This window comes from Chlamydotis macqueenii, chromosome 1, assembly GCF_036417535.1.
Source record: "Chlamydotis macqueenii isolate bChlMac1 chromosome 1, bChlMac1.mat, whole genome shotgun sequence".
NCBI classification, from domain to species: domain Eukaryota; kingdom Metazoa; phylum Chordata; class Aves; order Otidiformes; family Otididae; genus Chlamydotis; species Chlamydotis macqueenii.
The window spans coordinates 66,866,696-66,978,609 of NC_141556.1; the positions used below are offsets into that span (position 1 = coordinate 66,866,696).

General features: G+C 39.6%; 2 protein-coding genes across 18 annotated transcripts; both read left to right on the forward strand.

Moving 5' to 3' along the window:
* The first annotated feature begins 210 nt into the window (after nt 1-210).
* Nucleotides 211-35,222, forward strand: CAPRIN2 (caprin family member 2). 17 transcript variants are annotated; one of them, XM_086751376.1, is made up of 21 exons: nt 211-477; nt 2,471-2,533; nt 5,983-6,069; nt 8,586-8,824; nt 10,230-10,312; nt 12,681-12,845; nt 13,384-13,427; nt 14,818-15,663; nt 16,546-16,608; nt 16,913-17,023; nt 20,904-21,035; nt 21,226-21,313; nt 22,022-22,077; nt 22,617-22,727; nt 24,436-24,546; nt 25,179-25,331; nt 28,271-28,454; nt 30,650-30,835; nt 32,117-32,217; nt 32,968-33,034; nt 34,302-35,222. In XM_086751376.1, the coding sequence occupies exons 1-21, from the start codon at nt 232-234 to the stop codon at nt 34,868-34,870; spliced, it is 3,705 nt and encodes a 1,234-aa protein (XP_086607502.1). In that variant the 5' UTR covers nt 211-231; the 3' UTR covers nt 34,871-35,222. The 17 variants fall into 17 exon arrangements, with proteins under 17 accessions (XP_086607502.1, XP_086609047.1, XP_086611310.1 ...); XM_086752921.1 differs by lacking the exons at nt 16,546-16,608; nt 16,913-17,023 and having other exon boundaries at nt 218-477; XM_086755184.1 differs by lacking the exons at nt 16,546-16,608; nt 16,913-17,023; nt 24,436-24,546 and having other exon boundaries at nt 229-477; nt 14,818-15,440; nt 15,549-15,663.
* A 7,976-nt stretch (nt 35,223-43,198) lies between these two features.
* IPO8 (importin 8) lies at nt 43,199-89,784 on the forward strand. Its single transcript, XM_086755185.1, has 25 exons — nt 43,199-43,332; nt 53,269-53,350; nt 55,385-55,541; nt 56,223-56,381; nt 57,332-57,488; nt 58,551-58,640; nt 59,374-59,468; nt 60,062-60,146; nt 62,599-62,733; nt 63,583-63,682; nt 65,274-65,350; nt 66,704-66,820; nt 69,109-69,198; nt 69,887-70,052; nt 70,641-70,801; nt 71,244-71,369; nt 73,141-73,207; nt 73,885-74,010; nt 74,508-74,605; nt 75,633-75,728; nt 77,167-77,387; nt 85,047-85,252; nt 86,697-86,942; nt 87,617-87,733; nt 88,438-89,784. Exons 1-25 carry the CDS (start codon nt 43,249-43,251, stop codon nt 88,533-88,535), a joined length of 3,156 nt encoding a protein of 1,051 aa, XP_086611311.1. The 5' UTR covers nt 43,199-43,248; the 3' UTR covers nt 88,536-89,784.
* Nucleotides 89,785-111,914: the final 22,130 nt, after the last annotated feature.

A 111,914-nucleotide genomic window follows, 5' to 3' on the forward strand; every position in this document is an offset into this window, starting at 1 on the left:
AGACTTGAACAATACAAAGTTTGCCTTGCTTTGAAATTCCTGCTACGGATGTTTTGAAAGGGGGACGGAGAAGAGTGAAAGATGGTGATGCATTTTTACTGAGGCTCAATTTTGTGGATAGATGTTCTGAACGTGTTATAAGATGTAACTTCAAAAAAAAAAAAGTGGGAGGGGAGGGAGGTCGAGAGAGAGCTAAATAAAAGGAGTTTCTTTGCAGCTCCATCCATTTCAATGGTGCAGCTTTCCCAAGCCCCTTTCCGTCGCCCATCACCTTCAGGCCGGTCAGAGGAGGGGGAGGATAAGAGCATGAAGGCGGCCAAGCAGCAGGTGAACCCATCTGGGGAGAGCCAACCTCCCTCCAGTCCCCTGCAATCTGCGCTGAACTCAGCAGCCTCCACTTCCCAGGCGTATGAGACTTACATTGATAATGGGCTTATCTGCCTCAAACACAAGATCAGGAACATTGAGAAAAAGAAGGTAACGTGTTTTTCTTTGGTATGGCACATATTTAAGCTGCTAATTTTGAAACACAGTGCGTGTTTTCTAATAGCTAGAATAAGGTTGTGTGTGTATACAGAGAGTAATAATGGATTTAAAAAAAAAAAGATTTAGAAACCCTGAAAGGAGCTAAATGTGGGGTTTTATTACCATTTATAACTCCTGTATAGTAAAGAATAGTGTTCTTTGCTCTTAGTGTTCTGAAATGGACTACTTGCATTTGACATTGTGTGAGCATAACATTATTGTTTCAGGGAATCAGGAATGCAGCTAACTGTAAACCTCTTCCTAGCTGCTGGCTTTACAGTGTGTGTCCAATAGTTAGCAAAAGTAGTTGAATGTTCATCAAAACTGGGGATGCTTCTCTAAGAGGCTGAATCAGTTCAGAACTAAATTGGAACAGATTTGGTGATGTTTTATCGTTTTGCAGAAATCTTCATGTTTCTTCTATTGATTACAGGCATCTAATATTAGGATGTAGAGATGTATATAAAATTGGAAACTAGGAACAGTGTTTCCTCTGACTCATGGAAATATCAAATTGTATTAAATATGTATTGCACTTCACTTTGCATAAATCTGACTTCTATATTTTAAATATAGACAAATGTTGTTCACTAGAAAGCTTTTAAACAAAGTGTCCGAAGCCTGCTCTTGCTTTGAGCTGTGCTTTTCTAGGGTGGGGAGCCAAGAATACTGTTAATGAGAAAAAGAACTGAGATCGTGATACACTTAAAATATTGTGGCTATAGCTGGCCGGGCCTCTGCATTCTAAGACTTTTCAGTTGATCGGCACGTGACTGAAGGCTATGTGTGTGGTTTTTAATTGGGAAAATGCTATTTTCTGTAAGATAAAATAAATCATGATACTGTTGCTTTTCGTGCTGGGTCAGGATTACAAGTAAAGCAACTGTATGAATATGTTGTGCTTCTCTAAATGTCTGAAAAGGGTCTGGTTTAGGATGAGGAGAAGGAATAGAGCAGACTTGTGCCCATGTGGCTAGGGGACTTGATCCACCTGCAGGAAGTGCAGTATTACTGCTGTCTCATGTCATACATTATGCTGTAATTTTGAATAATGTCAGATAAGCATGTTTTCATTGCTTATAGTGATTAACCAACTTTGTGTTGTATTCTAATTCTGTCCAAGGAAGCGTATTGTTGTGAATTTATCAAGTATTTTTGATTTTTACATGAATGACAATACACATATGCCCTCACCAGTTAATGAAAGTGTGACTTACTAGAATGAGTAAAAAGTATTCCTAGTCTTAGGCAGCAATAGGTACTGTATTGGTAAACCTTGTGTGGCTAGATAAATAAATGAAATAGTATTTGACTTCATGGCAGTGAACTCCCCTTTCTTTTCCCTGTGTGTATAAAGAAGCTTGTAATACTTAATAGTTTAGTTTTGTATAGTTTACATCAACTTTTAAAGACTGTTTCAGTATATTAGAAATAAATGTTGTTTCTTTCCTAAAGACATTAGTCCACTTACTTAGAAAATAGTGCTGTAAAATCTTGATGGCGTAACTGAAGCCAGGTTTTGAAAGACATACTCTGGAAAACTAAGTAGGATATTCAAGGATAAGATTACTGAATTCCAGCCTTGACTTTGAAAAGCTAAAAAAGCCTAATTTAAAATGAGGACACTGGATGTGTTTGCAGCCCCTTAAAGATCTAGGGTCAATGTGTTAGTATTTAAATGAAACAAAGGTAGCAAGTAAGAAATGAAAGATCAAAGATAAGAAAGGGAAGTGGGCAGCTCTGGAGTCTGAGATTGGCAAATCAAAGGCATCGCAAAACTTTCAATGTTCCTTTCTCCTGAAAATGAGAGGAAGTAGTAAAATTCCTATTCTGTTGCAAAATGCAGATAACTTGAAATGAAAGAATATGTAACTTCACTCATACCCTGTACTCCACATTAGACGGAAATCAATATAAAAAAAAATAACTTTGGATTTTTCTACAGCTCAAACTAGAAGACTACAAAGATCGCCTGAAGAAGGGAGAAGCACTCAATCAAGACCAGTTGGTAAGTTTGCTTTGTGCAGGAGTGAGTGGACTCAATCTTCAAACATGTCAGAAGGGGTAGGTTGCTGAAGGAGGTGGTGATGTAGCTTTTTACAGAAGTAATACCTGCAGGCTATCATTAGTATTTTTTCACAAAACCACACGGACAAATTATTGGTAATTAAGCTGAATGGTGAAGTCTCAAGCTTTGTCTCCTGCTTTAACATTCATATTCTGTACTGAAGTAATAGAAGGTCCTTGTTTATCTTTGCTTTGTAGACTTTCAGCCTCAATACTCCTGCACCTTTATTTCTTGATGAAGTGTCTGTATGCAGCTTATCTACAAGGCCTTGCAGTGTTCAAACACAAACCTCAAGACTTCTGGGGTAGCTAATTAATCCTCATGACTTCTTAATTAACAGGTGTTACTTGAAATTGCCTGTTGGTTGCATGGTTCTTTTGGTTACAAGTGGCTGTTAAAGTCTAACTAAGAAACAGTCCATGTTGGTACCAAGGAAGACACTGGTTTAACTTGCATGGCATCCAAAGGCTTCCCTAATCCAAGAATCTAGCTATGAGTTACTAATTTAGTTGGGAATACTCTCCTGTCCTTCTAGTGCTGCTATTAGATGGCTGGAAGTCGCTAGCACTCTTGAATACTGTTAGAACAGTATGGCTACTTTGTACCTAAGGCTGCTAAAGTTTGAAATGCCAGGATGCAAGATCACCAACGAAAAAATTTGATCTGCTTTGTGGAGCTAGCTTAAACTCACATGAACAGGGATTCTGACTTTTTCTGTCTTGGACTAGAATGGATTCTAGAACTGAAACCAGGTTTCTATAACATGAAAGCTATTGGTTCTTAAGCATGTCTGAGTAGCAGTGTCACATAATCCAAAGGGTTATGGGGAAATGATAACTTGCTACTTAAAAGTAGAGTAGACCTATTGGAGTGAATGATCATTTAGAACTTAACTACAAAATCTGATGTAGCTTCTTGCCATCTCAAGTGCAGAAGTAAATGAATTAAATCTGATGGTTTGAAGTAGGCTGGCCTTTAGTTCCTCTAAACTCAATCTGGAATCTGGTGGGCAAGAGCTTTTTGCTTAGAGATGTTAAATACAATCTGTTTTCTTCTGTCACTAACAGTGAGACTTGAACAGTGTTCTGTTTGATTAGTCTTGAACGTATTTTAAAGCTACTTCTAAATTTGACTATTTATCTTTGGTATATGCCCCGGACTGTGAAAAGCTGTTAGGTAAAAGTGAAATTAAGACACAGGGAGCTAAAGAGGTAAAGGATTCTGTAGATGTTTTTCTTGCAAATACATTCAGAATCATTAACTTTGGAAAATGTATAGGCAATTAACTTGGTTTCTGACTTGCCATATTCTCCGCTGAACTTAACTGTTTAAGTATTCATATTTTTATCCCAGTTTCTTGGATATCTTAGGATTCTAAAATGAGGAATTAGATTTAGTCTTGCTAATGAACTGACCAGTGGTAGTCAAACTGTTCAGATTACTATTGTAGAAGCACATATCAACTCAATATTTAACTAATAATCTAGTAAAGACCTCAGCTCTTATAGTTAAGGTACAGAAATACTGCATTTGTACCTTCCAGATACAAATTCCCAGTCTATATACAAATACTGGGACCTGGTGATTGAAGATAGAGCAGAGCTTAATAGTTTGGACGCTTACCTAAAGAAACCTAACTGCCTATAATACAGTGGAGCTCTAATATAACTTTGTCATCTGTATTTTTTCTTTTCTCACACAGAAGTACACATCTGGTGATGAACTTGTTTTGCAAGCAATTCAAATTAAACTGTAATTACCTATGGTGCATGCTTGCCAGAGCTACTGTGTATGCTAGTCTTACTTTAGGAAGTGTTTGTTTCAAAAATGAGGAGCTTCCAGCAAGTTAAATGCTCTCACTGGCAATATTATGCTGTTGTGCAAGCTGAGCAGACTTTCCTCAGTACTGTGAACTCCAGCATACTGTTAATGAATATTAACCAGTGTGACAAAAGAAAACTACTGCTTTCCTGCGGGCTGGGTTATAGCTTGTCATCAGAGCAGTGGTAACTGTTCCTGATGTTGTCAGGTAGGGAGCTTTACTCTGGAATTTGCATGGTTAAAAGCACAATTACTGCAATCTGTTTAAGTTGTTGGTGTTAAATTGTGTGTCTTCCTCAAATGAGTGGCCATTAGGGTCTTAGAAGTAATTCTCTCAAGTGCTAAGTGAATGTGCTAATTAGTCCTTAAAAGTTGCTTGATAAATTGCATGAGGACAACTATCAGATGAGTGTTTTATGGTAACTCATGCACTTCATTGTGATGAGTAGCATTTGGGCCTAGTAATGTCTAGTATACTACAAATAAGTGAATACAAGTAACTGACCAAATTGAACAAATAAATGTGTAACTTGTATGTGTTACTATGCAACTAGAAAACAGAATTTGCATGTGTCCCAGGACTTACTGGGGCAGTAAATTAAGCTTTTGTCACTTCACTGATGAAACACTTAATACTAACACTACTTTGGAAGACCTTTTTATTAGACTGACAGGCCCATTCTAGAAAAACTTCTGCTATCATGTCATGAGCATAAACCAAACTCAGTGTAAAGCACATATGAACAAACTGAAATCAAACTTAACTTGTTAGTTCCCAGGCATGCCTTATGGTATGAGTATATGGGCAGCATGTCTGAACTACAGCATTTTGCTGTCTTCAGAGCTGTCAAGGAGACTTATGAAAATGAACTGACTCCTGGGTGGGGGAGAACTCATAAAAAAAAATAGGGTACATCAAAATGCAATTTATAATCTACTTTAAGTAGTTCTTTTGAAGGCTAGCTAGTAAAATATTGGTTAAAGCCATTAGTGAAGACAGGAACACTGCGTTATTTGTGGAAATGGAATTTGAAAGACTTTCTCTGAAAGTATGACTTGCCTTCTATATTATTTTCTTTTTGAAGTTTGTACAAATTATCTGTAAAGGCATTCAGCTAAGCATCAGGGTGAAAGATCTGTGCTGAACTTGTCTGTCTCCTACGTTGCTTCCAGGCTTTCATATCAGTATCTGATTTTAAGTAGCTGTTTACCTCTGATTGCTGAGACCTGTGAGAACAAAGGAAAAAGGAATAACTGGTATCCAGGCTTTCCTGTTTCAACATTAGTATACCAAGCATTGCACAAGACGTTGCCTGGAAAGCCTAATACAAACTTGTAAGATATCTATGGTGGTGTGAGCTGGCTTTGTACTGCATCTCAGTCAGTCATGGATGAATGATATTCACAAGTAAATTTAACCAGTTACAGACATAGTACCTTTAAAAAAGTTACAATTTCAGAGAAGTACACACTAAATGATTAGTTCTTAATGAGAAGTTAAGTACAAGGGGTTGAGATGCAGCCAGTAGTCTTAAGCATGAAATAAGTTTTTATCTATTCCTTTGTAGGAGGCAGTAGAGAAATATGATGAAGTAGTACACAACTTGGAATTTGCCAAGGAGCTTCAGAAGACTTTTTCAGGACTTAGCCAAGATGTGAGTATAAAATGCTCTTCACTATATCGTCAGGATGTCACTGCAAACTTTGTGCTACTCTTTCAATGACTACATTTGTATGCCAGTATGCAGAGTTCTAGGAATTTTCTATCTTGGAACGTGGAGGAGCAATATGCTTAAACTGTCTGGGGGAGCGAGTAGAGCAGAGTAAATGTTGACAATTTTGTGTACCACTGACCTCCACAATCTAGTTATTCACCGTGTTCACCTGTAAGAACTTCTGCTTAAGTAAATTGAGTGACTGGAACTCAACCATGTTTGAGATTATTCCAATTTACTTAATTTAGAAACCATTAACCATCTTGCTGGTAGCTTGTGCCTGGTGTGGACTGGTGGGGGAGCAGCTCTATGAAAAAGGACATGCAAGTCCCTGTGGGCAGCAGGTAGAGTAAATTAAGTGTACCCTAGAGTAGTGAAGGCTAGACTTAAACTGAGGACCAGTAGATTAAGGAAAACTGACTATTTGGTGCTTGTTAACCAGTTGTGTGTTGTTTCTGGTCACTTGGTATGCAAAGGCTGTAGATAAACTTTAGTGACTCCAGTGATGGGCCTCTGAATGGCAAGGGGCTGGAGCATGAGACTTGTGAGGAGAGACTGGAAGAACTAGGCTTGTTGGGCCTGGTGAAGTGGAGGCTCGGAAGGAGATGCAATATTAGCCTTAAAATACCAAAGAGATTACTGAAAGGATGGAGCTGGACTTCTTGCTGAGATGTGGTAGGAGAAGGGATGACTATAAATTGAAGTAGTAGGCTCCAGCTAGATAGGAAGAAAATGGTTGCTCTGAGGATAACTGAGCGCTAGAGCTGGCTGCCTAGAGAAGCAGTAAAATCTGTCCTTGGATCTTTTCAAGACCTGACTGCACAAAGCTTTAGGCAATCTGGTCTTGATCCAGTGCAGCCTTTGTTCTGGAGGCTGGGCTAGATGACATCTCAAGTTCCCTTTCAAACTGAATGTTGGGTGTTTCCAGTGAAGGAAAGTTCTGGGGTTAAATCACTTGGTTTCAGTAAGAAGTACAACTCTCAGTAAAATTTTACTGAAGCTTGTGGAGTTTGCCCCTTATTCTGCTGTAGTTGTCTCTAATCATGGCAAGTTACAGATTTAGTGTTTTATTTAGGTCTTTATTCAGGGTTTAAAGCACTACATGTATTATTTTTATGTAAGCGAGTGTTTTATCTTTGGAGAAACTAGTCTCTTGGCTCAAGCAACTGCTATTTCTTACGGAAAAATCTGATCAAAGGTAGTGCTGGGGGATGCTAAACATGATTAGTCACTGCTCTGGCATTATTTCTCCTCCTCTTACAGGATGCTGAAGGACTGGTAAAATGGCTTGTCTTGGTGTTGACTGAGACCCAAACAATTTTTCTAGAGAGGCTTTTCTTGTATGTATAGTAATTCCAGCTAGTGCAGTAAATCTCTCAAAGCACTATGTGAGCTGAGATTTAAGAGCCTCTTCAGCAGTATTGCTGCTTTGGGTTCCCTCAGTCATTGTATGTTGAACATGAAACTACTGTGCTGAACGTCAACACTTGGATTGCTTCCTGTGGCATCCCACTGTGCAGCTGCCCATAAAATATCAGAAATGAAGGATTATAACCCAATGTATCTTTCTGTAGGTGTTTTTAGTAACCTGGCATTAACTTCTACTAGTTCATGTTTGTTCTTGAAGTTACATTATATTTAAAGGCTAATCAACTTTGTTTTTAGCTTGGGTCTGCAGCCAGTACCTATTACTGGAACACTAGGAGCAGTTCTGGCAATAGCATCCTTATACACTTACAGCATGTTCTAGAAAACTAAACTTTCATAGATCTTGTGAAGAAACTCAATGCCTCTTATTGAGGCATTTTAGATTCTGCAGTTATTTGGATAGCTTTTGCTGCATAGTTGCATTAGTACATGATGAGAAATTTCTTCTTACATGCATGAAGGGCTGTGTATGTTCTGTGGCTTGTGTTACTTATTTAATGAGTGCTTCAGTCTTCTGCCAACAGAAATAAGAGTAACTGTAGGATTCTGCTGTGTCATTTAAATTGGAATATTCAAAAGAGGTAGTTCTCTCACCAGAGAAAGTTGAGATGATTTCTGCATCACTAACTTCATGTGAGAAATGTTAAAGGTCAGCTAGGCTTGGTTTTGCGTGTTGGCATTGGTTCTATCAATTCTGTATATTCAGTTGTGAAAGTTTTTGCAATAAAGCAACTAGCAGGCATAAACAGGATCTAAATTTCATAAAAGCCTATCACAAGTGAAGCTACCGCTATCCAGTTTGACTAGAAGCTAGATGTGTAGAGGATTAGTAGATAGATGGGGAGCATTTTCAGAGGAGGACCTTGAAAGATCTTGAGTATCTGAAGAGAGAATCAGGAGCTTCTGCTATATAAGCAAAATAGTTTTGATCAATGTAGGGTGATCAATACTAGAACTCGATTTATTTTATCCTAGAATCCTGTGATTAAACCACTGTGTTTAACTGTTGAATTCATGTATTGAAATAGCTGCTGAAAGCACAGAGGAAGGCTCAGCGAAGAGAGAGTCTATTGAAGCTTGAAGCAGAGAAGAAAAAACTGCGTACAATACTTCAAGTACAGTACGTGCTGCAGAACTTCACTCAAGAGCATGTTCAGAAAGACTTCAAAGGTGGTGTGAATGGTGCAATATACTTGCCTTCTAAAGAACTAGACTACCTCATAAGATTTGCAAAACTGACATGTCCAGAAAGAAATGAGAACTTGAGGTAAGTTCAAGATTTTTTTTGTGTAATTGGTATGCTTCGTTCCTTACAGTTAATGTCCTCTGTTTGACACTGGCATGTCTTGAAATACTGCATTTTGGGACACTAATTAAAATTCTATTCAGTATGCTTGCTTTAGTCTGAGACTAGGAATGTACCAGATTTACCTCACTCTGAGCATTAAAGGAAAGCTGCAGTAATTACAGCCTCAGTTGTGCAAGCTAAACACAAGCCCTGCCATCGTATGTCTCCCTGTGGAGTTGAGGGGAGATAGTCCAACACCATCATAAACAGGGAGGCTGGTGGCATGCTGCTTCCCAGAGGTCTCACTATTTGTGAAATGAAGAAAGTGTGCAAAACACAAGAGAACTGTTTTATATTCCATTCATGTGATGATCCAGACATGCTTCTTTATTCCAAATGAATCTAAGGTGGTAGTCCTGAGGCTTTCTTGCTGTTAGCTTCAAAGTAGTTTAAAAAAAATTCACTGAAGGTTTTTTATACCTCTGCACTAAATGTCATACTACTTAAGGTAACAGGTTGTCAACAGATGTAATGTATGTCAGTGCTAACTTGGCATCGTGCTTGTACTATGATGGTTTGTTTAGCATGACAGCCTGCCTGTTTTAAGATGATATAGTAAGAATTGTATTTAAATATGGAAAAATTAGTTATTAGGTGGTAAGTTGTAATACTCTATGGATAAGAGTAGTTATTTCCGTATTCAAACATGACTTAAGTTCCTAAAACTTTTAATCACTTGTCATATGCTAAACTTGCCTAATCTTTGCTTTTAAGTTAACTTCTAAAGAATAGCTGTTTATAAAAAGTTGCACGGTAGGAGTCTCTCATCCCAGTGAAATAACTTTTTCTAGCTTATTCTTGTTGTATTACACACCCACAAGAACCATACTCCTTTCCTTTGAGATACTAAATTTCATCATGGTGCACTTGATAATCTGTAGCCTGGAGGGAGTGGGGTGGATCATGGACCTATGTCAAAGTTTCTCAATAACTAGCAGAGTGGCAGCTGTTGATGGTGGCCCCTGCACATGTGCATCCAATAAACAAGGTGATCAGCTGATTAAACAGCAATTGTCTCTGTCTGGGAATCCTGGCTTGGAATGAAGTCCAGCCATATGGTCTTGTGGGATAGTGCTAGGCTCTCTCATCTGTCTTAATTACCAACAAAATAACTTAAAATTTGCTAGGTTAAATTATGTACAAACAGATACAGATGCATCACTTTCAGTAATGGATAATGGACTTAAGATTCACTCTCTATATATGCTGCCTTAATTTGGAAGGCTTTAAACATTGGTCATTGTCTTAAAATGAGGGGTGCAGGGATACTGCAAGACTTGATCTTGGCTATGGTTCTACTTGGTAAAACTGTCATTTGTTTCAGTGTGGAAGACCAGATGGAACAATCATCTCTTTACTTCTGGGACCTTCTGGAAGGAAGTGAGAAGCCTGTGGTTGGAACAACATGTGAGTGTCTCATCTAGAGAAATAACTTAGAGATCTGAACTTTGTGTGCTAATTAAACGTCTTGAACCAAAGGAGTATATATGGAAGGCTACTAAATTAAACCCTTTCAAGTGCTGTGTGTTAATGCAATTATCTAAGGATGAGCTGCTGTTTTTTCAGCTGCTGTTTAAGTACAGATCAAAACAATGTGGTAAGCTTTTCCCTGGAGAAAGAAAGCATGTTCTTCTACCAATCTACTAGCACCTTTTTGAGGTATAATAATGGTAGAAATTCAAAAGGTGATGCATGAATAGCTTACAGAACCAGCAGAGGAAAGCTTCTTAGATAGTTATGAGCAAATAACTCGTGGGGCTGTTCAGCTGTTAAGAGGAGGCTCTGGGGAGACATTATAGTGGTCTTCCAGTACCTCAAGGGGGCCTACAGGAAAGACGGGGGGGAAACTCTTTAGCAGGGCCTGCTGTGACAAGACTAGGGCCTGTTTTAAAATAGAGAGAGGTAGATTTAGGTTAGATATTAGGAAAAAATTTTTTTACAATGAGGGTTGTAAGCACTGAAACAGGTTGCCTGGAGAGGTGGTTGATGCCCCATCCCTGGAAATGTTCAAGGCCAGGTTGGATGAGGCTCTGAGCAACCTGATGTGGTTGAAGATGTCCCTGCTTCTTGCAGGGGGATTGGGCTACATGATCTTTGAAGATCCCTTCCAACCCTAACCATTCTATAATTCTATGAAATGGGTTAAGATTGGAAGACTTGTCCCAGCTGTGAAATGCTTAGTTGAGTATGCTGATTTGTATAACTTCAGTGGACCCAGGCTGAAGGTCTGACAGCATTGAAGATTCTCTGCTCTTGTAGGAATTCCAGGCTTATACCCATTGTCTAACTGCAGTCCAGGATACCACACTGAGGAAGGACAGTCATTAATGGAACTTGCTATGATTTCTAATCATGCATGGTACAGGCTTACTTTGACCTGTTACAAATGCCCTCATTTTTCAAGCATACCAAAATCTATGGCAATCTACATATATCTGTCTTTTAGTTTCAGAAACCCTGATTTCATACACATTCTGTGTTCTTATTTAGAACTTGCTTCTGAGGAAACTGTCCTTACTTGAGTTGTAGTGTCTTCCCTATTGCAAACAGACCTTGCTTGCCCCATTTACTCCAGCCTTGTAATAGCTGTGTGGCAGTAGTTGTTCATTTGTCATTGACAACGATGTTGTTGAAACCGTTAGATGAGAGCACTAATGTACCCTATCTAACTTCCACATACATATAACTAAACTGACTTAGCTAACTGAGTGTTAGCCCTTTTCATATAGTTCTGAATAAAGTGCAAGCTGGCCTTGTAGAGTTACAAGCTGGTAACTTAAGCCTTGGATCTCTTATTAAGAACTGATAGTTGCCTGGTTATCTTAGACTCTAAATTTCTGTGGCTTTTTGGCTACCATCTAAACTTTTGTTACTATTTTGTCAGTATCTCTATCCCTTTAGTGTCAATTTTCCATCCTTTTGTGTGCAAGCTAAACTTCAGATAAAGCTGTTATGACTTCTTATTAGTGTTCATTGCCTTGGAAGGAAATTTGTTATATCTGTATTAAATTCTAGGTACTGTTTTTGTTTATATGGTTGTCACTGGTAGGAGTGATCTTTCCCTCAGTATTCTTCCTGTTCTCAAGGTTGCCCTGTCTCTAGCTTCTCTGAAACAATTTCTAGTATCACTGCTACTCCCGAGGTCTTACTCTCTACTAAGCTTCTGTCTCTTGCATAAAAAAAGGGAACTGGACAGTACTAATTGGAAAGAGTACATAGTTAAGTTTTTCTTCAACCATGTCAACTTTAACTTTTTCCCAAACTTCAGAGGAATAACTTCAGTCTGGAACAATGTCTTGCTTCCACCCTGCCCGCCCTGGGTCTTGTTTTTTCAGTTTTTAGCTTTTCCTTCTGACACTTACCCTCTACTGGGAAGAAGTCTTGTAGGGCAGTTCCATAGAGACTTTGTTTAGCTTTACCTGTGCTAGAGTCTGCACAACATGTTTTTAGTATCAATGCTGGCTAGTTTATAATGGTAAACAAATCCCTTCCTAAGCATGTGGGTGACCAGGTGGCTCAGTGTTTACCTTGTGTGAGTTTAAACACAAGCTGCAGTCTTACCTCTGGATTGCAAAGATATTTTCAACTGTAATACATAAAGCAGTCTAACAAATACTTTACTAATACATTTTATTGCTATAACTTGGTGAGATATGTTGTCTTGGAGAAGTTGTAGTGTATATGAAGGGAGCAAGTAAGGAGCCTTGATCTGTAATCTGAATACTCTTCAATTTCAGATTTTCATATTTTAACTTCATGGATTTTTACTCTCCAGATAAACACATGAAGGACCTGTTATCCAAACTTCTAGACTCTGGCTACTTTGAAAGTATTCCGACTCCTCGCACCACTGTGCCAGTAAAAGAACTGGAAGAAGAAGTAAATAGAAAATCTGACAGAACAAGACAGATGTCAAAAGGAGAGTCTGTCAAAGAACCAGGTGGAATATTACAGGGTTCAATTTCTGTAGCTTAATGTTGGGATAAGCTTGAACTGAGCATTGACTTTGCATAGCCTGATGCTAAATCTAATCCTGTGCGTAGCTTACTTGCAATGTAGTAACTAAAGTGGAACCTGCAAGGTTTGCAGCCCTATACTGGCTAATATTGTAAAAAAAAAACAAAACCAAAACACCAAACAGCCAAACCCATTCATAGTAATAGGATATTTTTGCCTTCTGAGCAAACCTCCATGTTGAAGATGTGAGAATTATCTGGTATAGGAAATGTTACATATTACACTAACAAAACTATAGATACTACAAAAGGTTTCTTGCTTAACTCTAAACATCTGCAAATGTAAAACTGAATCAGAAAGTAAAAGCTTGTTTAAAAACTTATGTTGAAAGACAAGCTGAGCTTTCAGAATGTTTGGTTTAGCAATTGGCACTACTATTTAAATAGAATTACAGACTTGCTACTGTTTGGTCTGCCTTTCTGCATTTGATCAGTTGAAACAAATTAACATCCTTTCTCTAGAATCCATTATGGAGCTTATGAAGTCTGAAATACAACCACAGGAGGTAAGATACTATACTGCTAATTGCTTTCCTTTAGTATTGTGATTTATCAGAAACATATCTGCACTTCTGCAGCCCTTTTTTAAACTTAGAAAGGGAGTCTGAACAGCAACTTAGATGTTGCTTTATGTAGGAAGCATTAAAGACTTGGTTGCATTTCTATTTCTAACCTCAAATTCATGGCTTCTCTAGAGTGTTTTGGGATAAATGGGGCAGGATTACATGAAGCAGTATCATACTTTAATGCTCTGGCACTTTCCTGAATAAACAAAAGCATCAGCCTTTAGAGAGGAAACACTGATCTTTTGTGTACTATGAGACAGAGAAAATAAACATCTACTAAAGCTGTCTCTAAAAGCTAAGCTTATTGCAGTAAACCTGATATTAATGGGGCTGAGAATGATGTAGGTCTTTCTCTGATTTGTCAGAAAAGTAAGGATCCTAAGACAGACTTGTGTGCACAGGGGTGTATAGATCTGTTTCAACAGCCCTACAGACTTGTGAGTTAAGTACTCAAGCTTCAACTGGCAATAGCATAAAAACCGTTAGACTTGGTTCAGAAGGTGGGGAGGGGTGTCCTTTTGTAAGTGGAAATACTGGTTCTTAAAACGTTGAATCCCTGTTTCCCAAGTATCCCACTAGAGGGTGTGCTCTAGAACAAGCTTTTGTAACCTACTGGTAACACTGTTACCTGACTCTAAAGCTTTTCTGGTGACCTGTCAGAAAAAGCCTCAGCCAGTGAGCTTTATACATTGTTTGCTTCATATATGTACTTCCTGTTTATGACAGCAGTAACTCAGGAAAACTTTAGGACATCTTCATTAAACTCTCAGACTTAGTGACAGTAAACACAGCCTGAAGATGAAGTCCAAGTGGTACTAAATCTGAGAATCTGGTGACTTTTTGATATTTAAACTCCATTAAGAATGATGGTTATACTCGGTTATTGGAGTTCCAAAGGGTCAAAGATTTGGGGGGAGATGGTGCTGCTACACTTAGCAGAATGTCTACTAGTATAGTACCACAGCATTTTAGAGGCTAAGGAGGAGAGCTACCTTTATCAAAATCACAACTGAACTTGATATTGTCACTGGCTAGGAACATCAGTTAGCATTGAGGAGAAGGGTAATATGTTCACTCAGCTCAAGTATGTTTCACTTGTGTTGTTCAGGACTGTTTCATGCTGCTCTGTGGCATGCCAAGCAAAGCTAGTCTACAGTGTTGTAGGATAAAACCATGACTGTCCATGTAGTTTCTATGACTAGTGCTTAAATTGTCTAGGCTCTGCTTCTAGTCAGATATTTTCAGTAGCTGGGTGACCTAACTTAACTGACCTGAACTGTAGTAGCCAAATGTTTTCTTGGGATCCATTAAGTTTCTCTGGTCTATATAGTTTCTCAACAGGCGTTATTTGCCTGAAGCAGAATACTCTGTCAAGAAGAAGCCAGAAGAGCCCAAATCTTGGGAAGCTGAGTGTGCTAGAAAGCAAGAACCTCCAAAGTCCTGGGAGATGCTTGTTGATATTGAAGAGCAGACACAGAAGCAGAAACAGGAGACCTTAAAGCCCTGGGAAGCTCGTGTTAGGCAGCAAGAACAAAAAAGACCAGATTCTCCAAAGACTTGGGAAGCTCATGTTAAAGAGGAGGAACAGAAGCGTGAGTCTACAAAGCCCTGGGAGACTCGTGTTGAGGAGGAAGAACAGAAGAAGCAAGAACCTCCAAAGGCCTGGGTAGCACGTGTCCGAGAGGAGCAGGAGTCCCCCAAGCCTTGGGTAGCAAAGGTTAGGGAAGAGCAGGACCAGAAGAAACAGGAATTGCCTAAGCCATGGGTAGCAAAAGTTAGGGAAGAGCAGGAACAGAAAAAGCAGGAGTCCCCAAAACCTTGGGTAACCAAAGTTAAGGAAGAACCAGAACAAAAGCAGGAATCTCCAAAACCCTGGGTAACCCAAACTAGGGAGCAACCAGAACAAAAGAAGCCAGAGCCTGTGAAATCATGGGAAATTCCTGTTAGGGAAGAGCCAGAGCAAAAGAAGCAGGAGCCTGTGAAGGCTTGGGCTGCACATGTTAGGGAGGAGCCAGAGCAAAAGAAGCAGGAGACTCGAGAGGCTTGGGAAAAAGCTGACAGGCAGCAGCAAGTGTCATCACAGCAGTTACAGAACCCTCCGAAGTCCTGGGGAGCTGCAAGTGTTGGGCCAAAGGAGCAGATGGGGCCAAAGAAGTTTGATATGGAACCCAAAGAAGTGAGTTGGCTTATGTAGTATTACCTGTCATAAGCTTTTCACGCTAGTGTATGGGACTAAAGCTACCTATGAGCAGAGGCTTTATAAGGTGCATTTTGTAGGGCTGTATTTAGACTCAGTCTTTCTTGGGGGAAGTAATTCTGGCGATTGAAACTTATATATGACTAGCAAGGTGGTCTGCTTTGCTTTTTACATCAACACAGTATTGCTGTGTTTGAGCCTTGAATAATTGCTTTATGCATAAGACAGAAGAATTAACTTGGTTCATCCCCAGCTATTGGGTCTGTCCACTGTTATCAGTACAAAGCAGGTATGACTCATCCAGGGATCAAATACTTTGTCTGTGGCTGCATGCAAATAGCACTTCAGTAATTTTTTAGGCTTTTGATTAAAATAGCTGCTGATTCAAGAGAGATTTAACATCTAGATCAAGCAATACCAACTGTACAGGGGCTTAAATATGTATTTCCAGATGAATGCATAAGCCATACTGTCCTGGAGAGTAACAATAGCATAGTTTGGTTTAGAAATTTAAAATGAAAGTTATTGCAGGGCTTACAGCTGAGCAGGCTGCTAGCCTCTAGTTACGTTACCTTTCTCACCTGTGCTTGAGTTAGTACAGTTCTGATACTGTGAAAATAGGCAGGATGGTAGGCAAAGCAGAGTTCAGTTATGTCATTAAGAACCGTGTTTAATTAAGAGTTAGACTTCAAGAAGAAAATATGGGAACCGAGCAATTCTTCTGTATACAATGTTGTTATTAGCACTACTACCTTGTTTCTGCAAGAAGGCAGAAATCAACTCATTCCATATTACTCATAGCAAATGATTAAGCTTAAAATTTGTCAGTGAACTTGGCATAACTGAAATTTTCATGCCTAGAGGCGGGAGCGCAAACAGAAGGTTGAACATGAAATTAAAAGAGTAGGTAACATGCAGCACTGGGTAACAAAATGGGATTAAGGTGTTTTGACTTAATTCATCTTTACACTCAAGATGAGTAGAATCTTGTGTCCACTGGTGGTGGTGGTGCAGGTACAAACTCTGGTTGCCTCACACTAAGTAGCTCTGAGCACAAGTAGGTGTTGTGCACCCAGCTATGCATGGTATTACTGAAACTATTGTATCATGTGTTGGATTAGTCTCAAGCACTTTAAGATGCATTGGAATTTCTGGTGTCAGATTAATTTAAAGCTTAAATGCAAGATGCTAATGAGATGAGGCTTTTACTTTTGTACGGGGTGGAAAGACAGATGGCTTAAGTGGTGGACAAAACTTTGATGCAGTAAGGAAAAAGGAAGGTCTCCAGTCAGTTGGAAAAACTTGCAGACTGCCTAAGAATCTTCATAGTAATGTGCAGGTCTGCAAGTCAGTCAAATTAAACTAAATGGAGTGTTGGAATGTAAGGTTGCTTAATCTGGGTTACTGAATTAAGTAAACAAAGCACACTTTTAGAGTATACAGACTTTGATTTACATAATAGACCATAGTGAAACACCAGCTGGCTATATTTTTGACAACTCCTAGTATCAAAAGTATATTGAATGGGTGAAAATAGTCTATTGTCAAAGTAGCTAGTTTCCATAACCATCTTTTCAAATAAGTATGTCTTCATTTGACTTGATGTATGTATAAAGAACAATTAAAATAATATTTTAAAACTTTTGGATAATGAAACTGATCTTGCTTTTGCTTGTATGAAGAAAGTAGAAGCAATGCAGTACTATAGCTGGATCCATTTCACTGCCAGGGAGAACCTGTAAATGACCTTGTGTGGGAATCCAGGCATTGTAGATAAAATGCCTATGTCACTGCTGCTTTCTGGAGTTGAAACTAACCTTTCTTTAATCCCTGAAATAACTTAGAGCTCTGAGCATCTTTTAATAATCTGCTTGGTTTTGAGACCTTAAAATATCTTTGTTTAACTTAATGGGCTATAAGATGCAATACCTAAGAAGTTGGGCTTAAGGCAGCAGAGTGAGTTGATGTGCAAGCCTGTTAAACTGTTATTCTGTTTAAATGTTTATGCAACCTGTGGACCAGAAAACTTGGGTAGGGCTGAATTTGTGGCCTGCTGTGTGAAAGCAAAACAGTTTGGCTTTTGCTGTCACGCAGTGGCATTTAATTCATACCTGCTGTGAATGCTGCTCTGAGTAGAAAGCAAATGTTAATTGTAATCTGTGTGGCACAGCTGGTGATCACTATTGTGATTACAGTTTAGGTGTCACCATTCCAGCTCTTTTAGTACCCCATAACTAACACCCCTAAAGAGAAATTGAGGTCCTGTATCATAGGATGGAGTTTTAGTAGTATAAGGTGGCTAAAATGTATATTAATAGTGTTATGTATAAATAAACCTTCAGTCTCTGAAAAAAAACAAATCAAGCTTTAACAGGCATGCCTAGTATATTGGCACCTTGACCAGTAAAATTCTGAAGTGGTCAGTGTGCCTTTACATTGGTTTGTGATGGTTTAACAGGTCCGAAACAAATTCTAAGTTTTTCAACTCCATTTTTAGTCAGTTCTCTGGATATATGTCGAAACAGCTTTTGCTGAATGTGTAAGTAGTGTTGAAGTTAGGTTTCAGAAACACTGTTATGACAAATTAGACCCTAAACTTATCAGTGCTGTGTAGAACTAACCTGAATGTTGCTTGAACCACTAGTGTTAAGTGATCTCAGCATGTGTAAGTTTGATGTGAGCTGGCCTGACAGGTTACAAAGAATCTGCTATCAGTTTGTAATGACTTCCAGAAACAGTGTTTAACTGTAGGCTAGAAAGAAAACGTGGTTTTAAACCATCTTAAGGATATCAAGTACCTTCTCTTTTTTAACAGCATCTCTTCTATAACAGCAAAAAACTGGAAACACTTTTAACTTCCTGATGCTTTTTCATATATGCTCTGTATTGCACTTGAATATTCTAGTTTTGAACACCTAAGTACTAGCAAAACAGCAAATCAATATGAGGTAACATCACTATAGCTACTTCTAGCTGGTGTATTTTAATATATGCAGGAACTGGAAAAATAACTTCTACAGAATAGAATCTCAATCTCTATATGTAACCCTGTATGCTTGCTCTTCTAGTTCAAGTAAAGAATGCTACCAGCATAATACACAGAGCATGAGCTGGGGAAGGATGTGAAGACTCAACAAATTATAAAAGCATACAGAAGATTGTATCATCGTTGCAACCACAAGTGAAGCCCTGCAGTCTCTTCTGGTTTCGTGCTCTTGAGGCTGTCTTCACTTGTTTGTTTAGTGTACAAGTCTAACTTATGTAGCTAGTGGACAATTTTCATAGCTTCAGACACTGCCAGATTTGAACTGGTTAGATGACTTAAATGTGAAAAGCTTCTGTTATCCATTTGCAAACATACAGAACTAGTTTGGTAGTGTACTTGTCTTACTAAACTGTAGTGAGGAGGAAAAGTGTAATAGAAGCATTAATCAGTTTGACCCATAATGAATTAACCATGACAGCAAGTGTTTTAATATTAAGTCTGCTTGTAAGTGAGGGCTAGTAAAGTGATGGACAGGAAGATTTAGGTTCCTAGTAACTTAATCTATAACTTGCTGAGATGTAACTTTATTCAACTGTATTTTTGTCCTGCATTTAGATTCTTAATAGCTTTAGTTCCTGTTGATTACTGGAGACTACAGTAATATAAACTTGCATAGTCAGTAGTTAGAGGTAGTGTTTGTGCATCGGAAATTCTAATTAAGGTAGAATAGTACAAAGCTGCACTCTTCTGGAGGGCGCTCATCTAGAATAGAGTAAAACTTCTCATAGCTAAACAAGTAGCTGTTGTGTGAGCCACAGATATTAAAAATTGAGTCGTCCTGTTAGTGAGGTGCTACATGTACATGGATTATGCTTTGTGAACCTCACTAAACCCTGCAAGCTTCTTCCCTGTGCATGCTATTGGAATTTCTGCAGATGCTAGTGATTAGTTTCAGGTAACTGTTGAAGAGGAAATGTAAGAGTGTATTTAGGTGTGTTGTCCTAGAATTGGACAAAGAGAATTTCATCAATTTGTTTTGAATTTAGTGTGACAGTTATGTCATGACACATACACCCTCTGCTATATAGTCTTCTAATGACTTCGTACAAATACTCAACTGTACTGCTATACAGTCTTCTGAAGCAGTAATCTCCTATTGCAAAGACAAATACTTGTACTGGAGAGAAGTAAAGGCTTTCACATGTTCCTGTGTGGCTCAACATTTGGGCCAGTTGAAATGATGCAACTGCTTGATGTCTTCAGATTTGCCTCCCTCTAGATGCATAGACAAAGAGAAGAACAGCAGAGCTTTAGAGAGTAACTAAAAATTTTGTCTTTAAAATACTTATAACAAGCCTACCTCTCCCTCAAGTTGCTTTCAAAAGACGTTAGACTAATTAGACAGTCTAATATTATTGTCACTCTGTAAATAAGAAGAATTCTGTTAAGGAGTTTACTCTAATGACTTTTCTGATACCTTAAGCTTGCCTATTCTGTGATTAAACATTTCCCTCTTTTAAAGTGCAGTGAGAACTAGTTGTGATGAGCTCTTAAGGGATCATCTGAAACAATCAAGGAATAATAAGGCCCTGCAGAAGTACTTGCATATCTGCAAAGTTAGGCTCCCATGTGTTTTTCATGCCAAATTTTGGAAAGTATAATGTAATACTTTCTGCAGGAGCTGGTGCATTGAGAGTATCTGGCTCTTTAGTGGAAGCACTTTGGTCTAATCCTGAGTAACCTGCTTGCAATGTATTTTTTTTTTTGGGTGCAGTTTCTTCAGAATGTCTGGAAATACCATCCTAATAAAACATCTGTACTTACTGACATGGGATCTACTGGGTGGAAGTATATTTTAAACCTTGAGTGATGCAGCTTCGATTTTTTTTTTTTTACATTTGTTTTGGCCTTCAACTTAAATATGTGGGTTTCCTTAGATGGAGGTGCTTAATTTTGCACTAAATGCAGGGAACTTACTGTCTTCTGTACATTTGACTGTAAGAAACTGAATGAAATGAATCAATTATGTGGCTTAACTAGTTGTGGCAACAGTAAGCTGATAAGCTGATTTTTTTTTTTAACAAAGTGAAAGCTTGATTCAGGGGACATCAAAAACAGCACAGAATTATTTGGCCAATGGTATCTGACACCTATAGGTTGCTCTGGAAGTATATTGGATAAGGCAGCTTGTCTTCCTTCCAGTATTAGATTTAATATTTTTTCTCCTTATTAGGTGCCTAAACCTGTACATCAGCCAGCTGCAGAATTTTGCTCTACTTCAACTCTTCCAAAAGATCCAGTATTGAGAAGGGAAAAACTTCAGGATCTGATGACTCAGATACAAGGGACTTACAACTTCATGCAAGTATGTTTTTTTTTCTCTACTGTGTGTAGCTCAAAGCTCTAGTTCTTACTGATTTAGGGAAACAGTGCTGACAATGTGTTTGTACTGACTGAATGAATCTAGCTGTAATTAGCTAACAGCAACTTGTCAAATTAGAATGTTTAATTAGAGTTTAATTTTTTTCTTCCAACTGATGATCTTTTTTCAAAAGGAGTCTATTCTGGATTTTGATAAAGCTTCACCAAGTGCCATTGGTTCATCCCAACCACCTTCAGTTACTCCAGCAAGTAGTCCTGTAGGTAGGTAATACAGTAAGTGTAAATTGTATGTAAGTTTTTGCAAACACTAACAGGGTTTGCTTGAGCTGAGATCAGTAGGTGTGGTGAAGACAGCTTGTCTAATTATAAAGAATACCAATGTCTGATTTTAAAAAGGCAGCTTGAGCCATTTACCTGCTTATTTGTTGCTGGAGGAGGCTTAAGTTGGTGCATCTTCCTAAAACTGAATGCTTGTATAATCACTGACTGGCATTTGCATCTGAACCCAGCTGCAGAATTGACATGCTGTATCTGTGTAACAAACTTGGTCTGCATGTGGTGTATATAGACACAAGCTGTGAATGAGCTCAGGATGAAGAGTAGTTATCTAGTTACATTTAAAAAACTAACTTTCTATAATGGGCCATGTTAAGAAACCTTGTGTTTTACAGCCCAAGAGGCATTCAATTACTAAGTTTATTCAATATTTAATTGCTTTTTAAATCTAGAAAGTGCTAGTAATAGAAATGTTTTTATCATTGAATACCTGTGCTCTTACAAAAAAGAAACTGAAGTTTTCAATTGGGTATACTTTACTTATGTGAAGTCTAAAAAGTTGCAGTGCATACAGTAAAAGTAGTGTGCATCTTTATACACCAAATGTTTTCAAAAAGTAAACTGCACACTGAAACTGTATGTTGTGTTTGAATTTAAAAGTAAATGTTGCTTAATGCATTCATTTTTTTACAGCTTCAAAAGAACAGAAACTGCCAAGTCAAAGTGATTTTCTTCAACAGCCCCTTCAAGTAAGTTGAAGTTAAGATTGTCCTGAAGAGGCAGAGCTGTAACCAAGGAATAATGTAGAGGTTATTCCCTGGAATAGACTTAGTACTTTAATTGTTTTTTCTTGTTGTCAATAGTTTTGTAACAAATTTCATATAACCTAGTAGCTTGCAAGTCATAGCTAATAGTTGTGTGCAGGAGAACATGCTGCTGCTTTCCCAGGTAGTGCATGACTTGATATTTATATAGAGATCCTTGCTTGTGCATGACTTTATCTTTGAGATCCTTGCTTATGCTAAAGATAGTGTCTCAAGCTTTGTCAGCCATGGTTAAGTCAACCTTAAATTCTCTTGCTGCGCTTGCGTATCTTGCTACTTTGGCTTTTCAATAGGTTTCCTTGCCACTAACAAGAATTCTTAAGAGACTGAGACTAACTGGTCAAAGCACTTCAGCTCCTGCCTCATTCTGAGGTTTACTTGGAGATGCCCAGAGTGTGACTTTCAGTGAAACCAAACATGTAAGAATCTTTCAAAACCTTGTCTCGTTTTTCTCTTCTTGCAAGGCTGCTGCTTCATCCATGACACTGCATGGTTCAAATACTTCCCTAGCATCTGCTGATCAGACTCTTTCTGGCTCTGAAACTGAAGACTTGGTGACACCGCAAACACCACAGGTAATAGACCCTGGGGCTCACTGGCATGGAAAGATCTGTGCGGTAGCCAGCACTGATAGAAAGCTCTGGTGGGGTCTCTCCTAAATAACTATTCTTAAACAATGTACTGAGACAGAATGGAAGTAACAGCAATAGTACAGCCTACATTCTGGAATACTTAAAGATAGTTGGAAAACTCTTCCTAATACTGCATGAATGTAAAGTGAACAGTCTGCCCCTTGAAATGGATATGATGTGGGATGAAAAATGCAGGCTAGAAAGCATGGTGTGTGTTCTGTGGGAACATATGAGCAGCATAAATACTTGCTTTGGTTACAGTGTAAAATACTTCTAATTACAATATAGAGGATGCAGAAGTTATGATGGATATTGTCATGAAATAGCAGACTTCTCTGTAAGCTGAAGACTGAGATGTGTTCTCTCAAGGACTAACTGAAGAAATGCTGGGAATCTGACTTCCTGATGCTCAACCAAGACCTCAAACTTAACTTTCTTAACTGTATTTATGTGCAGTTAAATCTTCAAGCAGCATTCAGATGTCGTTTAGAGCTGAGGATAGTGTTTCAGTTTATGTAGATCACTGTCTTAAAGATCTCTTGCTAAGTGTTGCTGTATTCGGAAACACAGCTGGCTCTTTCCTGTTGAACTCTCTAATACAGTGTAGGTGCATTGTAATGGGGGATGTCCATGCTTTTTTAAATGCTTTTTTTCTGATGTACATGCTATTAGTATACTGTGCATGTAGCATTTACTCTATTCCTTAATATACTGTATAGTTGAATATAAGTCTTGGAGTCTTGGCAGGAATATTAGTCTTTCTGCCTATTGAATCAGCAGTTTTGGCCTGGTTCTTGACACCTTCTCTCACTTCTGTAGTGTCATAAGACTTCTTGTGCTGATGAGGATTAAATAGTTTCGCTGTTTAATATGCATCCAGAAGACTTGTGCCATAACGTAGAATATATGATTTAGAAAAATGTTCTGAGCTTTTTGCAAACTTACTACTTGGAATTAGGATTGCTTGTGCCCAGCATATCTAGTCCCTTAGGCTTGAAGTGTGGTGTCTTTCTTTTCCAGTCCTGCTTCTCATGTACAGCAGTAGATAAGTTTTGTTTGGTTCAGCACAACCAGGGAATAGACTCCATGATGACAGTGCACTCTCCCAGTGTGCAAGTGCAGTTCTGTCTGCACCTGTGAGGGTGTACCTGGTGAGAATGGGACTGGTAGCCTTTAGCCCTAGGCTGTGTATCTAAGTATAAGCAACTCTTAAACTTAGCATTACATGTGTGAGCTAACTACAGAACATGCAGGTTCTGTAAACCAAAGTTTGTCTTGTGAAGCTGAAGTTTGACAGAACTTACCAGAAGTTTAACATCAGACGTGTCTATTTAGTCAATGAGAGAAGTGTGTGTCACAACTTCATAGTACATAACTGAAGCACTCTACAGTTTTTAATTATCTGAATTTGAAGGGCTAGTTGTACAACCTCTTGTGTAAGAAGGGTACTCTAAGTCTGTATCTCTAAAGCTAATTTCTTGAAGGCTTTGGCTAAGATGAATATTTAGTTCCTTACTTTAGACTTAATTTTTGTCATGGTCTTTCAAAACCCACTTGTTTCAACTTATGCACTGGTATTTCATAGCTCTACGACAACTCTGTGCTTTCTGCAATACTTTGTTATAGCAGGTGCATGTGTGGCTTCTTCTAGGCATCAGCATCGCTCCCTCAAGAGACTGAGAAATATGCTTCCCAGCCACTGTATCAGACAAGTCCGCGTATTTCTGAGCCACTGATACCTAAAAAGATTGAAATTGCCCAGGTGAGCTATCACAATACAGGTAAGGTAAACATGTTGGTTGTTGAAATGCGTCTAGAGCCTTACATGCCTTTTGACTTCTGATTCCTATAAATATTAGTATCCTAAATCAATGCTACATTTTGCTATCTGCACAGATAAGATTTAATGCTGGTTAATACTTTGTCTGGACAACTCAGCATTGTTTCTAATCTGAAACATAATTAAGTTGGGAGGGGAAAAAAATCAACCCCCTAAACTTCCTGAGTTCCTTTGGAAAAGAGAAGTCACTTTTAATATCAGCCAGAGAATCATGTTCTAATAAATATAACAGAAGGCATTCTATGTTTCCTTAGTGGTGGGGAAAAATACCTAATGTCTCTTTATTGTGAAATTATTACAATGAGTGGTATGTATAGTAGCTCAGGCACATTTCCCTTAATCAGCAGAGACTGCAATAGAAGTACTGTTTGCTGAGAATGCACAGCAAGATTTGAAATTGTAAGCAAAAGCTATTTTGTAGCTCTACTATGTCCAAATGTCATCCTGTAGAAACTGCTGACTCTTGTCAGTCTAGGCTTTAGAACAAATTAACTGCTTCTGTTACTGCCTGATAACTATCAAGTGACCTTTCATTACATTTGTTCTTCCCTCAGGCAACTATTCCCCTCCCAAGTGAGCCACAGTCACCATTGCCTACTTCAAGCACCTCCATGTCGCCAGTAGCACCAGCGCAAAGCTTCCAGTCTCCTCCAGCAAGTAGCAGTTCTGTCACAATAACAGCAGCTCCCTTCCAGGCTATGCAGACTGTAAGTATGCAGCTTGAGGCCACAGAAGAATAACTGACAATAATGCTAATAACTTAGTCCTAATACTGAGGAACTGGCTTCTCTTGATACAGTACAGAACTTGGTAGATCACTGTTCTATGTTGAAAACCTGACACTGCTTCTCCAGTGCCTTCAGAACTTAAAACATCATCTAAGAATAGAGGTCCTGGTTTTGCTCTGTATAGTCCTGAAATATAATACTAGGTTATCTTAGTAGCCTCAAGGAACTAAGGGAGAAATCAGACCTGAAATCAACAGAATTATAGCTGTGCCCTGAGGTACTTAATTAATAAGGTTCTTACCTGTGCCCTATAGCTGTACTTAAACTGTTATTATGCATAAATTTCAAATAATAAAAACTGCAGAAGAGAGGATATCCTGAAGTATATAGCTATTAAGACTAAAAGCCTTCTGAAGCCTGAATCTGTCTTGCTGCTTTTTTTACCCCACTAAAGCAAACAGTTTAAAACTCAATCCACTGAAATGATGGAAAATGTGTCCTTGTTAGGATTCACCAGTCTATCTTGTTTACAGGTAGCCAGTATAGATGTCTAGGGAGTAGTCCACACAGACTATGAACAGTGTTTCTTACAAATAAATACAATTTTTTCAGGCCATACATCATTAGTAATGTTCTCCACTAACTTTGTTACTGTTTAGTAATCTGCAGTACAAGCTTAGAGGGACTCAGAGGAAGAGTCTCCATGTAGTTGTTAATGTTTTGTTCCCTGCATTTGGGCTTATCTACTCCTTCTGATACCTTTTTTTTTTAGCAGATTCTAGAAACCCTAATTGAATGTTCTTGTTGAAAAGCAAGCTTAGAAAAGAGGTCAGAGATTCTCCAAAGGCATTCTCTGTGTTACCAAATGTACCAGTGCAGTTTCAATCTGTATCTTGCAGTATTGAGACATGTGGTAGGATTTAGTGGAAGAAGGTAGCTAATAGCCTTTCAAAGCACAGGCATTTGACTAAAACATCTATGACATCTTGGTATGGCCTGTAGGAAATCACTACCATGACTTTTTCTCTTTGGTTTTCTATAGCTGTAAGAGAGGTTGAAGTAGAACCTTCCTCAGAGGTACAGAATTTTGATATATGCTATAAGGCAAGTGGTGGTAGGGAGGTGGTTCTAGGTCATATCTATTTAAGTTATACGAAGTGGCTAGGTTTGTGATCTTTCATTAAAGTGGAGAAATAGCAGCATGCTATGATCAAGGAATCCGGACTCTTTCTGGGGACCCAGTCAGTAAGATAAGCAATCTGTCGTGACATACAGTGTCTTGGTCTGTCATTCTGATTATATCTGAACTTAGTGTCTGTGTTTAGAGTGCTTTTGATTAAAAAGGTATCACTCAAATTTAACTTGAATTAATGCTGTGGTGTTCAAGACTTCTCTTGGTATTTTTGGGTCAAGCTGGCAAACATCTGTCACTAAATGGCTAGAATGTTAATTCCTTTTGTAGTGGTGGCAGTCTTAACTTCACACTGCAGGGTTTTCTTCCCTACCTTGCTTAGGGTCTCATTGCTGCCAGGAAAGCACAGCCAATGGATTTCAGTAGATAACCAGGAGTCAGATGGTTTCTTGCCAAATAGTGAGAGTACAGTAACAGTACCGGAAGCCTCTGATTACATGTACTCAGATGTCTGAACATTCTGTTGCTGCTGTTGTGCTTATGGAAGCTTAAAAGCAGATCCTGCCTGTAGCCTAAGTACTCCTGTACTTCCTCCTGTAACCCTCACTGGTAGGAAAAAGTAGACCACTTACTGCAGGTAGTCCAGGATGTGGGTGTTGACAGCCTGACTGCAGAGCATCTTCAAATTTCTTTCAGAAAGAGGGTTGCTTTGGATCACTTTGATCACTTAATTTGGTAAATCAGAACCAGAATTTGTTATTTTATAATGGTTCGAGCTTTATATTCAGTACTTCAGTATCATGAGGGGCTTCTGTGCTGGCTCCCTCTTAAAGGAAACACTTGATGGCTTGACCCTGGAAAAAGCATTAATTTCCCACTGTAATTATAGAGGCTTCTGCAAATGATAGGAATTGTCAAGCTGTTCCTTGCATCTAGCTGTAGTTAGTCTTGCCCTGGTCTGTCTTAAGACAGTTGATAGTCTTGGAAAACGGTTAGATACACCTCTAGAATCAGTACTGCTGACAGCTCTTTATATGGAATTTAGATCCTTTTACTCAAAATAAACTTCTTTCCAAGTTGATTTTGATACTGGCTGTCATTTGACAGCATCAATTGTGATTTGGGGTTATTGGCTATAAAGCAATAGTCACTTGAGTGACTGAACTCTGGTTGATTAGATTTAACTAACAGTAATACCTGTGCACCATGCTATTGCAACATTAAAATTTTAATTGAGACCCTGTTACTTATGTTACATGTTTACTCTAAGGGAACTTACAGCAAGAATAAGAAAGGGGAGGCTCAATTTATCAAAGGTGTGAAGGCTGTCTAATATGTATTTATCCGAGTGGGTAGTAGAGTTGCCCCAGGTTCCAAGATGGATATAAAGACCCAGATTCTTCCCAAACATGAATATCTCATCCCATCTAGGCTGTCCTAGCTTCAGGTCAGAAGTTGTAGGAGAGGAAGTCAATGACTCAATCCAACAGTTGACTTCCCGTAGAAGCAAAATAGCTTAGTATATGGCAGCTGTTCTTTTGATCAAACATGGTAGCTATGATCAGTCAAGCTATGTTTCTTGGACAGTAGCTGCATATAACAGGAGTAAGTTCTAGAAGCTTACTGAGAAGAATGGGTTGAAATACAATGTTTTTGATTCTTTCTAACAGTTGGTATTCTAGAAACTGATCTAGGAATGTGGATTTGAAACCACACTGCAGGGTGGTGGCATTAGGCAGAGACTTTAGCTGGTAGCCTTAAGCACTTGTCTTGAAATATGTTGTAGGTATTTAAAGTGAACGCACCACTGCCTCCACGTAAAGACCAGGAAATTAAAGAGGATTCTTCATATTCAGCAGGATATAACCAGAGTTTCTCTACAGCAAGTACACAGACTCCTCCTCAATGCCAGTTGCAGTCTTCTCATGTTGCAGAACAAACCTCTCTTTCACAAGAATCTCTATCTTCAGGTGAGAACTGTACTTGTCTCTCTGTATGTCAGCTAAAGTTCTTTAGGGTATAGTAATATTTTGATTTGTTAACATGTATTGTAAGTATATTCAGGTTCTTCTAATTCAGTGAAATTCTGAACCACTGTTATGTAGCTGATGTTGTTGATGATTAGGTTACATCAACTCTAATCTGGTTGATGGTATGGTTTGTAAATTTAATTTCAAGACTGCTAGCAGGATGAAAGGCTACCTCAAACTAGTTTCTATACTAGTTGTATGGACAGTGTCACCTACAGGCCTGATAGAGTTTTCCACCTATTGGGAAACACAAGTATGTAGTGACACTTGTCAGAGTCAAACAAGTATTTGCTTAGAATTGAACCAGTAATTAAGTATTTAATTGGGAGTATTTGGAACTATTTGATCTCCGGTAACAGACACTAGTGTTGTCTGTAGTGCTGGGAGTTGCAGAATGCTAAATAAGAAAGTTGTGATAAGCTTTGTGATTGCTGAGGTGAATTACCCAAAGTGATAAGTAGTCTGTGCTACTGGTACAAGACTAAAATGTGTCATCTGAGAGCTGTTTAGGATTTAGAATTTTCTTGTTCTAAGAATGGGCTGATATCTTTCCTTTGAACTTAGATCAATATAATTAGTGTAAAACACATAGCTGATCTTGACTGTACTAGTACTTGCCAAAATCTTCACATGGATGTTGCACCTTACTGTATTAGAGATGAGCATTCTAGATGTTACTGATGGGTCGTGTCTGCCACTCCTGCTTATCACTCCAGCTGTATTTTTCTGTAGCAGAGATCCATGTTGTTCCTAATTAGGCCCTAAAGATGTCACTTTTTTGTTACTGAGGAAGGCTAGTTTCCTAATTAGGAGGTCTTGGTCACAAAAATTACTATAGTTCAGTGAGGTACTGAGAATCAGCTGAGCTGCAGGAACTGTTCATGCATGTGCTTTTAGCCTGAAGCAGGTACAAGCAGATGACAGCCTGCTCTGCAGCAAAAGATAATCATCCTTTTACTTCTGTTTACGTAGTGCTGACTTCTTACAAAGACTGACTTTATCTGGTTGAGTCCCAGTGTCTGACCTGAAGGACACTAAACTTCTGATAAGTGGAGTCTTGAGCTGCCTTATTCAACACAGAACTAGCATGCCTGACATACAGATACTGTAGCAGGTGAACTTACATAGCTGACACTAAACACTTGAAATGAGACTAGCCCCTAAATTTACTTGAAACAGATTACAGGATGGAAGGAAGTGGACAGCAAGGAATCTGGATTTATAAGACTATCTAATCAAATGACTCAAGGTCACTTAAAATTACTGTTTTTCTACCAGAGGACTCTTCATAAAAAACTATAGTAGAAGTAGACTGATACTGTGTGAAGTCAGTGAGACACATGAAGATTAAAAGCTCTAAAGAACAATGTAAGTGTAGCTGTCAGGAAAGCATGTTTAGCTTGAATGCTCCTTCTCATCACTGAGACTACAGGTGATCAGCCTTCTATACAGTTTTTGATGGAACATTAAGGGCTTTAGACTGTCTCTTTTGATCAGTTTTAAGCTTTTTGGATTGATTTAAAGCATGCTCCTGTGGAAACACATTCGTGGTTGCAAGGTTTGTATTGAAAGCTAACCACTCAACCACACTGAGTGAAAAGCATTCTTGAATACCTGTTGCTTCGGGTTCAACTGCAGGAGTGTCTGAAGAGACTGAACTCAAATATCTAGCTTTCCACTGTTGTCTTATTTCTTACCTAGATAAGACTGAGTTTCTCATTATCTTGAAGGATTTCAACACTGAGGTGATCTAGCTTATCACATAGACCACCAGGGTCTTGCTAGTAGAACAGTGCTGGTTCTAAGTGAAAATTCCTAATTGGATGTTACTTGACTTTATTGTAGCTTAGTTATATTCTTGATGCTGCTAGCATCATGATGCTTGCTCTGACCTCCTGTGCAACTGAATCTTGTCGAATGCGTTAGAGGCTTAGAGTGAGCCTGGGCTGTCCACAGTACTCTAAGTATTACAGAACAAAGGGGAGGATCCTCACTTGTTTGGAGTAATGAAGGAGCACAAGAACAGGGTATTTAAAGCAGCTTAATCAGTATCTGAACTGCTTCCCTTACTTCTAGGTGTGGTAACTTATTACAGTTATAAAAGTTGTGAATTCATCTGTACCTTCTGTTTTAAGCAGTGAATTATCAACCTGATGGAGCTGTTCCTGTTAGCAATGGTAGCCTTGCCTTTTATCCAGCACAGACTAATGTTATTCCCAGACCTCCTCAGCCTTACATTAACAATCGTGGGTCCGTCAGGGGATCTGCTAGAGGTGGAAGGTCACTGGCTAATTCATATCGTTCTCCTGGTGGGTACAAAGGTATGTCTCTATTTACTACCACCTTGAAAAAAATCTCATGTAGTAACACTAGAACATGATTTAACACAACATTGTATTACTTTAGGTTCTATATGTGAAACTTCTTAAACAAGACTTTAAGAGCAATGTGCAGAGAATGAAGTCTTTTGTTGTAGAATTTAAGCAAGTTCATTCTGACTTTTATTTGTAGTCCCTGTACTTTGGGTGTCAGGTGAACTGGCAGAGCGATTTCATAGTCCTTTGAATTATGAAAGTAGAAACTTTCACTAATAGGTTATTAAATTACTTATAGTATAGACTTTTCTGGTGTTTCATTTACCATTCTAAACTTTTTACCCCCTTTATTCTTTCTCTTGGTATCTGTCTTGCTAACGTTCTGAGCAGGTATTATCTCTTCAGTTGTCACTTGTAGTATTTGCCCAAAACAAGATACTTTTTGCTTAGCACTGCCTTTAATATTACCAGCAGAAACTGGGATGAGGAGAGAGGTTCCTGTTAGTGGAGAGCCCTTCTGGATAAAGAACAAACTGAAGAGTTTTAAGAAGGACTTTAGTATTTGCGAATCAGTTGCTATTCTGCTGCTAGCTGAAGTACTATAGGAAGTTTCAGTGGACTTTAAGCAGATACTAACTTAAGGTTGTTGGTAGCTGTGGCCTATTCTGCTTTGAAGTGGAAGGGCACTTAGTCTTTCATAGTTACTTCATTATTGGGCTGAGACTGCTCAGTACTTTGTAGGAACACATACCAGACAATAAGTTGTATAGTTCTAACTTAGCAGCAGTTAAGAGTTTGGTAGTGTCTGGTACTAAATTGCTTGCAGCTCCTCTAAATAGTGGTAGTTAATCTAATGGCTAAAGAGGCTAAATATTATGGAAGCACCTAAATGTATAATAGTAATAGCTAAGCATCTGTAACAGCAAAATAAACTATTTCTTAATTCTCTGTTAAATCCTGTCACTGGATCTAGCAAGTATTTTCAGCTGTTCTGTGAAGTCCTATTAGTATCAAACAGGCAATTCTTAAGGTCTGATGTTAATACTTTTAAACATTTGATTTTGATACATCCATAGTGGGTAGTTCCGAGTAGCAAGACTACAGAAGACTACAAGCATTCTTTGTAGGGGTAGTGAGACTCCGCTCCAAATTCTGAACTAAGGAATAGATTTGTAATTGTATAACTTAATACACATCATAATTGCCAAAAGAGTTCTAGTTATATTTTGAACTTGTACTGTAAACCAAACAATGAATGATATTGAATAATCAACTTTACTTGAACAGGTTTTGATGCTTACAGAGGCTCACCTTCAATAACTAATGGTAGCTATGGCCAGCTGCAGTTCCCTGGTAGAGATTATGCTGGAATGCCATATTCTCAGAGGGTGAGTATTGACTTTGTTTCCAGTAGCCCTTTTGAGCACTGTACAGGAGTTAAGTCTTCTAATGCTGTAGCTCTTTCTTATCTTAACAGGTGAACTATTCTTTGCAAGCTAGAGATTAGTTTTTTTACTAGACAAAACACTTTTTTGGAACAAGTGAACAACAGTTGAAATAGGAAGTCAGTTCAGACAGAACATCTCTGTATGACAGGTTGATTTTAGTCTGAAGGGAATGTCTGAAACGCAAACAGATGGCAAATAAGATGTGGTATGAGTCTCTTTTACTATGGATTTTAAAGTTGGTACTCAATGCTTCTGTAGTATAAAATAAGGAACTCCTAAATGGATGGACTGTGAATGTAGTTAGGTAAAAAAAAAAATCCAAAACCCAATGTGTAAGAAAGCAAGGGTTCCTGGTTGGAGGCGGGTCTTCAGCTTTGAAGTGAAATATTCTTCTGTGCAGATTCATGGACTCCTAACAGATCTGAGATTTAAGGTACTGCTCAATGAATGGAGCTGAGTGTATATTTCAGAACCTAGCTTGTTAGCATTGAAATAGCTCTTTAACTTCATACAAGCTATTATAAAAGTAAATTTTCCATAAATAAAGCTGTTTATCTACATCTTAATTCTGAAATCCATCATTGTATTCTAGAGCTTGAATTGTGCAAATGAAAAAATACTGATTTGTTAGCCTCGCTTTTTTTCAGATTTGCTTATAGCCATCTTCCTAATACTTCTTTCCTCTTTTAGGATGTTAATTACCAGCAGTGCTATAAACGAGGTGGAATAACTAGTGGCCCTCGAGCAAATTCTAGAGGTAAGGCGAATGTCAGGTTTCCAGTGGCACATATATGTGCTTGGGCATAGCAAATGGAGTGTTGTTGTCAATAGTGACGAAAAAAGTGTACTATCACTGATCAAAGAGATCAAGCTTGGTCTAAATTAATGAAGTTAGATGGGAGCTTAAGTACTGCTCTTATAGCATTGCATAGCAGTGGATTTAATTTCACTATTCTCAATTTGGTGTCTTCATGTGTTGGAGTTCTGACACAATGGTACCTTACTGAACTTTCTTCACAAATAAACTGACTAGTATAAACACACACAGGATGGTATGTAGTTTTGGCTTCTTCCCTTAATTGCATAGTCTCTCCTGATTCTGAGTAAGATATCAGATCCCAGAAACTTTGTAAGATAACTTTTTCTATCAAAAATAATATGTTTGGGAATACAGCTTTACTCTGTACTTCCATGCTGGAGTACAAAACCTAAAGAAATATACAAGACTAGCTATTTGAATCCAAGCATGGATAGCATGTATTTTGAAAAGCTGTAAATAAGATTATTTAATCCTACTGTATGTGCTGGGAAAAGCTGGACTTACAGTGCTATGCATGAAAAGTGAGATGAATAGTAACTGTAGATCACTACTTTGAAGAATAAAGGAAAATCATGGCATATCATGGAAACTGTTTTGGGATAAAGCAGGTCCTCTCTGTCTGAGGGAGGACTCATAGAATATACTTCAGAAGAAGAGAGTTAAAAGAAACATGAGATTGTGGTGAGTTAACAGTGGTACTGATTAGCAATTGTAGTTCTTTAGACTTAAAATATTCTAGCATCATAAGTTGGTAGGATCTATGAAGGATGCAACTCCAGATCAGCAGCATTGAGGTAACTTGAAGTGCAAATTCAGACCTTGAAGGTGACTAAATGACTAGTTGGCTCTTTTTTTAGAAATTATATTTTGTCTCTACTCAGAAGTTACCATATGCTTTTTTTAAGCTGTGGCATAAGTATGTGACAAATACTAAACTAAAATTATTGCAAGCTACTACCCTCTCCTACTTAACTGTGAACAATTACTTTTCATACTTTTAAATTATGGCCCATCTTGCAACTCTGATGAATGTGAATCGGCTTCAAAGTTCTGTTCTCAGTGAGGTCCTTTAATTAACTTCCTGTAGCTGAAAGACAAATCTGCTGCAAAGCCCATACACCCCCTGCTTAAGATTATGCCTGAAGGTTTAAAGGATGTCTTTTTGTTATAACAGTTATTTATCATTGTTAATGATCTTCAACAGCAGGGTGGAGTGATTCCTCTCAAGTGAGCAGTCCAGAACGGGACAATGAAACCTTTAACAGTGGGGACTCTGGGCAGGGAGACTCCCGCAGCATCACCCCTGTTGATATGCCAGTGACGAGCCAAGCTGCCACCATACTACCAGTGCACGTCTACCCCCTCCCGCAGCAGATGAGAGTTGCCTTCTCTGCCGCTAGAACATCTAATTTGGCCCCTGGAACTCTAGACCAGCCAATTGTGTTTGATCTGTTGCTGAACAACCTTGGAGAGACTTTTGATATCCAGCTTGGTAGGTTCAACTGTCCAGTGAATGGTACATATGTCTTCATCTTCCACATGCTGAAACTGGCTGTAAATGTTCCCCTGTATGTGAACCTCATGAAGAATGAAGAGGTCCTAGTGTCAGCATATGCAAATGATGGGGCTCCTGATCATGAAACAGCTAGTAACCATGCAGTCCTGCAGCTGTTCCAGGGAGATCAGATCTGGTTGCGTCTGCATCGGGGAGCCATCTATGGAAGTAGCTGGAAATACTCCACCTTCTCGGGATACCTCCTTTATCAGGACTAAAATCCAGTGCGATGTTTACAAAAGAGCTGCTCCAAACACCTTGGTGGAGGGGGGTGGGACTGGCTTTGCACTTACTACTGACTTTATAGAAGATATGTTGTTCCATTACTGGGGGAAATGGTGGTCCTGTTGTGCAAGGTGAAATCATGGAGTTGGGGTACTGAATCAGCACTAATTTGGCACTTTATCAGTTGTGATGTAGCCTTGCTAGTAAAGCTGTGAATGTATATTGTTTGCACTTACCCTAAACTGTATTAATGTCCAGCTTACTACACTATTGATTGCCTCAAGTATGGGCTATTCACAATGCCTTGTTGTGCCTCAATAAAACAAGTTAATATGCATTTTAGTATTAATCTTGCCAGTGGTCTTTATTTTAAAAATATATCAAACTGAGCTTATTCCTGATGTGGGGTATACATGCGTGCTGTTACATAGAACTAGTCTTCAAGTTTCAATAATTCAGGGTAAACTGTACAGTTTAAATGGGATTACTTGCTTTAGTTCTTGCTTGATGCCATTCTGAAGAGTGTTTCCTTGATCAAAATGAATTCAAGATTTAGGTACATAGCTGCTTCCTTTTTAACTGCAAGGTCAAGAAGTTAGTGAGATGTTACGTGCTTCATTAGGACTAGTTATTTTAAATGCATATCCTGACAAAATCTAGCTTTGTCACATCACTTGTCTTTCAGTAGTGATACAGTTGAAATTCTTAAACTTCAAAACAGTCACTGAAGGGCTGACTCACACTGCTTGTTATTCAGCTGCAATATACTTTAAAGGTAAAATTGACCCTTGTGAAGCACAAACATGTATGGCTTGAATCTGCCTGCAATCTAAGTTCTCTCTTCCTTTCAGAGAACTGCTGAGGAACTTGGTATTTGTAGCTGAAGCTTGCTGCTTGCATTTTTAAATCAAACCTGAATACAAATGTTTGGAAGCATTTATGAAATCCCTTTCTAACAGCTAAAAGGCTGTGCAACCAGTCTTCAGCAGGCTCTTGTGGCCTGGGAACTGAAGAGCCAGGATGTATGTCCTTGTCTAAGCTGGGGCATGTCAAATACTATAAAGCATTTCCATGTTTAAAATGGAAGGATGAACTAGTAAGAAGACTGTAGGTCACTGGCTCTTTCTAATTCTAAAAGCTTTCATAGTTTGTTTTAGCAGTAGGAAGTATTTTATCAGTATACTAAAGCAGCTGGTGCAAAAGCCTGACTGATATATCTAAGATGAACTGGAACTATGCAAAGTAAAAGCAGTTCACTTATCTGCTTATTTAAATGAAAGTAAAAACCTAAATGAATGTACTTCAGACCTGATATCAAGTTGCTGTTTCTTAGTAACTGGTTTCACAACTTCCACCTTCAAACAGTTCTCCCCCTGCTACCATGCAGATGCCAAAACAAAAGTTACTGCCATAAAGATCAATAGCTCTAAAGAGTCTAATCTACCTAATCTAAACACTTATTCCAGCTCAGGTTCCTTTTTTTCATATAGATTTTTAGAGGGTGATCATACTTCAAGTATTGGTTTAATTCCTTTAACAAGTTATGAGATGAGAAGTTTAGGTGGGATAAAGCTTTAGGGAACCTAGCTTTTTACCACTACACACAAATGTCAAGCCTTAACCACTGACTACTAAACCTGTATTTTTAAACATGCTAATTCTGACTTTAGCTAATAGACACTTATTTCTAGAACACTGAATAGAGGATAAGGGGCAGGAGTTTAAGTAACGCTTTTTTCTTAGACTGTTTTTCTCCTTGTATATTAATATGGGAATATGGTAGCTAAGCCTAGGTGCTAGGATAACTTTCAGGTAGTGATAGCTATGCAGCTGTGGACAGAGACTTTATGGCTTTTTCTAACAGACTTGGAACTCAAGATTTTTAGATATCTAGAGCACTGACTCAGTCACTCCTTTCATGCTGTCTCTATAGGGACCAGTAAATAAATGAACTCACTCAGTGTGCATGGTATCCCTGGTGCCTCAGACTGCCTTAGTGCAGGCTTCTTCACTTAGCGTGCAGCTTATCCTACTTGGTTTTATTATATGTATTTGTATGATTAAATTCTTAGTTTTAAGAACAAGTTCCCAGTACTTCTAAGCACTGCTAATGAGCTTGGCCTTCGGCAATGTCATACAGTGATTACTGTGAATATATGAAACACATTTTGCTTTCTGATGCTCCAGTTCAATCAAGTCTGGACAACTGCTTAGTGAATCCATTTGTTTGATGGATTACCTTTTTTTTTTTTTTTTTATTTAGCAAAGCTTTTACATAGCTCTAGCTTGCATATCTTTAAGGTATCTGCAGTAAGCATCTCAATTTTAGCGTTGGTTGTCTGTATGTACAAGGTGGATTTTTAATTTTCTAACTAAAGGAGTACACGCTTCACAGCAAGAAGTGTGAACATAGGAAGCATGAATTTTTATCATTATACCATTCCAAGTTAGTAAACTTAACTGTAAATCATATAACAGATGGCTTTAAAAGATTTCATGCTTTTGTAAGATTTATCAGCATGAACTAGAATCATCTCTACAGTACCAGCTACATTAAAATAAAATCTCTAGTTTTCCCCTGATATTTGCTATTTTAAAAAAACCAACAAAACAACTTGGACAATTCTCTTCTATACAGTAACTGAATATATGACCAGTTTTATCCTATAGGGTTCTCATGTGGTACTTCCTGAGCTAGAACTATTGGCTTTCACGGTGCTTCTAATTGGAGCTGTGAACACAGCTCTACTTATATTCATTTTTGTAACAGAGGTTAGCTAAAGCGGAACAGGTATGGTTATAAAGTTTTCAGACTAGATGGGCTTCAAAAGGTTAGTCCTGAACCTTCAATGTTCAGGCTGTATGTATAAAAAAAAAAACAAAAAAAAACCCCACCAAAAACCTGCAAAAGACCAAGCAAAACATCTGCTTTTCGTACCAATAGCCAAAATCCACAGGTAGAAAATTGCTAGTCATTTTTAAAAATACCTATAACTATGACTTCATATGATTTCTCATAATGATAAACACTAGAATATTGATACCTCCATTGTCATTCTTATGTTTCTAGACTAATACTTATGTTCAGAGTTATGGTGTTCTTCCCAAGTAACTGTTAAGTGTGATGGAGCCCTGCTTTCCTGGACACAGCTAAACATCTGCCTGCCAATGGGAAGTAGTGAATGAATTCCTTATTTTACTTTGCTTGAGTGTGCAGCTTTTGCTTTACCTATCAAACTGTCCTCATCTCAACCCATGAGTTTTTCACTTTTGCCCTTATGAGTCTCTTCCCCATCCCACCAGAGGAGTGAGCGAGCGGCTGTATGGTGCTGAGCTGCCTATTCGTATGGTCCAACCACAACAAAGGGTTTCTTAATGTTTTCAAAATACTAACAGTCCTGTGACTTTTGTGTTTTTTCCACAATACAGAAGCAAGAGGAGACTATGAATGATTTACCAGAACAGTCATGGCTGATGTCATACAGCTGAGGAAATCTCCATCCTGCAGGCTACAGTGGTACTGCAGAGAATGTTGCTGTTCTGTTGTACTGATTCAGTTTACTTACCTTTTCCTCCCTGACTGCTGCAAATTACCTACGGCTGCTCCATCAAAACAGTCAGTGTGGGAGACTGCTTCAGAATTTTAACTCTGATCAAAGTCTTGTATCTGGAGGCGTGATGTACGTTTATCTGCTGCACATACATTTATCTTGCTCGCTCTTTATCAAATCTATGCACATCTTCTGAGAAAATTAAGTTTGAGAATCTTGTGGAGGATATGAGAAGTCTGTTGTGTATTCTAATTGGAAATGTACCACACCATAACCAGATAAAAATGAGTTAACTCTAGTTATGCACTTGTTCACAAGTCTCTGATCAACTTAACGTTGTGTCTTATCTCACAACTATAAACAATTTTATTAAGAATGAAAAAGCTTATACATTTGTACTTGCTGACTGAACATTTCCAGGTGATGCTGTACTTGAAAAAAAAAATTGTGAAGTACTAATTTGGCTGGAGAGTACTAGTGCATACAGCTTTTGGACTGTTTGGGTCTTAGATGAGTACGGGCTGTGGTTGATATGAAATGCAGCCGTTATGCTAGATACTGATCCAATCACTTTGTCATTTGTTTACTACAATTAACTAAACCCTATTTGAAAACAGTGGATTACTTTTAGCTTGTAGCACATCACACAAAGGGTCATGGTCTTTTCTCATACTTTTCCATGAGTTTCTCTTAGTAACTAGAACTTACAGCCAGTTGCTATCCTAAAGGGACTTGGCTGGCATGATAACGGAGCAGCTGTTCTACTCCAGCAGAAAGTATGTTACACAGCGCATTCAGCTAAAACACTTCCTGCATTTCAAAACAACCAAGAGTCAAAGGACTAATTCTAAGTAACATGTAATATGTAAAGCTTTTCTAGTTTTTCTCCACCTCACAAAGTTTTTGATCTTAATTGATAGCAACTCTGTCAGGAACTTGGTCTGATTTTCACTGAAGTCACACTACGTTGCTTAAAAAAATCCTTGGTTTCAGCAACTGAGTTTCAAAATGCTATTGATTGCTCTAAATACTTCATAAAACTGTTGTTATAGTGCACCTGGAGAGTTTTGGAGCTTGAAAAAAAAAAAAAATCTTCACTTTCCCTTATCTCCTCACTGCCCTTTTATTCTCATCCTTTTTTTTCTCTACTTGCATGCAACTTGGATTTCACTTACTTGTTTTTAGTTTCTTTGTATATCACTTGTCCCTTTCACATTGGCCCTTCTCTCACCAGCAGTGTTATATAGCTGACGGGAAAATCTCAGAATTTTACCTCAGATTCTTTATTTTGCAGAGTAACAAAACAGATTTAAAAAAAAATAATTCTAATTGAGTCCCAGATCCATTATTTTGAAGTAGATGAAGCCCAAAATATTAACAGAATCTTTGCTCTAACAAAAAGGCCTATGAATTCTTCTTATAAGAAGTTACTTTCATCCTGAAGTTTTTGAAGTTACATAAAAATACTTCAATTAATGACTAAACTTATTTTTAGAATAACACGGCCACTGCTATCTAAGGAGGTTCATGTTTTACAGAAAGCTGACAAACATCGAGCCCAGCGCACAGGCAGACTAAAATGCTTGCAACAATACTTCCACAACTAAATCACTGCTGACATATTACAAAGGAAATAAACATTATTGAACTGGATGTCACTCAGTTTTAGAGACTTGCTGGAATTGCCTCATTGATGGCTGTGTGCACAAAAAGCAGGTCTTACACTCTTGGGTGTAAAATAATTTCCAATTTTTTTGCAGTGAATGTTGTGTGTTAAAAGTACTATTTAAAAAACAAGTGGTTAGTGCAATAACATTCTGAAAAAAACATTTTAGGAAGATGTTAAAATAGCCTTTAGGCATATTTTGTTCTTTATTGATATGTTTTTCATCACCAGCTTCAAAAGACTGAAGTCCTTCAACGAATCAATTTAATAACTTTTAAGTTCTCATACCGCAAATGAATAGACAGAAACAGAATAAAACAGAACTGCTTGTAAACTGTCCATAACATGCTAATTTGGGAGAAGGAAGTAGAGATACAACTTCAAGATTAAAGCAGAGATATGATCACTGAACATACTCTCGCCTGCTTCTAGGAAGAAATGAAAAGGTGAATGAAAGTACCTACAATTTCTTGCTAGATGCTGTAGAGCTGCATTACTGGAGAACAGAAAGACAGTTATTGAACGATAACAATCAGGTGTTCTGCACCATTTCAAAAAGTGATGAAAACCACAAGTGAGGGCACAATCTCAGAATGCTAGGTAGGTGTAATTAATTTTTACAGCTAGATTCTTCTTTTATTCTAGGCAAATGTATTAAGGGACAATATTTTTGTATAAAATCATTACAGTATTAGATGCTTTAACATTTTCGTTGTAGGCAATTTAGAGACTGAAGTTATTTAGTGGCAGTAAAGATGTGGCAAGCATTACCATATGGTCCCCCTGGTTACAGAAGGGTATCCCTGCCATAAATGGCACTCCTGTGCTTTCCCCATTGTTAAGAAGAATATTCTTCAGTACAGGGCAGGTAATACATAAGTTGAGGGAAGTACTGCTATTTTCTTAATTGAGGAGCAGTAATGAGAAATTACATTTTACACTGTAATTACAACGAATAAATGACATACTGTCAAATTGTGTTCCTACGGCATTTATATAAAAGTATGATCTTTTAATTGCCTTCGTGTTTGACTCTTCCAAAACACAGCAAATAGTCCTTCTCTTCTTTCTGACAGTTAATAAAACATCTCTGGTTTGTAAATGTTATGTAAAACACTACCTGCAGAAGTAACCAAAGGACTTGGCTCATTAAGATCATGTTAGTCATGAGGTTTTTCTGGCATGCTGCTGGTCTGTGAACTGCACCTTTGACAGTTATCTTATAGCTGCACAGGTGTTTAAATCTTCCTTTGGTTCACCTGCATGTTCTAGGATTTAAGGGGAGAAATTGGACAGAGGTTGAGAATAATAGTGGGGCAAATGCTTGCAGTTAGAAGAGGTGTTTGCATATTCCTGAACAACCTGAGTGGTAAGCACCTTTAACCCACTGTCACATGCAAACACCATTAAGATAAGCAAACCACTTTCAGGGTCTACTAATCTACATAACGATGAGGATAAGTGTCAGAAGCATAGTAGGAATCATGATGTGTGCCCTAACTGCACATTTTAGGAAGCTCCTTGCTGCAAATTTCTCTCTTCCTTGCGATCGTGTCTTGTGCAGCAGCACATACTTTAGGTACCTGGATAATCATGTCAATAATGTCGGTTCTCCATCATGGAATTGACCTCACCACCATTCAGTCTTGGTATTCTCACTTCAATTCTTGTGCAAACAACTCACATGGCAGCAAATACTGAACAATCAAGCCTGGTAGTCAAGCTGGAAAACTACTAGAAAGAATGAAAACTAGGATTATTATTTTTTTTTTAAGTGCAGTGAAAGTACGTGTTGGCAAAGATGGACAGTGCAGAGGGTCTGGAAGCATTCTGTGGGCTGGGCAACAAGATGTCTTCTCCACTCTCATGAGACCCCACCTGCAGTACTGTGTCCAGCTTTGGAGCCCCCAACATAAGAAGGGCACGGACCTGTTGGAGAGAGTCCAGGGGAGGGCCACAAAAATGATCAGAGGGCTGGAGCACCTCTCCGATGAGGACAGGCTGAGAGTTGGGGCTGTTCAGCCTGGAGAAGAGAAGGCTCTGAGGAGACCTGATAGTGGCCTTTCAACGCCTAAAGGGGGCCTACATGAAAGATGGGGAGAGACTCTTCAGCAGGGCCTGTTGTAACAGGACAAGGGGTAATGGTTTTCAAACAGAAGAGGGTAGATTTAGACTGGATATAAGGCAGAATTTTTTTTTACACTGAGGGTGATAGAACACCGGCACAGGTTGTGCAGAGAGGTGGTGGATGCCCCATCCCTGGAAACATTCAAGGCCAGGTTGGACGGGGATCTGAGCAACCTGATCTGGTTGGGGATGTCCCTGCCCCTTGCAGGGGGGCTGGACTGGATGGCCTTTAAAGGTCCCTTCCAACAGAAACCATTCTGTGGTTCTGTGTCTGTGGAGCCGGCGTGCCGAGCCAGCGCTGCCGCTCACTGTGAGGTACCAGAAGAGGCCACTCAGCAGCGGCGGACGGCGGCACCTCAGCAGAGCCGCAGCACCGGCAGCGGGACCCAGCCCCCCCTGCCCTCGCTGTCCCTGCCCTTGCCGCCCCCTCGCTGCCGCGGCCGCCCGGGCCCGCTCCCCGCCGGAGTCTGTGCCGCGGGTGCCGCTTGCCCTCCATCGCCATGACAGCGACAACTTGCGAGTCTCCCGTTGGTGTCTCCGGGGATGGAGCCCGGGGCAGGCGGCCCCGGAGGCAGTAGCTACAGCAGAGAAGTCACCGCACATACACCGTGAAAGGCAGCGTCCTCCCCACCCCAAGCGGCGCTGCTTTCCCCCTGGGAGACAGGCGCGTAGGGCTCCACCACCTGCCTGCCTGCCTGCCGTGCCGTACCACGATATGGCCACCCCCTAACCCCGCCCGCCGCCAGCCATGCCGGCTGGCTTCTATCCGTACAACAAAATGGCGGCCACCTCTCGCCAACCTCTGGACGAAGCCAGAAGGCGGCGCTGCGGCCGTAAAGCAGTGCCGGTTTCCCGATACCCAGCTGTCGCAAACCGGTGAATGGCTCTGGCGAGGGACCGGGAGGGGGGGTGGGGGACACGAGCCTGCGATTGTGGCACGGGGGGGCGGCGGCGCTAGCGGCGGCTCCGGCTCCAGCTCCTCTTCCTGCCCCGGGGAAGCTCTGCCTGCCGGCGAGAGAAGGGGAAGATGGATCCCAACAGGATCATCCAGGCTCTGAAGGGCACCATAGATCCCAAACTGCGCATCGCCGCCGAGAACGAGCTCAATCAGGTGAGGGGGGGGCGGCCTGCCCCGCCCCGCCGCGCCTCACCCCGGCCGCCGCGCGCGGTACGGGGCCGCCCGGCCCCGCCGGCAGGGGCCGAGGTGGGGGCGGCGGGGGCGGGGGGGGGTGTCGGAGTGTGCCCCCTCCTTGGTGCCGGGACTGGCTGCTGCGCTCGGCAGTGAGGGGCTTTGGGGCGGGGGGTTCCCCCGCCGCTGCCTTTCCCCTGCCCGGGCTGCAGCGGAAAGCGGGGCCGGACCGGGGACGGCGGCATCCTCCACCGGAGCGGGCGCTTCCGCGCCGGCTGTCAGCGGCCGCAGCGGCGGGCGAGGGCAGCGGGCAAGGCCGCCCCGGTGCGGCTGCCGGGACCCCCGTGGCGAGACCCGCCGACTCCCCCGGCCTCCGTGGGGCACAGGCGGGGAGCCCGGCCCCCGGGTGTACGCCGTAGGTGCCCGGCGGCCGGGCGGGATGGCTGCCCTCCCTCGGTTTTGTCCTTAAAGTTTGATGACCCTGGGAGCAGGGCGTAGCGAAGTGTAGTGCGGCAACCTGATCCTCGGTGTGCGGTGCTGGAAGGCGTGACACGCAGCTCGGCTCCGCTCAGGGCTCTCTCCGGTGATAGCTAACAGCAGCCCTCGGGGCTTGGTGTTGCCCTGTTCAGCAGCAGCATGCCAAGTTAAACTCCGAGAAAGGCGCATTAGATTTTTGTGGGTAGTTTTTATCACGGCATCCCACAGTTAATGTAGCGGCGGTGTGCACCGAATCAAAACTGCGACCACAGTCTCGGTTTGTACGCTTGAAAGAAGAGAAAGTTCTGTTGCACGACGTTAATAAAGCTTTAGCCTCTGTACTTCGGTGGAGCATTTGATGGAGTCTATTGGAGGAGCCGAGTTTTTTCAACTGCACTGGTGTGTGAACAGAACAGTCAATGAGAACTGGCTGTCAGGAATTACTGCTACTTCAGGATTGCTACTCCAGCTTAATTTTCTATTTAGGCAGTTTAAAACTCCTTCTGAATTAGCTACAGCTAATCCTTGCTTTAGCCGTTGGCAAGTTCCTTTAGTAAATCGGTGGATTAAGTGCTGGACACTGAGAATGCTCTTGCGGATAGTTAGATAAAAATGCGAAACTTTTTATTTGGCATAGTTACTTTAACAATTCGTCAGTACCTATTTTTATCCCTACTATTAAGCACCGAGAGGGAAATGATAAATATTTGTCAGCAGCCTGTTGCACAGGGATCAAAACTACAGCAATAAACTGATGCATGTTTGGCAGGCTCAGAACAAAGAGGCAGCTGTCTGGATTCCCAGGTCCTGCTCCTAACACTGTCCTTTTAACATCACCAACAACTACTGTGAAGTTGGAAAAGTTTTGGAAGTGCTTTAAGATTGAGATCTGTAAAATGTTTTAAGTTCATGTGGTGGATAATGCAATTCTCATCAAAGTCACGGCTTTTAGATTCAAGGGCGCAAGTATATTTATTGAGAAGGGGTTGGGGTACAGATTTTTATTTAAAATAGCTGACACATTTTCTCTTTTCTAACTATTATAAGGAATGAATCTTGGAATTAAGACATACCTATTGTGTAGGCTTTCTGTTACTAAATGAAGCATGATGTATCTCACTGACATAATATACTGATGCATTGCTGAGTTTGACATGACTCTTTGGATGAGTGGAACAAAAGTGCTCCTGAGGAATGTCGTTTAACGTAGGCCTTTGACATCTTGAAGCCGTTGAGTGCTTTTGAAGGAAGACTTCAAAGCGACGTGTCAGACTCCCATGTGTCTAATGACAGTGTTGACATGTAACTGTGTTCCTGCAAATACTGGAATCCAGATGCTATTCTAGCTTTTATCTTGTTCTAGCAAAGGAACCAATCCACCAACCAAACAGAAAACTCTCCAACAATAACTACCTGAAGAAGTATTACAAAACTTGGCCAAACAGAACAGGAGTCACCTTTATTCTATGCACTAGTTAAAGTCACACTGCTCCTGATACACGATAAAGGGTATTGAGGTAAAACTTCTCTTGTGTTAGCCTGTCTGCAGTGTACGTTTGCTTTCAGGTTTGAATCCAGGTAGTGACAGGAGCTTCCCAGAGAATATAAATCCTACCAGTCCACCAGTACAGCACCTCTCTAGGCACTCTGCAGGCTTGTACCGATGCAGAGTCCTTTAGCCACAAGCTTGTGATAGTCCCGACTCCAGAATTTGCTTACAGTGTGGAGTGTGGGGAATGGGGTTAAAATTGATTAAAGTTTGCCTACCTGTAAAAAGTCCCAGCTTTTTTGAAAATGCCTCTTTCTCTTCTGTATGTTCCTGCACCTGTGTAAAGATAGAGTTAAATCAGTGAAGTTGCTGTCTGCCTTCTGGATTATCATCTAACTGCATTCAGAACTGGCATCAAGATTCCTTTTTCTTTGCCTTTATTATGTCTATTGGAAGACTGTGAATTTACTTCCTCCTGCAGCTAGGAACAAGTGTTGATTTCCAGCCTAAATTAATTTATGGTCCATTTACATCCATTTGTGCCAATCTTATTCTTTATTAGAATAGGTTTCTTGGTACCTGCTCTGACATATTTGTCAAAGGCTGATCACTACTAGCCTGTTTTCCTAGCCTTAACAGGCTGTGTTTCCTTAGCCTTATCATGAAACTGAATTTATGAAATGAAATAGGAGAGCACAGCTCTTCTCCACACTTGTTTCCATTTGAATTCATCAGCAAACTTAACTTCTTTCAGTGTTCGGGATTTGTCTGAAATGTGATTCTTGATAAACTAGAGCAGTAATTTCCTGCCGGGTCAGTAATCTCTATTGTGTAACTGCTGTCATTTCACTTCTAGCCTGTTGATTTTTCTAAGTGTACACATCTTTTCATGCCCCTCTTTTTCTTTCTTTTTTTTTTCCCCTCCACTTTTTTTCTTCAGCTCTGTCACATGATTGGTGTGTACTTTATGATCGTAGTTATCAATCACACTGTACTTACTAGAACAGTCAATTGTCATACCAGGAAAGATATGCATTGTGCACCTTTCTTTGCTATCTGTTCTAGGCTGTAACTCTTTTTAGGTCTGTCTTACAGACTTCAGGGACTTTTGCTAGTTAATTTTTTTTTTTTAATGGCTAAATACTACTTTCATGTGCTGTTTCTTGGAGTGTTGTGGAATGTACTGTCTGATTATGTGAACATACAAAGTCATCTCTGATTCCAGTTCTGATAGGATTCATAGAATCATAGAATGGTTAGAGTTGGAAGGGACCTTGAAAGGTCCAACCTCCCTGCAAGGAGCAGGGACATCCCTGACTAGATCAGGTTGCTCAGAGCCTCATCCAGCCTGGCCTTGAACGTTTCCAGGGATGAGGCTTCCACCACCTCTCTGGGCAACCTGTTCCAGTGTTCTACAACTCGCATTGTAAAATTTTTTTTTCCTAATATCCAATCTAAATCTACCCCCCTCTATTTTAAAACCATTACCCCTCATCCTATCACAACAGGCCCTACTGAACAGCCTCTCCCCGTCTTTCTTGTAGGCCCCCTTGAGGTACTGGAAGGCTGCTATCAGGTCTCCCCGGAGCCTCCTCTTCTCTGGGCTGAACAGCCCCAACTCTCTCAGCCTGTCCTCATAGGAAAGGTGCTCCAGCCCTCTGATCATCTTTGTGGGCCTCCTCTGGACTCTCTCCAACAGGTCCATGTCCTTCTTATGTTGGGGGCTCCAGAACTGGACACAGTGCTCCAGGTGGGGTCTCACCAGGGCAGAGTAGAGGGGCAGAATCACCTCCCTTGACCTGCTGGCCACGCTCCTCTTGATGCAGCCCAGGATGTAGTTGGCCTTCTGGGCCGCAAGAGCACATTGCCGGCTCATGTTGAGCTTCTCGTTCACCAGCACTCCCAAGTCCTTCTCCTCAGGGCTGCTCTCAATCCATTCTCCGCCCAGCCTGTATTTGTGCCTGGGATTGCCATGACCCAGGTGCAGGACCTTACACTAAGCCTGGTTGAACTTCATGAGGTTGGCACGGGCCCACCTCTCCAGCCTGTCAAGGTCCCTCTGGATGGCATCCCTCCCCACCAGCGTGTCAACGGCACCACACAACTTGGTGTCGTCGGCGAACTTGCTGAGGGTGCACTCTATCCCAGTGTCCATGTCGCCGACAAAGATGTTGAACAGGGCCGGGCCCAACATGGAGCCCTGAGGGACGCCACTCGTGACCGGTCTCCACTTGGACATCGAGCCGTTGACCACCACTCTCTGAGTGCGGCCATCCAGCCAACTCCTTATCCACCGAGTGGTCCGTCCATCAAACCCATGCCTCCCTAGTTTGCAGAGAAGGATGTCATGTGGGACAGTGTCAAAAGCTTTGCACAGGTCCAGGTAGATTATATCCGTTGCTCATCCCTTGTCCACCGATGCTGTCACCCCATCATAGAAGGCCACCAAGTTGGTCAAGCACAATCTGCCCTTGGTGAAGCCATGTTGGCTGTCACCAACCACCTCCTTGCTCTCCATGTGCCTTAGCATGGTTTCCATGGTTTCCAGGAGAATCTGCTCCATGACCTTGCCAGGGACAGAGGTGAGGCTGACTGGCCTGTAGTTGCCCTGGTCCTCCTTGTTCCTCTTTTTAACAATGGGGGTTATGTTCCCTCTCTTCCAGTCATCGGGGACCTCACCAGACTGCCACGGTTTCTCAAATATGATGGCCAGTGGCTTGGATTACCACAGAATTTTTACGTGTTAATCTTCATTGACTCAGCCAGCTGTAATACATTTCTTTGGCCTGTAACAAATAAGAACACAATTGCAGAAATACAGCTGCTTGTTTAAATATTGAGGAGGAGTTGCAGAATTTGGCTTTGACAGGAGCTGAGTAACAGTACCGGAAGAAGAGAAAGAACTGTGAGAAGATTACCCAAAAGCAGAAGAGACCAGGATAAAGTTGACTTCCGTCTGTATCTTCCACATCTTTGTTGAGCCGGCTGCCGTAGTAGGCAGGGGTCTTAAGGCCACTGTGAAAGTGGCAATGAGCACCTCTTGTTACCTAAGGAAGGAGGCTCAGGTATTTGTATTGAAGACCAAATTAATGAGGATCTTGACTTGCATGATTAGAAGTTCTGTGGAAAGTGGAGTTTGTTTGAGACTGGATGAATTTGGTAGCAGAACCCACAGAGGAAAGAAGCTCAGATAGATTCTTACACAGGCTTATTTTCACTGTGTATGAAAACACTTCGAGTTTTCCCCTCCCCAAATAATACCTTTGTGTGTGAACAGGAAAAGAAGAAAGTGTCTTTTGAAGTTCTAGTTTGTTTTAACAACTATGACAGACAGTGTAAAAAACAAGAGAGAAAATACTATTAACAATTGCAAAAATATGCCCGAGTGTGACAAATGCTGATGGCATTTCCGAGTAACACATTTTCAGTGCACAGCAAACAGAAAATAAAGCTCAGCAAACCAGATAGTTGAGCATTCAAATCAAATGTACGTAAGCCTTAAAATAGTCTATGTAAACAGTTAATTGCTCATGTGTTCAAGGTACAGATTTCTTCTGTGTATTTGTCTTTGCAAACAAAGATGTAGTGCCTTGATTTTTCAGCAATTTTTTTTTTGTGCCGTACTTGGATTCAGAGGTATGGAGAAAGAGATGTTCACTGCTGGTGGAGAATGATGGTCTTGGCTTTGCTTGCAGAACCCGAGGGAAGGCTCCGGTTTTCCATATCCATTGTCCTAGATTGTCGTGGTGTTGTTCTGCAGAGGAGGAAGCACCTTCTAGTGCTGTTCTGCACTCAGCCACCGTGGTTGCCCTCAGTGCAGTGGGAAGGTTACTGACAAATGTGATTATGGAGCAGTTGCTTGCCGTGGGCTTTAAATGCGACAGCAAGCAAGACACATGAATAATACTTACTGAAATGAGTTTAGTAGTCTATAATGCATGATAACCTGGGAGCTGAATCTGAATGTTAGCTGTGAAAAGTGTTTGCTTTAGTAGGATCCATTTGGGAAAATTCTTATATATTTTACCTGCTTGTCTCTCCTTTCATTCTAGTCCTTTACATGTGATGGTGTTCGTCTTGCTGTTTTTCAGTGGCCCATCTGAGCCTTTCTTGGGTGCCATCTCTTCTATACCTAATCAAATGGAAGAGCAAGTAGGCAAAAAATGTTGTGTTCTCTGATCTTTGGAAGACTGGAGCAGTGATACTGAGGTGGGGAAGAATACATATTAGGCCAAAGGTGAAAGGACAGAGTGCAGAAAGCTGTGCAGCTGCAGTGCACTGATCCTGAGACAGATCCAGGAGGAACAAGATCTGTGTGAACACATGCATATCCTTGCTCATTGCTGTAAATTTACCCAATTGTATCTTACCAGTGCTATACGCCTCTCCCAGTTTAGCTGCTGGCCTTGCACATTGCTGTATTCCATCCTTTTAATCCCAATGGAAATTAAATGAGTTGGGTGTGGTTTTTTTTGCATAAATGCTCTGTGATTCATGCAAAAGCAGTTAGTATGTGTTTTACACAACTTTAAAATAACTGTTCTTGATAAGTACTTAATGAAAGTTTATTTTTCAATGACTTTTACTTTCTGGTTTAGAATAAACATATGCCCTCGTCGATCAGCACCTTTGTAGAAAGTTTTACCAAATCACAGCAGTGTGAATTCAAGGCGATGTAATTATTCACAAACTGCACAAAGCAATGTGCTGTGTTACGGGAGTTGCGCTGAAGGTCTTTTTCAGCCATCTGGTGCCTCCCTGCGGCTCCTGGGCACAGCTTTTCAAAATCGGCAGATAGCTTTCCATCCCTTCCCTGGGACTGATGATATTCCTGCTCTCCCTTTGCAAAAGTTCAGGTGCAGCCGTAATGATGTAAATAACTGTCTTGCTGAACTCGTCTCGTTCCGAGGTCTCTTCCTTGTCTCTCTCCGATTGCTCAGTGCACACCTGACAATTGCTCTGCACCTACTCGTGTGATACCTACAGCTTTACTTGCTGGTGTCCAGGAGCCTGTTGTGTGGTTTCCCGAGCAAGGCAGGGAAAGGATAAATCCCAAGATCACAATTAGCATGACAACTAAATCAACAAGAATGTGCTGGTATAGGAAAAATGTTGCTGCACGCAGCTTTTTAAAAAGTCCTCTGTTCTAAAAATTGCAAGCGGCATGTAGTTTTCCTGGCTGGGTTTGTTGCCGCACAAGTGAGCGGGCTGGTATTTGAGCTTCACAAATGCAACAGAATCGGGTGTCTTGTTTCTAAAATGGGCACACAATCTCTGTTGATCTGTACAGCTTTCGTCTTTCTGATAATGAGTCGAAAGCGAAGCTGTGTAGAAGTGTGAATTATGGTAATGGCAATAATACAGAGTAGAAGGATTTAGTGGGAGCTTGGTACCGTGTCCTTGTCATCTCTTTAGGGATGTTGATACAAGAAGTGCAAAGAAGCCTTCATAGCAGTGTGCCAGTAGGGATGAGGCCCCCTCTGAGAGGCTGCGCGTGCCTTCTGCGTAACATGTCTTTTGTCACTCCAGGCGCTTGCTGAGAGGATTTTCTGCACAGGCCAAATAACCGTATTTGTATACATCCTGGCAAAACTTCAGGGATAGCGGTTGTATGCAGCACAAGTGGTCCCAATAAAGCTTCCTGAAGTAGCGGTGACTTTAATGTAGATTTAATAAAAGCTCTTTGCACAGAGAAAGGGAAATAATTTATACTGTGTGTTATAATTTATCACTGTGTCCACCCTAAATGTGATACTGGTAGGATTACTGCAGGAAAACAACAACAACAAAACAACCCCCAAAAAGATTGCATTCTTAATCAATGTGTTTATGGTAGTAAAAGCTGTGTGTAGCTTGGGTCTGAGAACAGCATATTGGCACTGTTTAGAAGAAAAAGGATGATTAGAGTTCACACACATTTTTGGTTTTCTGTGCTGCTGGGATTGCTTGTGCTTTCATTATCTCCCTGGGAGTTGAGTGTTGAGTGCTGGAGGCTGCGGTAGCCTACTGCAGCCCACGTCAGAACCCACCGGTGTTGTACAGATTCTGTCTGGTGGAGACTGAAGGACCAGCTTTGGACTCCAGGATACTCGATGAGAAGGTGATCTTTGGAGTCCAGTATGCTTCTACCAGTTGACATTGAAAGCTGGTATTTCAGCATGTCCATAGATAAATGGAGTTCCTGTGCTGTGTGTTACAGCTGTTACTTTATTTGGAGCATTTCTTATGGATCATTAAAGTTTATAGAGAAGGGAACTGTGGGAAAGTATGCTTTTGATTTACCATTACTGCTTTTATCTGAGATCTCACATTACTCTATAAATGTCAAATGAGTCTATGAGCACAAAGTAGGTTACAATTAGACTGTCGTTTTAATGACTAAAATGAGGGCCAGAAAGTTAAGTGATGTGGTAAAATTATTGAATGATAGTGTTGTGATGCAGCTGTTACACTTAGGCATCATGAAAGCAGTGTAGTTTTACCTCATTATGGAAATATTAGATCGAGGAACTGGGTACATAAAGAGCAGAACATGTTCAGTCTGGAGAAGAGAAGGCTCCAGGGAGACCTTATAGCAGCCTTCCAGTACCTAAAGGCAGCTTACAGGAAAGACAAGGAGAAACTCTTTAGAAGAGCCTATTGTGATAGGAGGAGGGGTAACGGTTTTAAAATAGAGGGAGGTAGATTCAGACTGGACATCAGGAAAAATTTTTTTACAATGAGGGTGGTGAAACACTGCAACAGGTTGTCCAGAGAGGTGGGTGATGTCCCATACCTGGAAACATTCAAGGCCAGGTTGGACGGGACTCTGAGCAACCTGATCTGGTTGGAGATGTCCCTGCTCCTTGCAGGGGGTTTGGACTAGATGGCCTTTAGAGGTCCTTTCCAACCCAAACTATTCTATGATTCTTATTTCACACCTTTTGAATGAGGCAGAGTTTACAGGAGAATGTAGTGTACTTGTACTTAAAGCACAGCTCTGGAAGCAGCCACAGAACTGCCAGACATAGTCAAGTTGGAAAGAAATACTACAAAGGGTGAAATAAAGAAAGCTTCTGTCATCTAGCCCCAAGAAATACCTCTCTTTGAACATCAAGTACATGGGTCTAAGTGATGAAAGATCTGACCTAGTAGCCAAGGCCTAGCAGTAACTGCACCATACTGAGTCAATAATTCTTCATGTTGGAGGACCCTTGTTGAATGACAACAATACAATGCTATCATATTTTCACATCTTTTAAATCTGGTGTGCTTTGCTTAGAAGTTCAGTGAACATTGTTTTATCTTTGAAATTCTTCAGCTGTGTGGCTGATGTAGTGTTTGAAAAGTTCTTGGGAAGGCTGTGGGTTTTGAAATGTTATCTGTCTACGCTTGAGTTTAATTAAAAATTGTTATTTCACTGTGTTTCCTCAGTTTTTATTTTTTCTGTTAAGATGCACTATATTTCTAGTCTGTTAAAAAATAGCTGTATAATATATGCTAATACAGATGCTGTTTACACTTGAAAATAATTTTAAATGGTTTTCTTAATCTCCTCAAAAGTCTATATTGCTTTTATACTACAATCTGTTTTGCAAATAAATGGTATGTATTGATGAAGCATGTCACTATCTATTTGACTTACAAGGCTAAGCTAAATAATTCAAAGACAGATCTGTAGTCCTTCACATTATGCATTCTCAGAATTATTTAAATATTCATTATCACTAATCTCTAATACAGACTCTTCTCACATTATTTATTTCACCAATTTGCTGTTACGTGCTTGGCTTTTACAAGTAATTATTTGGATTGCTGCAGATCTGGGTAAATCCAAGTGCTAAAACCTTTCATACTTTATGAGGAGGGTCAAAATCTGCAAAATCCTTAGTTTGTAGTTCTTATTCAGCTTTTGGTAATACAGTCTTCTTAAAACCTAGTGATTTGCTAACTGTGTTTTATATGTATTTCAGTCCTATAAGATCATCAATTTTGCTCCAAGTCTGCTGCAAATCATAGTGTCAGATCAAGTTGAATTTCCAGTGCGTCAAGCAGGTGAGAGAACTTCCTTCTTTCATTTATTCTAAATGTGGAAATGAAAAGGATCTATCTTTGCCGTTTCTTTCCTACATGAGGGTCTAGTTAAAACTGTGGGTAAGGAGTCCCGCTTTGGCTTCCCTGTGTTTGTAGTGATCCCTACTGTATTACTGCAATACTGATATGAAAAGAGAATGATTTCTGCTCAAAACTGAGTACCCGGGGAGCCACAGATATTCTTTCTTCTGGTGATGAAGTAGCAGTGATGCCAAGACAAGTGGCAATTTAAAAAAAAAAAAAGTGGATCTCATTTGAATACATGTTTCTCTATTTTAATCCCTTTTCCTGGAAAAATGAAAAGCACCCATAGTTCTCTAGGTTAAGGGTAGGCACATACGCTTAGTCAGTATCTATGGTGCCCTCTCACAAAAGTAGATATGAAGGAACCTCACATGGCTGGTAAGTTCTGAATTTGTAGTCTGAGGACGTCTAGAAAGATTCCCTAACTGTGTGTAGGAGTTCAGGTACGGTGACGCAGTTAACTTTAGGGTATGCATTTGTGAAAGATGAGATTCTAAATTCTCATAATCTATTTTAACTACTCCTATACAGTATTTTTGACAGATAAAAAAAATATTCAGCTGTTTCAAGAAATATTCAGCTGTGTTTCATTCACAGCTCTGTTTTTATCCTATGGAACAGCATTTCCCATAGAAGCGCTGTTGTTTTTTTTTTTTTTAACAGATCCTATTAATCCCCTGAGTGTGTTGGGGCATGCTGACATAGGCTGTTTGTCATGCTGGCGTGTATTTTTTCAAAGATAATCCGACTTTGAATGACATTGTAAAACCATTCTGTAGTAAAGTTTGATGCTTAATCTAGACTCCATAAGGTCATTTTCATAAATTAATCTCTCATTCCAGTATAATTCAGGGGGAAAAAAAAGTATGCATAGCATATATATATATATTTTTTTTTTTTTTTACAAAGTGGAGGTTTAAAATACAACAGCATATTTAAATTACGTTTGTAAATCGACAGATTTCCCTGGGAATTTTTTAAAAGCCAAGAATTTGTGTAACAGCAAGAGCGATGAACAAAGTAAATTAAAGTCTTGGGCTGGTCTTTCTGGACCTGTTTCTTGTCTGAATATTCTGGCATGTCATAGACAAAGAACTGTTTTTCCTCTTGCTTTTATAAAAATATTTTACAAACTATGTGTTTTTCATACTTCGTAATTTGTCATCACAAAGAAAAATGACTGTACCCTAGCATATCTTATTTATACTTTGCAACCTTAGCTAGTATTCAACCAAAATAGTACAGGGATAAGAGTTTATGAAGAACATTCCTTTAATGTATTACACCACGATTCCTGTGTTTCTTAAAGAATGCCTACAGGCATTTTAGTACTGAGGCATAAATGCTGCTTTATTTTCAGTTGAAGATTAACTTTATTTTTCATGGTTTTTCATGTGAGACAGAAGGGAACAATTCTAAGGGATTATGGGAAATCCTAATAGTGAGATAAAGCTTAGGGAATTCACAACAAACATTTCTGTCTGAATAGAAGGTAGGCCATGTGCCAGTTTCATACTGGGCATTTCCCCAAACAGTGTCCCATCTGCATGTGCAATGATTTGTTTACACGAACCTTCCAAAACGTCACTTACTGAGCTTGAGTAGTTATTTTAGGGATGAATAAAAATGCAGATAAGTAGATTTTTGTTTGCTTGTTTAGTACGATGGAATATTATGTCCATATGGAGGACTGCTGTAATGAAGAATGTACCCTGATAGAAGATGGCTGAAATACTGTTATGTTCTGTGTAGGACCAGGCACTTGAGCCTGATCTGGTGTGGAAACATTAAAAAAAAATAGTTTTCTGACTCAGCTGTGCTTAGTGCATATAGTTGTTAAGAATTCATGCAGTTGTTTTTAGTTGTCTTTTCAACTTGTCGTTCTACTTTCAACTCTGCTACATGTTGAGCACAGAGTAATGTGGAAATGTGTTAGAATTACATTATCATTTCCCCAATGTTTGTACTTAGCTGCCATTTACCTGAAGAACATGGTGACACAGTACTGGCCGGACCGTGAACCACCTCCTGGAGGAGCAGTATTTCCATTCAACATTCATGAAAATGATCGTCAGCAGATTCGTGATAACATTGTAGAAGGAATAATTCGTTCTCCTGATTTAGTGAGGTACCTTACATTGTGTAGAGATATTCCTGTAGCTCAAGTTTTCAGACCTCCTAGTCTGGATGTAGTTAATGTGAGAACCTCAGTTTCTTGGGATCTTTTTTAGTCACACCTCACTTTAGTCAATTAACAATCCTGTCCTGCCTCACTGTTGTGAGTGGCATCTAGAAGTGGGTATGTTTCAGAGGTTGAGAAGTGCTGTTCTATAAGATCCCAGGAAAACTGTAATTTCTCGAGGAACCTCTGGCTTGGAGCATAATACAGGCCAATATTTTTTAAATAAAAATGTACGAATTTGTGTTTTTGTGGTTGCTTTCAGCGTCATAAGCATGTAGAAGTATAAATGTTAATTTTCAAAGTACAAAGCTAGCTGGTTTCGTGAGCAATTAATTGTTTTCAAATATTGCCTGATGGGCGTGGAGAGAGAGGAGGAAGGGAGAAAAGTAGCTAAAATGTTCAGAAAATAGTTTCTTCCTTAAAGTTAAATCCTGTGGGATGTTTTTTCTTCCTTTTCCTCTGCCACTTCTAGAACTCTTTCAGTACTGTCAAAATATGTATGATACTTATGATGTAATATGTATATTGTGGCCAATAAACCAAGATTTGGGATTTATCCTTTAATACTAAATACTATGCCATGATCTTATTTACTTACAATGTATTTTTTTTTCCCTCTTGCCATAGAGCCCAGCTGACAATGTGTCTCCGTGCTATCATTAAACATGACTTTCCCGGCCATTGGACAGCTGTGGTAGACAAGATCGGCTACTACTTGCAGTCTCAGAACAGTGGGAGTTGGCTTGGGAGCCTCCTGTGCCTGTATCAGCTGGTGAAGACTTACGAGTAAGTTGATGTCCATCAGCAGATGAGGAATCAGTACTTTTAGTCTCAGCTGATTACTGAGAATGGCATTCTTAAGAGCATTGGCCGTTCTACAAGGAATTCAGATAGAAAATGAGAATTAATAATTGTCATATGCTTCCTTTCCTGCAGATAAATGAAAACTATTTGTCATCTTTATATCATCAGTGAGTTGAAAGCAGAGATGCCAGCAATAACCTATATATATTTACTGACTTTTTTTTTAAGGCTTGGTACTTTTGATCTGATTTAAGTCATCTGTGAAAAATTCTTAAATGTTTGTAACTTCTTTTGTTTGAAGATTCTCCAAATGTTGGATATATAAATGCAAATTATTTTCTATTTTTATGTCATGAATACAGTACTGTTGTTGTACTCCTATTGCATATTGTTACCTGTACCATACTCCTGATAGTCTAAATCCACAGAGTGTAAATTAGAAGAAGTGTATGTGCTCTCTCACGCGTTTTGGAAAAAAAAAAATAAAAAATCTCTTGTTAGAAACATGTATAAACCACACACAAAAAAAAATGTAAACAGAGGAAGAGAGAATCTTGCCAAAACAAAGGAATTGTCTTTCCCTTTCAATGACTGTCCAGCACTCAGCTTGGGTTTGGCATTGGTATGCATGTCAGAAATCTAAGTCCCTGCTCCCATGAGCTTACAGTTCAGTAGTAAAGAACACTATTTCTTCCTTCCAATGGCTACATTTAAATAAGGTGACATTTGTTGTTTTTTAGTTCCTCTGTAGGTTAGGGAATTTGCACAAATTTTTGAGATGGGGGCTAGAGGGGAAGAAGGTGAATGAGTGAGTGCTGGATATTAAATTTTTTTTTTTTTTTTAGGGTATAGAAATTAAGTTGCTAGTGGGGAACAGGCATTAGAATCTCCAGTGTGTAAATCCTGGACCAACATTTTTGTTTCCTTTGCAGATACAAAAAAGCAGAGGAGCGAGATCCTCTCATAGCAGCAATGCAAATATTTTTGCCTCGGATTCAGCAGCAGATGATCCAGCTTCTGCCTGATAACTCCCATTACTCTGTACTGCTTCAGAAACAGATCTTAAAAATCTTCTATGCTCTTGTTCAGGTTGGCATCTGTGTACAAGAAAACCAAAACTTTTACTTTGCTGGGCATAACTACCCCCTTCAGCACAGTCATGGGTGTGATTGAATAAGAATACCAATTTGGATGGGAAAACTCATGTACAATAAATAACTTCTAAAAAAATATTATCTTTATGGATTTTTCTGCATAAAAGCTTGTTGCATGATCCCGCAGATGAAATTTTTAATGAATCTAGGTTCTGCTGCACATCCTGTCTGTAAGCTTGCTGAAGAAATGTTCCTATTTATATAAAGTCACACATAACCCGATATAAACTATATGAGTATCTAGGCTGTGCTGTTGGCCTCTGACAGTGGTAGTAGGGCATATTGTAGTATAATTGTGAAATAGTGTACTTCAGTAGGTGACATTTCTGATTATCTTCTGAGGATGTGGCAGAAATTATTTATTGAGGCACATGCATTTTACAGAGATGAATTTGGCTTTTACAGGCATGAGTATGGTGAGGAATTACTTGTAGAGAATAAGAAACAAACCAAGATCCTATGTAAGGGTCATCCTGAAAATTCTTACTGGGAGTTAAAAAGCTAAAATAGTTTGTTATTAGATGGGAGGAGGATTAAAAAGATCCCAGGATCCTATTTTACTTTTCAGTAGCTTGCCTGAATATTGTCAGTTTGCTTTGGATTTTGTAGAGAAGTAAGATTTACTAGATAGTAGCCAGGTAGTAATTAGGAGTCCATTTCACTTGATAAAATGCTATTGGTTTACCCAAGCCCTGTAGTATAGCAGCCGCTGTGGTCCCTAAAAGTCAGCTGGCCGATCGGGAAGAAAAAGAAAAAATAAAAAAAATTAGCAAGTTCTCAGACCAAGGAACTTTCCTCAAATAGTGTCTGCTCAGAAATTCCTCTGTAAATTGTACTAAGAAGGATGCAATTAGGGTAGTGTTGATATCTAACCTAGTTAGTTTTAATTTTACTTAAAACCTCATCTTCCTCAGAACGTAACTACTGTAGAAACATCTTCTACCTTTTTCAGAGAAAATTAGTATTTCATGACCACGAGGTTTTTTTCTTATTTCAGTATGCATTGCCGCTCCAGTTGGTGAATAACCAGACTATGACTCAGTGGATGGAGATCTTCCGTACTATAATTGATAGAAATGTACCTCCGGTAAGTTTTAGTTTTGTAAGGGCCTCTGATGCTTGTGTGTTGGCATGTGAGGAACGGTCAATGTGAAGGTTTTCTAAGTGTTCTTTTTTAAAGATGTCATCTATTTAATATTCTTACCATTGGAGTAAGTGGTGTTTCTGGCAGAAACGCAGGAAGATCATGTAAGCTGTCAGAATTTCCTTGTCTGGGATAGTAAAGCCATGTAAACTCCAATCTGAGATATTTTGGAAGCTTCCAAAATATTTTAGCCAGTTTCTTTCCTTCATGTTTCTTGAAGAACAAAATAAAAGCAGTAATCTTGTTTGTGTGTGTACAACATTAACTGGCATTGCCTAAGTTTTTTAGAAATTTATTTCACAACCTTAACGCTGTTTTAATAGCTTTTGTGTTAGTATATGGTTAGGGGGTATATATTTGGAGGAGTTAGTATCATGCTTAAGTTTTAAGCCAGAGTACACACCACTGTGTAGTATTCAAGTATATGTGAGAGTTTCAATTTTTTAAATATGCATAATTTTGAAGATTAAAGTACATTGTACAGTATTGCACATATACAGTTATACTGACTATTTAAGATATTTTAAAGTTCCTGAATGTTATATAACTGTTGAGAGAACCAAAGATTTAGTCGATGTTGTGCATTTGTATTAGTTTACTCAGCAAGGAATGTTTAAAGCATCATTTCTCTCAACAATACACACAACTAATTTGAAATAAATGTATTTATTTATAGGAGACTTTGCAAATTGATGAAGATGATAGACCAGAGCTAGTGTGGTGGAAATGCAAGAAGTGGGCGCTGCATATTGTAGCTCGTCTTTTTGAACGGTAACAAACTGACAAACTGATGAAAAGCAAGTTGGGGTTACAAATCTGTAACATTACTTGAGGTGCAATTAGACAAAACAGTCTGGTCATGACATGTCGTGTCATGACCAAACATGACAGCTCATGGTCACCAAAAAGGTATTCCTGCTGCTGTCCTCTGCCATGCACTGGCACAGCCACTGGTCTGAGCTCTTAGTGAAGTGATTTGACTCTCTAAAATGGCAAGAAACTGGACTCACAGGAAAAGTAATTTTTAATTTTTTTTTTTTTAACTACATCCAGCTACAGGTGCTTGTATTCTCAAATATAAAGGCAGGAAAGATTTGAAAAGGAAGCCATAAACATGGAAGTTACAGAGCTTGTGACAAAAAGGTGGCTATAGTTACTTGACTATAGTATTGTACCTTATGAGACTCTAAGAAAAGGAAAGGGAAGTGGAGCATTATATGGGACATAATAGCTTAGAAGGAACCTGTGGGAAAGGATTCCTTTGGGGATGGAAGACTACTCGGAGTCTTTTGTGTTTTAGAAAGTGCAGTTTTCCTGACACAGTAGACTTCTGTGTAAATATCTGTGTCCTCTTCTTTTTAAAGGTATGGAAGTCCTGGGAATGTAACTAAAGAATACTTTGAATTCTCAGAGTTTTTTTTAAAAACCTATGCTGTGGGCATACAACAAGTAAGTACAGTTTGTTTGTCTCTAAATTAGATCATTTTGGCTGAACACATGCATTACTTTTTAGCGATGTGCTTATATCAAAGTTTGTTCGTTAAACAAAAATGAACAAAGTCAGGCAGATTTTCCTTTTAGTGACTGAAAAGTTCTTTACAACTCAGTGCCATACGCAACTGAGGTATACTAACACAAATGTTCAGCAATTCAAAAAAAACCCTGCAGGAAAATTTTAAGAGAAGGCAAGTGCTGATAAAATGGTATTATAATAATATATATCTTCCTGTTTTATTCCAGGAAGATACAAGCAGATTATAATGTGCCTGGAGAAGAGCGATAAAGTTATTTGATACCTGGAAAATATATTTTATGAAAATATAGCATAAATTCACATAAATTCACAGTTTGCAAGGAAATTGTTTTTGTTGGGGAATGCTAATTATTTGTTATTAACATGATCTTGTGGAGATAGTTCAGTTCTGATAAAGTTGCACTGAAGAGAGGCAGTTCCTGTCAGAGTTTTCTGTGTTTTTCTGACAGCAATACTATGGGCCCCTGGTATGTGGGCTTCCAGCATCTCCCTGGTTTGGTGGAATGGCTATAGCAATTGTGTGCCTGGAAGCTCTGAGAGTGCTGGCTCCCAAGCTCAGATGTTTTTGGCACAGCTCCTCCTGTTTCTCATTCAGCCTGCCATGCACTAGATGAGTAGGAGTGGTAGTTCCCAAGATTTCAGCTCAGCTAAAGCTCTTGGGTGTCCAGGCTTTTGGGTTACATATTCCAAACAGGCTTCTAAGAAGCCAGGAGAATGCAGTATGCTCTCCTGCTCATGATTATGGGCCCTTGATTCCCTTTGGCCTGTAAACATTGAAAAAACCTGGGGATGCTGTTTTTGAAGTGACAAGTGTTTGGATAATGTGTGTTTCCAGAATATGTGGCTCCTCAGCATGCTGCCAGATTAAATATCCCTGACATGGCATCTGCCGCCTTCTTACAGTTTAAATTTCCAGTGTCTTTGATGCAGAGTGCCAGGCTGTTGTTGTCACTTCAAGTCAAATTTAAACTAGATTTCAAAATACCAGGATTGTCTGCAAAACAAAATTACTTTTCTCCATCCAGTTTGACAACAGAACAGTTTATCCATCAGCATGTTAATTCTGTGTAAATACGTAAATGTTAAGGACTAAAGAGAGGAATGATTGTGATTAAGGCTGTAAGCATTACATGAAAAGGGGAATAGTCTAATATCTATCCCAAACTCCTTGCAACATTTAACTCCTGAGTGGGAAAAACAGAATCCCACAGGCAGTTGTCATTTGAAATACTTAAAATTTGTCTGTTAAGCGATTAGGCTACATAGTAGAGGGAGCAGTTTAGCTTTGAAGGTAAATGGACTGGACGATCTGCACGTTTCTTCTGTTTCTGGCTTTTAAGTGCTGATTTGTCACGTTTCCTTGCAGGGTTAGTAAGAATTCTATTGTGAATATTACATTACTGAGCCTTCATTACTTATTTATCAGTTGTTAAGTGCTGACATTGTGCTAGAGTCTACATGTGATATAGACAATTCTTGCCCAAGCAGCATATTATATAAAAGACTTAAGATCAGACTTAGTACTCGAAAGGAGGGAGTTATGTTAAAAATAAGATTTATTATAATGTTGTCAAGTATTATAAAGCAGAATTGTCCTTCTGAAAATATGTGACTGAATATTTTGTTATGCGTTGCCCTTGATTTTTGTTGTTATTCGTGTACTTGCAATTCTTTACACTTACTAACACTTAATAATTCATATGCCATTAGTGCAGATTAGTGGCTTTGTACTGTCGGTTTTTCTTAGTAGAGCAATCCTTTGTATTAAGGAAGCATTGTGTGAGAGAGTTTGTGATAGCATCGTAGGAGATACATTATGGTTACAACAGGTAATTGAAGTTAAGGGATTTGCATCTCTTCTGATTTGCAGATTTAGACGCTAACCTATTTTTCTTTTCTGGTTTAGCATTTCTATTCTTATCACTGTTCTTCCAAAGTAATTTGTCTTCTTTAGAGGCCTGTCCTTAAATATGAACACAGACACTACTAACAGATTTAGAAGCCAACCAGTTTGAAAATCGCACTGGGCCTTTTCCTTATCTATTCCAATTTTGGCTGAGGCCTTTGTAAACTGTGAGCCTGTGAATATTGAAGTATATCTTGGTTTTACAATCACAAGTGATCACATGGTGAGACTAGTAGTAAAAGTAAACACATACATAAATGCTTGCAGGGTTAGATCCTTAATATTTAAATTATTTCTGATTTTTGGATCAAAGGCATGACAGTGATTACTAACACTAGAACCTTTGCTGTAAAACTAATTAATCTGTTCACATACATTCACTGAAGAGGTGCACTGGATGTCTACGCGTGAGAGAGAATTTTCAGTATTCATTTAAAAATATTAATCTGTCATTTCTTCAGGTTCTTTTAAAAATCTTAGACCAATACAGGCAAAAAGACTACGTTGCGCCACGTGTTCTTCAGCAAACATTAAATTATCTGAACCAAGGGGTTATTCACTCTGTAACATGGAAGCAAATGAAGCCACACATACAGGTCAGTGCATAAAACCCAGTCATAAAAAGTGCATGTCATCAGGGTGATTAAAAAAACCCCAAAAACCTCACCAGTTTTGCAGTTTTAAAGAAGGCTGATGAATCTTTCATGCAGCAATTGATCTGGGCAAAAAATAGCATTTCTACATTAATGTCGTTGTTTTTTTCTGTATTATGATTATCTTTTATTGCAGATATTGTTAAGCAAATTAAAGATTCAGTTCCATAAGTTCTTTGTTTTTATTTTTGAAGTCTGACAAAAAGTCATAATATTCTGGCTTTTACTAGTTGCTAGTGCTCAGAATTGTCTATAGATTTAGAAATTCATAATTAATTGTAGTGCAAAGATAATGGGCAAAGAGAACGTGAGCTGTGAGGAAGTGTACTTTGTTTCAAGGGCATGTTTTATGAATGAACTCAAAACAAGTAAAAGTGATTTTCATGCTTTTATTTTTTCATATCATAAGCTCCCCTGTTGTAGATAATTAATGCCATGAGTGTTAAGAGGAAGAACTCTGAAATCCATTCTCATGTTAAGTGTTGGCATTGGTGAGATCCTTCTGCAGAATGTGATGTTCTACTGTTTATAGACTGTGTCCTGAAGTATATTTTGTGCATAGCACTGTATTATTATAAAGTTAGATTATATAACTACTGCTGTCTGGGACTGTTGCAAGAGGAAAATATGTATATTTTAAGTTTGTTTGTGTTAGTCAAAATGAGAAAACACTAGTTAAAAGAATTTTAATCTTCAGAAAAGTAGGTCTAGTAATGAGTGCATAGTGGAGGGAAGCTGTACTGGAATTTTATTTTATGTGTACTTATGTATATTTGACTTCTCTAATATTAGAGTATAACAGAAGAAGTTATATTCTCTCTAATGTGCTACAAAGATGAGGATGAAGAGCTCTGGCAAGAGGATCCATATGAATATATCCGCATGAAATTTGGTAAATGTTTGTGTTTAGCATTTATTTTCTGCTTTCATCATAACTGTGCGACTAAATGGTTCTCTTAACTTTTTTTTTTCTTCACACGTGCTCAGTGCAACTCAAATAAACTGACTTGCTCACTTTTTAATGCCGGTTTCAGAATCCTGAGCTGCAGATGTGCCAGCTGTCTGAAAGTTCTTGCAGCTCTCACTTTGGCCAGAAGAGGCCTGACTTGCTCTTTCCCTGTTGAGAATTGTTAATGTTTTCAGCATTTTTTTTCCCAATTATTATTACTAAATTGTAAGGTAATTAGATATATGTATTCTTTTAAAAGACGCAGTGCAAAATCTTGTGAATATCACATAGGACCATATTATGAAAAATTACTTTTGATAAAAGAGGCATGTCATTGAAAAAGAGAAGGGTACTTTTAAAAATACTAACTACTAAATACTAAATATACTTACTACTAAATACTAAAAATACTAACTTTCCAGCAAAGTTAGCTGGAAAACTCCAGCAAGCCAGACACCACAGAGATATGTAGCATTTGGGAATTTTTAATTGGTTAATCTGTGATTAACATATGTGAAAACAGAATGTAAATGCTCATAGAATAATAAAAAGAATTTAGAGAGTTACTGTGCAAAAAATTAATAGTGATATATTGTTGATCACTGGGGTACAAATACATTGCTGATTTTTACTGTATGAATTTAGCTCTTTCTGTGTAAGTAGTGAATCCTATTTTTACATGCAGCTGAGACAGTTAAATACAGATTTAAGTTGTATTGTGGAAGGTAAAAGAAAAAAAAAAACAAACAAGGATGGAAGTACATTAAATTGAAGTTTAATAAGACATATTTGAGTTTGGAACAAGAATTCCAGTAGTCTGGTTGTACTTGTTAATCATGTTTTATCTTCAAGTTCTCAGGAAAAGTTAGTGTGTAATTTTACCTACATTTTAAGACTACCTTTTTAGATCTTTTTATTTAATTGAATTTGTGTAGAGATGTTTGGATTAGAATGTTTGGCAGCACAGACTATTTTTTTTTAAGATATAAATTATATTTGCAATATGATTAAAGGAGGTTTACTTGTAATGAATGAATCTAAAAAGCTTCAACTTCCAGCAGATTTAAAACTATCCCAGGTCCAAGTAGTTTTTACATACAAAAGTTTCCCATGAGGTTTTAATAAAATCAAGCCAAAATTTTGTACATATGGTATACAGATGGTACTGGAATGTATTGTTTTTCTTCCTATAGTAGTTTTAATTTAAAAAACCCAGAATTTTTCATTCCTTAGATACAGGGTCTCAAATGGATTAATGAATAAATAACACGTTCCTAATAAAGAGAGTGATGAGTGGTCAGTAGATTTTTAAGGCAAAAAGTAAATGCTTTCATAAGCTGTGTGACATAAGCTTGGGTCTGACTCTTTAACCATGAAGTGAAGACAGCTGTGTCAATAGTTTTGAACTTACATATTCACCCTGATTTTGTGATATCCCACAAACAAGATGGTTTATAAAAATTTTATTATTATGTCATTCAGAAAAGGAAATATTTATTTATTGCTTTTTTGCTTTTTTTTTTTAATTTGTCAGATGTATTTGAGGATTATGCATCCACTACAACAGCAGCACAGAATCTTCTTTATACTGCTGCGAAGAAGAGAAAAGAGGTACGAAACTAGTAGTTTATAATGATTTTAAGTTTCCTTAATAATGTCATTTTCCCTTAAATTTGAAGATGCTACAGGAAGGTAGAAAAATCTACTTCCTAATACATAGTCAAACACTTTACTGGCTGAGTGCTGTCAATTTTGGGAGAATTAAAATATGTGTGTATGTGTAAATAAATAAATAAGTGTTTTCCCCTTGCAGCTTTAAAATTAACCTGCCAGATATGAACTGAATTGGAATAGATGTACTGGTGTTTTCCCAAGTTTACAAACAGCCTCTGTCACAGCTGCTCTGAGCTTCCTAAAGTGTAGCAGGGGGAAAAGTAAACCTGATCCTTATTAATTTTCTCTGATGCTATTTAAAATCCTATTGACATCAATGAAATTAACAATTCAATACAGCTGCTCTTTAAATAGGAACATAACTTTTCTGTAGATCTTTCTATACTTGCAGTGATCTGTGCAAAAGTACCTGGCCAAGCCCTGGAAAGCATATGTCAGTTTACTAAAACTGCAAACATTTTCTGGGTATCATTTTAACATCCAGTAAACACGGAGCTCTGTTTCCAGATGGATTTTCAGAGAAGAACATAGTCTTGTACAGTAGCCTATGACCTTTCTACTTCTTTGTTGTCAAAACAGTCTTTGTCCACTGATCTTCACGTTTTCATAATTTATATTGAGACCATCAAAATGTCATATTATCTGAAGAGCACATAATGGGTGTGGAAATGATATTAAACAATTGGTTTTGCCAAGAAACCTTTCTAAGTCTAGTCAACTTTGGAAGTTGCTGCCAAAATCGGTAGATTAAAATAAGTTTATGAGGTTTTAGTTCAAGCTATTCTTGAATATGTATATGTTCATACATATATATATACACACACATGTATGTATTTATATATGTGTGAGACAAGCCAGAAGAGAAGTTAAGGGAAAAAAATGGGTGAGGTACTGTTTGAGCCTCTTGCCTTTTCATCACCTTTTTGGATTTGCCTCAAGACAACAGCAAAAATGCCTTATTTACTATTACTTATGTGAAATTTCAAGGAGATTAATTAATTTAATTTCAATAAGTTTGGCTGAAAAGTATGTCCCTGCTCCTTGCAGGGGGGTTGGACTACATGACCTTTGAAGGTCCCTTCCAACCCTAACCGTTCTATGATTCTGTGAAAAGTTGGAAAAGGAACCTTCTAAATTGTAACTGTGGAAAGATGCTACGCATAGTACCTCACAGGTTTTTTTTTGGCGAAGATAAAATCTCTACTTGAAAATGTCATATGAATTTTTTAACTTAAACAGTGTTGTTAAAATAATTTGATAAAGAGAGATGGTGTTTTCTGTCTTGCCTAGGTATTACCAAAAATGATGGCATATTGCTACCAGATTCTGACAGAGCCAAACATTGATCCTAGGAAAAAAGATGGAGCTTTGCATGTTATAGGATCCCTAGCAGATATTTTACTGAAGGTAAGTGGGTAAAGAAGAGAAGAGGTTTTTAAATTCTTATTATGAACTGCCATTTCCAATAAAAAAGTCTTAGCTTATAAATTATGGCTAACACTTAGCCATATTTGTAAAGTCTGTAGCGAGATTACACTGTGCAATAAGAACGAGTGTTTCTTTCTTTAAAAATATTCACATTCTGTCCTGTTTTTTATATTCCTATTTTATACACAGATTTTTCTTCTCACGTTTCTCCAAAGCTCTGTTTGTTTGCTACAGAACAGTCCCTTGGTCCTCTCATGCTTACCTAGTAAAATGGAAGGGTGTTAAAAAAGCGAACCTACCTTCCGTCAGTAACAGTGGCAATGATTCTTTAGCAAACCCTCCAACAGCCTGTGCTGTTGTGGATTCTTCTTTTTACTTAAATGTAAATGTTTACCTGACATGTTGCAGGAGTGTTTTGTCTAGCTTGCTTACACTGTAACGTGTGGCTCTAAGTCTTATTTCACCAGCCACTTGGGAGTTTTGAAAATAACTTTGAGCACAGAGTTTCTATCCTTTCTCCGTTTTTTGTAGACAGCAACTTCAGAATTTTGAGTATTTTTCTGGGATTTGAATACACATTTAATCCACACTGTTGCTCTCTAGTGTAATATTGGTTACAGTTTCCCTTACGCTTTTGTAGATGGTGGAGTCTCAGAGTATAAATATGCCCTCTCCTCATATCAAAAGTAACTGCCAAAACTTTTAGCATGAGAACGGCAGCCTTGTGCTGGATACTTCCTTTTAAAAGTAATTTATTTTATTTGATATGAGTCATCTCTCTATGCAGGATGTTTCTTCATGTTACAAGCAACATCTTATCAACATTTATCATCTATTTTTTACCAATGTACCAATCTATGATCTGATCTGAAGTATCAGTAACTTTTGCAGGATTTTGGTACATTATGTTGGATTATAAATGCCCTCCCTCCTTCTGGAGTGTAACAGTGAAAGAGGAAGACATGGTTTGTGTTGTGAGGAGCCTTTCATATTGACTGGGAGTTTCTAAACCCATTTATCTCTGTCCTGAGGAAAACGAGATTTATTCCAGTATACTGCTCCTATTGGAAATTTTCAGTCTTGAAACATGAGGTTATAGTATGCTTTATAAAAGAGTAATAATACTCAAACACTACCGACTCCTCCTAACTCTGAATTTGTTGTGTTTGGTATTTGGCAGATTTAAAAATTCCATAAACTCTTTCCGTGTGAAAAACTTGTTTTGTAAGTGCTTGCAGGCTAGTGAGCTGGCTGAGATACAGGTTGTAAGGAGCTTGTAGACAAAATGACCCTGCCTTAGCCACCTGGCTCTCTGCAGCGGCTCCAGTTTAGTGCATGCAAACCTCTGACCTGTGTGCACAAGAGAAAATTCTTTTCCCTTCCCTGTATTTTCACTGCCCAGTTCTTCATCTGCCTCTCTGACAGTTTGGGAATCAGTGTGGGAAAAAACGATGTATGCATTGATGAAGTAGAAATGTGATCACCTGAGATACATTTTGTATTGAATATCCTCTTCCACCTTCTTCCCATCTTGACCGTCGAATAATTCCGTTAGATGGTAACACAGTCCCCAGCATGTATCTTTTCTAGTATCCCGGGGGTTTAGGCGTTAGGAAAATCCCAAGTCTCCATGCTGGTGGTCCTGGCTTCCTGTGAATATCTTGGGATTTACCAAGGTTGGAATAATGAAGGATAGTTTTCATTGAATATTTTCCAGCCAAATATTTCTATTACAAAGGAATTATCTTAGTCCATTAATAAATATGAACAAATATGTGAGTTATTGTTTTAGTGCGTAAAATAATTTGTTTTAGTTAGCTAGTTAGTTTGGCTTGTAGTAACAGGAGATCATTTGAAACTCTGGATCTGTTTCATGCTGAAGTTATATTTATCTTCAGCTGTGTATACACTCCTTTGTAGGAAGAATGGAGGCACTAGGTTATTGATCCCAACTAATTTTTAATAAAAATCAACTGGAATCAATTGCTTTAAAGAAAATGAAAATTCCAGTTTACAGTATTGTAATGAGTAATGTAGAGTTAAATATTATGTATACAGATCTTTCACTTATCTGTCTTTGAACTTGCTATGCTTATGAGGTTTGTTCAGTTAAAGATAGGAGATGGAGATCAATTTATGAGAGAGTCCCTTTGTTACATAGACAAATCATTGTATTTCCTGAGGTTGATGGTTGAAATGGATTACTGGCTAGAATGAAGTATGTATAATGAATTGCCACCAAAATTATTTTTTATTTATACCAACAGAAGAGTGTCTTCAAGGATCAAATGGAGCTGATGTTACAGAATCATGTATTTCCATTGTTCATGTCTAACCTGGGGTACCTCAGAGCTAGAGTAAGTTCACCAGTTATATCAACTGCACTACTTGCCATGATTCTTTCTTTTGCAGTTTGGCTTCATTCTGAATGTCAATGAAAGAAATAAAGCAAATACATGGTAAAATTTAAAATAACCACCCTGTACAGTAATTTGTCAACATTTTGATTTAAAAAATGATTTGTCAGTTAAATGACCTGATGGAAAGTCTATGTGGTATTATTGTTTACCTCTTGGATCAGACTGGAGAATTTGAGCAGTGGTTGTGGCTCTTTTGTGACCATTTTTCACTAGCAGATCTCAATAACTAGAGCAGTTGGATAGCTGTGAAGAATAGGTGGAATTTCTAGAGTGGGTAATGTCAGTATGAGTGTAGCTTGAAGAAAATCCCCAAGTGCCCATATCAGTGACAAACAAATAGTTAATTTTCTTTAAATTCTGTTCTGATTTTTTTTTTTCTCCCAGAAGGACCAAAACTATGAATGCAAATTATATGCATACTGAACTTATTGTAATTTGGGAAAGGAAGATAAAGAGCTGCTTGAGTGCAAAAACTGTGTTACATTTACTGTATGAATACACCATAATTAAGGAAAAAAAAAAGGCAATACCTGCAAACAGAGATATAGTTAGCATTGCTTTTGAATCAGTTAAAAATGCTAGAAATTGCAATAGTCCCTAACTTGCTTTTCTTTTTGTCATGCAGTCCTGTTGGGTACTTCATTCATTCAGTGCTTTGAAATTTCACAATGAGCTAAACTTGAGGAATGCAGTAGAGCTGGCAAAGAAGAGCCTGATTGATGATAAGGAAATGCCTGTCAAAGTAGAAGCAGCCATAGCTCTTCAGACCCTAATAAGCAACCAAGAGCAAGGTATGCTACAGTGATTCATCAGTTTTATACAGTGATTATTTTCAATTTTTTTTTAGAAATGAGGAGGTTGGTGCAGATTTGTAAAAACTTTTCTACCGTTTAAAGACATAGATTTCAGAACATTTCATCCTGTGTAGACAGCTTCACTTCCTCATTAGTTGCTGTATAAATCCTAGAATTCTGACTTCAAGTTTTTACAGCAGGCCTCTGCACAAAAGAAGTTAGCATCAACATATTTATTTTAATAAAGTAAATAGCATTTATCTTTATTTTTCTTTAGTGAAATAGTGTGTATATTGAGGAATGAATACCGCTTGTGTATGAGGGCATGTATTCCCCCAAAACAGTGGATTTTTTATGTAGATGGCATTTCAGTATTAAATGTGGTAAATGTACAATTTATCTACTTTGTTAGGCTACTAGTAGTGCACTGTAAAAGTGCCTTGGGTAGCTTTTTGCTTTGTTTTGTTTTTAGCGAATTAAACTTTAAAAAATAATTTTGTTTAAGAGTAGTCAGTTACCTGGTAGTTTTGAGGTACTGTATATTTATGTTTATGTTTCACCTAATTCCAATTGTTTTTTTTTTAGCCAAGGAATATGTGAAGCCTTATGTAAGGCCAGTTATGCAAGAGCTCTTGCACATTGTTAGAGAGACGGAAAATGATGATCTTACTAATGTAATCCAGAAGATGATCTGTGAGTACAGTCAGGAAGTAGCTACCATCGCCGTTGACATGACTCAACACCTGGTAAGAGACAATAGTAGAATAACAGTCCAGTCAGAAGCACATGCCTAGTTTGGTAAGCATTTAATGAACTTTGTTTGAAGTGCACACTGTTTAAAGTAATCTTTATAAAGGTCCACCTATAATATTCACAATATTTTTTTGTATGAAGCATCTTTAAAACCTGTAGGTTTTTCAAAGATACTGAATTTTGTCATTGGTTTTAGTGAGCCAAGTGCTAACTATTTAACATTTCAAATGAGTTAACATAGCCAGACTTCTCAAAAAAAGAAGAGTTTTTAATTTTCTGTATTCCCCTTTCAAAAGTAAGGAGTGTATTTTTCAACGCTGACAGCTCTTACAGATAAGGCGTTGCTGCTGTTGCGTTAGCTGTCTTGGTTTTGCATGACAAATTAGAAATGTGAGTTTGCTCTTGAATGTTGAAGTTGTTTGTTTTTTTTCATAGGCTGAAATATTTGGTAAAGTACTTCAGAGTGAGGAGTATGAGGAAGTAGAGGACAAAACGGTTATGGCCATGGGCATCTTGCACACAATTGACACTATCTTGACAGTTGTGGAAGATCACAAGGAGGTGAGATTTTTTTGACACATCTGTTCTGCTGTTCCCTCGTGCCTTTCATTCATGACAACAGACGCTTCTATGTATGTTGCAGCACTTGAGTTGACGTGAACGTGCATTTACGATAGTGGGATGGTGAATTAGTACAAAGTGGTCTCTGACAAATTTGAATTTAAAACCCAGTTTACTTTTGTAATTTCCTAATTGTTTAGCTCTCACCTTCAATGGAAATTTATATCCTGAGGGTAAAATCTTTAGCCCTTATTCTGGTAAACACTTCATCGGATAATTGTATTACAGACTGTTGAAACAGGTTTTAGGGAGAAATATTTTGCATAAGGCTAATTTTTTACAATGGTATTACTCATATTTTGCTATTTACCAAGCAATTTAGTGGATAGAATTCCTAGGAGTTGGTCTCCCAGTTGTGGTGCAATGTAAGTCTACATTTCTCATATTCAGGGAAGAAAGAGATTCTTTCTTCTCGTACTGCCTGGTCTGACTGCGGTAGGAAGGAGTTCAGTTACTGACCAGAGAGGCAAAGTCGGTTAATAATTTTAAGCTCATATGGCATAAAAGTGCTTTGTCCTAGGTTGTTTTACTTCCTTGATTTGCAGTGAGAATGTTTCATTGCAAGTGTGAAATCTTTTAATGAAGCTTATAATTTAAAAAATACATTAATTAAAATACTAATTTTTTCCTTGTAAGAGCATTGTGTTCCTTTGGATTTCAAAACATCCTTCCTTCCTTCACAAGAATCTCTTGCATCTTTTGAAAGGTAAAATGAAATCTGGTAGCTCAGGTGAGCATCAGGAATGATAGTCTGAAGTGGATCTTTAGGTTTTAGCCTAGGAAAACCTTTGGAGTCGGGGTATTTTTGATATAAACTTAACAGCTTATTTTTCTGCAGTGTGAAGCACAAAATAAATTACTGTGCAGAGTGCTGTTCATTTCAGGATCTTAAATCATTTTAGAAGTGATATAAATTATTTAGAAATTATATAAGAGGCTGAAAACTCCTTAGAAATTCCTTTCCCTTTCACCATTAAGTATGGAGAGAGTTTAGGGGATGATCACTTCTGAGTCAAGTGTCTGAAGGTAGGTGAATGGATCTGTGGTCATGTACTTAATCCCTTTGCTAGAACAAGCCTAGAAAGCCTGACATCCTACAAGGTTATGTCTGTAATGAATGACCTGTGGTAATAACATGAAATGTCTGTATTTGCTGGTTTTAATTAGACTGATAATGTGGCCATATAGTTCTCCTTGTAATTTAGTTTAATTCGTAAATGTAGTCTCTCTCTCCAATGTGGCAAGGCTGAATCCTGACTTCAACACAGTTGTATGCTTTCAATTTCTGCGTATGTTCCTCTTGCTGAGCCTCATCTGGGAAGCTCTCCATAGACCTTAGGCAAAAGCATCTCTTCCTTTCTTCCTTTTGACACCTTCTATTTCAAAGATTTTGAACAGAGGCTTTATCTCAAACACTTTGAGTACTGTCCAGACAGGACAACAGATAGAGGTTTTAATAGGATCTGTAGAATAACTGTAAAATAAAGAAAAATGCTGTAAGTGATAAATTTTAAAGCAATACTTTTAATGAATATTTGACTGCTTACATCAGGGAGACCTTATTTCATTTTGTGATGGTTAGTGCAGCATTTAGAAAATGATAAAAGCCTTTTTGCTTTGAAGAACATATAAAACTGAATTAGTCAAATACATTGATTAAATTACTGTATTTCTAAGTTTTTAAATAAACTGCTTTATGTTTTTATTTCAGATAACTCAACAACTCGAGAGCATTTGTTTACAGATCATTGGCCTTGTTTTGCAGAAACACGTTATAGGTATGCTTTAGAGAGAATTTTTAGGAAAACATTTCATGTTTTTAAATTAAAAGTTCTTCAATTATTGCAAACAGTACTATCTTCCTGAACAGAACTTTATCTTTTTTGTGTGTGCTTCTTTAAAGAAAAAAATACATTAATTTTCAGTTCTGTTTTTTTTTTTTTTTCTCAGTCAGGCTGGCTATTGTGTTTTGGAAGTTAAAAGCAGAAGATGCAGTTCTGATTATGATTCTAGCTATCTGTATTAAAGGACAACATCTACAATTACATTAGTATCTTATGGACATGGTCTGCAATTAACTTACTGCTTTATCAGCACACTGCACTAAAGAGCTACACAGTTTTTTGATAAGGCCTTTAAGAAAAAAACAAAGGTTGAGAAAATAAAAATATTTTTCAGTAAATAATTTAGAAAAAAAGTCTTTGATGTGCCGGTAATATATTTTTCTGGTGTATATTTATAATGAGAATATGTGCTTATTATTGTAACTATAGCCAACATAAAGCCTGTATAAAAGAGTATTTTCCAATTTGTATTATTTTTTCTATGTATTGATTTAGTTACTAATTGCTATCTTCTAGTTGTAATGACTCAGGGCTTAGTTTCAAATTTCAAGGTATTTGCAAGTTAGATTTGGTTTTAGAGCACCCTATTTCAAATTGTTTCTCCTTTCCAGAGTTTTATGAAGAAATCCTCTCCTTGGCCTACAGTTTGACGTGCCAGATGATTTCACCTCAAATGTGGCAGCTTTTAGGTGTTCTGTATGAGGTTTTCCAGCAGGATTGCTTTGAGTACTTTGCAGGTATGATCACTTCTATTCTGTTGATGTTTTCACTGTTTGGGATTTCATCTCTAAAACCCACCTTGAGAAGGGTCACTTCCATTTAGTGTCTTGGTTTAAAATGATCATGTATTTGAGTCATGCCCTGACCATCTGTTTAGTGTGGAAGTATAACAGGAGCATATTTAAGTAGGAGAAGCGTGTTCAAATCTGTCAGTGTGATCACTAGTTGTAGGAGGTCCTGAACTGAAAGCAAGCTGAAATATACAAAGTAAATGAGAAACTGCAAATTAATTAATTAAAATGTAGTCCCGTTCTGTTTCCTGTTCTGAGAATGTACCCTGCATGGTGCACTTTATGAAGAATTCTGCTAGAATTGATTTCTGGAGAATTTGAATTTCCAACCATATCCAAGGGTCTGAGCTAATGAATCCCATTATAGGACTATAACCTCACTGGTCAGCACTTCCATGGATTAATTTGTAGCTTTTTTCTCTTTTGCTCTCCCTGTTCTGCAGATATGATGCCTCTCTTGCATAATTATGTGACCGTTGACACTGATACTTTACTGTCTAACCCAAAGCATTTAGAAATAATTTATGCTATGTGTAAAAAGGTAAGGCTTCTGATTCTTACTGTTGCACTTATCACTGGTACTTAGCAATCAGATTTGCAGAGTGGCCTGAACATGCCAGGTGGTGGCTAGTCATTTCAGAACAAAATGAAATTTGGTCTCAGCTCAGTTCCGAGTACACATACCATCTTCATACTTTTTAAGTTACATGCTTTTTAAAAAATTACATGCACAAATCTGTGTGGGAGAAAGTTGCTGTTTGTCTTGACTCTCTTCTATGAACAGCTATTTTGGTAAGTAGAGGAATTAACGAAGCCTGATTTCCTTGGGTTGTGTATCTTGCGATTGGATTCCCTAGTTGTCAGCTAAGGTGCAAACTCATTTGAAGTTCTGCCTACATTTATAATATTTCTCTTTTATGCTCATGTATAATAAAATACGAGACACACTGCAGAATTTCTCTGATTTGGGGCATTATAGAATATTAGGCATCTAGATACCTGCTTACTTTTAAGAAACTTACAGAGATTGAATGTGTTTGAGAATAATTCTTCTTTGTCAGGTTTGGTTGACAGTGACCACAGGGTTGGAACGTACTTACAAGCAGCATTCAGTTTCACATCTGTGTGCATATACATAGAGTGATTGCATACATCTTGGTTTTAATCAGAAACTAGCCTAGAGATAGGACTTCACTTGCCAGGCTGTTAATCTGGCGGTATCTATTAGAACTGAAGACAAAAAATGGAATCAGAATGTGGAAAACATCAATGATTCTTGTAAGTTAAGATTTCCTTTAAAAAAAAAAAAAGAAAACAATCACATACAAAGAATGATAACATTCATAAAGAACTGTATCAATTTCTTCTAAATTTTAAAATTTAATCTTTAGCCACTTATCCTTCTTTATGTCCTGCAGAGGTGATTTTTTAATGTGTCTTAATTCCTTACAAAATACAGCATGAATAGTATGTATATGTCATGTAGAAGTTTTTTGATATATGCAGGTACAGGAGCACTTGCTTTCAAAGTTGTCAGTGGTAAACTAAATTGTCATTCTGGTTTTTAGGTATTAACAGGAGATGCAGGTGAAGATGCGGAGTGCCATGCAGCCAAACTCCTAGAAGTTATTGTTCTTCAGTGCAAAGGACGGGGCATTGACCAGGTGATATTTATTGAACAGGTTTTCTCTTTTACTGCTTTCCGATGAGATGTGTGTGATTCCTGAGAAAAGCAGTTGGAGTTAGAGAATTTGAAGGGGAATGGGGAGAAATACAGAAAGAAGTAAATGAACTCAGGAGAGTTTGTAGCGTTGGGGTTGTGGGTTTTTTTGTGGGTTTTTTTTTTTGTTTGGTATTTTTTTTGAGATTAGGAGGCATGACTGGAAAATGAATATAGACTGAACAGTAAGGATATCGTATGATGTGCAAGATTGTCTTTTTTTGCTTTATCCTAAAACAATTTCCCTTTTGATACAAAACACACGTTGTTAAAACTGTTGTGGCTGAGAGGTTAACTATACATATCCAACAACTGAAGTTATTTCTTCAAGCAAGATGAACTTTGTTCTTTTTAATATTTTGAATTGCTCAGTGCATTTGGAAATCAAGAATTTTTAGCGTGGCTGGATTGTGATTGCTGGGAAAAACATAATCACAATTTTCCAAAGTTTCTTAGAACACTCTTTTAGATAGTAGTCTTTTACCTACTAAGGGCTAAATTGTGGTCTGATGTTTTACATAACACTCCAGCCTGAATTACTTTAACATATCATGTTTGATGTTGTCACAGTGCAATCCATGGACTTCAGTGATAAATTTTCAGTTAATTTCACTGAAACAAACCTAACTTTGCTAATGTAAATCTGAAGTATTTGAAGACTAAAATGTTGTTCCCTGAGAGATTTTATTTCTAAAAGAAATCTGGAAGGGATTAAAGTGAATTGCATGCATTTGCATTGAAATAAGTTTGTGGTGGAAGGCTTAATTGAGCTCCACAAGTCTGTGAGTTAAAATAGTTGCACACTGAACTGAAACTCATAAACTAAAACATTCATAATGCTTCCCAAATTAAAGCATAAACCTGCACGTTGAAATACATGTAGATGTTTATTTCATTGTGTAGAAATTTGTGCATACTCACTTTTATCTGACTAAACTCACTCATTGAAAACTTTTATAAGAAATTTACCATCATGTTATATTTATTAGGAAAAACTTTTTTCTTTTTCTTGTAGATTTAGGTAAGTTCATTTTTAATGCCTGTTAGTTTTGAAATTGTTGAGTACCTTTATTGAAAGATTAAAATGTCTTTGACTTCTCTTCTAAACTTTTTATACCCACTGGAACAAATTCCACCAAATGGCCACAAATATTCTCATCCGTGCTGAGAATAACATCAGCAGTTTTTAGCTCAGAGAAGAGCTGTTTTGAGGAAAATTTATAAGCATGTAATCAGAGGCTTAAAATGCTTTTATACAAGGAAGTGAATAGAATGCATTCCTAGGTCATACCTGGACTTCAGTTAGTTCTGGAGATCAATTCTGATAAAAGTATTTTAAACTGTTGGTTTTTTTTTTTTATCCTTTATATTTATATGCCCAGTGTATTCCACTCTTTGTGGAGGCTGTTCTGGAGCGGTTAACTAGAGGAGTTAAAACAAGCGAGCTTCGTACCATGTGTCTTCAGGTTGCCATAGCTGCACTTTACTACAATCCTGACCTACTTCTGCATACCTTAGAGAACATCAGATTTCCACACAATCCTGAGCCCATCACTGCACAGTTCATAAACCAGTGGATGAATGACACAGACTGTTTTCTTGGGCAAGTATTGTGTTTCTTTCTTTTAGAAGTCCATGATATTGATATTTTTATTTACTTCTGTTTGTGACCCTAGTCATGTTGCGTTTTCATCAGTGAGAGTTCTCATTCCTTGGTCAGTCTAAATAACAGTAATCCACACCAGGTCTAATTGCTGCGATGCCAGTAAAGGTGTCCTATGTCCATCTAACTCTTCTGGGTCTGTTGAGCTACATGCTGATTTTTTTTGTGTTTTGAGAATACAAGGGTACAATACATATAATATTTCAGGATTCTTAATCACAAACTATCTCCTTCTCCAAGAGATGATTCAGCATGCATTGATGGTAATATTGAGAGCTGACCAGCAAGATTTCAGCAAGATGATAACTTTTTTCTGAAACAGAGTATACATATTTTCTCTTCTACAATTTATTAAGTATTTTTAACTGCTCTGTGTAATGTTAAAAAACCATTATTCTGTCCATTGAGTCCCACACTCTGATTTTAATCCCTGTGAGTTGTTCATGATCAACTTTGCTTATTTATCATTACGCCATTGATGTACTGACTGTTTAGCGTACTCCTGAACTTGAACTTTCTTCTGACCTCCCTTGAACATGTGTGTGCACTGCAGTAGCGTGCACTTGGGCAGAAGCTGAACGTTTGTAAAGTAAAGGAAGGTGGACAAAGCCTGTCATCACATAGCTAGGCACTTGATGCTGGGCAGATGTGAAGTCCAGTGCTCGACAGGTAGTGCTTGCCTCTCAGCTAAGATGTGGCATCTGACTGGGAGATTCAAATCGACTTAAGGGCAAAGCAGACAGTCATATGTAGTTAACAGTTACCTCTCACCTTCCTGCTGTGAGTTACGTTTTGTCATTGGAGGCTGACATGTGACTGCAGGTGTATAGATAGGCTTAGAACGTGTCTTCTCTGTGCATAGTCTGTGCCAACAGACTGAGTGAAGTGTCAGCATGTTAGGAGTCTTGCCATAAATGACTCCTGAGAGCTGAGAAGGGCTGAGACAGGCAGCTCCTGACCCATAGATGCATACCTTATTATAGATTGTCATTCTTTTCCTAACAGTTTTTTATTGGTACAGTCTTGTCTCTCCTATTCTAAACAAGTCTCTAGGGGGCTTTTTTCCACTCCCCAGTCATCCAAAGAGTTTTTCTCAGTACCAATTCTTATTTGAGTTAATCTTTCTTGAACAGAATTATATGCCATCTTGGTATAGCTGCATTATTGCCTCGGTTTCCATCTTTAATTTAGAACTGTGTGGTGCATTATAGCACTGCATTAACTTTTTCATAACTCTAATAAATAGTGACTCCTAGTCAATCAATGGCCAACTGGTATATGGGGGTTTTGCTCTCAGCATGTCCTCTGCAGTATTTTTAAAACACGTACCAAATGTACACAGTAAAAATTGTTTTCCTCCCTCCTCTGTCCTAAGCAGACAGTTTAGTGGGATGAGGATGAAAGTGCAGTAGTTTGTAGAACTGCAGCATTTCACGTCTGCACATTAATTCTCTCTGTCTTATTAGAATGAAAACCACTTGGAGATACAACAGAAACTAACTACTTTGGCCTGTACAGGCTTTGTGCAGATCCCCCATTTGTGTCTCTTTTTTCTTCTCTCCTTGAAGAAAAAAAAAATCAAAAGTTCTAAATTAAAAAAAAAAAAAAATTGGAAAAAAACCCCCTCTCATTCATTCTAACAAAACCAGACAGTTTGTGTTATCACTAGCATTCTGACTTCTACCTGCTGCGTATACAAAATATCTACAGTATGTGCTATATCTTACCATAAATAATATACCTCTTATAAATTAGAGGGGTTACTTGAGTTGGTGGCAGAGAAAGTATAAAGGACCCAATGTCCCTCATTTCTTTTGGAGGGCCAGTGGCTGAAAAAAGGCACCTTTAAGTGTATCTTTCCCACACCTTGTACTAATGTTATTGTTAATTACTAAAATATTTTTATATCTGCCAACTTCAGAAAAGAGCAACCCTTTTTAGGATTTCCATGTACCAACTTTTTTATGGTTGAAGGAAAGTTCTTGAGATTCAGCTCTTTGTGCCGTCATTTTTTCTACTGCATATCAAATGCTGAATGTATACAGAGACAGTATGAAATAAGATATTCCCTGTAGGTGGTAAACTTGTCATTCCTTTTTTAAAGCAAGTAAAAATGAAAGAGATTTATAGCCTTAAACAGTTCATCCTATAGTATTTGGTGAGAAACTAGTCAGATCCAGACGGGAAAAATGCTGCAGATCTGACTAGACCTCAAGTACGCCCGTGAGCTACAGCTTAACTTTCAGTTCTTTTGTGTTGCTTTTCAAAAAGCATCAGCTACTGCAGCTCCTGTTCAACTGAATTCTTCAGAGCTGAGACAAAAGCTGACAAAGCCTGTGAAAATGAAACACAGAGATCATCGTACTAGATTCTGCTCAGACTCTGCGCTTGAACAGCAGCAGCAGATTAAAATGTATCTCTTTGATCTGCTGCTACCAGCAGTGAAATAAATATATGTAATATTGCTTAAATCTAAAATTTATTCTTCATTCAGTGCTGTCTCCTCAGTATGTGGCTCGCAGGCTTTTTCTGTAGTACCGCTTGTCAGGCACTGTGGTAAGGGGCTTCTTCCTGTCAGGACAGCACTGCTCCTGGAAGACTGTTGGTTTTAGTAAGGATTGTAAGGGTCATCATCTGAACGGCAGCCAGATATTCAGAGGCCTAACTGAACAGGAAAAGACAGAAACGCAAATAAAACCTGGCGTTTTTGAAACTCTTCCTTGAGTCCACCCCTGCAGATTTCTTGTGTTCAACAGTGAAAATGGCAGTGGGCATGCTGATTTGTAGAGTCCTTTTTCTCACCAGCTGTCATTCACTGCTGCTTTGGTTTACAGCTGGATTACTTTCCGGCAAGAGGCAGTTTTAGGCTTACATTCAAATCAGCTGGAAGACTCACAGATCCTAGAGAAACTGGAGAAGATCAAAGTAGATCCACCTGCAGGTCTGAAGGACCAGGTGAATCTTGCTGACATTTATTTGTCAGCTGTGCAGGAAATATGTGACTTCTGGGTAACAGTGGCTCTTCAAGATGCTTTGTCCACAGAAATCTCACACCCCCCTGTCCTTTTGCTCCTGTGAAGTCTTAGTACACATAGATCCTGCTCTGCCAGCAGCAAGGTTGTGCATGTCTGCATGCTCTCAGGCTGGAGCCAACGGTGTTTGCCAAAAGAATGCCGTGTTTCTTGAGCGGTGCTTGTGAACGCATGAGATGGAATCTGTGAGACTAATACATCTTGAAGGGCAAAAGCAGTTCCAGTAAGATAAGCAACTGTTCTTCCATGTTATTAGAAATATGAAGACTATTTAAAACTGATTAGAAATTTGGAATGTTAAAAATTATCCAGGCAAGGAGAGCTCAGAACTCGTAAAACTGCATAAATCCAGTATGTCATTGTGGATATTGCACATCTGTGGATGGGTGCCCATAATGCCTCTGTACCACAGTATATTGTATTTATTTATTTCTAAACATTTTCTACAGTAACTTAAAAATGAATAAGGTCAAGGGACTGAAAAGCCATTTGTAGAAACGTTTGTTCCCTACTGCTTTCCGCCATTATCCCTGACAGCCTGAAATTTGGGTGAGACTTCTGCGTGACTTTATGCTTACTCTTATACTATAAATTCTTCTGTAGAAACTGGGGTGAAAAGAAAATCTAACTTGCTCAAAAAACCCCGAATAAGTGTCCTGGTTTTGGCTGGGAGATGGAGCTAATTTTCTTCCCAGTAGCTACTGTGTTTTGGATTTGGTATGGGATTTGGTGTGTGAAGAATGTTGATAATACACTGATGTTATCAGTTGTTGCTGAAGAGATCAAGGACTTTTTCAGCTTCCCAGATTTCACTAAGGTGCAGGTGCAAGAAGCTGGAGGGCTATAGCCAGTACAATTGACCCAAACTGGCCAAAGGAAGTATTCCATACCATAAACGTCATGTTCAGTGTATAAGTGGAGATTGGCCAGTGGGCAGCTCTCTCACGTTTTCTCTCTTTGCTTGGGATCCTTCCGGGATCGCTTTCGGTTTCGTTCTGTGATTGCTGCTCGGGATGGGCTGTACTGGTCATTGGGTTGTCAGGTGGTGAGAAATTGTGTGTTGCTCCTTTTGTGTATTTTATTATCCCTATATTTAATTATTATTATAATTATTAATATATATGTATATTACTGTATCTTCCTTTGCTATCCTAGTAAACTGTCTTTATCTCAACCCACAAGTTTCCCTTTCTTCCTGATTCTCTCTCTCATTCCCCTGGGAAGGGGGAGGGTAAGCGAGTGGCTGTGTGGTACTTGATTGCGAACTGGGGTTAAACCACGACAGTAAGTGATTTAGTTATTTTTTTTAGAAGCTGAATAGGGGGATTTATTTTATAGGAGTTTAAATAGAAATCCTAGTTTTCTCAGAGATGTATATAAAATCCTAATCTTATGCAGGTAAACAGGATTGGTTCCAACTTTGCAGCTAGAAGGAAGTGGCTAATTACTTGCAGTTTGTCCAGGAACTGGGTTAGTGTAACAGAAAGCAACTTGATCCTCACGAAAAGGAGCACAGCAAACCGATGAAGGAAAGGCTTAGTGATTTCCCTTTGAAATCCTTTCAGCTTGGTTTAAATACAAAAGATTCTTAGATCTTTTTGTCCTGTACTGGAAGGAAGTGTATTAGCAAGAAAATGTCGTGCAGATTATGAAGACCACACACGGCTTGTTAAAAATAGACTTGCCTAGGACTCGTGCGTCGCACTGCCGTGTGTTACATGTTTAGCGCTCCGGGCTCGATAGACCATTGCGGGAGCAAGCAGAGTCCATGATTTTCAGGGAGGACTGTTGTGTGCTGCTTAGCAAATAAGTACGGGTCTCGGAGCACAAAGCACTAAAGGAGAATTGTATCCAGGCTCCCTTGTGCAGACGGAAGGGTGCTGAAATAATGAGCCTTTTGATAGCAAAGGAGTGGTCCTGAAACCATTCTTTGCCATTACAAAAATATGTAAATGCTATAGAGCTCTGTTTTGCTTCTTCAGTCCTGTGGGTACTTAATACAGCTGGGGCGTAGCAGAGTGCTGAACTTCAGGCAAGGCTTTAGGATGCTTGTCCTGCTGTTCGTCTCTGCTGGCAGGTGAAAGAAACAAGTCTCCTTCTGGCTCAGGTTCACTAAAGATGGCTTGATGCCTGGATTTCTGCTGTCCTGCTGGGCCTTCTAATAGCATGGATATTCTGAAGACATGTGTTCGTTCTTACAGCTTCTCTGTTTAGAAGCTTGAAAATGGAGCATGACAAATATGCTGCCTTTTTTGGCCATTTAGGCTTTTAAACAGCAACGCTTTATTCTTGCACTGTCCAGAAGACGTAATTTAGTATGAAGCTAAGCCATTGATTACTAAGATTATTATTTTTTTTTTTTTTTACTTTTTACTATGTTGCATTTTGCGATTGACATTGTGTAATGGTAGCTTTTTCAAATGTATTATAAAAGGTAGTGCCACATTAACTGCTCTGGCGCATGTACACTGAAATTGCTTCATTATACATTTGGGACTTGAAGAAATTTCATAGCTTCCCCGTGTTAAGATGCAGGATAGAAGTCTTGTACATAGATTACAGAGCTTTGGTCAAACTTGGATGAAGGTGCTGGCAGAGAGGGGAGGTAGAAAAAGTTCTTTCCTTTTGTACTTGCAGTAAGGACAACTCTCACAAAACAGCTATGCTTCGTTCATAGGTAGCATCATCTTTAGCTTCGATTTTGGTCTTCATAGTGTCAGCATGAGAGCAAATGGTGATGAACTTGTTTTCAATACAGATAAACTAGCAGGAGTAAGGGGTTTAATTTTTTTTTTTTTTTTTTTTTTTTTTTGTGAAAGCAGACCCTGTTCCCCTGACTCAGTTTCCTTCATTGGCTTGTATGCCCTCTTTTGTGTCTCATTCCTTCTGAAAATGAAGTATTGCAGTGAGCAGTGATGGAAGGTCGCTCTTCCCTGGTTGCGTTTTGGTACGTTTTTCAACACGTGTAATGGAGCAGCCAAAGCCAACATGACAAAGCATGTCATTTGATATGCTAGTTGACTTTGTTTTTCTTGGAAGGTCTCCTGTGATCATAATGTTACTCATGGACATATATAATTTATTGTTATTGTCAACTACTCTGAGAATAGAATCACTTGACTAAGCCCTAACAGGACTAAAAATGAGGGATGTGAAATCCCTCCAGATCCTCAGCCTTGTTTAAGCACATGAAAGGTTCAAAAGTCTGTAATACATAATCACTTGTATTACTTGAAGAATATTATAGTTCATTAGCGTGTTATACGGGATCTTTGGTAATGAAATTTTAAGCACTTTTAAAATTGCATTTCTATAGCAATTTTTGAAGTGCTGGATTGAGCTGCCTCTTCCCCTGTCAGCTTTATTGCAGTCTGTGGCGCACATCTTGTTAGTTTGTTCTCTCTTAACTTGTATCCTCTTTATTGCAAAGTAAAACTGATTCAGTAACAGAAGTATCTACCAAGAGTCTGGAGGATGCCAGCTCTGGAGGGTTGCTTGGTTTCTGTAGGTATTGCTGGAACTTCTTGCTGGAACTACTTGTCCTGCAGAAGGCTTGTACAGAAGCTGTCAGCATCACATTGAATAGTTCAAACAAAACAAGCTCCTCTCAAGTCCTTAACAGCAAAATACCATAATGTTAGAGAAGAGTTGAATACTACTGGTGTTTCTAGCAAAGGAGAACCAAAGAATATCTGCAGAGGCGGTTAGAGAATTTTTCCTTGTCTTATTTGCAAATAACTTACATTTCTGGAAGTTAAAATCAATTCTTATTTTTAAGAGCACAGGCTCTTACCTAGTCTCCTGGCTATGGCCACATAAAAATCTTTCTGCTAATAATTTCCTTAATTTCTTTCCCTTCAATTATCTATTGTTTGTTTTACTGGAGGTCTACTCATTTGCAAGTTCCCTGTTTGAATGTGCTGCCAATTATTCTTGATGTGATGGAATTTATTTCCCTGCTTTCACTGGAGTTAGCAATGTGTCTCAAGATAGTGTCAGAAATTGGGTGTATAATACAGTCATTCTGATGGACCCTTAATAAACATGTTTAAATACAGCTAGCCCTGTGGCACTTCATAAAAGCACGCTGCAATTCAGTGCGTTCCTGCTTATCATTACTCTTCACTAATAGTCTTTTTGCTAATTTCAATCCCTGCAACTAGTACTGCTATCGAAGCCAAGGCAAATTAATTTTCCATCCTATTTAATGATGATAATCTGTATCAAATGCTTTATTAAAGACAAGATACTCTACATAATTATTAAACAGCCTTTATTTAGCATTACAAACTTTGCATTTAGTAATCAGAAACAGTTGTTCCGGGAATTTGACCAGTGCTTGAAAGGTATTTAATTGTTATTGGACAAGTACTTTCCAGCGGGGAACTTGCATTCAGACCAAAGGAAACAATGCGTTTAGGAGCCTCGAACGTAGACTTTGAATGTAGTCTCTGTGACATTGTCTCTGTTTCCTACCATGTCAAGCACCAGGATTTTAATGCTCTCTACATCTCCTTGCAGTGAAGATCTGGTTTTTTTTGTCTAAGAAGTGTGTGGTTTTTTTCAGACTCCATGACAGAAAGATGTGTATAATAGGACTGAGCATCCTAATGGAATTGCAGAACCGACCGCCTGCAGTGGATGCAGTGGCTGCACAGATTGTCCCTTCAATCCTCCTCCTCTTCCTGGGCTTAAAACAAGTTTGCGCCTCACGAGAACTCACAGAACATGAGGATCATGCTAAAGATGAAAAACACGTTGCAGAAGATAATGGTAAAATCTCCCCTTTTCACATTGTGGATTTTGTCTGGATTTAATTTAAAGGGGGTAAGAAATTGCAGTTCGTTTTTAAGACTCATTAGTCTGCTGAAAATAGCTAGGCTTACTGGGTGCTTGAAAGATCATCTGAGGAATTGATTTTTCCTCCCAAAATATAATTAAAACGTTTCAATGTATAACAGCTAACACTTTGTGAAAGGATAGTATTGGTTTAAGAGTGATAATAAAACCTGCAAGTCCACTCTTATGGGTTGTGAATGTGCTTCTTCTATTACCAATTTGCTAGAACTGCACTGATTATGTTCTTGATTCCTGGAAAGAAGCTGTTCCTAGTACCCAACTATTTGAACGATTTGTTCTGGTGAGCTTTGCAGGAAATCCTAGTAAGTCTTCTTTGTCCAAATGGAAGGCGATTTGTAAGTGGGGTTTGAGACAACTGACGTTCCTGGAACAGATAGATCTCTTATTGCTGTGTCTGCCAGAAAAACAAAACAAAACAAAACAAAAAAAAAGCCATCAAAGAATACCTTGTGGAGGGTATTGTGGGGAGTGAATTTTACACAACATTGCAGGCAGATATGTGTGACTGTATTTGACTTGGAACAGGAGGAAGATGGTTTGAGGTCTGAAAATTAGATTGGATGTAAGCAGATTATGTATTTCACTCAGATTTCACACATGGTTGTTCTGTAAAGGAATTACATAATTCTTCTCAGTCCGTAGGAAAACAGTATGGAAACAACACAGTAATTTTCAAATCTCTGTCTGTGATTCAATCCCTCTGCTTGTTGCAGATACAGTCATCTTTATTCTTTCTAAACTGTTAACACAGGAAGAGCTGAAGGTTTGGAGGGGAAATTTTTAAATCTTAATTGTAAGTCAGAAATATTTTTCCTTAAGTAAGAAATAGCAGTGTTGAGAATTGCATGTTGGAGTTGCATTTAATTCAAGATGTAATAGTTGTTTCATAAGAGGAATGGAAGGTAAAGCTAAGCGAAATATGCTATTTTAAGTTTGTTAAAATAAAGGAGCACTCTGAAGAATAGCAGGCAGATATTTGGTCTACATCTGGTTTTCTTTGTTTTGCATCAATTTGTGAAGTTTATGCAAGTCTCTGTTTGTAATTTTAAAAGTGTAGTGATGGAACACTGTGTCAAAGACACATTTCCTCAAAATTTTTGGATATTGCACAATGACTGCATAAATGAAAGAAGAAAAAAGATGGCAGTTTCACATTCCCCAGGTGTGCTTAGAAACAAAAGTTTAACTGATCTTGAATGTAGAAAACATTTAACAGCTTCAATTTTCCAGTTCTAAGATTTTGGGGGAAGAATGTACCAGCCAAACCCTAGATTTATTAAGTGTTCCTCATTCATAAGTCACTGTTTCCTTGTACTTTTTAAACTTAGTTTGACAAAACACGTTAATGCTTTTGCAGAAGAGATACCGAGTGATGAGGAGGAGGCAAATGAGGTGACCCAGGCAATGCAAGAGAACTATGGTGGAGGAGGAGGAGGAGATAGTGGTGGTGGTGGAGGTGGAGAGGAAGAGGATGAAGATGATGATGATGATGACGACTGGGATGAAGATGCATTGGAAGAGACTGCTCTTGAAGGGTTCAGCACACCTCTTGACCTTGAAAATGGTGTTGATGAATACCAGTTTTTTACACAAGCACTTTTAGGTATGTGTTTGCTAGTTAACAGAGTGATGTAACATGATGAAATAGTGTGGAGAGGTTTATGGTCGTCACTGAGAAAACCTGTTTTCTTTGTTATGAGCAATAATTTGGATTTTTGAAACTGGAAAATGTGATCTTGCTTTGTAATGTTAGTCCTAAGATTTTCTGATTTACAAGTACTGCAAAAACAAATGGTACTAAATACAGCCAGAGATTAATTCCCTTCATATTTTCTTTCAGAACTTTTCCATCACAGCCTGAATAAGCAGGGCTCGGTCACTAGGGGGACTTCTATATATATAGAAATTTTTGTCCCTTTCTAAGTGTTAAAATCATAATGGAGAAATTATTTTCTCTCTTTCCTGTTTGACTAATCCTGTTGCTTTTAGTTTTGATATAAGTTTTAAATTAAAAGATTCACTTAATCATTGTCCATGAATAATAGCCACATGGTTAACTTTCTGTTTCAGAAAGCAGAGGATGTAATTAAGTTCCTCAAAATGGATTGCCTCTATTGCAGTGGGGATTCTGTGCTAAGAAATCTGACAGGAATACTGAACCTGTTTTGCAGTGGAAATTCCGCTTTAAAACCAACTCCATGTGTTTAATTCTGTTCTTCCAAAGTTAACTTGCAGTGTAACCTGATAATCACTTTTTATCCCTTCCTGTTGTGACAGCGGTGCAGAGCCGAGATGCAGCCTGGTACCATTCACTGACAGCACCGTTGAGTGAGGATCAGAAGAAACAGCTGCAGGAAATCTATACATTAGCAGAACACCGGCGAAATGCTGCAGGTGAGTCACTTCTCTGGGGCCGTTGTATCTGTTTCAGGGATGTTGGAACCGCATCTAATCTGTAATAACAGAGAGAATAAATCTCTGTGCTAATTAACATTTTCTGAGAAGCGTGAACAGGATATTGCACCTATATTATCCCTTGCCTGAAAGTGTGTGTTATTCAGAGAGATTACTGTTGCTTCTAATTATTTGCTTTCTCATTGACATGACTGCTGTTTGAACAGGGTACAAACTAGTTTTGCACAATCTGACATTTGAAATTAAGAGCAAATTAAGGCAATATCTAGCTGTCAGCCAGGCATTTGATGAAGAGTACTGTAGATTATTATGTGTTTAACAGTTTTGTAACTTTTTAACCACTAACATTGCCTTCACAGTCAGTGTAAGGTTTTAGATGTTTCAAAAGCTTGCATCGTGGAAAATAAATCCAGATTTAATCAAAAAGCACGCAGAATAGTGTAACATAGACTGATAATGTAGAGGATTGGTTTCCCAGCTCTGTGGTAGAGGTATGCGTGTTTTTGCATTTAAAGAAAATCTGAGTGTAATTAATTACTGTCACTGCATTTTTAGGGAATGAAATTTTTACTCAACCAAGAATATTTTCCACAACTTTGCATTCTTAGCTGAGCTGTATTGTCTCTGGCAAAAGCGTTCTCTATGGACTATTTTTCATAGCCTTTCCATTCTTTGAATTCTAGAGACTAAGACAATAGAACAACAAAGTGGCTACACATTTGACAACAAAGGACTGATCACATCATTTAACTTTGCTGGAAGTACTCCTGGTGGCAACTGAAGGATCGACTACAAAGGTCAATGGGAAGGGTCTCATCATTACATTTTCTTGAAATCATCATGACTTCTGAGTGATAGGGGAGGGTAATTTAATGCTGCTGAAGGTTTTCTGGAAAATAGCAGTGTGCTTCCCCCACCAGAATGCTCTTTCTAACCAGCTACTGTAATGTACAAATTTTTGTGGTGTTTTTGTAATTTGATGGACTGAAAGGAAGTATTTGTCCTCAAGGAACCCGAATGACTGGGAGGGGCCAGGCTGCGTCTAATTGAGTTGCACTTCTCAGGTTTTTGCTGTGCAGAATTGATATTCATATGGATAACAGTGCCTTCTGTTGTACATGGATTGCCTGAACAAATGGATTTTGGAGTGCGTTATAATTTTTTAAGTGTAAGGACATTTCTTGATACACTGTAAGCCTTGGTTCCATGTTTTCCTGTCACCTGCTTTATACTGCTTGGTTTAATTGTTCATTGGTTGCATACACATTGCTGGATTCAGAGAATTATCTCATCCTCCCTGTTTGGTACAGACCGAATGTGTAGAGGGAGGTGTCTGTTTGAGCTGCAAAGCATACACTGGTTACGTCAAAGGGACTTAACAAAATTGCAGGTTTTCCCTTGATGCAGTAGTCTTAAATTATTTCTCTTAACCATGAAATCAACTTGCTTGAGTTATGAGCGTGGCAGGTGGCTACCCTAAATCTACATTGGTAGCACCTCCTGCCTGGCTAAGTGGTGTGGCCCTTGCATGTAGATGTTCTACATGACAACTTTTTATTTCCACTATTTTTGATGAATATTGCATTTTACTTGAGATTCTATAAACCTCTTTTCGTTTTTATTCATTCATTACCATTCCAGTGGTAGTACTGAATAATGTGGTACAAAATATTTACGATATTTTATTTATCTTGGTAGAAGAAAAACAGCTCCAAAGTTATTTCTTCTTACTCTTACACTTCTGTGATTAAATTTCTGGTCTACATTCCATTTGGCTATTCTTTTCCCATGCTGAAATTTCATTATCTGCCAGATTTTTTCCTAAATTTCAAAGGCTGATTTCTCATAAATTGAAACACATGTAACAAAGTGTTTGTGAATATGTTCATGTAGTGAGAAACTGATAGCAGTACTAATTTGAATAGGTGCCCCTCCTTTGGATCTATTTGGGGTCACAGTGGTATAGCCAAAATAAGTGGGGGTGCTTTAGGATATGAAGTTTGGATTGGAGATAAAATGTTTAGACCAGATTTTGTCTCTATGTGTTAATTTCTTTATGATGTAAAAATATTTACAAAGCAATTTTAAGTACATAATGATAATGTGTTTCTTTAGAGCAGTGCTCCAACTGAAAAGCTGAAGCCCTTGCCATACCCCATCAAATTTTCAATGATTGTAGCAAATTACAGATTGCTGGCCCTGCACTCTGCTGAAGCTTTCATTTTTTTGTATGTCAGAGTAATTATAATTCAGTCTGATAAATCTGAAGTGCTCTACACGTTGGCTTCTAGAAAAGGCCAAAATGTCTCTGCCTGTTCCTTGCCCCATCCCCTGCAATTATCTCAGTCTGCCAGCTGTGGGGCAGAAGGTTCCCCACTGCTTTTCTTTTTCAGGCACCTTTGTGTCAAACTTTCTCTAGTGCAGTTCTCTGCTGCAGCTTGCTGTTTTCTTTCTTTTCCCCCAGAGCAGCTGCAGGGTAAAGTTGGCCTGGTTCAGGTTTTTCACTGCTGCTACTCACTTAATAGCAACAGTGAAAATTTCTCACTTTTAGGTCCATCATACGTATGGAAGACTCTCAGAATTCCAGGGTCTGTGTTTCCAAAAGTGAGCAATACATTGAGCTGCCTTGGACAGGCTCTTTAAGCTCAAGCAACAGAGGGCCGATACATCCTTTATTTTGAACATCAGGCCATGGAAATCATAGGTGACTTTTTCTAATGTAGGCCTGAGGGTGTATTGACTGAGAGAGTAGGAGGGCATTGCATCCAGTTTGTTAACGAGTTTCTCAAAACCCATAGAGGTTTTGAAATCCTTCACGAATTTAAGAGATGTTTTCTGGAAGTTAAGGACATGGATGACTTCTCTCTTACCTGACAATTGAAGTTAAGTATTAGGCAAGTAAACTGTTTAAGCCTTTTATTATTTTATTAAAAAAAAAAAATTAGATTGTCAAATTGGACTTCTTTCAAAGCCCATTTTCCTTCTCTATGCTGGCATACAGAGTGGAAGAAGGATTTATTTTTCTTCTGCTAATGAGGTTGCTCATGCAGTCACAAGCTCATATTTAGGAGTTAATGTATTCAAGGAAAAATCTGCTTTTGCATAGCATCATCTTTCTGTCACTCAGCTGAACTATGGCTGCTCCCTAGTTCTGCTTCTTGTGTACTTTTCAAATCAACTGCCAAGAAAATTTCTTCCAGATGTTTCTTACAAGGGGTTTAATCAGCAGCATGGAGTCGGGAATCTTTGTTGTCCATTTTGCAGTGGGGGTCAGAAATGTCTGAGGGGATGGCATGTAAAAAGGTTAAATGCCCTTCCCTTCCCTTCCCAGGAGATTCATGAGCAAATGTTTCTACTGGCAAAAGCAAATGTTAATTATTTTATTCCTTTTTTTTGAAAGGGGATTTAATCCAAAAAGATTTATTGGGCTCTAGCCTCCACTTTAACATATGGTTCTCTTTTAATATGATAAATATCCGTTTGTACATGATCATAAATAGGTAATGGATTTTAGGGATTTCTTTCTGAGCTGTGTCCAGCTTTGTACTACATTAAAGGGAGAGTAACACAAATGTGCATTACTGTCTCACTTTGAAGCCAAGGTAATCATGGAGTATCAGATGCCAGCATCAGCCAACCAAGGATGATGTATGTGCTGTTGGAAATACAGAGAATCACGAATGTATTGTAAAATAAAAGAAAGGCTGGTAACTGGTGACCTATTTTGCCCCATGCCCATGTTCCCAAAGTGTGAAGGTGACTCATATGAGCACCGTGAGGGCTTTACACAGGAAATTAGCATTGTGTAGGTTATAATCATCGCAAATGTTAACTTACATAAGTTGCTGTTTCAGATAAAATTAAGTGATCTGGGGTATTGAATTGCATATGCTATTTTGTCACTCTTAAAAGGAAAATAAGAATCACTGCATGTTTTGGCTGTTTCTTTTTTTCTCTCTCTCTTTCAAGGTTGAAGTACTTGGTTTGTTTTCATAAGAAAGCAAAGTCTTTAATCAAAATGGCCCACTTCAGAATAGGTGCAGAATATCAAGCTAAAGAAAAAACTAAAAAAAAACCCCCAAAAAGCCAACAAATCCCTGAAAACCCACATGTGTGCAGTCAGATGGAAATAACGTGCTTTGGGAGTGTAAGTGAAAATATGTAAAGAATGTTACACAAAATGATATTGCGAGTTTCTTTGCTGTAGGGGAAAGGCTGCCTGCAGGGTGTCAGGGAGAAATGAAATGAACTGCTTTAGGATGTACCTTTTGCCTGTGAAATCCGGGCAGTTTGTGACTCTGGATTCCGTCATACATTATAGAGGAGAGAAGGTAGGAGAGTAAAGGATTTTTTTTTTTTTTTTTAAACTGTAAAGCAAGAGTCTGTCTTGGGACTTTTGTGAGCCAAAGGAATTGTAGACAACATGAATAATTAACTGTATTTTGTTTCCAGAATACTTTTCAGCCTTTTTTCTTCTCTCCTTTCCTTTCCTTCACCATCCACTATGTTATCAGATATTTCAGAAGATATTAAAAATATCTGAAAAGGTGAAGCTTAAAGAAAATTTTAACAATCCCGTTGTTCTTGAAGCAACGCAACCTGTCCATTGCATTTGTATCAATAGAACGAAGTCTCGAGTTTGACTTACACAACTGATACAGGACTACAAAAATCCCTCACGCGTGCCTGCTGTTTGAGAGGAGCCTTTCTGTGATTTGCACACCTTGTACTGAAATTTGCTGAAAGGATAGGCCAAAATGCGCTATGTAATGGAGTACCCATTCCCAGTTCTGAGACATGCCCTACTCAGTCTTCTGATAATGCTTGACAGTCTAGTGCCTGGTTCCTCAAGGATCTCCACCACTGGAGAGAGACTCTGTATCTTTGCAGGTGGACAGAGAATCATGTTTCCCTCATTGCAGCAAAGCATACAGCAGGTATGGCTAGTAACTTCTTGACGTTATAAGTGAAAATAGCACTATCTTCTCTTGGATGTCAAATCTTACCCCAAGCAGATGGGATACAGTAGAGAGAGATGTTCCCAATGTGTTAAAGGAAGCCAGACACTATTCCAGATACCAGAAAGCCTTAGCATAAAGCTGTATCTTAAAGAGGATACATGAACAGGCCAGGTTGCTTTCTTTTGACACCTCTCCCACTGCTATTACTTTTGTAGAAACAACCAAACAAAACCAGTGTAAAACAAAAGGGAACTAAAGTAATGCTTGTGTACTAGACAGGTAGAAACTTCCCTGGCCTGTGGATCTAATCCCAATACTCACTGCAGATGCACTCCGTCACTTTTAAAATAGAATATGCAACATCTGTACGGCTATCAGTACCCTGAATCTGACAGCCGTTAACGAGAGGTAAAGACTTGGTGTGATTTTTCTCTGGCAGAGAGCAGATGCATCCCTTAAAAAAGTCTGGGAACCTCTTGTCCTGGCTGACGTGCAGTCACCAACAGGAGATGCTCAGTGGGATTACAGCCTTTCTTAAAGATTGTCAGCATACCTCCTCCCAAAGGGCTACCTAAAGTGCTCTGTGTCTAGGGAGCTACCTGGTGAACCACTCCCCAACTGAAGAGTTTTGGGGAAAGCAGTTCAAAGAGAATCTGCAGGTTTATGTAATTGTGATGAACTGGGAAAGCATCCATTTAAATTGAGGTGATGCATTCGATGTGATATCAGATCTGGTTTTGCCTGGATCTTCTAGAGGAGTGTCCAAGAACTGTGTCCCGTGCCTTTCTCCAGGAAGAGAATGTGCTTGACTTCTTGAGCAGCCTCAAATTTGGTGCAGTGCTTTGAACTTGGGATCAGAAAGCAATTTTCATTACAAGCTGGTAGTTGTCTGTATCAGAAAACTGAGGTGGAAGTGGTATGTTAATGCTAGGATTCTCTTCACAGGCTGTATAGAGGTTCACAATGTTAAGTGCTTGGCTATGTGCATGGTGGGGTAGGAGATGAACTTTCACATGAGTTGATTTAATATTGTGTTCAGGTATGTTTTAATTTTCAGGTTTCTTGCCCTTACACAAAATGCAAAATTACTACATGACATGAAGGCCTATTGATTTTTCACAGGACTGTTTACCATTGAAGGTGTTAATCCAAGAATTGTTCCTCATTTTTAGATGTTTTCAACATGTTTGTTAGTAAAGGTGCACATATCCCTCTTTCACTACTTTCCACGCGCAGAGATCTTGGAAATGAACTTAACAAAAGGAAGAGCAGCAGTGCTTTGAAAAGAGAAGACTACGCATAAACAAGTTATTTTTAGAAAACAGAACAACTGTGGCCTCTGAAGAAAATACGAAACAATATTTATACAAAGATGCATGAGGTAAAGAAATTAGTATAAGACAATGTAAGTGAGACTCCGTTCTTTAATCACAGCTGTAATGTGTTTGGTTTTTTTTCTCATTGTCAAAAAATGTGTGAAAATTGCTTTTGATTGCATGTGCTGTTGGTAGTACGCTTAATGTAAATCACCTGAAATGTTTTTGGGCTCAAAAAAAAGACCAAAGAGGCCATGCAGATTTCTTTTGATGTTAAAAGCAAAGATATGAGACCATGCCTGCAGTGACTGGGGGGAGACCACTATATGCTACATTAGCAGATTGAATTGCAGGATCGTCACCTTTGTAAGAAGCCTAAAATACTAAACTGTGAGTTGGCTTTGAGGGCAAGAATTGACAAATGCAAAGCATGCATCGATGACAAGAACAAGCTCTTTCTAGCTTAAAGAATTCTGTACAGTGTTCTCTCAAACTGTGCTGAATTTGCTTTAAAAATAGTAATAAATCTTATTGCTTAGGTCGAATGTTACATCTGTTGTGCATTTATATGGGAGGAATAATATTTCTTAAAAAAAAAAAAAAGTAACATGCCACCTACCGAGGAGCCCGATCTCATTTTATAGCCTCTCTTCATACAGCCATAAAACTTACTTGCAATAACACCCCAGAATTAATTTTAAACAAATGTTTACGTTACCCAGAGTTAATATGTGCGTTTGTGTAGCAGTGTGTGTTTGTTAATCTCTGACTTGTGAAGGCAACTATTCACATGCACGCCTGGTCTGCAAAAGAACATAACTGACGTTTGATGTAGATAAGATCGTTACAGATCATCCAAATACAATTCTCAAAATACCAAAATAGTGAAGATAGTCATCTTGCAGTCCTGAGAGAGGGGATTGCACTAGAGCTTGGGCCAGTTTTTTTGTGCATGGAATTCATAGAGAAGATAGTTTTACCAAGTCTTCACAGACAAGAGATTAATCCAGCTGAAACTGCAAGCCTGGTATTTGTATCAGTGGAGTATTTCCCTGACGGTGAGTTGCTGAAGTAGCCTTTTTGCGACATCGTGCTGTTTGATAATACTTGCCCTTTTCTGTACAGGGCGCTTCTGTGAATCCTCCACAGTATCTCCAAGAGCAGTGGGTAGTGGCCCATTTTGATAACTGGGGAGGTTGAGTTAGTGTAGTTCACCCAACGCCGTAGCAGTGTGTTGCAGCTGGCATGAGAAATTAAAATTCAGGCTCTGTAGCAGTGCCTGGGAGCTTTGCCCTTGGCTCTAATGGAGCCAGGATTTCACCCAAGAAATTTGCTAGGTCCTAGTGTTTGAATCACTGCTAATACCTTCCAGAGAAGCTCTGCCAGAACAGATTTAATTTATGAAATTGCTGATTAACAGTGAGTTCCTCTGTTGAGCTGCAATTTTAATCTGTCTAACAGCACATTGTTTAATTGTATATTGTGTGGGTTGCTTGGTATGATGAGCTCTCCTGTGGAAAAATGGTTCTTGGCTACGTGGTGAATGACATCCCGATCGCTAATTCCTCTCCGGGCTTTGAAGTGAACCTGATGATGTGGGAGCAGAACTCCAGGTGGCTTACGGTATCATTACAATGTATCGGGGTGTTGGGAAGCTTTATAGCCTCTCTGCAGGTATTAACAAACACACTGGATGGGTTGTGAAGTTGTAGGTTGTGATTGCCATTTTTAACAGGCTCTAAAGAGTGTATTTTTCACCAAAGTAAATATATGGCTCCTATGCCTCCTTCTGCCCTCTGACAGACCATTGATCTTCTTTTAGCTAGAATCACATTGTCAAGCTGAATTCTAACTTCAAGTGTCTTAAAATAGTAATTTCTTTTGGTTGCTCTGCAGCGTGGGTGAAAGATGATCAGTGTTTGCTTTCTCTTGGTATTAGATATGTTGAATGAATAATTTAAATTATGTAATTACCTGTTTGATAAAATCACTGGAACTTCAACCAATCCCGTGCAGTTTCCTACTGAATTTCTATTTTTTCTGTCAGAGTTCAACCTACATGGATTTGTGTGCACATCAGGAAAACTCTCTGTAGTCATATAAATGAGATTCAGAGTGACATATATAGAGAGAGTCTGGAAAGGTCATATCAGTACATGAATAATGGATGTTTTTCTTATTATTAAAGATACTGGCCTTCTATCTCTCAGCACCTTGTAGAGCAGAGTATGTAGTTGCAACAAATAAGGATGCCTTAAGCAGCCTCCAAGTCTCCCTACTCTATTAAATATAAACAATCCTTACTGTCCTTTTTAGCACAACGTACCTTGCCTTGCACCTCACTGCCTCCACAGTTTGTTGTGCAAAATGTGATAATGGAGCGAAATGGCTGCACTTTTGTGTAGGGATTTGACCACAGCTGTGGGGCTGACACTTGGACCTCGGCAGCAGTTACAGCTGTGCTCTGGAAGAGCTACCTCCGTATGGCGAAAGCAAACACTGTGTTGCGTTTTCCTCTTGTTATAAATATCTGTCTGAAGGACGCAGAGGGTTAAACAAAACCGCAACAAGAGTAATTGGAGAACACCACAACGCATCTGAACGTGCACTGAACAGAACCAGCTATTGCCATCCGTTTCTATGTTTAGACCACTCAGAAATCTGTCAGCATGAGAGATTAAACAGATCCATGGAGTCTAGTTCCTCAGTACAATAAAGATCACAGTTATTGAATTCTGCCAAACAAGAATCAACTCAGGGTGAACAACATAATTAGCTCAGTTTGTATTATTGTTTTGAAGAAAGACTGACAGGATCTGTCTGCATCATTCTTGGGGAGGATGGGCAAAATCCTGGCCAAGAGAGTGTCCATGCACAAGTTGTCCCCTGGGCATCAATTTAACTGGAAGACTAAGCATGGAAATTGCTCAAGGATGAGTTCCTACTCCTAATGATCAGTTACAGGATATTTATTCCATTGTTTTGTTAATCAAAAGATTTACTGATCCCATGGAGGCAGGACTAAGGTAAGGAGGCTTCTAATAGTTTCCCGTTGTGCTCCTTTGATGGTTAAGTGTGGCCAATTTCAGAACCCAGGGCTGTGTGAGCCACCAGACTGGAGGATCTAAAGGTCTTTCCTGGCTGCCAAAGGTTGTTCTGTCAAGAAGGGAGAATTCTGCACAGTCTCAGGCTGCCTCAGTTCCTGTGGTTGCTTTTTCCTCACTGTTGCAAAGGCGCATTTGATTTTTTAAAATGGGATCTTCTATTAAAGTGATTAATTTTCTTCTAATAAAATACACATACTGAAAAACCACTGCCACTGCGTGGCTGAAGTAGCAGCTGTTTGTGGTTGCAAATCATGCCTGGCTGCCTGTCACGGAAGGGTGGGGGAGAGTGCTTCCATTTGTCTCCTGTCTCCTCTGATTAGGCTTTGTTACCCTCTTGTTTTGCTGTCTGTCCTATAGCTTTAGGATGCAGTGGTCTTCCAGGGCATAAGGATCTTGCCTTAGATCTTCAGCTTCTGCTTTTTGTAAACAAAGGAATATTCTCACTTAATCATGATTCTGGATTCCTCTGTCTCCCTCCTCTCACGTGTGCACCCCTTGGCAGTGGTGGCTGTGAGGTGCTGAATTAGGAAGAACTGTTGAGTGATGCCAGAAAGCATGGATTATTAATCATCAGGTTTTCTTACTATTTGGTTTCTTTCTTTACATATGGTATTCTGTAAAATGTTTTCAAATAGATTTTGTTGATTTTTTTTTCAGCATTTCAGGGCCCAATCACTGAATCGGAGCCCAAATCCTGATTGAGTTAAATTCTGTAACTGTACAGCAGGTTGAAGAAGATACAGAAAACATGAGGCAAACAAATCCAAGGTTAACCGTGAAAAGAAAAAGATAGTATTACTTTGTTTATGAACTATAAATACTCTGTTTATAGCTTAATATTCTTGCTCTGTTCCTGATTTTAGGGAGGAAAAAAAGATTTAATTTTCTTTTACTTTTCATTTGGGTATGGAGTTGTAGTTGACTTTTAACTCCAGATTTTACTTTATGACAGTACTGCTGCAGGAAAAAAAAACCCAGTAGTTACTTAAAACATAATGCCACAGGACATGTGCTAGGTTATTCTGTTGCCACCTTTGTGGCTTTGATCCAAGGCCACTTGTGTTATGGAATGCCCAAGTCCAAGATTTATTCTGCTGCAGGAAATTGCCTAACAGGACATTAACAGTTCATAATCTAATGAATTTCCAAAGCCATATTAAAGCACTGGGAAGCATTTAATCCTTTCCTGAATGGTTTTTCTTTCACAATATAATTTTGTACAATCTTATTTTCTTACTGGTTTTCTAATAATATTTTTTTGTTGTTGAAGACAAATAGGGGGGGAAAAATTCACCAACTGTGGGTATGACCTTTAAAGACCCACAGGTGAGTACTACTGTGTGTGGTGCTAATGGGGAGATAAGGAAAAAAATCAGCACACCACCTGATTTTAGGCATCTAGTTTAGGTTAGGAGGCTTATCCCATTAGGCATTTGTAGGAGAGTGAGGAACAGCCAGAGTTGTGCTTCTAAGCCATTGGATGCTCTAAATCACCCTTGGCAAAGCCTGCTTCCTTCTCTTACAAAGCCAGCTCAGGGAAATGAACCACCCAGTGTTGGGTGGGTAATTCTGCAAATAGTGACTACACCCGCAGTGGGCTTATTTGGAGGGGAAAGAGAACTGCTCAAGAGGATTATAGCCAACAGTAATTGGAGGAAGAAAGCTCTTGACTTCTTGTTTGCAAGTTTATTATCAGTTTTGCTTATGCTCATATGTAAGAAAGATTCTATAACAGGAGTAATTTGATGCATATGCTTTGTTTTGCTACAGTAAACCACAGCCTTTCCTTGCCCAGGAACTGAGCTATAGCTTTTCTTCTCTTTTACGGGTGTTATGTTGCATTAATTGCACCATCTATCGTGACGTTTTTGGTGCTTTTCATTTTTGTCTTTTACTGTGGCTGCTCCAACCCAAGTAATTCAGCATTCAGGAAACTTGTCAGGCTGTGTTCGGGTCAGCAGTTCATCAGTGAGGGCTATGAAAGATAATCTACGAACGTCAAAGTTGTAGGACCTTGAAGAAAGGCAATCAGCAGGAACAGTTTGGAAATCTGCCGAACACCTAAAGGTAGGTGAGGTTCTGATTATGAGTTACTGAATGCAGCGAGCCCCTGCGTGTGTGGTGACCATTAGCCCATCCTTTAGATTTAGGATAAAATCCTAAAGAAGGAAACATGTAACCTTGGGGGGAGGGGGGGAGGCATGTGTTACAGAGCTGGGTTTTCTATCATTTTCTGTTACTATCCCTGCTTGCAAACTTAGAACCACTGAATGGCTCAGGTTAGGAGGGACCTTAGGAGGTTTCTAGTCAACCTGCTGCCCAAAGCAGGGTCAGTTTGGAGATCAGAGAAGGTTGCTCAGGATTTTGTCCTGTCAGTCTTGCTGCTCTTTCTGTAGGACAGGCAGGGGGAATTGAGGTTTAGCAGTGGTGGGGTAGCTTGGCTGGGCTGTGTGAGCAGAGATGATGAGGAGGGCAGGTGTTTGGCTTGTTCAAAATGTGATAATGGCAGTAATGAATAAAGTGGCTCGGCTTCAGACAGAGGATGATTAGGCTTTGCATTTGAAAGGAAATGAGCAGAAAAAGCAATAAGCATTAGGCATGAGTCCCACTACCGTGCAATTTCTAACCCTGGAAACTACAGCTTGCTTAAAGTAGTGTTAGGTTAAATTGCAAGGGTACATCACTTCCTCAGAGCAGTCCAAAAGCCAAGGCATGAACTACAGAGTTCTATGTTCTCATGAACTGTGGAGTGCTGTGGGAGGGGGAGGTGTAAAAGGGGAACCCGTGTGAGAAATCAGTGTCTACTTGGGTTGTTGCAAAGTGTTGGCAGGTGTCTGGTGGGTGCTGCTTGCTGAGGGAAGCAGGAAGCTCATTCACAAGAGAAGGAGCATCTCACTGACCAATGATCTAAGCATGGAAGAACGAGATGAATGGGAATGATCTCTGGAGGTTTCAAGATGATGGGTTGTAACCTTCATGTTCTTAACCTTTTCCAAGATGACAAAGCATATTGGCGAAGGAGAAAAGGCTAGACCTTTTGAAGGTTGAGAGAGTCAATGACTTGCAGATGCCTTTCTGTTACTACAGGGGAAAGTAGAGGCACGTTCCTGACCCTGGAAGTATTTGCTCAACCTTGGTGTGGAGATACACAACCAGCACAACCGTGCCTTCCAGCCTCAAGCTTTTCCATCAAGGAGGGGTGCAGGTGTATTGTCTCTGTATGGATGTACTGGAAAGCCAGATAGGAGACGCTGGGCTGGGGGAAGCTCTAGATGAAAATGTGGCAGTGAGGAAGAGGGGGTGCATAGGTATGTGCAAGTTTAGGGAGAAGATACAGCGCTATTTATAGAGTTAGAGAGCCCGTGTTTTCTCCATCACAGCAATTTAGAACACATCTGTAACTCCTAAATTCCTGCTGTCGTTTGTGGGGGAAACGTTTTTGCTCTGGTACCAAAACCAGGTTGCTACCAGAGACCAGAAGCCTGCACAAAACACCCGAGCTCAGCGGGTCCTCTCCTTCTAGGTGCTCTGCCTGCAGCTTCTCCTCGAAGGGACACGCGTGGGGGGCACCGTGGGACCTCGGCTCTGCGCCGGTGTTTAATCCACTCTGCCAGCTGTGGGGTGGGCAGGGAGGGCGGCTGCCCGCCGAGCCGGTCCCGCGGCTGTGGGGGCCGGGACACGCGTGGGGAGGGCGGGAGCGGCCGTGCCGCTGTCCGCGGTGCTGACCGCCAGCCCGGGGGCGGCGTGGGTCCCGCTGCTTCGCAAACTCTGGGTGGAAACGCGGAGGGGGGTTCTGGCTTCTCCCCACCATGCTTCTGCTCGGGCAGACCCCCTCGGCTGGGCAGGAATCACAGGGTTTCTGTTGGTTTCCTGCTTGGTCCGAAAAAGATCAGCTGCTCTGTAATCTTCCTGTGTCTATAATATCTCTGTGTCATTTCTCAAATGGTGTGTCTTCATGGCCCACTGGAACCCAGAGATTTTCACCATGGCAGATAACTCTGAATACCTCCAACCAGGGCTGCCTTTCCTCTCTCCTTGCAGAAAGCTACTATTACTGCAATAACTATCTGCCAAGCTGAGCACAGCAGGGAGCTCTCAGGAAAATCCCTCTTCTGAAAATGGCTGTGCTACACCAAAGCAAGGAGCAGCTGTGCTCGTACCATCCCAGCGCCTTCACTGACAGAGCTGCAAAACCAAAATCCTTAAAATCCTGACTGAACTGATATAGCTGAGCTTCTGTATGCTCTTGATTATAATACTTGATTGCCTAGAACTGCTTACAGTAGCTAAAAATATCTGATATATTCAAACTATCAATGACACATCCAGCATATAATACTGGATGCCACCCACTGGCTTGAAACATTTTTTTCACCGGCTGTCTGACTTCCTACAGGAGCCAGAAGACAGAGACAGACAGTCAGGGGTGACATTGAAAGGAGGTTCCCTTATTACTTATCCAACTTGTTGGATCCATTTGTTGTTCAGAGTTTTGTAGTACTAGAAATTCTTTGTGAAGTATAATTATTTAAGTTGGTGCAATCTCTCTGATGGTGTTGGAGAGCTGCTTCAAGTCCAGCATTTCCTAGGAAAGCTGAGAGCAAAAGACATTTCTATCGGTTTTATTACCTACTTCTGACACTGTGATTTGGTCTACAGCAACCTTTGGGTCCATGAGAAGATCGTATTAATCCCAGCTATACCATTCTATGGGTGGCTAACATTTAAAGATTTAACATTGTTAAAATGAATACAGATTTATTTTTCACTTTGCTGGCACGTTCATGGGTTCCTTCTGACAGAGTGGGTATGCCAGTCGGGCTCAGGAAAGAAGCAATCTCCACATCCATCATCACCTTGATTCTCTGGGCCAACTGAGCATCCAAGGAAGGAGAATTTGAGAGAAGAAGGTCCTAGATCTCCTTACACATTTGTTTTGATGCTGTAACCTCTGTCAAACATCCCTTTTAACAGTTTTCTGAAAAGCCCTTGTCAGCAGTCCAGGGCACTTTTTCATCCTGCTCCTACCTTTATCTTGCATTTGACGCTGTTTCCATTTATTTCACGGCATGACAGAATGACTTTATTCAGAGCAGCAAACCTTGGTTGTAAGGTTCACAAAATTGCTTTGCAACTCTTGATGTACAAAAGCTTTACTTCTGTATGGGTTGTTCCCTTCACTTGCAGGAAGAGTGTGAAGTTTTGTCTACAACAATCTTGCTTTTAGTGTAAGGGCTTGTCCTCAGGATTATTGTTAGCATAGGACATCTTTACGGTATATGTTAGAATTCATGTGATTCTAGAAATCTCAGCTTCATTTCTCCCACATGTTCAAACAATGGTTCTATAAAGGAGACTACTCATCTTGCCTGTGCCAAGCAAGAATTCATGTCTGCACTTGGTGTGCCGTCACCCGGTCTTTGCCTGCACGACTTGGTGTGCCATCACCCAGTTTTTGCCTGCACGACTATGTTCTCTACATAGGAAGAGTCAACAGTAGAGGAAAAGCTCCAAGAGTGGAGTACAACCATTTATAAACTGCCTGCAACAAAACACCATGCTGGAAGTCGTGCCTTGGAATTTCTATCATGTATGATTTTTCATCCCATGATCTTTCAGGCATGGTGTACATGTAACTTTTACATTTTTTAAATAGTGAACATGTTAGGAAGATCAGGTCAGGCAGAGCTCAGCTAGCCATCAAGACCATTTTCATTCTATATGTCATCAATTTGTCATTCCCAGAAGCCTAGATTTTTGGTTAGGTTTCATTGCATGAGGTGACAGGCTTAGGCTTAGCTGCCCTTTCCTTTGCAGTATTCAAAGCTTAATTGATGGTGGTACAGAAAGATACCAGGCACTTTTGAACACCAAAATGTTTAAATCCAGGTAAGATATTATTCTGTCAGGCCAGCATATTCTGCCAGGTGGAAGGGAGCTTCATTAAAGCAGAGCAATGTCTGTTATGTCCCTGTTACAAAATACTAGTTTTCTGACCTGATTGCTCATATGGAGATTTTAGAGAGAGACATGGAGCACCCCCAATTTCTCTGTGAGCTATCTCACCTCCTAGTTTCCCTGGTCTCTGGTGTGACTAGGCCCCAGGGAAACATTATATGTGCTTTTTCTTCCCTGTAAAGAAAGAAATTGCCAGTTTTGCATTAGCAAAGAAATGAGAGTTTGATGGAGCCCTCGCTGTGCTCTGCTGTGATATAAGGCTATGCAGTAGATTTACCAATGGCTTCTGCTGCCCAACAGGATCCCCACCCTAAGACCACATGGCAAATGTTCTGGTTTTGGAGCAAATATCTAGGTAATAGATCTCTGTGATTGAAGAGGCAACAGATTAGCTGTGGCAGCATGTGTTTCATCCTAATGAACAAGGGTAAGGCCCTGACCTACCTAATCAAGCTGGCCCTGCTTTGAGCAGGACATTGGACAGGATGACCTGCAGAGGTCCCTTTCAGTCTGTGATTCTAAAACAGCTGTCTGAGCATATAGCCAGAATCAAGGGTGGTTTCTACAACTGGTGCTGGAGCCATTGCTGCTGCAGCTGCTCTTGGACAGAGGTTTCCCTCCAAGTCCTGCCTTCGTTTCTCCTGATGACCATGGAGGCACTTGGAGATACGGTTTCTGGGACTGCACTGTGGTGTGGCCAACTGTGCAGTCTGAATGCTATGGCACATTGTAGTCCTGACACGTCCCTGCCTCGCTGCATCTCGCACTTGGTTCTCTGCCTGCCACCATGGATGTGGCTGGATGACTACCAACTGCCTCTTTGCAGCACTGAAGAGGAATTCAAGCAGCCAGACCGAGCCCCTTTGAGCACCTTTGATGCTTTGTAAAAGCCTCAGGAATTGCCCAATGTGAAAACCTAAGGCAACCTGCCACCCCAGCTGGCAATCCATTGCTCTCCGCTGCAGGTGGGTCATTCTCTGTGTTTCTCACAGGGCTGCTGGTTGCACAAGCCAGCACCAATTTATTCTATAGGCAGTCCTGCATCTTTACTGGAATGCAAATTTCACATGCCTGTTTCTACTGCTTCCAAACAGGATAAATCACCCAAGACTTTAACCTTTATTTTCTACAAATTGTCTTTTTCAGCACTGTGTGCCATGAAACCACCCCGTATATGGGCGGAAACAGAAAGAACAGCAGTTCCTTTGAGTTATGCATAAACCAAGTTTGAGCCCAAATAGTGACATTTATAGAGGCAGGTGGCTTATTGAGTAGTGTGCTCAACTGCAAGCCATGATACTAAATGTCAGTCTGGGAATGCTATAAATCCTATCTAAAAAGTGCTCAGATTGTTTTATGTTTCAACATGCTAGCCCAAAGCACCACACATAAGAAAAGAATAAACAGTGTGGGTGGCATAATTGTTACTTTTTTATATCCCAAACATACGCTCTTAGCAATCAGGTCCTCATAAATTTTCTCTCAATGCTTGTCAGCATTGCTTTGGTTTCCAAGCAGGGGCTTTGAACTCTGCTGGCCCTTCTCCAGAGCTATGATCTTGCCTGCACTGATGTCTGCAGTGTTGGGGCTCTAGCGAAAATGCTTCTGAGGAAAAAAAGCATCGCTTCTATCAGTGAAAGATGGAGCTTGAAAGGAAGGAATAAGACTTGTTCCCATTCTAAGTGAGCTCTCCTTTACTAATCACCGTCTCCTTTGTACCCAGCCTTTTGCAGCCTGTGCTGCTCCCTATTCATTTCCTCTACCTGAGGCATTTGAAATTCCTGATTGGCATTTGAAAATCCTACTCACCTCCTCAACAGGATTTGTGTGAACAGTGTCACCAGTCTTTGAGACTGCTTGCTCCAACTGTCCGTTCTGACCTGCAGATACGGCTCTGCGAAGCCTGTGACTGTAGCTGCTGGAAATAAGCTGCTGCAAGACTTCCAATGTGCAGGAGCTCTTCTCACAGAAAAGGGTTTGAATTTATTTTTATTTCATGCGACTTTCTTGTTTGTTTTGCCACATTTTTTTCAGCCTCCCTGGTGTTGTCCAGTAGTCAAAGCCTTTTGATTAGTGTCTCCTGTAGGCTGGGACCCAACAGATCCTCAGCACTGGCTCCAAAGATATTTCCTACCGTGTGACTTTTGCCTTCCTCTGTTCATGCCCTCATTGCTGTTCTCACCACAGGACCCCGAGGACAACCCTGCTCAGGATGCACTGGAGGAACTGGAATGGCAACATCCCGCCTCTCATCCAGTGTGAGCTAATTTAACGTTTCAGACTGGGATGCAAGTGCCAACTCGTGAACATCTGCTGCCCATGTGGGCTCTGCTGCAAGAAGCAGGTGCACGCTGGGCTGATGCTTAGGCAGCGCACAGTGGGGATTGCGGGGCCGGTCAGCCTTCCTCTGCCATCGCAGGCTACCTGGTTGCCCATTACTGGCTACTCTCCTCCTAGCCAGCTGCAACTTGGACTGGGGAGGCCTCCATTTGCCTCGCAGCAAGCACCCTTCCTTGAGTTTATGGGAAATGGTTTTCCCTTACAGAAACTTAACAAATGCAGCACTTATTTGGGATGTCTCTGACGACAGAGAAGAAGGGGGAGAAATCTGGGGTTGTTTGTGCAACCCTAAACAGACTTGTTTTTAAATCTTTTTTTCCTCCTTCTGCTGAAAGCAGATTTCACCGTAAGTCTAACCCTTAACTATAGCAGACCCACCACAGGGATGAACATTGTCTTTATAGAGGAAGAAAAATTACGGGAAGGAATATGTAGTCCTGCAGGTTTTCAGTGTGGTAAATTTAAGGTACTCAATTTACACCATTATAACTCTTCAAAAAGATCTAAGAAAATCACCTCTGAAGTCCAAACTTTGCTTACTTCTCAAGTGCGAAGATTAACCTTTTGTGAAATCTTCATGTTAAACCTAGCTGCAATTTGGCAGGAGTTTAGGGAGGAGAGAAGGAAATGGTCTGGAAAAACAATCATGATTTAAGAAGCTGTTCTCAAAGTGGCCTCAATTTTTTTTTGTTTCTATTTATCTAGTCTGTCTTTCAGAGAGTGTTTTTTGGCTATCAAAGCACATCTATTTAGATCTTTCTTTTATGTGACTAAGACCTTGTCAGCCAGTGTCCTGGCTTGTAACTGCTTCATTCTGCAATCTTAATATTCTCTTAACATTGGTTTGTGTATAATTTCCTACACTTGGTCTTAGGAGCAAATTGAAAAAAAACAGCTTTCCCACCATATGGAACCATATGTACCCTCACAGGGGTCAGCAAAATGGCTGAGCTATTTAGACTGAGATTTAGCTGAGACTTCCAGTTGAGTTAAGAGCGTGCAGTGAGAGCACTGGAGAGATCTTTGCTCTGGCAGGGTGGTCTGCAGTCCATGACTGTCAGTGACTGCAGTGAGGGGTCAGCAGCTAGTCTGCAAGAGTTGTGTTAACCATTAAAAGAAGTGTAAGTTGAAGGTAGAATGCCCTATTTGAAAAACGTAGGGTGTGCTGTGGGTTTACTGTGAACCACTGGACTGAATCATAGAATCATAGAATGGTTAGGGTTGGAAGGGACCTTCAAAGGTCATCTAGTCCAACCCCCCTGCAAGGAGCAGGGACATCCCCAACTAGATCAGGTTGCTCAGAGCCTCATTCAGCCTGGCCTTGAACGTTTCCAGGGATGGGGCCTCCACCACCTTTCTGGGCAACCTGTTCCAGTGTTCTATAACTCGCATCGTAAAAAATTTTTTCCTAATTTCCAATCTAAATCTACCCCCCTCTATTTTAAAACCATTACCCCTCGTCCTATCACAACAGGCCCTACTAAACAGCATTTCCCCATCTTTCTTGTAGGCCCCCTTGAGGTACTGGAACACTGCTATCAGGTCTCCCTGGAGCCTCCTCTTCTCCAGGCTGAACAGCCCCAACTCTCTCAGTCTGTTCTTGTACGAGAGGTGCTCCAGCCCTCTGATCATCTTTGTGGCCCTCCTCTGGACCTTCTCCTTCTGGACTGAAGGGTTTGGGAACCACTGGTCTGTATGGCCAACTGCTAGAAGAAGGTGGGCCACCTTTGCTAGGGAGTTCTTCAGATGGTTGAAGAACCTGGGCTTTGATTTGAGTTGTTGTGGAGAAGTGCATCCACAGACATCCCTCCTGTTTCAGCTCCTGTCTCTCAATATGTTGCCTGCAAAGGTGGTCGCTTCCTTCTATCTGCACAGTCTGTGTTGTCACCAAGAATGAGATGGCCGAAGGAGAGGTGCTGTCTGTGCATGCTGCTGCTCTGTCTTATGCCACAGTGATCCCCAGCAGCAGAGAATTACAGAAAAGCCTTGCTTGGTTCCTGGCCCTGCTTTAAATTGATGGTGGGCTGTTGGGCCTTTGAACTCCAGAGGCCTGGCCCACTCTAAATTTTTCTGTTCCGTGTTGTCTAAAGAGTGCTCATGCACCAAGAAAAGTGCATTGTTCTTCAGTATTTTCTGTATTTCCTTAGGGGTAAGCAGCTGAAATGGATGTGGCCCTGCCTAAGCAAAGACAATAGCAGGGATTTTTTGGCAGGACTAACCAGGGTGTTGCCAGTAGTTCTTTAAAGAAAAAAAAAAACCAAAACCAAAAAACCACCACCACCACCACCACCAAAAAAAACCAAAACCAAACCAACACAACCCAAACGTAGGGCAGCTGTCTCATTCCTCCTTTCTGGCCTTCTCTGAAGTTTGCTGCTTGCCCATATTGGCCAGGTGCTATCTTCGTGGCCCTCTGGACTCAGCCAGCCTCTGTTCGCTGACGCCTGCAGAGCAAACACGACGTGGTTGTGTAGTGGCACTGATCTGCTCCTTGTAAGTGATTTTATCAACATCCACTGTGGGTTTGCCACATGCCTTGTGCGAGCGCAGAGACCTCCCATTGTGACAGAGCGTGCCGGTGCAAGCACACATGGGTGACTCAGGGCCTGGAGTCACCACCTGAGTGTCAACTGCTGGTTTTGGGCATGTCTCTTGGATTGTGGATGGATTTCCAAGGCAGCAGCACATCCACTTCTGGGATACAGCATACCACTTCCCTTCAGTGTTTTGAAGCCTTGCTTCAAAGCTTCAAGAGCTTCTAAATAAAGCAGTTGGAGCCTTTCTTAATATTAGTGAAACACTGTGATTTTCCCTAAATTCATCCTCAAAATGACTGGACTAATTTTGCTGGAACTGTCTGAAAATATTTAGCCTGAGGCAAGCACTTTAGAGGGAAAATTTCTGCCTGAACAACGAATGTTTGACAGTTGCAAGCACTTGAAATCGGGGTCTTATAAATGGGAGTACAAATTTAACTATTGTCATGTGTGCCAGGTGTCTGCCTACACTAACATTTCTGGGTGGGTACACAAGTAATATGTGCAAGTTCATAATACATCCTTTCTCTTTAGGAACAAGCTTTCTTCTGGCAAAACTCATTAAAGTCTGTGGAATTACAAGATCATAAATCCCATGTAACACTGGAAAATCAGGCCCTATAGATGCGCTCTGTGTGTGGTATCAATCTTTTTGCAGTGTATATATAAATAAGATTTGTGGTGAAATGAGAAAAACAAGCTGCTTGTACATCATCTAGGAATGAGCTCTATGTTGTCCTTAATATTTTCCAGAGACAAATGTGGTGACAGACTTATCAAAAACACTGGCTGAAATGACGCTGTTGATCCAAACATCCTCATCATCCTTTATCTTAAAGCCAAAGAAAAAATGAGACGTCCCAGTCGGCCTGGGCCATGGTAACATTAGTTTTTATCATTATTATTATTATATTCAGATGGTGGTTGTGTTTACAATTACAGTGCTGGCAGACAGACTCTATTAGAACTGCCAAAGTTGATCATCTAGCCCCAAATCTGATCATATTACTAAGAACACAGTCTGGGATTTTACAGGGGCCTGAGACAAATTGACTCTTTCTTCCTCGCCAGCTCATCTTGCCGTATCTATTTCAGAGTGAGCCACGACGCCTACTTTATTGAGCCTCTGCCTCTTCCTTTGGATCCTTCTGCGTGGCTGCTGGGCAGACAGCAAGCAAAGTTAGCGGCTTTTTGCTAATGGAAGGAACAACATGCAGGTATCCTTGTGGGTTCAGCGGGTAAGCGAGCTCACATTCACTGCACGTGAAAGATAAACAAGGGCCTTCTTTCCCATTTTGGCATTCTTTTTTTTTTTTGTAACAAAAGGAGTTGTGGAAGAGGGGAAATGCCTGATAAGCCAATATATGTCATTTCTCTGTGGTTAGGCTGATTATTTTTCTGTCCTGGGGATAACAAGCCAACAGCGCTTGCATCCAAAGAATAAAGCAGGCCTAGCAGCTGAACTGGGACAAAATATCTCCTTCAGGCAGGTCTGGCAGCCAGCACTTCAGCGAATTTCCACTACACAGACTCTGTTCCCTGGATTTAATGGCTCACTGAGTGAAAATGAAGAAATGAGCAGGTTGGCTTGCCCTCTGGAGAGAAAGAGAGATGCTCTTTGAAAAGCAAGGTAGCTATTCAGATTATATGCAAGCAGAGACAAGAAAGCAGGAGCTCCAAGGAAATGGCCATGCACAAAAGGATTATTCTGAGGAAACGGTCTAGGGTAAACAGCGGAGCAAAACTACTTGAGCTTTGATCCTGACTCCCATAGAAGGGCTGTTTTCTACCATAGGAATGACTCCCTGTAGCTGAAGACTGTCTCAAAAGACAGAGCAAACCTTCCAGCTCCTCCTTGTTATATCTTGGGACAGGAGCTCATGGGGCTTTGTGACAGCAGCATTCTCCTGTCCCACAAAACAGAGAGATCCCAAAAACTCCTCCTTTACATGACAGGGTACGGCAAGGATGCTGGAGTCTGTGGGTCCAGCTCTATTTCAGGGATGGGGATTTCCCATATCCCAACTGACTCTGCCAGACACTTGGTCACCTGAAGTGGTTGTGGCAGCATCTCCTTTCTTCAATGCTGGCAAGAGCTGTTGCAAATGGAGATCCTCTAAAAGAAAGAATTTGTTTTGATGAAGCTGAAATTTATGTTTATGCTTTTTCTTTGGTGGAAACTGCTTGCAGACATGCTGGGGTTTCAAGGAAACTGCGTTTTTAAGTGGCAAAATTACTAATTCTGTTCTACCCTGCATTGTATAGTGCTGCTGCTGTGAGGAGCCTTGGAGAGGGGATGTGGCTTCAGGCTCAAGCAGGAAACGGTTTCAGGAGCAGACAGCCAAAAGTATCTTCTTCTCACAGCAGAGAGATGCCATGGGAGGCAGGAATCTGCTGAGTCCTGAAATCAGTGGGACACAGATGTCAGGAATCTGCTTCTTACAGAAACAAGATCTGCCTTGAGTGAGTGCAAAGGTCTTTGACATGTAGCTGGCAGGGCTTCCCAGACACCTGAGCACCATACTTGGTTGTCCCTGCCATGGGATAGTGCTGGTAGTCCAAGGCTACCTGGTGAAGCTGATGCAGTTCAGTCAGTTCTCTCATAGCAGCAAGACTGTGGATCCAAAGTGCCTACTCTATTTTGAGCTCAGGAAAAACTGTGATCTTGCTTTGAAAGTGCCAGGATTTTCCTGCCCTGTTCAGCTCAACAGCCATAGGAGAGAGAAGGCCGGGGAGGGGGTAGAGAGGAGGGTGATCCAGAGCTGCTGCCCCCCAAGGCCATGTCTGGCTGCCTCAGCAAGGTGCTGCAGCGGCGAGGGGCAGTGAGTCCTGAACCACTACTCCACCTCCAGAGCCCACCGGCTCTGACCCAGAGTAATTACTGAGTTCCTGCAGTTGTCCCCAGATGGAGAGTCCCTCCCCAAGCTCCACATCCTCTGGAGAGGAGAGAGAAGAAAAAAAGAAAAGGTAACGTGGCACAGTGGTGCACATGTCCCACTTCAAAATGGCCAAGTCACGGCTGTGTGTGCAGAAGTGAAAATAGGAAGAGGAAGATGCAGGTAGTGCTGTCAGCAGAGTTCATGGAGAGGACCCATTTTCCCCTTCACTCTTAAGCAATAGCTATTTAGCTTTTCATGACTAAGAACACAGCATTATCTTCCCTTTAACTCTTGCTTGTTGCTACTTAGCCATTGTCTTTTTATTTGAATGAATAAGTAGCTCTGAAGAGGAAATACAGCTGTTTGGTGGTTTGGTTATTTTTCCTGTGGACAAATGCCTGTGTAGAGGAGCACTGAAGCTCAGCTTAGATGTTATTTTAAGAAGCTAATTTTTGCTGCCTGACCTACATGACTGAGTTAAGGTCACAGGAAAGTGCATCTTTGTTCCCATATTAGATGATGTGCTTCATGCTTTGGGCTGATGCTGATAGTTTTGATTTCTGGGATTGCAGGTAGAGATATAAAAGGCACCTTAATTCTACTAGTCTTTGCTAAATCTTCTCAGAGGAATTCTGTAAGCTCTTTCTGTCAACCGCATCATCCTTTGGTTTCATCTTCCAAAGTAAGGACACCAACTACTCCGTGAAGGACAGGAGCACAGAGTATTTTCCAGTAGAAGAATGAATACAGCATAACTGTCAGTCCTGCTCCATTCTGAGTTTATACAGTACCATTAAGCTGACTATCATCTCTTTCATGATGTTGCTTCCAGTTATTTTGTATATTAGGAGTAGCTGATATGCTGGAGGGCAAGGCTGCCGTCATTCAGGGGGACATGAACAAGCTGGAGAAATTGGATGACAGAAGCATCATGAAATTCAAGAAGGTCAATGCAAATTTCTGCACCTGGGAAATAATAACCCCATGCAACTGTGCAAGCTGGGGACTGGCTGGCTAGAAATCAGCTTAACCTAAAAGGTCCATCAAGGAGGTCTTGATGGA

Bases quoted from the DNA above. Each gene is read 5' to 3' on its own strand.
- CAPRIN2 (XM_086751376.1), top strand. From the start codon at position 232: ATGGTGCAGCTTTCCCAAGCCCCTTTCCGTCGCCCATCACCTTCAGGC. The intron at 478-2,470 runs GTAACGTGTTTT...ATTTTTCTACAG, and splicing joins GGAACATTGAGAAAAAGAAG to CTCAAACTAGAAGACTACAA. The intron at 21,314-22,021 runs GTAGGTAATACA...ATTTTTTTACAG, and splicing joins TCCAGCAAGTAGTCCTGTAG to CTTCAAAAGAACAGAAACTG.
- IPO8 (XM_086755185.1), top strand. From the start codon at position 43,249: ATGGATCCCAACAGGATCATCCAGGCTCTGAAGGGCACCATAGATCCC. The intron at 74,011-74,507 runs GTATGATCACTT...CCTGTTCTGCAG, and splicing joins TTGCTTTGAGTACTTTGCAG to ATATGATGCCTCTCTTGCAT. The intron at 75,729-77,166 runs GTGATATTTATT...TTATATGCCCAG, and splicing joins AAGGACGGGGCATTGACCAG to TGTATTCCACTCTTTGTGGA.